Source organism: Mustelus asterias, chromosome 7, assembly GCF_964213995.1.
Source record: "Mustelus asterias chromosome 7, sMusAst1.hap1.1, whole genome shotgun sequence".
In the NCBI taxonomy this organism is placed as follows: Eukaryota; Metazoa; Chordata; class Chondrichthyes; order Carcharhiniformes; family Triakidae; genus Mustelus; species Mustelus asterias.
This window is the reverse complement of record NC_135807.1, coordinates 92705808-92849986: the sequence shown is the minus strand read 5'-3', so window position 1 is coordinate 92849986 and position 144179 is coordinate 92705808.

Below are 144179 nucleotides of genomic sequence, written 5' to 3'. Positions count from 1 at the left end.
CAACCGTCCCTCTTCCTCCAACTGTCTCCCTCCCTCCATCCGTCCCTCCCTCTTACCCTGCTACAGATCTCCAAAAATGAAACAGTGCAAACTGCAGCATAGAGTCAGTCTTTCATTCTGTACAGAACCGGAAGTCAAAACATTACAAATATTGGATTTTTTTCCCCAGATATGAATTTTCTGTCACCATGTACATATGGTGCAATGTGCAGAACATATTAATGAGGCAGTCAACAAAATCACCGTTACCATCTACACAGTATTATAAATACAAATTGTATATTTTCCTGTCAAATTAGCAATATTGCATGATGCAATATAAAATTTGCACTCTCTAGTTGACTTAATAATCATGGTGGGATCATCTATAGGGCACACACAAACTCACACTGCATTATATTGTTTCTGCTCTTAATATTACTGACCCATATATTGGACGATATTTGTAACCAGATGCTAACTATGGATGTTATCTTTTTTATTCGGAATTTTCCGTGATTGATCAGTGAATTGATTGGTGAATCTTGAAAGGGGGAAATAGAATGCAAGATAGGTGAAGGAAGCGTATCAAAGGGCTGGAGAGGGTGTGTGTGTTTGGAGCTGATAAGCGATAAGGGACCCGATATTATATATTTAAGTGGTTGTGTGATTGCTTCAAGAGCCGGTCACATGATTTAACTGTGATGTCATTAGAGTGTTTCACAGGCTCCTGCCTTTACTCTGTCCAGTCAACATCTCCTCCAATAAACTTGTTATTTTGTACAAACCACTGGGGCGATTCTCCCAGCAGTGCAGTGGACTGGGAAGACTCAAGTGGAGGCTGCTTCGCGGGCTCCCCGTTGGGCGGCACAGCCCCTGCGAGTCTCTGGCCGCCGGATTTCAGGCACTGTCAGCTCCGTGCCAGAAATTGGCATGGAACTGCATAACTTACTCAAATTAAAATTTAGATCTAATTAGCGGGCCCGGGACTGAAGCCTCCGGGCCCCCTAGCCTCACTCCCACCCAGCCAGGTGTGTTTCACTCCAGCGGGTTTTACAATAGCTCCCCATGTGTGGGGAGTTGGCGGCCCAACCCCGCTGGAGTGAAGCGGGGGTCTTGGAGGCCCCCCAGGAGGTCAGGAGTAAGGGGTGCCCCCTGGGCATTGCCAGCTTGGCAGTGCCTGCCTGGCCCCTGGCACAGCCCAAGGGGCAAAGTGGCAATGCCCAAGGGGCATTTTGGCACTGCCTACCAGGCATTGGGCAGTTCCAAGGGGGCAGGGCCTAATGGGGACAGGGCTTATTGGGGAGGGACCTCTGGGGGAGAGTGGGGGTGGGTGGTCCCAATTCCACTATGCAGTCGGCGGTGACAGAGGGAGGGAGGCCAGCAATCGGGGCTGGCCATATGGGTGGGGTGGGGTCAGCCTGCGGGGGTGGGGTGTGGAGGAGATTGGGACTGGGGGAGATCGGTGTGGCCAAGAGGGGTGGGGGGTCAGGGCTGACCTGGACATGTCTGGGGGGGCTGGCGATTAGGGGATGGGGGTGTTGATAGGACAGTGATGGTGGGTCATGGGGCTGGCCAGCGATCGAGCATCCGCAGTGGCCCGCTCAGCGTTATGCTGCCAGCCTCTCCAGTGCGAATAAGCCCTGGCCACTGATTTTTAGCCTGATTCACACTTGGGCTCTCTCCAGTGCACAGAGTGTGGGAGATTCATTTTGAAAATTCCACTGAATAAAACAAAAGGATTTACTCCAGTCTTTATGCGAATTCGGCCCTTAGAATTTTTTTGGGAGAATCCCACCCCATGTCTTTTTCCTCCTTGTTTAAAACCCCAACCCTTAACATAATTAGGACATTACACTCAGAAATAGAAGAAGCACCAGGGCCCATGATTTCTCTCCCTGGTTGGCACAGTGGTCACCAGAATGGAAAATAAGCTTTCTCACACCTTCTGCTGCTCTGCTGCATCAGTGCCAACGATGGAAACTGCCTTCTTCCCAGAATTATATCACCAAACTCAGATTTCTCCTGCAGCTGCCACCCACCTGCCACCAGCACGCCATTAAATGGGTGGCTATGACTGACTTCTGGCTCACGGCCTAATCCCTATCCCACCAGATGTCCTGCCCGAGACACCGGATTGAGGGGGAAGCCCACAACACCCCCCACCACTTCAGAACTCTAACAGGCTGACCTTCCCACTGGGTAGCCAATAGTTGGCTGTCTGACGCTTGAGTCACCAGGGTGGGAGCGTGCAAATCGCGCACTTCCCGTTCTGCCTTCCTTAACCTGCCGGAAACTGTAAAATCCAGCCCCATATTTCTTTAATTTTAAACAGAGAATAAAATGAATCCCATTTGCTTGCTTTCTCCTCCGGGTTCCGCAGCTATTGATATTCCTAAGAAGAAAGTGGTTTGCCTTGCTCTATTTGAAGCCCCGAATTTATTATTGCCACAAAACTGTTGCAATTATGAACTTTTCCTCAGAACACTTGTGCAATATAATGCAAAGTAAGTCCATTCATTGCCCATATTAGACTCAGCAACACTTCTACAAAAAAATCATTAGCATTGCTTCAGAACACATCAGTAACTTATCTTATATTGTAAACTCTTATCAAATACATATTAATTCTAAACCTGCAAAGGGTAATAATGCCTACTCAACTGCTACTGATGGTATAAGGACTTTGAAGTATTGGAATATGCTGTACCCAATTCTCTTAATTGGGTAAGTTGATGTTGTTCCTTCTCATAGAATCATAGAAACCCTACAGTGCAGAAGGAGGCCATTCGGCCCATCAAGTCTGCACCAACCACAATCCCACCCAGGCCCTATCCCTGTAGTCCTACTTACTTACACTCCTAATCCCTCTGACACTAAGGTTCAATTTAGCATGGCCAATCAACCTAACCTGCACATCTTTGGACATCTTCTCTTCTGATAAATATTTATTGCTGTGTTAAATCCATATCAGATTAAGCAAAGCAGCTGTAATACCACTAAAACTGTGCTTATAATCTAAACTGGAATCTTTCACGTGATTGTGAATTGACAGGGTGAAAGTACTGACAGATTGAATGTGTCCACTCTATTTTTGATCGATATTTTGATAGCTATAGAAAGTTCTCAAAACAAACTAGACAGATTGGAACAGAACTACCCTGGGAACAAAAAATCGTAGGGGAATCTTGTGCCCTCCCCCGGGACAGGTTTGGTGATGGGAGGGGTTTTAATCGGAGAGGACAGTGGCAGGTGGGGACCATGCCACCGACATCACTTCACCGTGATTCGATCCATGGCAGGAAAGACTGTAGATGAATGTTTCCCCGCTGCCAATTGAGGGTTTTAAGTAGCCAATTAATGCCCACTTAAGGACTTCATCCTACTGCCGCTGGTATCAACACAGTTGTGGACAGGGAGCATATGCTGCAGTGCAAACAGACCTTTGTGGGTGTGTTGAGGGGGGAGTGCATGTCCTTCATTTAAAGACTCAACATCTGATTGATTGAGGGACCCGGCATTGAGCAGGGGATTACCCACCAAAAGCCACCCCTGCTGCCGACTTCTTCACCACCTCCCCTGCAGCTCTTCCACCTCTCGATCCCCTAACCACTCATTCGCCATAATTTCCATGTGTCTTGATCCCTCCTCGATCGGAGGCCTCCATTGGATACCAGATTGGCAGCTTCACTGCCTCCTTGTGGTACAACTGAGTACAGTTGGCCTCTGGTCAGCAGCTGTCGGTGGGCGGGACTTCTGCCTCCCTGGTCCTTTATCCTGAGGATGGACAGCCACTGGCCTGTTCAGTGCCTGAATGGCACAAGATGTGGCGTTCTCACCAGCTCTCCAGCTAATGTTCCCTCCACATGATTCCACCCTAAATCTCAAATTCTGATGCTTTCTTTTGTAAATGTAAATCCAAAGAAACTAGCTCATTTTTAGAGTTATAAAGTCATATAGAGGTTTACAAGCCCTTTGGCCCAACTATTGACTACCTACCTTATCTAAGCTCCTCATTATTTTATATACCTCTATAAGATCACCCTAAGTCTCCTAAGTTCCAGGGAAAAATGTTCCAGTCTGTCAAGCCTCTCCTTATAACTGAAACCATCAAGTCCTGGTAGCATCCTAGTAAATCCTTTCTGCACTCTTTCTAGTTTAATAACATCGTTTCTACAATAGGGTGACCAGAACTGTACACAGTATTCCAAGTGTGGCCTTACCAATGTCTTGTACAACTTCAACAAAACGTCCCAACTTCTGTATTCAATGTTCTGACCAATGAAACCAAGCATGCCGAATGCCTTCTTCATCACCTTTGATTCCACTTTCAAGGAGCTATGAACCTGTACCCCTAGATATCTTTGTTCTATAACTTTCCCCAACACCCTACCATTAACCGAATAAGTCCTGCCCTGGTTCGATCTACCAAAATGCATCACTTCGCATTTATCTAAATTAAACTTCATCTGTCATTCATCAGCCCACTGGCCCAATTGATCAAGATCCTGTTACAATCCTTCACAAACTGTTTGAATGCCTGGGATAGCTGCATTTACAATGTTACAAACAGTGGGCAGGAATTTTTCCTCCGTTATCTAAGTTCAGTAGCGGGCAGGAAAAGCGACCTTTTCCCTGCCGACCACAATGACATATTTTCACACCCAATTTTCTGCCTCACACCTCATTAAACATACATCATCGTTGGCAGAGGTCCAACCAAGTCATCAAGCCGGTTTGGGAAGGAGGTGTCAGTGATTTACACCTCAGCCTGCCGGAGGCCAGCGATCCTGTGCCACAAATGGGTGAATGATCTCACCCGCATAGCCAGGGTAAGTCAACGTTCTCATTCTTCTCAGCTCACATTCTCTCCATTGGTCTTCATGCAGGCCAAGCTAATAAGAGGAAGAGGTCTCAGAATGCCAGAGATCAGGGCCTCCACACACTATGAGGAATATGCAGTACCCTTGTCCAGAGTGGCCCGGGACCCTGCCTACAGCCACAGTGAGGACAGTGGTGCACACCCAAGGGAGGACCCTGCACCAGCTGATCCTTCAGACAGCGAGACTATGAGTGCAACGTCATGTCTTGGAGTCTGTTGCTATGCACTGATTACCTCTGCTCTCTTTCATTGGCCAAGTGCCCCTGGGTCAGTGGGAGTCAACCCAAAATATTCAGCCCTGAGGACACTTCAGAGAGGGCCTTGAGGATCCACTTGTGGAAGACCCATCACAGCAGTCACCCACACCTTCCCCCAGTGCAGAAACAAAAACCATGCTGGGACCTCGATCTCTCGAGCAGCCTCGGGGCCACAATCTGGTGAGCACAGCATGGATTCTGGGCCAAAACAGGCAGAGGAAGAGAAATCCAACACTCTGAGGACTGCTGGAGGCCAGGATTCTGCTGAGTCTCAGTCTGATGGTGAGACTGTGAACTTGGTCTTAACTCAAATGTTGGAGCTGCAGCAACAGACACAAGGATATCAGGCAGGGTTTCAGTGGCATTCCACAAATCACAACATGCAATGGAGGAATCTGTTCTTGTTCAGTCTGAGGTAATAGCACTGGCAGGTCAGCACAATTAGGGCAAAAGTGGTGGGATGTTGGTTGCCATGCAGACCTTGGTTTAGGACATTGCGTCTGTGCTGCTATGCGAGTTGCATCCATCTTTGTAGGCATTGGTAGCTTCCACGGGGCCAGCGGGCCAGATCTCACTCTAGGTAGCCTTTCTCCTCAATGAGTCAGCAGGGGCCTTAGGCACTCATAAAGACCAACAGATAGAAATCCTGGACCATCCACCCAGGTGACCCCATCACCTCCAGCTCCACAGGTTAAGGAGAGTGCACCTCCCTACAGCAGGAGATCTAAAGCAGGCTCATGCCCTCCGAGTCTTGCCCCCCAACCCTCTGTCCTCACCCCCAGAGGACACCCGCCAAAGTCATCACAAACAGGGTGTAGCAGTCAACAGGCTACCTCCATCTCTAGTGTGGATGTCGGGATGCACCAACATGTAGTTGTAGGGTTAAGTAGATCAAGAAAGATTAGGAACACAACGTTGGTATGGGTGTTCACTACATGTATATACTTTCCACCAAGGTAAATAGAATTACACGCATTCCACATCTCCTCTTGTGTAGGCTTCAACTGTATCCGGAGGTATACTGTGCTTGATCAGATGTCACACCATGGTCCCTCTATTGCAGATCTTGTATCCTGTGTGTCTGGTCAATATTGTGTGCACACAGTGTGCGTCCCTTCTCAGTTCATTAACAACATGCATTGAAGGTTAAAGTGATGTTCATTTTGGACTGTTTAAGATGGAGGCTCCTGAAGTCCCCCAACTCATTTGCATTGTGGAAAAGTGAAGGTGTAGTTTAGAAGGAGAGATGTAAGTGGTCATAGAGAAGGTTATCTTCCCTTGAACTCAATGCCTTCTGTCATCCGTGAGGGTTTAAAATCCATAAGCCCACGCTCCTTCTGGACTTGCGGGTTGTTGACGCTACAAGTGTACACTTACTAAACTGTGAGTAAGTGTGCGCACCATCCCACCTCAATGTGCCAGTGCTCTGTCCTTCACCAGAACAATTTTCACCCCCTGGTTTTGCACCATGGAAATGTTAGCATTGTGCCCTCAAGGTTATTATCAAAAAGAAGGGATGCAGCGCAGACCATTATGGGAAACTGATGGTGTTGAAAAGGAGGCTTTTTCATGTCTGTCAGATGGTCATTATAAGGAATGCTCATCTGTGCATTCCTCCTCATTTGGTGACAGAGTTTTCAGATTGGGATCCTTTAATGGGAGCTCCTGGTATGGTGATCCACTCCTTCCAGAGGCCCGAAAAACCATCCCCAGCAATGATTTTTCTTAGTTTTGCTTTCTGCTGAGCTATTGCATGACCATCCAACATGGTGGTCCTCAGGTTTTATGACCAGACCTGCTTTGACCCTCATAGAATCATACAGTGCAGAAGAGGCCCTTCGGCCCATTGAGTCCCTGTGTGACTGTGGAAATCTCTCCTATTGACTTGAAGGAGCATAATGTTCACATCTGTAATCCCTTATCCCATTGTAATTGTTGTTGATATCGCCATGAGCGGTTTGAGTTTGATTTGATTATACCTCATGTGGACCTTATCATTCGTCATTTGAAGTTGACTAAACTGTCACATATAGTGTGCCCCCATGGGACAACTCAGTATCCACCACAATACTACCTGTTCCTGATCTCCAGTTGGCAGATGCCTCCCCTGAAGCACCGTGCACGGGGTGATGTTTATACTATCTGAAGCAGAGTCGTATGCCAGAAACCCCCTGGACCACCGTGCACGGGGTGATGTTTAAGCCCTAGAATCGTAGAATCATACAGCGCATAAGAGGTCCTTCGGCTCATTGAGTCCACACCAACACATTAGAAACACTTGAACTCCCACCTAATCCCATCTGCCAGCACTTGGCCCTTAGGCCTGAACGTTACGATGTGCCAAGTGCTCATCCAGATACTTTTTAAAGGATGTCAGGCAACCTGCCTCTACCATCCTCCCAGGCAGTGCATTCCAGACCCTCACCACTTCTGGGTAAAAAAGTTTTTCCTCACATTCCCCCTAAACCTCCTGCTCCTCACCTTGAACCTATGTCTACTTGTGACTGACCCTTCAACTAAGGGAAACAGCTTCTCCTTATCCACTCTGCCCATGTCTCCTCATAATCTTGTACACCTCGATCAGGTCGCCCCTCAGTCTTCTCTGCTCCAATGAAAGCAACCCAAGCCTACAAAACCACTCTTCATAATTTAACTGTTCCATTCCAGGGAGCATCTTGGTGAATCTCCTCTGCACCCCCTCCAGTGCAATCACATCCTTCCGATAATGTGGAACCAGAGCTGCACACTGTACTCCAGCTGTGAACTCACTAAAGTTCCATACAACTCCAACATGACTTCCTGGCTTTTGTAAGCTATGCCTCTGACCATACATTGAGCACTTTCTTGTCACATTACTCCTTCCTAAAGGGGCAGCACGGTGGCACAGTGATTAGCACTGTTGCCTCACAGCGCCAGTGACCCGGGTTTGCTTCCTGGTGTGAAATCTGCACATTCTCCCCGTGTCTGTATGGGTTGCCTCCGGGTGCTCCGGTTTCCGACCACAGTCCGAAAGACATGCTGGTTAGGTGTATTGGCCATGCTAAATTCTCCCTCAGTGCACCCAAACAGGTGCCAGGAGTGTGGCAACTAGGGAATTTTCACAGTAACTTTATTGCAGTGTTAATGTAAGCCAACCTGTGACACTAATAAATAAATTTTAAACTTAAAAAAAAGTGTATGACCTCACACTTTTCAGGGTTAAATTCCATCTGCCACTTATCTGCCCATTTGACCATTCCATCTATTTCTGCTTATAGCCCAAGACACTCTGCCTTACTGTTAACCACCCGTCTAATCTTTGTTTCATCTGCATACTTACAAATCCTACTCCCTACATAGTCATCAATTTCATTTATATAAATGATGAATAATAGGGGGCCCAACACCAATCCCCGTGGTACGCCAGTTACTGGTTCCAGTCGCTAAAGCAGCCTTCTGCCATCACCCTCTGCCTCATACAACTGATCCAATTTTGGGTCCACCCTGCCCTGCATACACTATGCCAGGCATAACTGATGGTGAACTGACATGCCCTCCCTGTTCCTAGACTGGGACAAAGCCTGTATTTGGAAGCTCATTAATGTAAGAGGAAGCACCTCATTGTTCCTCAATCCTCCCACTCTGGCCCCGACTCACATATGACCTTCCTGAAGAGACTCTCTCCCAATTCTGGCCCAGAGGATGCTTCCACCCCCCCCCCCCCCCACCACCATCATGTGTTTGGCTGCAATCTTCTCCAGTCTTCCCCCTCCCCCAAGTCAAGCCCTTTCCCACCAGCCTCTTCTTGCCCCTTTCTGGCCTCTTCCCCCCAACTGAGTCAATCCCTTGCCCACCAGCCCTTTCCCTTGGCTCTATCTTGTCTCCCTGCTGCCCCAGTTAAGTTCTTGCCCAGCAGCTCATTGCAATCTATCCTGCCTTACTGCTGCTCTGGTATGTAGAACCTTGCCTCTGTAACCATTGCTTGAAAGTAAAATGGTGCTTCCCGCGAAGCCACCATGGAGTCTGAGGTGCTGTGAACACTGTTCAATGCAAGATAGGCGAACAAATGGGTGAAGAGCAGGTCGCCAGGTGTACGTTACGTAAGCGAATGTGAATCTCCCCAGTCTAGTTGGATGTTACCCTGGCCTTTATATCCAGTGTGGGGGTGTGTTTCCTGAGAGCTGCCTTCATTATGAGCATTCATCGTATTTTAATGTATCCAAATGGCGTTCTCAACATGGGAAAAGCATGCTGCCATTCAGGGCGGTAGCGGATGATCGCAACCTGTTGTGACATTGACGGGAAACTGACCTTTTCACTCCTGCCTGCATGCCTTACATGGACAGGACAGGAAAATCTCAGCCAATGTATTTTCATCCCATTCAATAAGGCGACATCTGAGTGTGTTCAGCTACCGGTCTTTACATAGAGAAAACCATTTGCCATTTATCCAGAATTTCTACAAGGGTAAGAAGACAGACAATCCATAGTCATGATACTGAACCATTAGAGTGTGCACAAAATCATGTGCATCTCTTATATTTTGTCTTAAGGAGCCTTGATGAACACTTTTCATATTGTTGCAAATGGGCAGGTGGCTTAGAAATCCAGGAAAATGCATCTCCAATGGCAGCAATGTCTGTAGGAGAAGCAGCTTCTGGTGTAGGCAGACACTAGTTAATGTATCTGGCAGAAGTAACAAAGAGAGATGAACTCTTAGGTATGAAGAGAAAACCTGATAATAAGGTGACGAGGATATTATGGAGGGACATTATGGAGGGGTGGCATGGTAGCACAGTGGTTAGCACTGCTACCTCACAGCGCCAGGGATACGGGTTCAATTCTGGCCTCGGGTGACTATGTAGAGTTTGCGCATTCTCCCAGTGACTGCGTGGCTTTCCTGCAGATTCTCCGGTTTCCTCCTACAGTCCAAAGATGTGCAAGTTAGGTTGATTGGCCATGTTAAATTACCCCTTAGTGTCAGGGGATTAGCAAGGTAAATACGTGAGGTTACAGGGATAGGGCCTGGGTGGGATTGCTGTCAGTGCAGGCTTGATGGGCAGAATGGCCTCCTTCTGCACTGTTGGGATTTATGACACTGTTCTTCATTATCTGAAGAGAGAAAGATTAATCCTTTAAGAATAGCAGCAGACCATGTGTGCCAATATAATTCTCGGAACTTCTGAAGGGTTGCACTGCAATGATTGTCCAAATAACTGAAGCAAGACTTTGGTTTTCCAATAGGCTGCTTAATTACCTATTCTCCTCTGCTGTCCTTAGCCAGATGGAATTGGGCCATCAACCATGGCTGTGGAGGGTACCCGAGGTCACTGATTAGCCTTCCGGGCATATACTGCTGGCTGAATAGGCATTGGAGAGTAGACTCCCAGAAGACAAAAGTATTAAGCAGCTTCCCGGATAACATGCATTCACATGAAAAGTAATGTGGCTGGCATTACACACACACACACACACACACACACACCAGTTAGCCGTTGAGTGAGTGAAAATCCTTTCTGCTCTTATTACTCAGCGGATGCTCATGTGGAGTCTTTATTGCCACATGGGTTGTATTGATGACACTGTGAACCTAGGGACCGCTAGCTACTTAGTAAAGCGAGCTGCATGTTATTTCTGCTTTCTTGGCCGGATAGGAAATGAACCGCAATGGTTGTGTGACCAGGGCCCCTGACACTGCTTTGATACAGTGATTGATTCCAGGTCAGTGTGTGTGGCTTATACCCACGAAACAGTCCTGAATGATTTGGCCATATACAAGTACACTGCAATTGTATTTCTCATAGCACTGGGCAGAGATATAAAGTTGGTTGAAATGTAATTCAGGGATCAGATGATCATATAAATCAAATTTAATTTAGTTGGAAAGCACCGATGCTTCTCAGATGCTACTTGTAGATAAATCCATGATAGAATAACTTTGTCTATACAGCATCTGAGATGAGTATCTGATTAGTTGGTCTCAATCCACTCACCCTCCTGATCCTCATTATGCTCTTCCTCAAGACAGAAGAACAAAGGGAGTTCTAAGTGGAGGTGAGTTTCTGAATGTCTTTAAGGTTTTAAAAATTGACATTGATCTTTTCCTTGCATAAATTTCAGTAATTATTCCTCCTCCAGGAAAATGCCTAGAAAATACACAGTATGCTTGCAGCTCTTCAAAATCTTACAGTCTGGCTTCCACAATCTTCTCCCACCTCAGGGACAATGTACTCATATTGACAATGCCACTTTTATAGTAATATTATTTCCTGGCGGTTGAGATAGGGCAGTCTTGAATGGAAAGTTTTAAAGTTTATTTATTAGTCACAGGTAGACTTACATTAACACTGCAATGAAGTTACTATGAAAATCCCCTAGTCGCCACACTCTGGCGCCTGTTCGGGTACACTGAGGGGGGAATTTAGCATGGGCAATGCACCAAACCAGCACATCTTTCGGACTGCGGGAGCAAACCAGAGGAAATGCAGACACGGGAAGAACATGCAGACTCCGCACAGACAGTGACCCAAGCCGGGAATCAAACCCAGGTCCCTGGCACTGTGAGGCAGCAGTGCTAACCAGTGTGCCACCGTGCAGGCCCAGAGAATGGTGAAGGAAGCACCACCAGCTCATCATCACTAACATGCAATGTGTGGGAAAGAGGTAACAAGCATAATCTGACCGGAAGGTGGGGGGGGCAGAGGGTGGGCCTTTAGTGGGGGACCTCGCAACCACATTTTTCTTGATTTTCTGCTGCATTACAGCCTGATATTGGGTGATAACGTGGAGGAAAATTATCTCCAATCCTTCTGAGTATTGTTTCCATGCAAAGTCCCGGTGAGATGAAGTATTAAAGATTTTTTATTTATACTGGGGCTAATCCTGACCGCTGCAACACTATGAATATGCATTTCTTCCTTTTCCCTATCTATAACAGCACAAGAACCCACCCCCGATAATGCTGCAATATTTGGTGTACACAATAGATTTAATCTGATCCAACTTGAATTTTGCTGTCAGAGCATATTTTGCGCAGATCAGGATTGAGTGAATCTTGATGCCAGTTTTATTATCATTGTTCTTTTTGTCTTAGGAACATAGGAACCGGAATAGGCCATTCAGTCCCTTGAGCCTGTTCTGCCACACACTGAGATAATTGAGATCTATGGCCTGACTTCATATACCTGCCTTTGGCCCATTATCTTTAATACTTTACCTTAGCAAAACATTATCTATTTCAGATTTCAAATTAGCAACTGATATAACCCAACTGGTGTTTGTGGAAGAGAATTCTAAACCTCTACCACCCTTTGTGTGTAGAGGTGCTTCCTAACATCTTTCCTGAATGGTCTGGCCCTAATTTTTAGACTCTGTCCCCTAGTTCTAGAATCTACAACCAGTGGAAATAGTTTATATTTACCTACCCTGTCTTTTCCTGTTAGTATCTTAAAGACCTTCTAAATTCTTGAGAAAACAGGTCTAATTTGTATAATCTCTCTGAATAACTTGACCCCTGAGTCCAGGTATAATTCTTGTAAACCTGTTGTACTCCCTCCAAGGCCAATATATCCTTCCTAAATGTGGAGCCCAAGTCTGCTCACAGTACTCCAAGTGGGGTTTAATGAGGGTTTTGTATAGCTGCAGCATAATTTCTGTGTTCTTATACTCCAGTCTCTAGATATAAAAGCCAGCATTCCATTAGCCTTCTTGATTATTTTCTGCACCAGTTCATGACATTTTAAAGATCTATGCATCCAAACCCCCACATCTCTTTGGATATGTACTCTATTTCACTTCATACCATCTAAAAAGTACCCTGATCTATCCTTTTCCGATCCAAAATGGATAACCTCGCACTTGCTTACACATTGAAATCCATCTGCCACAGTTTTTTCCATTCACTTAGTCTATCAATATCCCTTTGTAGTTTTATGCTGTCATCTACACTGTCTACGATGCCACCTAACTTTGTATCATCAGTAAATTTGGACGCATGACTTTCTATACCATAATTCATAATACCATAATAGTCCAAAGATGTGCGGGTTAGGTTGATTGGCTATGCTAAAATTGCCCCTTAGTGTCCTGAGATGTGTAAGTTCGAGGGATTAGCGGGTAAAATATGTAGGGATATGGGGTAGGGCCTGGGTGGGATTGTGGTCGGTGCAGACTCGATGGGCCGAATGGCCTCTTCCTGCACTGTAGGGTTTCTATGATTTCTATGATAATAAATAAAGTGAATAACTGAGGCCATGACACAGATTCTTGTGGGACACCACTAGTCACATCAATTTGAGTACCTACCCATTATTCCTACTTTGTCACCTACAACCTATCCAATTTCCCAAGCAGGCCAGTAATTAGCCCTCAATTCCATGGGCTTCTACCTCAGTTAACAGTCTCTTACCTGAGACTTTATCAAATGCCTTCCGGAAGTCTATATAAACAACATCCATTGACATTCTCTTGTCCACTACCTTAGTCACTTCTTCAAAAATTACATTGAGGTTTGTTAGGCATTACCTACCCTTTATGAATCTATGCTGACTCTCTGATTAACTGAAAAATTTCAAGCTGTTCAGTTATCCTATCCTTGATTATAATCTCCAACAATTTCCCTACCACAGATTTTAGGTTAACTGGTCTGTAATTTCTTGCTTTTCCTCTTTCACCCTTCTTAAAAAGTGGAGTGACATGAACAATTTTCCAATCCAGAGGGACGACTCCTCGGGAACTCTGAACGATTATAGTTAGGGCATTTACAATGTGCTCCCTCACTTCTGCTAACACACTGTTAACATGGAAACCATCAGGCCCTGGAGATTTATCACTCTTTAGTTTCATTAATTTCCTCATTATCACTGTTTAACTTATGTTAATTTTATTTAGACTCAGTCCCTGATACATTATTAATTTCCTTGGGACATCTGGCAAGCTATCCTCCTTTTCTACTGTAAATACTGAGGCAAAGTAATTATTCAACATGTCTATCATTTCCCCATAGTCATTGGCAATATCCCCACTTTCAGTCTTTCGTGGACTTACATTGCTCCTGACCACCCACTTTCCCTTTATGTAACTATAAAATGTCTTCTGATTGATTTTGATGCCCCTTGTCAGTTTCTTTTCATAATCCCTTTTGTAGCTCTTACAAGCTGCTTTGTGACCCTTTGCTAGTCTTTGTAACTTTCCCATTTGGCAGGATTTGTGCTGTTTTTTGCATTTTTGTAAGCCCGTTCTTTTAGTTTTATGCTATCTCTTATCTCTTTAGTTGTCCATGGCTGTTTTTTCTATGAAGTTGTGCTTTTTCTTCTCAGTGATATAAACTGATTCTGTATTGCATCAAATGATTCTTCAAATATCCTCCACTGTTCTTCAGTTGTTTTACCCATTAGTAGATTTTCCCAGTTTACTGTGGACAGTCTCTGAGTTGTCTCCTTGAAGTCAACCTTATCTAAATCTAAAATTCTAGTAGCTGATTTGTGCTTTTCGCTTTCAAATGCTACATTGAACATGATCATGTTATGATCACTATTTGATAAATGTTCCTGCATTTACTAATGAAATCCGGTTCATTACCCATTACTAAATCCAATATAGCTTGTCCCCTTGTTGCATCCAGGACATATTGCTGTGGGAAACTGTTCCTGGACACACTCCAGAAATTCATACCTTTCTGACAGGTGCTTGCCTGCCCGTCCCAATCTATGTTAAAGTTAAAATCCCCCATTAATACCACTCTGCCTTTGCTACACATATGCCTAATTTCTGCATTTATACAATCTAGCACTTCAGAGCTGCTACCAGGGTGTCTGTCACAACACCTATTGTAGTTTTAGATCCTTTACTGTTCCTCAGTTCCACCCGTAAAGTCTCCACTGAATGCTTTCCCCTCACTATATCCTCCCTCACCATTGAAGTGATTTTGTTTCTAATCAGTAAGCCTCCTCCACCCCATCTGCCATTTTCCCTGTCCGTCCTGTAAACCTTATAACCTGGTATATTTAGTTCCCAGTCCCCACCATCCTGCAGCCATGTCTCAGCAATGGCTACGATATCATCATCTCCAATTTGAGTTTGTACTTGTAGCTTGTTTAATTTATTCTTCACACTCCGTGCATTTGTATATAGAAATCTTATTTGGGCCATACATTCTAGCCTGTCCCTCAGCACTGATACTATATTCACTTGTTTATTATTTCTCTCTTCTGGTTTAATCAATATACCTCAAATAGTTTTGATACTACCTGTCGTTCCTGAAGTAGGATTCCTGCCTGTTTCGTTACTCTCTGTCCTGTTACTTGATTTTGAAACTGTATTGACTTCCCCCGATGCCTCCCCCCACCCCCCCCCCCCCCCCCCCCCACCCAATTTGCTAGTTCAAAGTCCTTATAACCAGCCTATGTAGCCTTTCTGCTATGGCACTGGTCCCAGATAGGTTCAGGTGGAGCCCGTCCGAATGGTACAGTTTCTTCCTGTCCCAATACTGATAAATCTTAGAATCTTAGAAACCCTACAGTACAGAAAGAGGCCATTCGGCCCATCGAGTCTGCACCGACCACAATCCCACCCAGGCCCCACCCCCCATCCCTACACATATTTTACCCACTAATCCCTCTAACCTACACATCCCAGGACACTAAGGGCAATTTTAGGATGGCCAATCAACCTAACCCGCACATCTTTGGACTGTGGGAGGAAACTGGAGCACCCGGAGAAAACCCACGCAGACACAAGGAGAATGTGCAAACTCCACACAGACAGTGACGCAAGCCGGGAATTGACACTGGGCTCCTGGTGCTGTGAGGCAGCAGTGCTAACCACTGTGCCACTGTGCCACCGTGATGCTAGTGCCCCATGAATTGGAACCCCTCTTCCCTGCACCACTCCTTTAACCATGTGTTTACTTCCCTAATTTTAACAACCCAATGTCAATCCACACGTGGTTCAGGTAATAACCCGGAGATTATAACCCCTGATGTTCTGTTCTTTAATTTTGTTTCTAATATTCCCCAAACAGGACTTCTTGCTTATTCTTGCCTTTGTTGTTGATCTCAACACAAAGCACAACTGGATTCTCCCCCTCCCTCTCCAATATCCTTTCAAGCCAGTTTGAGATGACACTTGCCCTGGCACCAGGTAGGCAACATGCCATGCAGGACTCTCGATCCTGCTTACAAAGGATGCCATCTGTACCCCTGATTATGGAATCCCCTACCTCTGCCACTTGTCTTTTACCTCTCCCCGCTTGAATGACCTCCTGTACCATGTTTGCAGGGGTCAGTTTGCCCATCCTCCCTACATTATTTTTCCTCATCCACAGAGGGAGTGAGTATCTTGCATCTGTTGGACAAGGTCAAGAGCTAAGGCTCCTCTAGTGCTAAATTCAGGATCCATCTACCTCTTGCTTATAGCTCCACCCCCGCAGTCCCTGACCACTGGCCAAATTCGAAGTGCTCAACCTACGGGATGTGACCGCCTGAAGCATAACGTCAAGATAACTCTCCCCTACCTCTTATGCCACAGTGTCTGAAACTGAGATTCCAGCTCATCAACTCTGAGCCAAATTTCCTCGAGCTGCAAACACTTTCTGTGGATGTGGTCATTGCGGCTTACAATGGGATGCACTAGTTCCCACATACCACAGCTACAACACTGCACTGCCATCTCTAATTTAGTTAATTAGGGTTTTTTTTTAGTTCTAAAATATTATTCTCAGATAGTCCCTTAATTATAACATATTATTTCTAACGTTCACCACGTTCTTTACTGAAGTCTTACCTCCCTCTCTCTCTCTTCACTCTTTGTTTCAATCCTGCCCTTCTCTCTTTCTGTGCCCTTTATTGAAAACTCACCTCTCTCTCTTGGTCTTCATCCACCTTCAATACTACCATCACATATGTGTATAGAGCTTTAGCACGGCCTTCTGATACATTGAATGCACACTTCGGCAGCTTTATTCACTTGAGTTCTGGCTACTTTGCATCAATGGCATACATTTAAATGACAGTCACCATTTTATCTTCTTTATTAGCTTTATGCATGTGAATTAGAATTGACTATGTACTTTGATGTGCAGCACATTTTGGCAACTTAGTTAAGTGGCAGACAACACTAACATGCATCTTATATCTTGGTTCTCTCCCTCTAAGAACATTCAGTGGTAACAGAATTTAGTTTGTATCCAAATTGACTGCCAATCATCATTGTTGCTATTATAGGTACATTAGCTTACCCAGAAATATACCATGCATCATGCTACAGCACAACCAATTTCACTGAAAGCCATAACTCCCCATTAACCCAACTATATAAGTACAAATAATGACATCCAACTTTCCTTTTCTTTGACACTATTTTATACCATTATTAAAAGTTAGAAGTTATTCGTAGTCCATCAATACAGGAACTAAAGTTTGGATTTAGCCCCAGATGGGTTGGAGCACTAAAATCAGCCAAATAGGAAAACACAGCCTATTTCTTCAAAACTTTGCATCAAAACCCCAGTCCTTGATGCGCATTCATCTCCAGCACTACCTGGCCTGTTGCGTGAAGAAGGACTGGCTCGCTGTGGACTAAGAATTTGCAAAAATTCCTTCAATTACTGTCTGACTTATAAGAACAAAAATACTGTCGCCATTGCTTCCTTGGACATTGATTCAAGCTGGAGCAGTTTTTTTTGTAATCTCGGCATACTAAAGGATCCCAACTTAATATAGTCTCTGTTACGAAGAGAGGATACTTCTACTTTCATACTTGCAGCTTGGCCTACCTTCACTCTTGCTTCAGTCCTTCTACTGGTAAAATTGTGATCCATTCTTTTGCCATCTCCAGATTCAATTGGCTCACCTTCCATCGACTACGCTCTGTACACTCTCCTGTTCATATCTTATCCAACACCCCTCTCCTTACAATGATGCCTGGTCCCTCAACATTTCCAATTGTAAATGTTGATTCTGTATTTGAGGCCCATGGTATCCCTATCTCAATAGCCTCCTCCTCCTCCAGCCTCACAAACACTCCACCCTTGTCTGAATTCACTCTTCCCCCTGAATTTGACCTTTAAAGAATCCTGCCATGCTGTGTCTGACCATAAGAGTATAATAAATAGGGCCTGCTGAACCAGTCAATAAGATTATTTTTGAATTTCTACTCCATTTTACAGCCTTATCTCCATTTATTCCCCGAAGATCTATTGTCCTCAGCCTTGAATATTCTCAATAATTGAGCATCCACAGCACTGTGAGGTTGAGAATTATAACATACATAACCCTCGGAGTGGAAATATTTCTATTCATCTCTGCTGTAATTGGCTGATCCCTTATCTTGGGATTATGACCAGTAGTTGTAGACTTTCTAGTCTGGGAAGCAGCCTTTCAGCATTTACAATATCAATCCCTCGAAGATATTTTTACATTTCAATGATATTGCCTCTTGTTTTCCGAAACGCCAGAGAATATAAACTCATTCTAATCAATTTTTCCTGACAGCCCTCTCACTCCAGGAATCAATCAGGTGAATTGTTTGCACATCCCTGAAGGCAAGTATATCCTTCCTTATTAAGCAGAGCAAAATTGTACACGGGACTCCAGGTGTTGCCTTGCCAACCATTGGTGCCTGTGCCTTCATCTATTTAGGCATCACACTCTGGAATTCCTGTCTTAAAATCACACCCCTTTCTACCATGCATCTCCTTTAAGGATCTCCTTCTCATCCACCGCCTTGATGAAACCTGTGCTCACCTTCAATAATCTTTCTGGGGGCGATTCTCCCCCCAAAAATCTAAGTGTTGAATACACGTGAAAACTGGAGTAAATCCTGTTGGTTTTTTCAGTGGGAGCCCCGAAAAGAATCTCCCACATTCTGTGTATTGCTGAGTGTCCGAGCATGAATCATGTTGAAAATCAGGGGCGGGGCCTATTCCCGTTGGAGAGGCTGGCAGCATAGTGCTGAGTGAGTCATTGTGCATGCGCCAATCTGTCAGCATGAGATCAGCACATGCGAAGTGGCCCCACACTGCCGGCAACCAATTGCTGGCCAGCTTGATTGTTGACCAGCTCGATCACTGGCCAGCCCTGTGACCCTATTGCATCACCGGCAGTCCACCCCCTCCCCCACCTACGGCCTGATCGCTGCCCCCCCCAAACATGCCTGGGCCCAGCCCTGAATCCCCCAGCCTGCCCTGATCCAGCAACCCCCCGATCCCCCCACCCCCCATCGCAGTCCTGATCATCTTGCCCCCCTGCAGTGCTGCCCCCCTTCCTCTCTCCACCCCCACCGATCCAGAGTGGAAGTGGGACCCCCCCACACCCTCCAATCACCCTCCCAGAAGCCCCCAATCAGGTTCCACCCTCATTAGGCCCCACCCCCTTGACACTGCTCCATGCCCAGGGAGCAGTGCCATTTTGCTCTTCGGGCAGTGCCAGGGGGCGAGACTGACCCTGCCAAGGTGCCAATGCCAAGGGGGTATGCACCCCAACACCCAACCTTCTGGGGGACCTTGATTGCTCCCCTTTACTCCAGCAGGGTCAGGCCGCCAGCCCCTCACAAGTGAGAAGCTATTGTAAACCCCGCTGGAATGAACCATTCCTGTTCGGGTGGCGGGGGGGAGGGTTAAAGATGCCAGAGGCTAGAGGGCATGGAGATTTCAGTCCTGGGCCCGCTAATTACATTTAAATTGGATTATAGTTGACCCCCGCATATCTAGTGCAGCTCCGCACCTATTTCCGATGCTGGGAGACCCACTCGGGCCCAGGAGCCTGGCGCAGATTGTGCTAATCCGGCGCCGCTTAAATCTCCCAGCCCATTACGCTAAAAAATCAGTGCAGCAGGATGTTTTGATTCTTTAAAGTGCCTTGGCTATGTTAAAGAGACCATGTGACTGAATATTGTTGTTATGAACTTCACACTGGTATCTCTGGGATGAACACTACATGTAACAGGTCATATCAAAATGGAAAATGCTGCAAGTACTCAGCAGTACTTCTCTGGCACCATCTGTGGAGAGAGAGTTATTGAATGGCATTTTCTGTCCCTCCCTTGCCCACGGCATATTTTCCTGCAGTGCAGGTAGCCCACCATCAGCTGGCGGTAGGATCTTCCGGTCCTGTCGAAGTCTACAGGGGTTTGTGCACCCTTCACACTGCGCCACAAGGCAATGAACCGCTGGGGTGTGGGGGGAGGTTACCATCAGTGAGACCGGAGGATCCGCCAGCAGGAATGGGCAGAACATTTCAGCCAACCTTTCAAGTCCAATGTGAATGAACATACTAAAAACTTGTGCTCTAGAACTAAGTGGTTTAATTTACGCTTTTTCCAATCACTTATTCCTTTTAAAGGAATGACAGTTATCAATCAGGCTTAGAGTCAATATAAATATTGCAGTTAGGAACATTGGAGGTACTTGCGATGCATTCAAGCATGAAGGGAAATGCAAATAAACACAACTGACTGGAGCCTGAGTAGAAATCCATTAAACTATCACTTGAAGCCTCTTTCAAAGCACTGAACTTTGAAATTGGCATAGGCCAAAGGCTTCGAATGGAATAGAGAGGGTTTCAAAGGTTTCAGCCAACTAGGAAGGCTCAGAGACTTTAGAGTCAAAGAGGTTTACAGCATGGAAACAGGTCTTTTGGCCCAACTTGTCCATGCCTCCCTTTTTTTTAAACCCCGAAGCTAATCCCAATTGCCCACATTTGGCCCATATCCCTCTATACCCATCGTACCCATGTAATTGTCTAAATGTTTTTTAAAAGACAAAATTGTACCCGCCTCTACTACTACCTCTGGCAGCTTGTTCCAGACACACACCACCCTCTGTGTGAAAAAATTGCCCCTCTGAACACTTTTGTATCTCTCTCCCTCACCTTAAACCTATGCCCTCTAGTTTTAGACTCTCCTACCTTTGGGAAAAGATGTTGACTATCAAGCTGATCTGTGCCCCTCATTATTTTATAGATCTCTATAAAATCACCCCTCAGCCTCCTACGCTCCAGAGAAGAAAGTCCCAGTCTATCCAGCCTCTCCTTATAACTCAATCCATCAAGTCCTGGTAGCATCCTAGTAAATCTTTTCTGCATTCTTTCTAGTTTAATAATATCCTTTCTATAATAGGGTGACCAGAATTGCACACAGTATTCCAAGTGTGGCCTTACCAATGTCTTGTACAACTTCAACAAGACATCCCAACTCCTGTATTCAATGTTCTGACCGATGAAACCAAGCATGCCGAATGCCTTCTTCACCACTCTGTCTGGTGGAGTTTGAGGATTTGGAAGACTCCACCAGTGCTCCCGCAGATCCACAAGAAATCAAGGCTTTGTGAATACATTGGGGCTGAGTGCACAGCTGTGGAGAATGGAACTAACCCCCAAGTGAAATTAAAATCTCCTATCTGTCAGAGACTTCAAAGGGGTCTGCTCACATCTGCAGCATCTGACAGGGAGAAAGGAAAATCTCTGTTGCAGAATGGAGTGCTGCTGTGATATTAAAGTCTACCAAATGACCAAGAGGCATGTAGATTAAAGTGACTCGACCACTTCAAAACGTTCACAGCTGACAGTCAGGAATGAAGATGTTGATCACAGGGCAGACCTGAAATGGCCATGGCAGGGGTGATCTTCAGGTCTACCAGAGCTAGAAGGGGGAGTCCAGCCACGATACCACCATCCTGGGGGAGAGTGGTAAGGTCAGCTCCTTGCCCCAGCTTAAGCCCACCCAACCCCCAAGACCCTTGGGGAAGTCTTCCTCTGCAGCCTGGCTGAGAATGAGGGGCAAATAGCCACTGGACCTACCTCCTTGATTCCCCCCTTGGATCCGAAAGTGCCAGTCCAGGGTGTCAGTGCCAGAATGCCTGGCGGTAGGTTTAGAAAAAGTTGACAAAATTATTTTGCTTGCTGTGTTTAATTGATGCTGCCATGATAAAGAATTCTTACATGCTGGAGGTGAAGATGATGCTGATGAAGATGAATATAAGTTCCCTCTATTCTGATATCAGGCAACAGAGAATGACAGGAGGTGGAGCAAGAGAGCCATCGCCCTGCAGCCAGAGAAAAGAGGCTGCTGCTTTCCCAAATTCAATTCCCAAATTGAGAGCATGAAAAAGAGTCTCCTCCGTCTGTCCTCCCAACCTTCTCTCAACAACTGCCACAATCAGGATTGCATTTTCAGACTCTTCTACGACTGCAATAAAAAGGCCACACTATCACATGTAATGATGCAGATGCACAGAATATATTCAAAAATCTACTTTCTAAAACAATGTTCAGCAAAACAGCTTCCAAAAACGTTCTACACATTAGCTATAAATATTTCTGACCGGTATCGCCAAGTATTTATGACTTTATTTATTACTCTTGGGCAGTTTTCCCTGAGTGATCTGAGGTTAAGGTGTGAGTACTGGGAAGATTTCTTTGGTGCCTTGGGGGACATGCATCCCACTCCATGGCTGTGATTTGACGGCTGCGCTAGCCACGTGAGGGGGGCCAAAAACGGAATTTGCACTGGCGAGATTTCCGAACACGATCTTCCCGGCCCCCTCCGATGACACAATCAGGCTTACACCTGATTAGCATAGATTAGAACGAACGGCAGAGTGGTTAGCACTGCTGTCTCACAGCATCAGGGACCCGGGTTCAATTCCAGCCTTAGGTGACTGTCTGTGTGGAGTTTAGAAATGTTCTCCCCGTGTCTGCATGGGTTTCCTCCGGGTGCTCCGGTTTCCTCCCACGCTCCAAAGATGTGCAGGTTAGGTGGATTGACCGTGCTAAATTGCCCTTTAGGGAGATTAGCAGGATAAATTCATTGGGTTACGGGATAGGGCCTGGGTGGGATTGCTGTTGGTGCAGATTCAATGGGCCGAATGGCCTCCTTCTGCATTGTAGGGATTCTATGATTCTAGAATATATTTTAACATCATTAATGGGTCTGACACAGCTACTTCCACCCTCATCATACCTTCCCACCCTGCTGGCGTGATATTACCCTGGTGCCATTCACTACTGGTTTTCAAAAACAAAAACCAGTCGCGATGACCATGCCAGGTGCAGAAAGGTAAGTATAGCCCCGGGTTGTGAGGAACAAGCCCTGGCAGTGCCTCCATAAAAGTGCAAACATGGTACTGGTACGGGTAGTCCCTCTCGGCAGCCCCATTTAGGGGGGTTGCCCTTAAATGTGATGGAGGGGGGCATACCCCCAATGCCTGTTAGGTGGCAACGATGTCTGTGTGAGGGGGTGTAGTGATGCTTTTTGTGGGGGGTTTAGTGCCTTGATACCTGGGGGGTGGGGAGGGGGCAGTGCCCCGATTCTCGCATCGTGGTGGGTCGCCCCGATGTTTGGGGGGAGGTGGGGGTGGGAGCTGTTCCTCCATGTTGGTGGGGGTGTGGGAGGGAAATTTATTTTAAATGCAGATTGTGGCACCCTTTAGAGGTGGTGCCCTGGTCTCCGTGGAGCTGGCCTTGCCAGCTCTACCACGCCCCACCCTGCCAGAGTGAATCATGCCCCCAGATTCTCAGTGAATTAAGTGCCAGAAAATATGGAGTGGAAACTCGGCTATGTATCTGGAGAGAAAGATGTCAGTTTTCAGTCTGAACCTGACATTCTCTGCCGGATTTTCAGAAAATTCCACCCCCTATAACTGATGAAGAGCCAAACTAAGATGTTTGAGCAGGATTGTGATGGGTTTATGAGTTTATGAGTAAGTTTCATCCCACTAAAGACCAGTCAATAGTTAAAGGCAGCCCTAAATCTACAGAAGGAAAATAAATGAAATTTTGTTTCTTTTCGTGGCGCTGACTGCCTTACCTTGATCTATATTTTTTAATCAAGCTTTGACTTTTAATGAACAAGCACTTATATTTTGACTGTATAGAGTGTATTGAACAAAAAAGTTAAAGAAAAATCCATTTCTAACATCTAAAACAAACTAAACTCATGAAATTTTTCAAAACCGAATTTGTTTCTTTTCCCTAGGATGTTTTTCTTACACTGGCTAGTAACTAGTGAATGAATCTGGCAGAAGTATATTGCAGAAAAAAGTTAAGTATCAGATGTGGTACAAAGGCCTTTCCTCTCAGGCTAAGGGGTCAAGTACTTGCAATTTGCAACCCACAATAATTCTGCAAATCAACCCCTTTTAATATAACATGATCTGTCTGCCTTTGATTGAAGATGACTAATAGTTGGGTGGGATTTTCCAGCCCTTCCCACAGCCGGGATCTTCCCATAAGTTTTTGCAAACCTTACCGCTCTCCAGGCAATTGGATGTTAACATTTTGGGAGTTCTTGCAAAGATTTTTTCACTCCCGTTTAATATTAAACAGATTAGGTCTGTGCAAAGTTCTGAAAAGCAGTGAGAAACTATTTATAGTTCATTACTTTTGTTTAATTTGCAAGCTACACTCTTTAGAGCAATACTGACTGAAATTTCTCAATTCCTTAACCGAGGCTAGAATTCTCCGGCTGCGCCTGAAGCTGGGATTTTCCTGTCCTGCTGCACTGAACAGAGATTTGGCTGAGTGGCAAATTCTCCATTTCCGCTGACTGCAGCAGCGGGTGTGCGGGACCAGAGGATTCCAGCCCAAGTGTCATTTTGGGTGCGAAAGCGGTAAGTAGCCCGTTGGCTCCACTGACCGCCTTTCCCACCATATTTTTCAAAACTAAGTTGAAAAAGTGCGGGAGGCATTAGGGGCACTACGCATTGGTAATGCCCCCTAGTGCCATAGGATGGTGCCCAGGGGCAGTTCCAGGGGCAGTGCCAGAGGCAGTGCTCGGGCACTGCTAGGGTATTGCCCCGGGCATGTCCCTCTTCCCCCGGAGGCTTTACTTACCTGTGGACTCTCAGTGGGTTCTCTCCGCCTGGTCTCCATTGGTCCAGACCTGTGGTAAACCCCGCTGGCATGAAAGTGGTTTAGGAACTCCCCCTCAATTCTCTGCCCCTGGCGCCATTCCTGCCAGCCGTACACAGGGGTCAAAAATCCCCACCATCCTGTCATTTGCCGTGCACTCTTTGGGACTCCGAACCTCAAAATTCTTCCTTCCAGGTTTGTTATCATAGGTTGGGTGTTCTGATGCGCGATTAAATCACTCGGGAGGCTGGATCGTACCCGGGAAATAAAGGCTTTTATTAGTAACAAGAATGGAGCATACTGCATAACGATACAATCCCAGACTAAAGGGTCACCAGGCAGTGCAGTGACCTTTATACTCCTACAGGTAGGCGGAGTCAACCGGAGTGTACCACAGAACAATACCAACAGGTAGAACACCCCAACCCTAACCCCAACAGTGACAACAGTAACATATGTACAAGTACCCATAGTGCTAACCACCTATGGTTCACCACATGTTCCATGATTCTAATATCATAAGCAGCCTCTACTGGGAAGCTGGGTTAATAGATCACTCCAGGATGCAATGTACCAGTGACTGCTGATGGATGCTATCGAAAGTCTTCTTGAGACCAATGAAGTTGATAACAAATGGTTTCTGATGCTCTAGGCTCTGTTCTATGATGTTCCTGAGCGTAAAGATCTGCTTGCTGCATGATCTGCCACCTCAGAAACCAGCCTGTTTTCACAAAGGGCACCGTCTCCTTCTGCTTTCAATCTGTTGAGGAGCACTGTGCTGAAGACCTTGATGTGGAGATGCCGGCGTTGGACTGGGGTGCTTTAACCTGGTGTTGTTAAACTTCTTACTGAAGACCTTGCCACAGGTGTTATACCCTCCAGTTGTTTCAGTCACTGAGGTTCCCTTTTTTTGCCAGTTTGACAATTACTTCTCACCTCCAGTCATCCAGGACATCTGCTGGTTGAGTAGTGTAGCAGGGCGGGAAATGTCAGCAGGAGGCCAAACACTGGAATCGCGATCAGCCAGCAATCCCTGATGTGTCTTTCTCATTTTTGACCAATTCAGGACCGTATCATGTGATATAAGCCACACAAATAGATCTGGAATCATTCACTGTTTCAATGCAATGTTATAGGTGCCCTGGTCACACAGACATTGCAGTTCATTTTCTATCCGATCCACAAAGGCAAACTAGCAGGCAGTTAGCTTTACTAAGTGGCTAACTGTCCTTCGGTTCACAGTGCCATCGACACATCCCATGGGGCAATAAAGACTCCACATGAGCATGTGCTGAACAATGAGAACAGAATGGATTTTCACTCTCTCAACATCTAGCTGGTGGTTGAAAATTATCAGCTGCAGTTAGAACCATGCTGTCCCTTTGTGCTTATCCTTTACTTCAGACGTACAACACCTACCCTACTATTCTGTCTGAAATGATTTATTTAAAATGGAAAATACAAATAATGTTCCATGAGCTGTTTGCTAGGATTCTGCTCGGTGTAACTTCCTGTATGTGGGTCAGTCATGTTTGGTACTGTGATGCTTGACAAATTTTTCTTGATTTTTGACGTTTCTTCCTCTGCACCAAGAACTTTGGAAAATGGTGAGAGGTAGCAATATCATAAAAAGTGTCCCTTCCTTTCGGAGTTCCTTGAATTTTTGGGAAGTAAACTTGCGATTCCTTACTCTGTTCTATTATTCCGCCATTGTGTTGAATTGACAGCTGCCTGGGCCTGACCGATGCATTTTCAAGCCTTCAACAGCCTCCTGATTGTGAGGATGAAGATTATTGATTCTTCTGTTTATTCAAGAGGCTTGATATGCATCCCACTTGTTTTTACTGAAATCAGAACAATAATGATTTAAACAGCTTTCCTTGTAATCCTCATAAGCTGAGAGTAACCTTCACTTAACTCTTCAATTGTGTAGTAACAGCTGGTTCCAGAATTGCATCCATTTTCTGACATGATTTTATATATTGGGGGTGATTCTTCCAGCGCAGTAGGTTGGGAGACTCAAGCGGAGGCCATTTAGCGGGCTTCCCACTGGGCGCCATGGCTTCCATGAGTCCCCGCCGCCGGATTTCTGACGCTGTCAGCCCTGCAGCAGAAATCAGTGCAGAACAGCATAAATGATTACAATGAAGGTCTACATATAATTAGCGGGCCCGGTACTGTAATCTCTGGGCCGGCTAGAGTCTCCCCCCACCCCCCTCCCCCCCCCACCGCCAGGAGCCCGACCCTGCTGGATTGAAGGGGGGCAGTGCGGCCCCCCAGAGGGTAAGGGGGCTGAGAGGCCAGCGATCGGGGCGCCATTGTTGGGGCGGGGGGGGGGGGGGGGGGGGTGTCGGCCTACCAAAGGGGGTTGGGACTGGAGGGGTGCGGTCTGGGCAGCCGATGGGGAGAGTGCAGGGGGAGATCGGGACTGCTGTGGGGGTGTTGTGGTAGGGTTGAATCTGGCCCAGACATGTCTGGGGGGGCCAGCGATTGGATGGGGTGGGGGGTCATAACATGGATACTGGCCAATATCTGCTTGGGTACTTGTCAGTCACTCAAAGGTAAGTAAAAGCCCAGCGTTAATTTTGAATCTTGATTGTCCTGTAAAAGTTACTACTGCAACTAATATTAATTGTGTGAATGAATAAAGGTTATTATATTAATAAGAAGTCAACTCTCAGTTCTTTACCCACCGTATGAGGGTTAAAAACACACTGTGTGACAAGACACAATGGCCCTGTCTTCTTTAAAAAGTCCCAGCAATGGTTTATGATCAGTTACTATGATGAAGCGTCTACCGTGGACCTATTGGTGGAAGTACATTTTACACCAAAGCCAACTACCAACTCCTTTTTCTCAATCTGGGAATATCTCTGCTCAGCATCCGAGAGAGTCCTAGATACGTACACAATAGGCTCCTCTGTTCCATCTTTCCAGCAATGTGCCAGTACTGCCCCAATCCCCTAAGGGGAGGCATCGCATGTCAAGCTAACGTCCTTTTTTAAGGTCAAAATGGGCCAGTAAATTAGAGAACAGAAGTTGCTGTTTAACACTGTTTAAAGCCCTCACTGCTTCTTCCCTATTGGGAGAGCCTTCTCACGCCTAATAGGGGAGCGCATATTCTACAAGGTCCCCAAGGAGATGTATTAACGATCCCCCATGGCCATCATAACGTTTATATATTAAAGTTGCCCATCACATTGCTGACTAATGCAACATCCTTCTGGTCTGAAAAAGATGATGGCCTGTAATTTCTGAACTCTGGGGTATCCCAACTTGAGGGGGGAGGGGGTGGTTACCCAAAGATGAGTTGGGGAACACTGCCCCCGACCCTGCAAGTGGATTTGTAAGGATTGCACAAGAAGTTCAAACTTCCTTTAGGTAATTGCCCGACACAGGGAACCCATCTGAAAATAGAATTTAAATTACAAACTTCAGGTGGTTAGGATTGTCTTACAGGAATAGTTACCAAGAAAAAGTTAGAAAAATGTAAACCGCTTCTAACTTCTGGGTCATTATAGTACTAAGCACACCTTGACCCTTAACGGGACCTACTCTGACACCCCCCCACCCCACCCACCAACACTTCAACCCAACCCCTCCAACTACTCCCCGCAAAACCCCACCTCCTGACCACTCCATCCCCCCCTCCCCTAACAGGACTGCAGCCACTACCCCTGGCCCCACACAGGACCTCCCCAGATACCTTCCCTGGACATCCACAGGACTCCCTACACTTCATTTCACTGCCCCCTCACCCATGACTACACTTCTCATCAACTACCCTCCCCATCATCCCCCCACACCTGACAACTCAATTTAAACCCCCCAACAGGACTCCAGCCCATTCCCCCCGACCCAAGAAAGCACCTTCCCAACTACCTTCCCCAAACCTCCACAGGAATCCCCAAACTTCCTTTCACCATGAAACACCCCCAAAGCACAACCCTCACCAACTACCCTTCCCGACACCCACACAAACCCCGACCGTGCCCCGAGGCCCTAGGGGACCCCTCCCCAACTGCCATCACCTCCTCTTAACTATGTTTCCAACCCACCCCACTAACCATCCCGCCAACCACCTTACCCCGCTCACTAAACAACCCCCCAACTGACCACCCAACCTCTTCACTGATGAAATTACCCCATGCCCATTGACCAACTCCCAACCGACAATCCCTCCCCACTGACCAACCCCCAACTAACCACACAAACTCCTCCACGACTGACTCCCAAACCTCCAAAGACCACCCGCCACCTGCCACTGACCACCCACTAGATCCCACACTACCAATCCTGTGCACTGACCATCTGACTGCCCTCAACTTCTCCCTCCCCCCCCTCCCCCCCCCACCCCACACCAACCCCACACCAACCCCACCCCCTAATCCTACCCACTTACCTTCAAGTTATCTTCTCCCAGATTTCACATTGTGGCTGGACTTTTAAACATACATTTACGCCAGCTAAGCGGGGCGGGGGGGGGGGGGGGGGGCGTTGACTTCCTTACCTTCGACTCTCTGCTCTCATCAGAAAGCCTCAGGAATCCGCTGTCCTGCACTGTTCTCATCCAGTCCGAGACGGATGGACAAGCGAGCAAGGAGCAGCTTCATTTCCAGGTGTGGAAGTCGGAATGCCGTTAGAAGCTCTGGGCAGATGTCTGTTGGCACTTCCTACTGGGTTAGGGTTATGAGAACTTCCTTCTGGGCTACATCACGGTGGACAATCTGCCAGATTTTCAGAGATAACCAGGGCAGATGTACAAAGGAAAATGCTCTATCCAGATTTATTCTAGGGGGTGGCATGGTGGCACAGTGGTTAGCACTGCTGCCTCACAGCGTCAGGACTCGGATTTGATTCCTGGCTTGGGTCACTGTCTGTGTGGAGTTTGCACATTCTCCCCCTGTCTGGGTGTGTTTCTTTGGTACTCCGGTTTCCAAAGAAATGCGGGTTAGGTGGATTGGCCATGCTAAAAAATTGCACCTTAGTGTCAGGGGGGTTAGCAGGGTAAATACGTGGGGTTACAAAGATAGAGCCTGAGTGGGATTGTTGTCAGTGCAGGCTCAATGGGCTGAATGGCCTCCTTCTGCACTGTAGGGATTCTATGATTCTATTATTCTATGGAATATTCTCATAATTACAGTGCTCTGAGGCTGGGTGGTGAAGGATCTGTTAACACCATTATTATAGCTAATGCAATGTCAAATGATATCAGCCACTATTAAGTTAAGCTCTATATAGTCTTTTTGGAATGGTCAAATTTGTTTCAGATCTAAAATACATTCTACTTTTGACATTCTAGTGCTTTCAATAATTTAGTGTGAACACAGTTCACTAATTCGGAACATCCTTTGCAAAATGGTATTATTTAATGCTGTATATACACTCAACCCTGGAACACCTATGTCAGACTCCTATTCATGGGCTACATCTCAGCCTTCAACACCATTATTCCTACAAGACTCATCTCCTAACTTCGTGGCTGAGGGCTTGGCTCCTCCCCCCGCAACTGGATCAACTAGACTTCCTAACCCACAGACCACAGTCAGTAAGGATAGGCAACAGCACGATCATCCTCAACACTGGTGCTCTGCAAGGCTGTGTCCTCAGCCCCTTACTATTCTCCTTATAGACTCACCTGGGAAAGGAGCAGAGCTTTGAAAGCTTTTGATTCCAAATAAATCTGTTGGACTTTAACCAGGTGTTGTGTGACTTCTTACTGTACTCATTATATACCTCTGACTGTATGGCTAAATTCCACTCCAACTCGATTTTCAAGTTTGCGGATGACACCACCGTTGTGGGTCAGATCTCAAAAAATGATAAGACACAGTATAAGGAAGAGATAGAGAATCTGACGAACTGGTGCAATGACAATAATCTCTCCCTCAATGTCAACAAAATGAAGAAGATAGTCATCCACTTCTGGAAGCGTAGTGGAGGACATGCCCCTGTATACATCAATGGGTACAAAGTAGAAGTGGTCGAGAGCTTCAGGTTTTTAGGTATCCAGATCACCAGCAACCTTTCCTGGTCCTCCCATAAGGATGCTATAGTTAAGAAAACCCATCAATGCCTCTACTTTCTCAGAAGGCTTAGAAAATTTGGCATGTCCACGACAACTCTCACCACCTTTTACAGATGCACCATAAAAAGCATTATTTCTGGTTGTATCACAGCTTGGTATGGTTCCTGCTTTGTCCAAGACCGCAAGAAACTAGAAAGGGTCGTGAATGAAGCCCAGTTCATCACTCAAACCAGCCACCCATCCATTGACTCTGTCTACACATCCCGCTGCCTCAGAACAGCAATCAGCATAATCAAAGACCCCACTCACCCCCGACATACTCTCTTCCACCTTCTTCTGGCGGGAAAAAGATACAAAAGTCTGAGAACACATGCCAACCGACTTCCCTGCTGCCATCAGACTTCTGAATGGATCTATCTCATATTAAGTTGGTCTTTCTCAACACCTTGGCTATGACTGTAACACTTCATTCTGCACTCTCTCCTTTCCTTCCCTATGAACGATATACTTTGTATAGCGCGCAAGAAACAATACTTTTCACTGTATACTTGTCACATGTATTTACTAATACATGTGACAATAATATATCAAATCAAATATATGGTTAATAAAGATAAATATTTTTAATTATACAAGGTATACAGTATAATTACCAATAATTCGGTCAGGCAACCCATTAAAAACTGATATAAGATAACGACATACCCAAGTAAATAAAATAAACCCTGGGAGCTTTTAGCTTGATTTTCAATGTTCGCCTGTGTAGTCTGCAGTACTCCTGTTAAGCAAAGGACAAAGAAAGTCTTATGGACTTGTGTGAGCTGTTGCATTGCTATCCCAATGTTCACTATATTTTACCGAGTAATTGTTTGAATCGTGTTATTGATTAATAGAGAGGGTATAGCAATCCATATGTTGGAATTAATGTCAAATATAATGTCCCATTCATTATTCTGCACCATTAAAGTTATTGAGAGGAGACATTTTATCCTCCAGATTAGGCTATTGAAAGTTAGTGTTATGTTTTGAAATGTTTTACATAGCAAAAAGTTGCTTTGTTTCATTTGATATGGTGTTTTGCATTATCCATGATCTTGCTGCGAAGAATGTGAATGTGGTTAGAAGCTAATAATGTGTTGAAGGATAGAGCTTCAAGGTTTTAGGTGTCCAGATCACCAACAACCTGTCCTGGTCCCCCCATGCCAACACTATAGTTAAGAAAGCCCACCAATGCCTCTACTTTCTCAGAAGACTAAGGAAATTTGGCATGTCAGCTACGAGTCTCACCAACTTTTACAGATGCACCATAGAAAGCATTCTTTCTGGTTGTATCATAGCTTGGTATGGTTCCTGCTCTGCCCAAGACCGCAAGGAACTACAAAAGATTGTGAATTGTAGCCCAATCCATCATGAAAACCAGCCCCCCATCCATTGACTCTGCCTACACTTCCCACTGCCTCGGCAAAGCAGCCAACATAATTAAGGACCCCACACACCCCGGACATTCTCTCTTCCACCTTCTTCCATCGGGAAAAAGATACAAAAGTCTGAAGTCACGTACCAACCGACTCAAGAACAGCTTCTTCCCTGCTGCTGTCAGACCTGTGAATGGGCTTTCGTCGCATTAAGTTGATTTTTCTCTACACCCTAGCTATGACTGTAACACTACATTCTGCACTCTCTCCTTTCATAGAACATAGAACATAGAACATTACAGCGCAGAACAGGCCCTTCGGCCCACGATGTTGCACCGACCAGTTAAAAAAAAAACTGTGACCCTCCAACCTAAACCAATTTCTTTTCGTCCATGAACCTATCTACGGATCTCTTAAACGCCCCCAAACTAGGCGCATTTACAACTGATGCTGGCAGGGCATTCCAATCCCTCACCACCCTCTGGGTAAAGAACCTACCCCTGACATCGGTTCTATAACTACCCCCCCTCAATTTAAAGCCATGCCCCCTCGTGCTGGATTTCTCCATCAGAGGAAAAAGGCTATCACTATCCACCCTATCTAAACCTCTAATCATCTTATATGTTTCAATAAGATCCCCTCTTAGCCGCCGCCTTTCCAGCGAAAACAATCCCAAATCCCTCAGCCTCACCTCATAGGATCTCCCCTCCATACCAGGCAACATCCTGGTAAACCTCCTCTGCACCCTCTCCAAAGCCTCCACATCCTTCCTGTAATGTGGGGATCAGAACTGCACACAGTACTCCAAGTGCGGCCGCACCAGAGTTGTGTACAGTTGCAACATAACGCTACGACTCCTAAATTCAATCCCCCTACCAATAAACGCCAAGACACCATATGCCTTCTTAACAACCTTATCTACTTGATTCCCAACTTTCAGGGATCTATGCACACATACACCTAGATCCCTCTGCTCCTCCACACTATTCAAAGTCCTCCCGTTAGCCCTATACTCAACACATCTGTTATTCCTACCAAAGTGAATTACCTCACACTTCTCCGCATTAAACTCCATCCGCCACCTCTCGGCCCAACTTTGCAACCTGTCTAAGTCTTCCTGCAAACTACGACACCCTTCCTCACTGTCTACCACACCACCGACTTTGGTGTCATCAGCAAATTTGCTAATCCACCCAACTATACCCTCATCCAGATCATTAATAAATATTACAAACAGCAGTGGCCCCAAAACAGATCCCTGAGGTACACCACTTGTAACCGCACTCCATGATGAATATTTACTATCAACCACCACCCTCTGTTTCCTATCCGCTAGCCAATTCCTGATCCAATTTCCTAGATCACCCCCAATCCCATACATCTGCATTTTCTGCAGAAGCCTACCATGGTTCTCCATGAACAGTATGTTTTGTCTGTATAGCGCGCAAGAAAAAATACTTTTCACTATATGTTATTACATGTGACAATAATAAATCAAATCAAATCAAATCAAAGAAATAAGTTATTTTCTGATATGCAAATTGCATTTAATGTTTTATTCATATTTAAATACCTCAGGATTAAGGGTGGAATTTTCCACTTCCGCCAACGTGATGGAGAAAGTCAGTTTTCTGCTGGCAGGAACTTCATTTGGAATTTTATTTCCCTGATTTTGATGGAGGGTTAAAGGTTAAGGTTTCCTACTGATCTATGTCGGGAATCACTTTTGCATTCAGTTGCATCTCGAGAGTGTCATATTCAAAGGTCAACTCTCTGGAATTACATTCCCTTCCAAGTTAAGTATCCCATCAGCGGATATCCGAACGGCCTGAGATCACACAACTCATACATTTTGGGTCACTTAAATTTTCCAGGGAGATCTGAGGGACTTTGGTGCAGACGCAGCTAATGACTGTCTGTGAGGGGTTTGCACATTCTTCCTGTGTCTCCGTGTGTTTCCTCCAGGTTTTCTCCCACAGTCCAAAGATGTGTGGGTTAGGTTGATTGGCCATGCTAAATTGACCCTAGTGTCAGGGGGATTTTCGGGTAAATATATAGGGTCACGGGAATAGGGCCTGCATGGGATTGTGGTTGCTGCAGACTCGATGGGCTGAATGGCCTCCTTTTGCACTGTAGTGATTCTATGGTGCTATGACACTCGTTCATTGGCCACAGAGTGCATCTCAGGAGAGATGCAATTCGTCTGTGGCACATTCTGCCATAACGTCTTTAATTGAGCTGACTATTGACCTCTTAAAGATGCATTTCCAATACGTGGACCAGTCAGGCAAGGGTCTCCAATACTCACTGCAGACGGTGTCGTGCATTATCATTGTTTGCTGCATCACTAGGCAGCCATTCAGGAGCAAAGTAAGATCCTCACAGCTAAGTAGACGGCTGCTTCCTGAGGAGTACACACCTCAGACATCACACACTCATTCCTCTCTAGCAGACGTTTCAAATATCACTGAGTGGAACCAACTTCCATCGTTCAATGTCACACATAGTGAGAGTGGAAATGTGTTGCAGATGCTTTTATCCATTCTATTATTGATAATAGTGTCACCGCACAGTCCTTGAGGGGACAAAGTCCCATCTTCCCATTGAGCCCACCATCCAAGTTACAATATGGCGCTACCACTGTGCTAAATAGAAGAGATACAGAACAGGTCCAGCAGCTCAGGACTGGACATTCATGAAGCATTTTGCACCACCAGTAGTAACAGATTGTACTTTACTACTATAGGTAGTCTTATGACACAACATTCCTCAATCTGCCATTCTATCCTCTTGTCAGTTGTTTAACTGAACATCATCATCCTCATCGATGGTGGAGCCCAGCACAAGTGCAAAAAATGAGGCCAGAAGTGCAGAATGGGTGATTTATCTTGGCCTCCAGTTTAGCTCCCCACCATCACAGAAACCAGTTTTGAGCGATTGTAAGTGAAGTAACCCCAAGAAACAGCTGACGGTGGTGAATGCAGCAAAGTCTATGGGTTCTAACAACACCCCAGCTGTACCTCTAGCCAAGCTTTTCAGATACAGTTGCAAGACTTGAATCAACCTGCGAAAGGTTGCTGACGCAGAGCTGATAGAGCCGGAAATCCGGCGGACTGAGACTCCGGAGGCTGTGGCACCCAACGGGTGCCCGCGAAATGACCTCCGCTTGTGTCTCCCGGCCTGCTGCGCTGCTAAAGCGCTGCTAACACAACGCAGCGGGCTGAGAGAATCGCCCCCATCTTGTCCACGAAAAGCAGGACAAATACAGACCAATCAATGACTGTTCCATCAGTCTCCTCTCAATCATCAGCAAAATAATGGAAGGTGTTGCCTACAGTATTATCAAGTGGCATTTACTTCTCAACAACATGTTCACCAGGGAATTCTGTGGTGAGTAATTCACACCCTGACCAGGGTCCCCCTCTTCACTTTAACACTTCCCTTCAATCATGTATGATATTGTTTTCCCTTTCAAGATTCACCAATCAATTCACCAAACAATCACAGAAAATTCAGAGTAAAATAATAACACCCATTGGCATTTGGTTACAAACATCGTCCAATATATGTCATAGAAATCATAGAAACTCTACAGTGCAGAAGGAGGCCATTCGGCCCATTGGGTCTGCACTGACAACAATCCCACCCCAGGCCCTATCCCTGCAACCCCACACGTTTACCCCGCTAATCCCTCTAACCTACACATCCCTGGATACTAAGGGGCAATTTAGCATGGCCAATCAACCTAACCTGCACATCTTTGGACACATATGTGACATTGGTCATTAATATCAAGAGCAGCAACAATATAATGCATTGTTAGTTTGTGTGTGCCTTAGAGATGATTCCACCATGACTATTAAACAAATCAGAGAGTACAGGTTTTACTTGAACAGCATCTTGGTAATCTGACAGGAAAATATCCCGTTAGTTATTTATAACACTGTGCAGATGATAACACTGATATTGGTGACTGCCTCAGCCCTCATTAACATGTCCTGCACATTGCACTATATGGACACGCTGACAGTAAATTCATACTAGAGTGAAAGAATCAATACTTGCAACCCTGATGAACTGCACAAGATTTTATTTTCCACTCTGTAGGACTAAAAGAAGACTTCCTTCTGCTGGATGCATGATATTACTCAATCTAATTATTTCATACAAGGGATATAATTGGATTCTATTTTATCTATATCTGAATGCATGGAGCATTCACAATAAGGTAGGTGAATTAACAGTGCAAGTAGTTGTAAACAGGTATGATGTGATTGCGATTATGGAGACATAGCTGCCTGGTGACCAAGGCAGGGAACTGAATATCCAAGGGTATTCGTACTTCAGAAGGACAGGCAAAAAGGAAACGGAGATGAGGTGACGTTGTTAGTAAAGGGTGAAATCAGTGCAATTGGGAAAAACAAATTGGTTCAGAACATCTTGAGATAGCAACAGCCCCTTGGAGCTAAGAAGTAACAGGGGTGGAAAACATTAGTGGGAGTTGTCTATTGGCTTCCAAACAGTAGTGGTAATGTGGGGACAGCATTAAATAGGACGTTAGAGGTGCATGTAGCAAGGTGGTACAATAACAGGTGATTTTAATTACTCGGCATTATACTGGTAAATTAACAATAATTCTATGATGGATTCCTGGAGTGTGCACAGGATGTTTTTTTGGACCAGTACATTGAGGAACCAACTAGGGAACAAGCTATCCTAGGTTTGGTATTGTGAAATGAGAAGGGGTTAATTAATAAGCTTGCTGCACAATCTTCCCTTTAGGGAACAGTGCCAGAATATGATGGAATTCTTCACTGGGATAGAAAGTGAAGGAGTCCAATCTAAAATTAGGGTCCTAAATCTAAACAAAGGAATCAAGAAGGTATGATAGGTGAGTTGGCTAAGATAGATGTGTAACTCATTGAAAGGCATGATGGTGGTTCGGCAGTGGTCAATATTTAAGGAACTAATGCATGCATTGCAATAATTATACATGCCTTTCTGGTGCAAAAACACGATGGGAAAAGTGGTCCAACAATGGCTAACAAAAGAAATTAAGGCCAGTATTAAATCCAAAGAAGTGTCAGATAAAGTTGCTAAAAAATGTAGCAAGCCTGAGGAATGGGGGCAGTTTAAAATTCAGCAAAGGAGGACCAAGAGGCTGATCAAGAGGAATAAATAGAACATGAAAGTAAGCTTGCTAGGGATATAAATGTGGACTATAAAAGCTTCTATGAGCATGTGAAAAGATTAGTAAAGTCAAATGTAGGTCCCTTACAGTCCAAAATGGGAGAATTGATCATGGAGAACAAGGAAAAAGCAGCATAATTGAACAAATACTTTAGTACTGTCTTCATAGAAGACACAAATAACTCCCCAGAAATGTTAGGGAAACAAGGATCTAGTAAGAAGGAGGAATTGAAGGAAATTAGTATTACCAAAAAAAGTGCAGGAAAAATTGATGTGACTGAAAGCTGATAGATCCCTAGGGCCTGATAATCTACATCGCAGGATGCTAAAGGAAACAGCCATGGAAATAGTGGATGTGTTGGTTGTCACCTTCCAAAATTCTTAAGATTCTAGAATAGTCCCAGCAGATCGAAGAGTGGTAAATGTAAACCCAGAATATTTAATAAAGAAGGAAGGAGGGAGAAAACAGGGAATTACAGATTGGTTAGCCTAATATCAGTGGTGAGGAAAATGCTAGAATCTATTATAAAGGATGTGATAACAAGACACTTAGAAAATATCAACAGGATGAGATAAAGTCAACATGGATTTATTAAAGGCAAATCATGTTTGACAAATCTACTGGAGTTCTTTAAGGATCTAACGAGTAGAATAGGTAAGGGTGAACCAGTGGATGTGATATATTTGGATTTTCAGAAAGATTTTGATAAAGCTCCACATAAGAGGTTAGTATGCAAACTTAACATGCACGGGATTGGGAGCATGAGCTTGGAATGTATTGGGAATTGCTTAGCACAGGGGTTCCCAAACTGAATTTTGCAAAACACCAGCAGGGGTTGGTCCAGTGGGGAGAGGGAAGGGGTGGGGGCAGAGTGGAGCAGGGGGCCGAGGGGCCTGAGAAGAACCACGGCCGTAGGTGGGAGCAGGGTTGGGGCCGAGGAGAGCCGGTTCAGTGGGTGAGAGTGTGGGCATGGGTGAGAATGTGGGTGAGGGTGGGTGACGGTGGGTGTTGGTGAGAGTTTGGGTAAGGTGTGGATGAGAGTGCATGAGGGTGTGAATGGGTGAGGGTGAGAATGAACGGGTGAGAGCGGGTGAGGATGAGAGTGGGTGAGGGTGAGAATGGGTGGGTGTGGGAGAGCATTGATGAGAGTGAGAGTGGGTGGGGGTGGGTGAGGGTGAGAGACTAAGCATTGGGCTTCCAATTTCACCATTGCTACAGTCCTATGGCCTTTTATTTGGTTTCTCTGGGATTTTAATAGATTTTTTTGCCAAAGTTACAATGGATGATTGACAATCCTCAAATCCAGAGAAATTGCAGTCCCCCAATGTGACCATCCTCTGCTAGATTTAAAACAGGATGGTTCAGGGCGGGCTGAATTTAGGATAGAGTAGAGAATTGTGAAGACTTCCTTTATGCAATCTCTTAGTGACAATGAAATAGGGATTTTATTCCCAGAATTTCCCACAGTAATAAAATAGGTGATAGTGAACAAACACCCCCTGTTTTACATCACAGCACTGTCAAAGACATAGGGGGCGATTCTCCAAGCCTGCTACACTGCTCTAGCCAGAGCCTCCGCGTGTCTCCCAGCCGAAAATTTTCACTGTCATCAGCCATGTGCCGGAAGTCAGCATGGAACAGATTACAATATGGAAATCTTCATTTCCATGAAGTCTCCAGGCCCGCTGGCATCACCTCTCACCCACTAGGAGTGGTTCACTCCAGCAGGGTTTACAACTGCTCCCTATGAATGAGAAACAAGCGGCCAACCCTGCTGGAGGGAACAGAAGCCATTGAGGCCCCCCCAGGAGGTTGGTGGTAAGGGGGGGGGGGAGTGCCTCTCGACAGCCTGATATCCTGACACTGCCCAAGGGGCAAACTGGTAATGTCCAAGGGGTACCTTGGCACTGCCACTGGGCATTGCGCAGTGCTAAAGGGGCAGGGGCACATGGGGGCAGGGCGTATTGGGATGAAATCGGTGGGTTGGGGGCGCCGTTGCCACTCTGCATTTGGGATCACTGGCAGAGGGAGGGAGGACGGGGATTGGGGCTGGCTATCTGGGTAGGGGGAGGGATCAGTGCTGCTGGGGTTTGGGGGTGGGGTGCAGAATCTGGAGATCAGGGCTGGCCAGTGGGAGGATGGGGAACATAGGAGCTGGCCAGGGGCAGTCTGGGAGGCCAGCGATCAGGGGGTGGGGTCTCTGCAAGGTCAGTGATGGGGAAGTTGCCAGGGTGGCCAGCAATCGGGCTGGCCAGCGATCAGGGCTCGCTCAGTGCTATGCTGCTGGCCTCTCGGGTGGGAATACGCCCCACCCCTGATTTTCGGAGTGAATTATGCTCTGATGCACGGAGTGTCGGAGATTCGCGCTAAAAATCACGCTAAATAAATTGGCGGAAGTTACCCCCGTTTTCACCCGAATTGGGGCCTTGGAATTTTGTTGGGAGAATCCTAGCCATAATATAATGCCCACTTCCATGAATGAATGAAAAGAATGACAATATACTGCTGACTGTAATCTGTTTGTTTTAGCTGCACAATTACTACACGGATGTGAATCTTAGGACTTGCTTTTGCTTTGCCACACAAACAAGAACAATTGGAGATCATTTATTCACCTTGTCTATTGCCGAAAATCTCCGTCCTGTTCCCGGCTGGGATTCTTGGATGTCACTGAAAGTGAAAGGAGTTTTGGCTGGAATGCCAAACTCTCCATTCTCACTTGCAGCGGGGCGGAGAATCCCACCCAATATAAATTCTATGGAAGTCTTTGAGCTGCACTAATCTCTGAGAACTGTAACATCTTGGACAAATAAATGAAGAAGTTTCACTTATATTTATAGCTGCAAGCTGAATAATAAGTATTTGCTCTTGGCGTTTTAATACACTGTGATCCCATCACTCTTTCTTTATACACAAGTGTATTGGATTGTGAAACAGTGTCTTACAGGCAATGTGTGTTCAATATATTTGATGGATGTAGTATACAAAATTAACTGAAGCTACAGATTTTTTTTAAAGAAATGAAGACATTGTGCACTTTGAATACTGTCAAATGATTTATTATTTTTATGGATTGGTTTGCACCATCCCACTTCCCTGAGTTAATCCTTTGACAGATGTGTTTTTTTTTTACTGCTCTTCAACATTACTGGGATAAGTGAGCATCATCAAATTTTGGATAGCTACACAGAGTCAGTTGTTCAGAGTTCTTTTCTTCATCATTATGTGTTTCAAAGATCATAAAAGATTAATACATAACAACTCTTCATTGTCAGTAATAATCTGTAATGATATATTAAGTTTAAAGTTTGTTTATTAGTGTCACAAGTAGCCTTACATTAATACTGCAATGAAGTTACTGTGAAAATCCCCTAGTTGCCACACTCTGGCGCCTGTTTGGATACACTGAGAGAGAATTTAGCATGGCCAATGCACCTAACCAGCACGTCTTTCGGACTGTGGGAGGAAACTGGAGCACCCGGAGGAAACCCATGCAGACACGGAGAGAACGTGCAGACTCCACACAGGCAGTGACCCAAGCCGGGAATTGAATCCTGGTCCCTGGCACTGTGAGGCAGCAGTGCCAACCACTGAGCCACTGTGGCAGTATCCTAGGTCCTAGGCCCTATCTATAATTGCATCATTTACACACTTCCTTCCATTAGAAAGTTAGAGGTCAGGCTCCTTGCTGAGGCTTTCATAGTGTTCAGCTTGATTTGTAATTTGACCTGTAGTAGCACCTGGGCAATATCCAGGCTTGGATTGATAAGTAACATTTGTGGTATGCAAATCATAGAATTAGAATCATAGAGTCATATAATTCTTTATAGTGCAGAAGGAGGACACTGGTCCATCAAACCCACCTCAACAATGTTCTCACCCATGCCCTGTCCTCATAACCTCACGTATTTACTCCACTAATCCCCCTGACGCCAAGGGGTAATTTAGCATGGCCAATCAACCTAACCCGCGCATCTTTGGACTGTGGGAGGAAACCGGAGCATCCAGAGGAAACCCACGCAGACACGGGGAGAACATGCAAAGTCCACACAGCCAGTCACTCGAGGCCAAAATTAAACCCGGGTCCCTGGCGCTGTGTGGCAGCAGTGCTAACCACTGTGCCACCCACTGCCAGGCAGTGATCATCTGCACTCAGAAAAATCATCACTTGACATTCAATGGCATCACCGTTATTGAGTGGAGCTGAGATGACTGACCTCCAACAACCCCAGCCACCTTCCTTTGTGTCAGGTATGTCTCCAACTAGTGGAGTGTTTTCCCCTGATTCCCATTGACTCCAGTTTTGCTCAGGTTCTTTGATGTCACACTCAGTCAAATGGGGTCTTGATATCAAGGGGGAGTCACTCTCACCTTATCTCTGGAGTTCAACTCTTTTCTTTTCATGTTTGAACCAATTCTTTAATGAGGTCAGGAGCTGAAGAACTTATGAGGAACTTGCACACTTTGGCATGAGAAATGGAGAGGCATTGGAGGCTCTGACAGACTTAAAAATGGACAAATCCCCTGGCTTGGATGAATTGCATCCTAGGCTGTTGTGCCAGGTGAGGCAGGAAATTCCAAGGTCTCTGACACAAATTTTTAATTCCTCTCTGTCCACGGGGGAAGTCATGATGTGGAGATGCTGGCGTTGGACTGGGGTAAACACAGTAAGAAGTCTCACAACACCAGGTTAAAGTCCTTTTAAAGTGACTTTTGCTATCAAATTAACCTGTTGGACTTTAACCTGGTGTTGTGAGACTTCTTACACGGGGGAAGTGCCAGAGGACTGGAGGATGGCTAATGTGACTTCACTTTTCAAAAATGGTGGTAGAGATGAACCAGGAAATTACAGACCGGTGAGTCTCACGTCAGTGGTAGGGAAACTATTGGAGAAAATTCTGAAGGAGAGGATTAATATCCACATGCAAAGGCATGGGTTAATTAGGGATAGTCAGCATGGCTTTGGCAGAGGGAGGTCATGCCTAACAAATTTGTTAGAATTTTTTGAAACTGTGACTAAGTGTATGAATGTGTGAAGTTCAGTTGATATAGTTTATATGGATTTTAGCAAAGATTTCGACAAGGTCCTACATGGGAGACTGATTGAGAAAGTTAAAGCATACAGAATTCAAGGAAACTTGGCGAGATGGATCAGAAGCAATAGGACTCAAAGGATAGTGGTAGAAGACTGTTCGAGTGACTGGATGCTGGTGTCCAGCGGTGTACCACAAGGTTCAGTACTGGGACCCTTATTGTTTGTTATTTACAGAAATGATATAAATGAAAATGTGGAGGGAAATGATAAGCAAGTTTGCAGACGACACCAAGATTAGTCAGGTGGCTAATAGTGAAGAAGATAGTTATAGGTTGCAGGAAGATATAGATGGGTTAGTCAGATGGGCAGAGCAGTGGCAAATGATATGTAACCCTGATAAGTGTGAGGTGATGGATGCACTTTGGAATAAGAAACAAGACGAGGGAGTATTTAACGAATTGCAGAACCAGTGGGAAGCTCAGAGGAATAGAGGGATCTTGGGGTAATTACTCACAGATCCCTGAAATCAGCAAAACACGTGAATAAGATAGTTAAGAAGGCATATGGGATACTTGCTTTCATGAGTCATGGTATAGAGTATAAGAACAGGGAGGTAATGTTGGAGTTGTACAGAGCATTGGTTAGCCACAGCTGGAGTACTGTGTGCAGTTCTGGTCAACTCACTATAGGAAGGATGTGATAGCACTAGAGAGGCTACAGGGGAGGTTCACCAGGATGTTGCCTGGGATGAAGCATTTGATCTATAAGGAGAGACTATATAGCCTTGGATTGTTTTCTTCAGAGCAGAGAAAGCTAAAAGGGGACATGATTGAGGTGTATAAGATTATGAGGGGGATGGACAGGGTAAGTAGGGAGCAGCTGTTTCCCTTGGTTGAGGGGTCAATCATAAGGGGGCATAGTTTTAGGGTAAGGGGCAAGAAATTCAGAGGGGATTTGAGAAAATTATTTTTCACTCAGAGGGTTGTGGAAATCTGGAATGCACTGCCCGTGAAGGTAATTGAGGCCGGAAACCTTATAACCTTTAAAAAATATTTGGATGAGCACTTGAAATATCATAATATTCAAAGATATGGGCCAAGTGCAGGAAAAAGGGATTTTAGTGGTAGATATTGTTGGTGCAGACTTGATGGGCTGAAGGTTCTTTTCTTTACTGTATGACTCTCTGAATGGTCTTAGTGGAAACCAAACAGAGCATCAGTGAGCATGCTATTGCTAAGCAAGAGCCACTTGACAGCACTGTTCATGACTACCATCGCTTCCTGATGATTGAGAGTAGACTGATGGGGCGGTAATTGTTTAGGTTGGACTGTCCTGCTATTTGAGTAGAGGATATACCTGGACAATTTCCCACATTACTGGGTAGATGGCAGTTCTGTGGCTGTACTGGCTAAGGCTGTGACATGTTCTGGAGCACATGTCTTCAGTATTATTGGCGGAATATTATTAGGGCCCATAGTTTTTGCAGTATCTAGTACCTTCAGCCAATTGTTGATACATGTGGAGTGAATCGATTTAGCTGAAGACTGACATCTCTAATGCTGGGAGCCTCTGGAGGAGGCCAAGATGAGTCATCCACTCGATTCTTCTGGCTGAAGGTTGTAGCAAATACTTCAGCCTTATCTTTTACACTCACATACTGGGCTTTTCCATCATTGAGGATGAATAAATCTAGAGCAGCCTGGATGACAAGAGAGATAGAGGTGAAGGAATGGAAGAAGTATGCATCTGAAAGATGTCAGGTAGAAAATACAATGGAAAATCTGACTGAATAAAAAGATAGAGGGGAAATGAAAAAAACAAATCAGAAAACGAATGAAGGGGCATGAAAAGAGACCAGCAGCTGATATAAAAGGAAAACCCAATGTCTTCTATTAGCATGTAAATAATGAAAGGGTGGTCGAAAAAAGATGGGGGGTGATTAGGAAGCATGTGAAGGCAGGATAAGTAGTGGAGGTATTAAATGAGTACTTTGCATCTGTCTTTACAAAGGAAGAGGATGCTACCCAGGCTGAGGTGAGAGAGGAGACATAACTGGAATTTATAATTGAGATGGAGGAGGTGATAGAAAGGCTATTTTTACTTAAAATAGGGCTGGATGAGCTGCATCCAAGGATAATGAGGGAGGTGGGAATGGAAATTGCAAAGGCACTAGTGATAATCTTCCAGTCTTTGCTAGACAGAGAGGTGGTGCTGGAGGACTGGAGAATTTCAAATGTTAAACCCTTGTTCAAAAAAGGGTGAAAGGATAATGCTGTCAAATACAGGGAGGTGTGGCAAAGTGGTATTGCCACTGGACTGGTAATCCAGGGACCCAGGGTAATGCTGTCAATCCTGGGTTTGAATCCCACCATAGTTAATGGGGAAATTTAATTTCTACAAGGCTATGGGCCAAGTGCTGGTAAATGGAATTAAGTGAGAGGTCAGGTGTTTCTCGCAAGTCAGTTCAGACTCGATGGGCCGAAGGGCCTCATCTACACTGTATGATTCCATGATTCTATGACTCTACAGACAAGTCAGTTTGACTTCAGTAGCTGGGAAACTTCTGGAAACTATTGTTCAGAACAAAATCAATAGTCACTTAGATAGGTGCAGGATAATTATGGAAATTCATCATGGATTCATTCAGAGGAAAGTTGTGTTTCACTAACTTGCATGAATTTTTTGAAGAGCCAACTGAGAAGGTTGATAAGGGCAATGGTGTTGATGTGGTGTATGTGGATTTTGAATAGGAATTTGATACAATGCCACACAACTGACTTGGGAGCAAAATTCTAGGCTCATGGAAGTAAAGGCGCTTGGATAAGAAATTAGCTGAGTGGCAGGAAGTACAGAGTGGTGATAAATGGTTGTTTTTCAGATTGGAGGAAGGCTTGAAATGGAGTTTCCCAGGGTCAATGTTGGGACCCTTATTCTTCCTGATATATGTTAATGACCTAGACTGTGGTGTCAGGGCATCATTTCACAATTGGCAGATGATACAAAGAATAGAAGAATGGTTGACTGTGATGAGGATAGTCTTGACCTTCAAACAAGGACATATTGATGAATTGGACAGACAAGTGAGGGATGAAGTGTGAGATCATTGATTTTAGCAGGAAGAAGTTGGAGAGAGAGTATGAAATAAAGGGAGAAACTTGTAAGGAGCTGCAGGAACAAAGGGACTTTGGTTTATATGTACATAAATCACTGAAGATGGCAAGGCATGTTAAGGGAGCTGTTAATGAAGTATATGGCATCCTAAGTTTTGTTAATAGTGACATTGAGCATAAGAATCCGAAGGACATGTTGAACTTGTATAAGATAGTAATTAGGCTCATCTGGAGTACTGTGTCCGGTTCTGGACATCATGCTTGAGGAAGGATGCGAAGGCATTGGAGAGAGTTCAGAGAAGATTCTGTACTGTGGCTAATGAGGGTAGACTGGAGAGGTTGGATCCGTTTTCTTTGGAGAAAAGAAGGCTGAATAGAGACTTAATAGAGGTAGTAAGGTCCTGACGGGTATGGACATGGTAAATAGTGAGAAATTGTTCCCTCTCAGGTGTACATCAAGAACTGGAGGGCAAATTCAAAATAATAATGGGTGAAAGGAGTAGAAATAACATTAGGAAACTTTATTCCACCCAGGGGGTGGTTGGAATCTGGAATGAACTTTCTGAAAGGGTGGTGAAAGCAGTTTCAATCGAGGTATTCCAAAGGGAATTGGATTTATATCTGAAAATAAATAATGTGCAAGGTTACGGAGATAAGACGGGGAAATGGGATTAGGTAGAATGGTGTTTCAGTGAGTCAGCGCAGACATGCTGGGCTGAGTGGTCTACAAAGATTCTATGATTCTGGGACTTGTGGAGCTTCCTCCTCCAGTGGGTTGTTTAATTGTCCACCACCATTCACAGCTGGATGTGGCAGGGCTGCAGAGGATTGTGGGATGACATAGTTCTGTCTATCACTTGCTGCTTAAGCTGTTTGGCACGCAAGTTGTCCTGCTTTGTAATTTCACCAGAATGACACGTCATTCTTATGCATGCCTGGTGCTGCTTCTGGCATGCCCTCTTGCATTGTCATTGAACCAGGGTTGGTTCCCTGGTTTGGTGATAATGATAGAGTGAGACATATGCTGGGTCATAAAGCTATAGGTTTTATTGAGTACAATTCTGCTGCTGCTGATGTCTCATGGTATCTCATGGTTGCCCAGCCTTAAGCTGCTAGATTTGTTTGAAGTTTATCCCATTCAGCATAGTGGTAGTGCCACACGACTTGATGGAGGTATCTTCAATGTGAAGATGGGACATTGTCTCCACAAGACTGTGCAGTGGTCACTATTACTGATATTGTCATGTACAGATGCATCTGCGACAGGCAGGTTTGTGAGGATGAGATCAAGCATACTTTTTCCTCTTGTTGGTTTCCTCACTACTTGCCATAGATCCAGTGTAGCAGCTTATGACCTTTAGGATTCAACCAGCTTGGTCAGTAGTGGTGCTAATTCTATTTTTCTTAATTGAACTCAAATTCAACCACCTGTCATGTTGGGATTCGAACCTGGGTCTCTGAATCACTAGCTCAATGACAATACGACTGCGCCACCACCTCTCTCAAAAGTGCAACAGATAACCGCAATCCATAAGACCCTGGCTGGAGAATATTGAAGTGCCCCACCCAATTGCTGCAGTCACCACAGCCCATTTTGAGAAGACTAATGGTCTGCTTGATGGTCACTCTGGTCACAGTGTGGTTAACTCTGTAATGTTCCCCCACCACAGTGCTGGGGTTTCCCACTGGTGTTAACAGGCGTATCTTCTATCCATCCTTGCAGGCTAGCAGCAAGGGTAAAAGGCTGTGGTACCTGGGGGTGCCACAGAATGTATTCATCCTAGCTGTTCCAGGGTAACTTGTAGGCAACAACATGATGTGCTGGTCAGAAACCAGTTGTATGTTGAGGGAATAAAATTATTTTTGGTTAATGAGGGTCACTGTTTGGCCTGTGAGAATGTCGATGGTCAAAAGTGTGCAGTCTATGGGACTTGTACCTCGGAGAATTCAGCAATAGCACTGTGGCCTCTGGCTTCTCAGCCTGAATGTCTAGATTGACTCTGAAATTGATGGACTGAATGGCCCTCTTGAAGAGGGCATCCGTCATTATGCAGTGAAGTGTGGCTGATTGGGAGATGCTACACATGGGCCCCCGGCAACTCCACACCACTGCACTTAGACACTACAGTTCTAACCGGGGAAATCTGCCAATAGCTACTGCAACACTGCCCAGATCGCCTATCTCTTAGGTTCTCTTGAGTGAGCTCCCTCTCAGGAGTAAGACCTCATCCCAAAACATTGGCTTTCCAGTTACTTTCAGGGATTATATATTTAATTTTTTTCATGGGATGTGGGCATTGCTGGCAAGGCCAGCATTGGTTGTGTATCCTTAGTTGCAAATGGTGAACTGCTTTCTTGAACTATTGTTGCCCATCTGGTTTGGGACCATCCATAATCTATTATGTTGGGTCATCTTGGAAGCCATTAGATATCTTACTTGAGTAAGAGATCTGGCTGGAGGCAAAGATCTTTCCCTTAAGAAGACATTTATTTACAATACTAACTACAAACAAGATCCCAGAACATTGTGTTCACTGTTAAATCTGGAGCTGCCTGTAAATCACCTTCAATTGTCTCATTAATAAGCTTAAGTGCCTTTCAATTGATCATTTTGGAAATGAGAGCAGAGTCTGCACTGGGCTTGCCATCCACAGCTCGGAAGGTTTGGGCTTGCTGAAATGACATTAAGGGCACAACTCAACACCATCCCATGTAATTTTATAGCCTCACCCCTGGCTTCCATTGCCACCCATTTCTGCAGCATAAAATCCCAGGCATGTTGTGCATTATTATTCATGGAGCTTCGAATATAACAAAGTATGCAGTCATTGATGCAGAGTTATTCACTTAATGATTAGTAATGGGATGAAATAATACATGATACAATACAGAAGGTGATCATTCACCCTATCATGCCTCTAACAGCGCTTCTCAGAAGCTATCCAATTAGTCTAACTTTCCTGCTCTTACTGTAATATTTCTCCCCCGTCAAATGATTACCCAGTTCTCTTTCGAAAGCAATAATAGATTCTGCTTCCAGCATCCTTTCAGATCATGCATTCCAATTCACTGTGTATTTCTTCAAGTACTTTCTGGTTCTTTTGCCAATCAACTTAAATATGTGTCCTCTGGTTACCGACACTTGTGTGACTGGAAACAGTTTCTCCTCATTTACACTATCAGAGCTGCTCATGATTTTGAACACCTCTTTCAAATCTCTTCTGAAACTTTTCTGCTTGAAGGAAAACATCTTGTGACTCCTCAGATATTGAAGCAAAGTACTAATTTAGTACATCAACCATGCCCTCTGCCACCACAAAAAATCTCCTTTTTTTGGTCCCTGTTGCCGTTGAGGGTCTCCCCGTGTGTGTGGGGTGGGGAGAGTTGTGTGTGAGAGGGGGCATCTCATGTCCATTGAGCGGATCGTTGTTTTTATTTTTAATTCTGTTCTCTGGGAGGTTGACATTGCTGCCCTGCTAGTCTGCCAGTGTGGGACCCACCCCCTGCATTTTCATTTTCAAAGTCTTTAAAAACTGGGCAGGAAAAGGTGGCAGCACAGTCGATGGGCTACACATCGCTCTTCCCACGTGAGACAACACTGTGAAAAATAACTTGAAATTTCCACCCAATATCTCATCTGCTGCCAGTTATTTGCCCTGTTAGAAATTCAGATGAGCAGCCTGCTTTGCATACTCCAACAAAGTTGGATTTCACTTCCAGGCTGATTTAAGCCTAAATATTTAAGTGAAAATATGTTTACTATCAGTAGGTAAGACAATGGCCCGAATTTTACCACCCCGCCCGCCACGGGAATCGGAGAAGGTGAGGGGCAGATTATGGAAAAGTCCATTGACCTCTGGTGGGATTTTACGGTTTCGGGATGAGTGAGGCCAGAAATCCCGCCCAATACGTTGAATAGAAACTTGTATGAACTTCTCCAGACATCACCTCCAGAAAGGCAGTGGTCTCCATATCTTTTAGAACTGTTGTGTACTCGGAGTTTCATTCCTTATTCAGTTACTTGATATGTCCCACAATCTCCATTAAGTGAGCTGTTATCCTGTCCCCCCCATGAGTTGTCATCTTTCGTAACAGAGAAGGGGAAAAGCAAAATTAGTGAAGCGTTCATGACCAATTGTTAACATGTGAGGGAGATTTACAAAAATACGGAAAAGTGCCTCAAAAAGGCAGAGACTATGATCCTCACAATGGCAATACTTCAACATTTCTTTGGGTACAAAACAATTTTTATATTGAAGGAATAAACTTCTCAGACAAATAAGATAAAGGAAACCTGGTATTCAAAGGTAAATCAGCTAACGGATGTGATAAGCACAACAAACACCTTGAACCTGCCAGGAGTGGAATGGATATGACAAGTTCTACTGTGTGAACAGAAACCCTGTGAGATGACTGTTCCCAATTCTCAGCGACAAAGAGAAAATTCCATTCCTTTATGTAGAAAGATGTTGTAAACATAAACAATAGTAACTAAGCACAAATTATCCCAAGGGACAGTGAGTAGTATCCTGCAGAAGAAACCGGTTAGATGCAGAAAGTGGGTTAAAAAAGGAGTTTAAACATCAATGCTGCAAAGCACTCTAATCCACACCATCAACATTGGTCAGTATGTCAGGGTGTTAGTTTTCCCCTGTATATTCCAGGAGCCATCTCACAACTGGTGAGGAACATTGGGACAGTTCTATTCAGGGAATTTTCAGATGTGACTTGGAATACTGTGTTGTTTATAATGATATTGACAGTTGGCAGGAGAGACTGTGGCAGAATAGAACATACATTGCACACTGGCTTTATTCAAGTGCTTAAATTTGGACACCGGTTGTCATGTACATTGGTCTGACAGTTAAGTGGTGAGACGAAATTAAGTTCTAGGCTGCAAACTTTGATAGGCAAGCAAAGGCAAGCATGAGGATCATGATCATGATTAACCCATCACCGAGTTTCTGTTGTAGGCAATCATTACATGATTGAGTGTACAGCAGCACTGAACATGCTGTTGAGTGGCTAAATGACTGAGTGGAGGGTGCAGAATTGTGAAAGGATAACACGAGCTCAAGCCAGCCTTTGTTACTCCAATATCAGAATGTCTCAGCAATCTTGTAGCCAAGAGGTTCCTGACTCATCCATTCACCAACCACAACCTGGATGCGCTGGTGCAGGTAGTCCATGACAAGTGGGATATTCTCTCCCCAGTGGATTGCTAGCTATCTATGATGAGACCAGATAGCAAAGGTGGTCAGTGCCTCAGGGGCACCATCGAAGTGGGTGCAGTTCCACAAGAGGTTTCATTACCTGCTGATTTCTGGAAAGGTGAATGAGACATTCAGCAATTCAGTGTTCCCCTTTGAATCACAGCCTGCAATATGCAGAGCATCTGGGGGACACAGGGCATATGTTGGAGAAGTCTATGCTCTGGTCACTGATGTAATGCACCATGCTCATCGGTATGGCTGCTGAAGAAGAAATGTTGTCTCCCATCTGTATCAGAATCTTTGAGACATGGCATGAGAGTGTGTGAAGTTGAGTCTATAGTCGTCTTCCCATCAGAAATTCTGACAGAGTGAAACCATTCTGAAGTAATGCGGAATGGTAGCTCAGTAGTTATACATTGATATCATCAGCTTTCTTTAACCAACCTTTAACAATTCTTGCTCCTCTTCTGGCCTTTCCATTAGCTGGTGAGTACCTGAGTGAACTGGCCATGTGGACAAGTCCATAGACTTCTGTGAACTCCTTGAAACATTCATCTGCAAATTGTGGGCCATTGTCTGAAATGAGTACATTTGGAATGCGCGGCAAAAATTATTTTAGTCATTTAGAGACTGCTTATGAGGTCAAACCATGAAAATATTTGATTTTAATCCATCCAGAATAATAGTCAACAGCTATGAGGAATGTCTTCTCCTGAGCTTTGAACATCCATTCCAAGATGTTCCCACAGTCTGGAGGGAAATAAGGATACCATCAGTGGCTCTCTACACTCCCAGTGACAGATTGTACAGGTGATGCAGCTCAAAATAATTTTCTCTAATGTTTTTAAGATTCCAGACCACCAAACTAAATTTCACACTCTAGCACTACACTTTGTCATGTCCAAGTGTCAGAGGAAGGTAAGAACAGGAGCAGGCCATTCAGCCCATCAAGCCTGTTCCACCATTTAATGAGATCATGGCTGATCTGTGGCCTAACTGCATCTACCTGCCTTTAGCCCATATCCCTTAATACCTTTGCTTAACAAAAAAAATCTATTTCAGATTTAAAATTAGCAACTCATCTGACCCAACTGCCATTGTGGAGAAGAGTTCCAAATCTCTACCACCCTTTGTGTGTAGAAGTTCTTCCTAACATCTCTCCTAAATTGTCTGGCTCTAATTTTTAGACTATACCCCCTAGTTCTAGAATCTCAAACCAGTAAAAATTGTTTATCTTTATCTACCCTGTTACTATCTTGATTACTTCAATCAGATCACGCTTTACCCTTCTAAATTCTAGACAAGTCTAATTTGTATAATCTCTTATCATAATTAAACCCCTGAAATCCAGCTATCATTCTTGTAAACCAATGCTGCACTCCCTCCAATGCCAATATATCCTTCCTAAGGTATGATGCCCAGATCTGCTCACAGTACTCCAAGTGGGGTCTAACCAGGGTTTTGTATAGCTGCAGCACAACTTCTGCATCCTCATACTCCAGTCCTCCAGCTATAAAGACCAGCATGCCATCCTGAATATTTTCTGTATCTGTTTGTGGCATTTTAAAGATCTATGCACCTGAACCCTCAAATCTCTTTGGACATTCACTGTATCTAACTTCATATCATCCAGAAAGTACCCTGATCTATCCTTTCTTGGTCCAAAATGAATAACTTCCCACTTACTTAGGTTGAAATCCATCTGCCACAATTTTGCCCATTCACCTAGTCTATCAAAACCCTTCTGTGATTTTTTGCTATCATCTACATTGTCTACAATGCCATCTAACTTTGAGTTACGAGGAAATTTAGATATATGACTTTCTCTGTCATTATCCAAATCTTAAATAAATAATGTGAACAATTGTGTTCCCAATATATCCTCTAAAGGATCTCTCGTCTGAGGACTCTAGGTATGACCAACATCATAAATCAGCAAGACATCCATGACACTGAGATGATGTTTGTAATATATATAAATGATTTGGAGGAAAATGTAACTGGTTTGATTTGTAAGTTTGTGGACGACACAAAGGTTGGTGGATTTGCGGATAGCGACGAGGACCATCAGAGGATACAGCAGGATATAGATCAGTTGGAGACTTGGGCGGAAAGATGGCAGATGGAGTTTAATCCGGTCAAATGTGAGGTAATGCATTTTGGAAGGTCTAATACAGATAGGAAATATACAGTAAATGGCAGAACCCTTAAGTGTATTGATAGGCAAAGGGATCTGGGTGTACAGGTACACAGGTCACTGAAAGTGGCAATGCAGGTGGAGAAGGTAGTCAAGAAGGCAGTCAAGAAGGCATATGGCATGCTTGCCTTCATCGGCTGGGGCATTGAGTATAAAAATTGGCAAGTCATGTTGCAGCTTTATAGAACCTTAGTTAGGCTGCATTTGGAATATGGATATGCCTGGTATGGAGGGCATTAGCTATAAGAAGAGGTTGGAGAAACTTGGTTTGTTCTCACTAGAATGACGGAGGTTGAGGGGTGACCTGATAAAAGTCTACAAGATTATGAGAGGCATGGACAGAGTGGATAGTCAGAAGCTTTTTCCCAGGGTGGAAGAGTCAATTACTAGGGGGCACAGGTTTAAGGTGCAAGGGGCAAAGTTTAAAGGAGATGTACGAGGCAGATTTTTTACACAGAGAGTGGTGGGTGCCTGGAACTCGTTGCCGGGGGAGGTACTGGAAGCGGACACAGTAGTGACTTTTCAGGGCCGTCTTGACAAGTACATGAGTAGGATGGGAACAGAGGGATATGGTCCCCGGAAGGGTAGGGGGTTTTAGTTAAGTCGGGCAGCATGGTCGGTGCAGGCTTGGAGGGCTGAAGAGCCTGTTCCTGTAATTTTCTTTGTTCTTTTGTTCTTTGACTTTGTTTCCCAAAGTAGTGTTTTAGGATGAGATTATTTGGAACACATTTTGGCCATGCATTTTGTGCAGTATCACTAATTTTAACACATTCTTCATCTGCTTTTAGTAAATTCTGAAATTAATTCCACATCTGTGCTGTTGCTGGGAGGAGTTTGGTGGTCAATGGATAATATGACATGACATTTTCACTGAAATTTATATTTTCCTGTTTAGGATGTTTCACGAGGAATGCATTTGTTGTTGCTTGTTAAAGTGATAGATTTAATTTGACCCTATTGAAGGCTAAGCAATTAATATGGCAGACAGAAGTGAGGAAACAAAATTAGATGTTGATTTTAGGTGAGAAAGAGATCTCAAGGAGAAAAATGGCTGACAGAGTACAGTTTGCTGGACACAGAAGTAGCAGCACACCTAATCCAAAACAGGGAAAGAGTTTCTTGCTCAAGTCCATTTCTTGCTTGATGCAAGCTGCTCTTCCATGTAATGGACTTATGGTTCCTTCCCCTGCTATGCATGGGAAATCTTCTCCTTGTTTTCATGTGGTTCTATTAGGTTCTGATGCTCCTGCTTAGCAAGACTTGTTTTGGACTTTTCAGGACCTCGAAACAATTTTGGAAATTCTGTCCTGGATTCTTGCTGTTTTTCTTGACTTCCCAATTCATCTACTTCATGGATGAGTTCTAGCTCTGGGCAAGATTTTCCACTTAACATGCTTGGTTGTGGATCATATCCAAAATTCCTAGGATTTCTCTTTCATTTTACTGGAGTTTAGCAGCCAACTGTCCTTTGACCTTTAGTTGAATGTCTCCTGGACCTTGGAATCATATGGTTGATAGCTGGAGGAAGTCTTGCATTAGCCATTGTTCTGCATCAGAAAGAACTGAAATACCTGCTCCAGTGTCTAATTTGGAATTTGTTTTATGGCCCTTCACCCTAATGTCTGCACTCCAATAGTTTCCATTTGATCCTGTAATTTCTCTCAAGAATGGCACTTAATTACCCTTTTCATCTTCAACTCCTTGAATGCGACATGATTTTAGTTGATTCTTCCTTAATTTTTGTGTTCGGAGATCCTGCCTATGGCTAACTGATTTAAAATATCCTCTTTTCTTACATGAATTGTACTCTGAATCTTTGCTGATGCAGCATTTTCCTGCCACAACATGAGTAATGGTGGCTACTGTGACCTCGTCACTCTTTCCCTGTTTTGGATTAGGTGTGCTGCTACTTCTGTGTCCTGCAAACTGTACTCTGTCAGCCATTTTTCTCCTTGAGATCTCTTTCTCGCCTAAAATCAACATCTAATTTTGTTTCCTCACTTCTGTCAGCCATATTAATTGCTTAGCCTTCAATAGGGTCAAATTAAACCTATCACTTTAAATTTAATTAGACAGACCCTGACTAGAACAGAAACTGAACTGAAAATGGGGAACAGAACAGCTAAACATAGAAACAAACTGATGCGCCCAACTTCTAAGGAAAGAAAAACAAACTGAGGTTTGGAAACCAAAACGTCCGGCAAACTGAAACTGTTTAAAAGATATAAAAGGATGCAGAGCAGTCCAAGCTGATGAATCTAGTGGTGCAGTACAAAACAGGTGAAGAAGACAGAGGCTAACTACAGAAGCTGAGAATAAGCAAAGATATATTTACTGAGCTGTTTCTGTGCCTGGAAGATAATATTGGTGGGTCTACCCCATCCAGTGAGGAAATCTTGTGGTGTAGTGGTAAGTCTCTTCCTCTGAGCCAGGAGCTCCAAGGTTGAGTCCAACCCTAGGGCTTGATGACCAAGGAAGGTCAAATAGGTGAGTGTGTCAAACTGCAAATCTTTCCAACACACCAATGCCTGGCAGTATAACCAGGAGAGATTCCTAATCAGCCACCCTTGATGTGGAGTGGTGACCCTCAGGCTGTAAATCTCTGGTGACAGACTGGAAAACTGTTCCAGGAATTACTAGATATGGAAACAGGCAAAGTCTGCCTTAGTGCAGCACTAGATACAGGAAGAGAATTGGAATCCAATTGAGTTCTGTAGACGCGTGACATTTGGGATGAAGATCGCGGCCATGGAGTTTGGACTAGTTGTGTGCTGGTGTCAGCTGAGGATCAGACTAACTACCAGAAGGAGAGAAGCTGAAATTTCTCATGAGGAAGACAGAGTTTGAAGGACTCTGTGACTGAGTATGATCACTAAAATTTGAGTGGACTGCTGAACCAATTCGTAAGATCGCTCTGTTTTATGTGCAATTTATGGTTTATTTGCCTGGTAATTCATGTTTAATTCATGTTAATTTTGGATATTGAACTATGGGATAGTATTTCCATTTGATTTGTTGTTTCCTCTGTAGTAAAAAGAGTTCTATCTTAAACCTTGGAATCTTGCGACTTTATCCTTTTAGTAAATAATTGAGATTTCTAATTTTGTCTACTTCAAAAAATTGTTACTGGTCTCTGCCAAGATCATAACAAATGTATGTTCTTGTACTGAAAATAAGAGCATAAGAACCTAAGGAATAGAAGCACAAGTAAGTCATTTAGTCCAATTCAGTAATTGTCACTGGACTAGTTATCCAAAGATCTAAGGTAATGCTCTGGGACCTGGGTTTGAATCCCATCATGGAAGATAATGATAACTATGGAACTAACCTAAAGAGATGCTCAGCACTCAGGATATCCCAGATAGACCATGGGTGAAGCCTGGAGTGGACCTCTTCACAGACTTTGGAATTGACTATCATGTCACCATTGAATATAGATGACTGCAGTTGGACTAGCTGATGACAATGAGTACCAATGCCATTGTAGAATGCCTGGAAGCACATCTCAGTTATCATGGCTTCCTGACATTGTGATGAGTGATACTGATCCTCAGTTCATGAATGAAGAATTGAGAGACTTCATAAATGATTCATAAATTCAGCACTATGTATCATCTCCTTACTACCCCCTCCTCCCTCCCACTGAAAAGGGTCATCAAAAAATTGACCAGGTGCAGCATGGGTGAATACAAGAGTGGAGAAACATATCTACTGAAGGCATGGGAAGTAGTCCAGTCCAGTGACTAAAGTCGCACTGCACCCAGACTACTCCTTCAATAGTGAAAATATTACTGAGGCCAGAAATAGCAACAGGAGTGAGTGACAAGATCAGACAGAAAACCAAATCTCATTTTGATAAAGTTGCCAAATTGTTGGCCAGAGCAGAGAGTCAGAGAGACGGATGGAGTGCAAACTTTCAACATACTCAACAAAGGCAGCCCACTTTGCAAAGTAGGACTAACATAGAGAAATTTTTACTTCAATCGTACATAGGAAAGTGGACTGTCATTGCAATCACAGACATCTTCACTTAACTGGAAAAGCTGTGCCTTCATAGCAAATTGCTGCTTTTGCTCAGAGAACAAAGAACTAAATAACAATCAGACCCAGAGGCCAACCATTTCCCAACAAATGGAACAGATTAGCAGCCACAGCTGCCACACCAGCAACAATCGTCACAACAACAACATTGAAATAATGTCAGCCTGACTGGCACTTAATTCAGCCACATTCCCAAAAGATGGAGATAGAGGGCTTGTGTTGGTTCACCAGATGGTAGGCTCTAGCTGGAAGATGGCTTCGGTGGTTAGAGGTTAATCATCTCAGTTCCAGGACATTACTGCAGGTGATCCTCGGAGGAGTGATCTCGGCCCAACCATTTTCAGCTTCTTCATCAGTGACCTTCCTTCCAAAAGAAGATCAAGGGGTGAATTTTCCTGTTTCCCCCGCCACGGGAATTGTAGCGGGCGAGGGGTGGACCATGGAAAGGTCCATTGATCTCGGGTGGGATTTTCCAGTTTCAGGGTGAGCATGGCTAGGAATTCCCATCCCAGAAGTGGGGGTTCCTGTGTAATGTTTAATACCATTCATGACTCCACAGATACTGAAGCAGTCCATGGCCAAATGCAACAAGACCTGAACAATATCCAAAATTGGGCTGACAAGTGGCAAGTAATATTGGCACCACACAAGTGTCAGGCAATGACCATCTTCAACAAGGGCAGCACAGTGGTTAGCACTGCTGCCTCACAGCGCCAAGAACCTGGGTTCGATTACCGGCTTGGGTCACTATCTGTGTGGAGTCTGCATGTTCTCCCCTGTGTCTGCATAGGTTTCCTCCGGGTGCTGTGGTTTCCTCCCACAGTCCAAAGATGTGATGGTTAGGTGCATTGGCCATGCACTGCCAGCCTGGCACCTGTGGTACACTGCATCGGGTGGCAAGCGGTTGGGGGGGATGATCAGTAGTGGCGATCAGTCAGGGGGGAATTGGGGGTGGCGATCTTCTGGGGGGTTCCAATTGGAGGTGGCAAGTGTTGGAGGGGGGGGGGGGGCATAATGGGCGGGTGGGATGGAGATGCAATATCCAGGTTGGTGCGTGGAGTGACAGATTCTCAGTGCATTATGACTCTTGTAGGGCAAAACTGTTAGGAAGCACTTGGACTATCTCAGGGGTAGGGAGCCCATGCCAGTGTATTACCAGCCATGGGGATGACCACTGCCAGCGTTGAGCCATGACAAGAAGTCAACCCTACGCCTGCCCCTCCAGGCGATAAGGATACGGATTCCAAGATGGAAGTAGAAGAGTCCGGTGCCCCCACTGAAGCAAGGTCTCCAGAAGAACCAGTGTTATTGGCTTTACGGCTCTCCCTTCGGAAGCGAAGATCTCCAATCTGCTTCCCACTCCATGATCCGATTGTGCTTACTATTGACCCCAGGCTGATCACTTAGCAGTGGAAAAGCCCTGCCATGGCTGGATGATAGGGAGGAAATGGACTTGAGGGGGGAAGGGTGTTATGATAGCCATGGAGATCTCCCCGACGGCCTGTGTTCTAAGTGCTAAGGAGTGCCTGATGCTGTAGGTGTGAAATGCCATGTGAAGATGCACTCACTGATGTTTACCACCCTTATGAGATCATTAGACTTCCTGTGGCACTGTTGGCTCAGAGGTCTAGTCTCAGGGATATGACTTTCCTGGTCACTTGTCCCCAATCCCTGAAGGTGGTCCTTGAGGGTCTCTTGGCCTCCCGTGGAATCACAGTATCCCTCCTCCTTCCCACCTGCATCACTAATGCCTCCAGCACCACATCCAGCTCTCTGGATCCCTCTGTCCACCCTGTTCAGTTTTCAAGAATTTCCAATGCAGCAATCATTTTGTGTCACTTCCTTTAGTGGCTGCCTGCCTGCAGGGGCCTCCTGCTTTGTGCAGAGCTCGCTGGCAGCGTCAAAGAACAGAGCGCAGTGTGGTGCACCCAGGCAGTGGTACAATCATTCAGATGAGACAGGTGCATGAATTTTGCATGTTACCCACTTTGATAAGAACATCCATGGGCATGCATTGAATTGTAATCTGGCAGCTGAAAATCTAACCCAAAAAATAAAGACTCCAAATGACCATAACAAGGTATAAAATGCATGGAACAATATTGAAGTAATAACACAGTAATCAGGAAAAACGAATAGGAAATACCTAACCCAACCTTTTTGAAATTCATATAAAGTTTTGAATGTCTGTGCTCTGCTTGTAATTAAGTTTATTTATTAGTGTCACAAGTAGGCTTACATTAACACTGCAATGAAATTACTGTGAAAATCCCCTGGTTGCCACACTCCAGTGCCTGTTCGGTGTTGTCCAGGGTATTTCTAATGTCCTGTGGACTCACTCAAGCAGCACTGTGTATCATGGATTTTACTCAAACACCTCTGCATATATCAGGCAGAAGGACAATGCACACGAACCAATCGTAAATAACCAAGTCGCAACTTTATTCCAAACAGTAAAAGACTTAAGTGGGAGGGTGGGGGTGAGGCAGGATTGTTGGGGTGGGCGGGGAGGTGGGGGGTGGGTGTGTAGAGTGACAGATTCCCAGTGCTTTATGTAGTTTTCCATCTTCAACACTTACATTTTGATTTTACACTGGCCCATCTGGACTAAATGGGGTAGGAGTGGCCTTTAAGTGACATTAGGACACTTAGCACCTTGGTTACGCAGTTACCTGTAAACAGGTCCAGGCAGCGGACGACCGAGGGGAGTGTCTGACCCAAATGTCTGCCTCTCTATCATGGCTTTATTCGCAGCCGGGTATCCCTGGAGAGGGAGCGTGCAGTGTCCGCTGGCACCATAGAGGCCGTTCTTGTTTGTTGGGCACCGCAAGGACTGGGGTGTATTATCAACCTCTTTAATCACATTTCAGTTTAATGTTTTAAGTTTCCTTTCAACTTCATTTTCTGTTTTGGGCAGTTCCCCTCCCCTTTTAACGGGTTGCCCCTCTTGCTTTATCCTTTAGTTTGTTTGCATTAGTTCAGTGGTTCCCAAACTTTTTTCTCTGGGCCGCACTTTCGGAACAAAAATTTGCTCGTGCCACACTGAATTTTTTATTGATAAGAAATACATTCAAAAATGAAAAAAAAACACCTCCTAGCAGTGCTTGATTCATAACATAGAACACAACTACTTTATAATATGATCATGGGACATCCAGAAAGTATAAAACAATACTTGTTTAAACCATGTTTAAATGTTTCTTTGATTGTGCTTGAATCTTCCTGCCACACTTGCCATCCTCTCTCGCCGCACCAGTGTGGCGTGCCGCACCCTTTGGGAACCACTGCTTTAGTTTAATTGTCTTTACCAACAAATAGTTGGCTACACAGTTACAATCATTGTTAGCAGGGAAAGGGCCCTCTGATGGGTGGCCAGATGCTAGCCTATTTACAGCAGTAGTTCCTTTGAATTGGAAAATTAAAATCCTATGAATTACACAGAATGCTGATTGCAACAGTCAGGATCAAAGATAAAGTTAAAATTTATTTATTAGTCACAAGTAGGCTTACGTTAATACTGCAATGAAGTTACTGTGAAAATTCCTTTGTCACCACACTCCGGGTACACTGAGGGAGAATTTAGCATGGCCAATGCACCTAACCAGCACGTCTTTCGGACTGTGGGAGGAAACCGGAGCAAACCCATGCAGACACGGGAATAACATGCAAAGTCCATACAGACAGTGACCCAAGCCGGGAATCAAACCCAGGTCGCTAGTGCTGTGAGGCAGTAGTGCTAACCACTGTGCCAGTGTGCTGCCCCAAATGGATGGTGATTTCAAAAGTAAAGGGCCACATCTTTTTATCTTTGATTTTGTAGAGCCACGGGAACAGATTTAAGATTTTGGCAAATGTCTCTGATGCGCGACAATCAAGCACGAGGTACAAGGCTTCAGCAATTGAAGGCTTTTATTGACAAACAATGGAACTATCTAAACACGAGTACACCAATCCAGACTGGAGGGGTCCCGCCTGAGCAGAGGGTCTTATACCTCTCCCAGGAGGCGGGGCCCGACTGGGATGTGCCATAACAGCATCCACCACAGGTATATTAATCCCACAGTGTAAACACCCTAGCCCAACAACAACATTATAACAACCCCACAGTGTCAACACCCTAACCCAACAGCAACATTAGAATAACCCCACAGTGGTAACCAACGATGGTTCACCACATTCACCCCTCCTTTGAAAACAAAGGCCGGCGGGGTGCGAAAACAGACTACATATATACAAAAATCTACAAGTCCAGACGGTCTGGAGGACCGCACTGACGCTGTGACCTCCTCAACACCGGTTGTGACACCGGAGCAGGTGCTTGCGGTGGCGTTCTCTCCAAAACAGCATCCGGCTGTCCCCTCGAGGACTCACGGGCCGGTTGACCCTGGTGAAGCGGTGGTGCAGGGGATCCCGGTACCGTCTGTGGTGGCGCCGATCTCCGAGTCTCAGGCAAGCTGTACATGGGAGTATAACTGTTATGCACTGGTCCCGGTGCTGACCGCGCCACGTCCGGGGAAGAAATAAGTGATAGGGGATTCGTGACAGGGGGTATGGGAGCGACAGGAGTTGCTACGTCCCCTGCGGGCGCCAGGTCTCGAATTGAGACTGTGTCCTCTCGCCCGTCAGGATATGCCACATAGGCATACTGAGGGTTGGCGTGGAGGAGTTGGACCGGTTCGACCAAGGGGTCGGACTTGCGGGCCCTCACATGTCGCCGCAGAAGGACGGGTCCTGGGTACGTCAACCAGGCTGGTAAAGATATCCCCGAGGACGACTTCCGAGGGAATGAGAACATCCTCTCGTGGGGAGTAGCATTGGTTGCCGTACACAGGAGGGAGCGAATGGAGTGAAGCGCATTTGGAAGGACCTCCTGCCAATGGGAGACTGGAAGGCCTTTGGACTTCAGCGCCAATAGGACAGCCTTCCAGACTGTAGCATTCTCTCTCTCCACCTGTCCGTTGCCCCTAGGGTTGTAATTCGTGGTTCTACTAGAGGCAATCCCGTATGAGAGCAGGAATTGCCTCAAGTCGTTACTCATGAACGACGAGCCCCTGTCGCTATGTATATAGCAGGGGTACCCGAACAGGGTAAAAAGATCACGGAATGCCTTGATCAGTACTCATCTATGATGTTGAGAAAGTACACGTTCCGGTCCGCAGAGGGAAGGGGGCCCTTAAAATCCACACTCAGCCTCTCGAAGGGGCGAGTGGCCTTGACCAATTGTGCCCGGTCAGGTCGGTAAAAGTGCGGTTTGCATTCCGCGCAAATCCTACAGCTTCTTGTTACTGACCTGACATCCTCCACCGAGTAGGGCAGGTTGCGGGCTTTGATGAAGTGGTAGAGCCGAGTGACCCCAGGATGGCACAGGTCATTATGGAGGGCGTTCAAGCGGTCCTCCTGCATGGTAGCGCATGTTCCGCGCGAGAGGGCATCCGAGGGCTCATTGAGTTTCCCTGGACGATACATAATATCGTAATTATAGGTGGAGAGCTCAATTCTCCACCGCAAGATCTTGTCATTCTTGATCTTGCCCCTCTGCGTATTACTGAACATAAACGCCACGGATCGCTGATCCGTGATCAGGGTGAACCGCTTCCCCGCCAGGTAATGGCGCCAGTGTCTGATGGCCTCCACAATAGCCTGGGTCTCCTTCTCCACCGCTGAATGCCGAATTTCGGGACCTTGAAGGGTGCGGGAAAAAAACGCGACGGGCCTGCCTGCCTGGTTTAGTGTGGCGGCCAGGGCGAAATCTGATGCATCACTTTCCACCTGAAAAGGGATGGATTCATCCACCACGTGCATCGTGGCTTTCGCAATGTCGCTTTTCAAAGCCTTGAAGGCCAATTGGGCCTCTGGCGTGAGTGGGAAAGTCGTGGACTTGATGAGCGGACGGGCTTTGTCCGCGTAGTTGGGGACCCACTGCGCATAATAAGAGAAGAAGCCGAGGCATCTCCTCAGTGCTTTTGCGCTAGCGGGCAAGGGAAGTTCAGTAAGGGGGCGCATACGGTCTGGATCAGGGCCAATGACCCCGTTTTCCACCACGTATCCCAGGATAGCTAACCTGCGCGTACGGAATACACACTTCTCCCTGTTGTAGGTCAGGTTCAGGCGAGACGCAGTGCGCAAAAAGTTCTGGAGGTTTGTGTCATGGTCCTGCTGGTCATGGCCGCAGATGGTGACATTATCCAGGTACGGGAAGGTAGCCCGCAGCCCATTCTGGTCCACCATTTGGTCCATAGCACGCTGGAAGACCGAGACCCCATTGGTGACACCAAATGGAACCCTAAGGAACTGATACAGACGGCCATCCGCCTCAAAAGCCGTGTATTGTCGGTCCTCTGGGCGGATGGGGAGTTGGTGGTAGGCGGACTTAAGGTCTATGGTGGAGAACACCCGGTACTGTGCAATCTGATTGACCATATCAGATATGCGCGGGAGAGGATACGCATCCAGCTGCGTATAACGATTAATGGTCTGACTGTAGTCGATGACCATCCGGGGTTTGTTCCCGCTTTTAACCACCACGACCTGCGCTCTCCACGGACTAACGCTGGACTGTATGATCCCTTCTTTGAGGAGCCGCTGAACCTCAGATCTGATGAAGATCCGGTCTTCAGCGCTGTAACGCCTACTTTTAGTAGCGATGGGCTTGCAGCCTGGTACCAGATTCTTAAATAAAGAGGGTGTGGTAATCTTTAGTGTGGAAAGATTGCATGCGGGGCGCTTTGGGCGATTTGGAGGCTGCGGCTGAGTCCCTACTGCCAGCGAAGGGAGTGGCCCACCGTACTGTAGGATCACACTCTTCATGTGGACCATAAAGTTTAGTCCGAGGAGAATTGGCGCGCAAAGATGCGGCAACACAAGGAGCCTGTATCGCTTGTAGATTGTGCCCTGCACCTCCAGAGTTACCACACAACGTCCTTGGATCGGTACAGACCGGGACCGTGATGCCATAGAAATTGTCTGTTTGGCAGGTAGAACCCGGAGTCCACACCTCTTTGCAGTGTCAGGGTGAATAAAACTCTCAGTGCTCCCGCTGTCAAACAGACAATACACAGTACGACCATTTACCTTAATGTTCATCATTGAACAGTCAAGCCTGTGATGCTTTGCCTGGTCCAGGGTGATCGACGCCACCGTTGGCCCTTGGACGTCACTGCAGGCAGCCGAGGTTGATACTGGGGACCCCTGCTGGTCGCTCCTGGTCGTCGTCGACCAAGATGGCCGCCCCCATGAATCGCACATGGGTGAGGGCGCCGAGCGTAGTGACTCCTGGTGGTCATCCTCCTCCTCCGCCAGCCACAATGGCGTCGTCCTGGGCTCGCACGTGGTCGGACCTCGTGGGTACTGCGACGCCGATGGAGATGATCTCCGTTCTGGAGGGTCGCAGGCTGCACTGCCGTTCTTGGGCTTCGATTTGCAGACTTTCGCGTAGTGCCCCTTTTTACCGCACTGGTTGCAGATCGCCGTTTTAGCTGGACACTGTTGCCATGGATGCTTGGCTCCTCCGCAAAAATAGCACTGCGGGCCGCCTGGAGCTGCTGCCGTCGTCGGGTCGATATGGGAGCGCGAGCCCATGGGGCGAGGAGGGATTTGTGACTGCTCCTGCCACGTTGTCTCCACGTGGTCCTCTGGGTACAGGGCCAAGCTTTTCGACGCCGCCTCCAGCATCTCAGCCATCTCCATCGCTTGGGTCAGGTTGAGATTCCCTTTCTCCAATAGCCTGAGCCGGATGTACGAAGACCCTACCCCTGCCACAAACGCATCTCGGGCGAGGTCGTACATGTACTGCTTGGCCGACACAGCTTTGCAGTCGCAGCCCCTGGCAAGCTGCAAGAGCTCATTGGCGTAGTCCTCCATGGTTTCGCCCGACTGCCGACGTCGTGTAGCGAGGAGGTAACGAGCGTGGATCTCGTTGGGTGGTCTCGTGTATCGCTTTTTCAAGAGCTCGAGGGCCCTCGGGTAAGTGGTGGCCGCACGAATCGCGAGGTAGACAGTGTCGCTTACCCTCGCATGGAGGGCCTGGAGTCTGTCGTTATCCGTAGTAACTGCTGCAGAGGCTGCCAGGTAGTCCTCGAAACACTTCAGCCAGTGGTCGAAGGTGTTAGAGGCGCCGACCGCACGTGGGTCCAGCGTCAGACGCTCTGGTTTCAGCATTTGCTCCATACTCTCAGTTCTGTCGAGAGTTTCGTGTTTGTCAATAAAATTGATGCGCGACAATCAAGCACGAGGTACAAGGCTTCAGCAATTGAAGGCTTTTATTGACAAACAATGGAACTATCTAAACACGAGTACACCATTCCAGACTGGAGGGGTCCCGCCTGAGCAGAGGGTCTTATACCTCTCCCCAGGAGGCGGGGCCCGACCGGGATGTGCCATAACAGCATCCACCACAGGTATATTAATCCCACAGTGTAAACACCCTAGCCCAACAACAACATTATAACAACCCCACAGTGTCAACCCCCTAACCCAACAGCAACATTAGAATAACCCCACAGTGGTAACCAACGATGGTTCACCACAGTCTCACGAGTGGTAATGAGGAGAACCTTTTTTTACGCTAGATTGTTGTGATCAGGAATGCGCTGCCTGAAAGGATACAGTTTCAATAGTAACTTTCAAAAGAAAATTGGATTAATACTTGAAAGGGAGAAAATTGTAGGTCAGGGGAATGAAACTAATTGGTTAGCTCTTTCAAAGAGTAAGAACAGACATGATTCTATGCTGATCCAACTATGCTGTGAAAATCTATCACCAGAATTCTACCATCCTGCCCACCACAGAATCTGAGCGGTCAAGGGACGGACAACAGAAGTGTCTGTTGAACTCGGGCGTGATTTTCTGGTCTCCCTCGAGCAAGGCCGTAAAATCCTGCCCTTTGACTGAATGAATCAATGTATGTCGCAGCCACAAGCAGAATAAAACTCCCTCTACCCTTTCACAGCAATGCTCATGAATCCAAATCGCAGAAGAGCACTCTCCACTGTGAATTTTGTTATATTTCACAGCAGCCATACATGTCGACAATTTCAGCGGAGTTAGTGAGAATTCAAGAGGAGTGTCTGGCTGTTGGCGCAGTTTAAATAAGGTGAGACTGCTTTGACTCATTTTGCATTGTATCCCTCAACCCTCAGGAGAGAGGTTTACATTCTGATAATCTGAGCTGGATTTGAATCGAATCGGGAGGTGAAAGCGCACCACCTGATCCCAGGACTCTGTTTATTGATTTGGAAAAAAACAGTGTTTGGAAATTATATTAGACTCTGACTCAGAGGCAGATGAATTGATTTAAAATAACAAAGAGGGCAAAGGAACATGCTGAAACATATTTACATTCTTCAAACAAATCTGCAAATATCCGGCTGGCAGATTACAATTTCATAATTTAAAAAAATATATAGAGTATCGCTTTGAAGGAAAACACCTCAATTCAAACTTCACTGCAGGTTAGACAGTGACTCTGGCTATTGCATTAATGGTTTGTCCTACGTGAGAACAACATCACACACCAGAGAGCTAAGTGATGTTTCCCTGTGCTTCAAGGATCTTTTTGATTAGCAGTGAATAACAGGGTAGGGGGTGACTCAGGGTAAAACTAGCTCAGCGCAAGGGCTGAGGTCAATTTAAACACTGTTCTTAAATGGTTGATCTCCTCTGCTCCATAACACAATCTGAAATCTGAAGATACATTGGTTGCCGCCCTATGAGATCAATCAAGTCATGTCTTGTTTAATGCTATCACCATTAAGGAATGAGTCTGAAAGTGCTGTAACCTCTGTTGTTATGTTATCAGCAGTGGCAAGCAGTAATAATTTAGAAGATACATTTGTTGTGATTAATGGAGGCAAAAACCCATTTGGAAAGAAGGTAATTCTATGTACCTAACCTAACCTTGAAGTGCATTAATCATAGATAATGCTAACCTTCAAATTCAGGATTGTTATTATGCAACACTTCAGACCATCTTATTCCAATGATGCAAAGAAATGGCATCAACCTTCTGATGAGCTTTGACATGCAGTCCATTATCATTCCCTAATCGAATTTAAGGAAATTATCAGTGGCATCGCACAATATATCACAGTCCCATTTAACTGCACATTTATTCAAGAACATTATAAATCACACAACTCTTTCTGCATCTGTCTGCCAATAACATTTAAAGAAATCCTCTGGTGCATTACCTTTGGTTGCTTATGTAAATAAATCAAGACACGTTTTCATTTCTCTGTTAAGTCATGAACGCATAATGCGGAGAAGCAGATCTGTTTGATTTTCTTGAGGGACTTTAATGATTATGCCCTAAGTGATACATTGCTCCGTTTTCAAGTTCCCACACAATGTAGATGAATTATTGCTGTTCGTGCAACTTTCTCCTCAAATTCCCCGCACATTATTCCTTAAGGATTATCGATTTTACCTCACCCACCTACACAAGCACCTATTTGTCTTCTATCAGTTAGATGAGTCAAAAAGTCATCTCTCCTTGGCTTTTATTAAATCATGAATCATAACACGAAGGAAAACATTTTGTGGACTGACTTAATGTTAAGGTATAAAGATGCACAAAATCAGATAAGTTACCACCCAGTTATTATGTGTTTTTGCTCCAATTGTGTGCTTCATTTCATCCTAATTATTACTGGGATACATTTCTATTAGTAACAACTTCCTTCCAATATCTCAAACAAATAGTAAGTGGCTGCATAATGCAGGGTCACATACTGGCACTTAAAATGGGGTATAGGTTTTTAAAAGTTTATTTATTAGTCACAAATAAGCTTACATTCACACTGGAATGAAATTACTGTGAAAATCCCCTAGTCGCCACGCTCCAGCACCTGTTTGGGTACACTGAAGGAGAATTTAGCATAGCCAATTCACCTAACCTCTTACATATATATGCTTCTCACCTTACAATATCTAAAGACTACTTACCCCTTTGAACTACAAGATGGCATGTTATATAAGGAAGAGACCCAAAAGGGTGCAGAAATCAGACACCTTAAGCCCTTCACTGTCTAAACATTTGTTTATAAGGGCACCAAATCAGTGTGGAAGGTGAAAGAGCAGTTTTTCATCAAGTGTAGTGCTAGTCCCATATAGCTTTTATGTCCTGTGTTGAATCGCTCATTCCTGCTCAGTGATTGAACATACAAGGTAAATGGTAGGACACTGAAGAGTGCAATAGAACAGAGGGATCTGGGAATACAGATACATAATTCCCTAAAAGTGGCGTCACAGGTAGATAGGTCGTAAAGAGCGCTTTTGGTATATTGGCCTTTATAAATCAAAGTATTGAGTATAAGAGTTGGAATGTTATGGTGAGGTTGTATAAGACATTGGTGAGGCCGAATTTAGAGTACTGTGTGCAGTTTTGGTCACAGGAAGGATATTAATAAGGTTGAAAGAGTGCAGAGAAGGTTTACAAGGATGTTGCCGGGACTTGAGAAACTGAGTTACAGAGAAAGGTTGAATAGGTTAGGACTTTATTCCCTGGAGCGTAGGAGAGTGAGGGGAGATTTGATAGAGGTGTATAAGATTATGATGGGTATAGATAGAGTGAATGCAAGCAGGCTTTTTCCACTGAGGCTAGGGGAGAAAAAAACTAGAGGACATGGGTTGAGGGTGAAGGGGGAAAAGTTTAAAGGGAATATTAGGAGGGGCTTCTTCACACAGAGAGTGGTGGGAGTGTGGAATGAGCTGCCAGATGAAGTGGTGAATGTGGGCTCACTTTTAACATTTAATAAAAACTTGGACAGGTACATGGATGCAAGGGGTGTGGAGGGATATGGTGCAGGTGCAGGTCAGTGGGACGAGGCAGAAAAATGGATTGGCACAGCCAAGAAGGGCCAAAAGGCCTGTTTCTGTGCTGTAATGTTCTAGGGTTCTATGAGAAGGTGGAGGAACCTTTTGACTGCCATGAATTACACCCTTGCTTTGAAAATTAAAGCAATTTGATTGCACCATGTTTCTATTGGGGCAGCACAGTGGCACAGTGGTTAGTACTGCTGCCTCACAGCATCAGGGACCCGGGTTCAATTCCGGCCCCGGGTGACTGTGTGGAGTTTGTATGTTCTCCCCGTGTCTGCGTGGGTTTCCTCTGGGTGCTCCAGTTTCCTCCCACAGTCCAAAGTTGTGCAGGGTAGGTGGATTGTCCATGCTAAATTACCCCTTCGTGTCCCAAGATGTGTAGGTTAGGGGGATTAGTGGCCCATGGGGTTACGAGGGTAGGGTCGGGGTAAGATGCTCTGTTAGAGAGGGACTCGATGCGCTGAATGGTCTGTTTCTGCATTGTACGGATTTTATGATTCAATTCGATGATATTACACCCCAGTGGAAATGGTTCTGAAAGCATTCAATGTATTAACTGATGAATTAGTGTTGTGAAAAAGGATGAATAGGCTCCCCTCAACTCAACCGCATTGGTTGGCCACAACAAAGATGTGCCCTTTTCCAAATCAAAATGGGAAAGATGCCAGAGTCCATTATAAAAGACTTGATAACAGAAAATTTGGAAAGCATGAATGGGATTGGACAAAGCCAGCATGGTGCTAAGAAAGGCAAATCATGCTTAACAAATCTACTAGAGTTTTTGAGGATGTTACTAGTAGGATAGATAGGGTAGAACCAGTGGATGTGGTGTATTTAGATTTTCAGAAGCCTTTTAAGAAAATTCCTCATAAGAGGTTAGTGGGCAAAATTAATGCACGTGGGATAGGGCGTAATGGACTAGGTTAAGAATTGGTTGACAGACAAGAAACAGACAGTGAATAAATGTGTCTTTTTCCAAGTGGCAGGCAGTGACTAGTAGGGTACTGCAGGGATCAGTTCTTGAGCCCCAGCTGTTCACAGTATATATAAATGACTTGGATGAGGGAACCAAATGTAACATTTCCAAGTTTGCTGACAACACAAAACTGGGCAGAATTGGAAATTGTGAGGAAGATGTTAGGAGGCTTCAGAGTGATTTAGACAAGTTGCATGAGTGGGCAAAAATATGGCAGATGTAGTACAACATGGTTAAATGTGAAGTTTTACACTTGGGTGTGAAAAATAGAAAGAAAGAATATTATTTAAATGGTGATAAGTTGGGAAGTGTGGTTGTACAAAGGGATCTGGGTGTCCTTATATACCAGTCAATGAAAGTGAAGAGGCTGGTGGAGCAAGCAATTAGGAAAGCAAATAGTATTTTGGCCTTCATTGCAAGAAGATTTGAGTTCAGAAGTAGGGATGTCTTACTGCAGTTATGCAGGGCCTTAGTGATACTATACCTGGAGTATTGCATATAGTTTTGGTCTCCCTACCGAAGGAAGGATAGATTTGCCATAGAGGGAGAGCAGCAGAGGTTCACTAGGCTGATACCAGGTTTGGCAGGATTGTCCTATGAGGAGAGATTGGCTCAACGGGGCCTGTATTCACGACAGTTTGGAAGGATGAGAGGAGATCTGATTGAAATGTATAAAATTCTAACAGGGCTGGACAAACTAGATGCAGGGAGGATGTTTTCCCTGATCGGGAAATCTAAAATCATGGGACACATCATTTAGGACTGAGATGAAGAAAAATTTCTTCACTCAAAGGGTAGTGAACCTGTGGAATTCTCTACCACAGAAGGCTGTGGAGGCCAATGCACTGAATGTATTCAAGAAACAGATATTTGTTTTAGACTTTAATGGCATCAAGGGGTATAGAGAGGAAATGGGAATATGGCATTGAGATAGAGGATCAGCCATGATCATGTTGAATGGCGGAATGGTCTACTCCTGTTCCTAGTTCCTATGTTTCTGTGTTCCCTCTGCTGAAGATTTTTTGACACCGCCTGTTGTGGTAAACCACTGTTAGCTTATTGCTTGTGTGTGTGTGACATGCCTGGACATGCCCCTGCCGGCCCTGCCTGGGACTCCTCCCCCCCTGGTCCAGGTATAAAGGTGACTGCTCCCCACCCCCCTGCCTCAGTCTCTGGACCAGTTCATCGGCACGGGCGTGCTCCAAGTCTTTTGCTAATAAAAGCCTATTTGTTCTTGCATACTAACTAGTCTTTGCTTGATTGATAGTGCATCGCCTGTGTCACTTGCAATCTTTCTCTCGTGGCTGACAGACGTGCCTTGCAATACATCACCAATTGTGTATTTCCAGGAGGTTTGGGGTGGGTCTGTCTGTGGCAGCCACATATTGTATTTTTATTTCTCTTCCTTAGACAGTGTGAGTTTCACTGGGTGCTTGGATTACAGGAAATTTCTCTCACTTCACACTCTGCTGAGGTTGATTTGTCTGTTTCTCACCCTCACTATGGAATGCAGCCTTGCCTATTTTAAGCAGTTTGCTCTGTCTGAGCTCAAATTACTAAATTGCCAGTCAGTTGAAAGTTAAAAAATTGTTTGGCCAAAAATAAAGGGGCATAGTTTCACAACATTAGTCACATGCTTGATACTTATATAAGTAGCATATTGGTTGATACAGTAGATTATCCTTATATTAGTGCAGAGATGGTAAAGCTGAGGACATTGATGACTTAGGCTACCTTTTGGAGTCTTTTCTATGATAAAGAGTGAGGATAGATCACACGAATGTCGAAGAAACACTTCCTTCATCTGACTTTCTGCTGACCCAGAATGTGCAGAGGATCTTTTCAGTTATTATCAGTTAGGTATCCAGCGTCTGTGATATGACTGTGCAATGATGAAGCAGGGATTGGTTAGCTCAGTTGGTTAATGGCTTGCATGTGATGAGTAACATTTGTTCTAGGCAATGACCATCTCCGAAAAGAGAGAATCTAGCCATCACTCCCTGATATTCATCAGCATTACCATTGCTGAATCTTCCACTATCAACATCCTAAGGGTTACCATTGACCAGAAACTCAACTCGACCAACCATATAAAAACTATAGCTATGGTAACAGGCCAGAGGCTAGGAATCCTGCGGCGAGTAACTCACCTCCTCACTCCCCATAGCCTGTCCACCATCCTCAAGGTACAAGTCAGGAATGTAATGGAATACTCTTCATTTCCCTGGACGAGTGCAGCTCCTACAACACTCAAGAAGCTTGACAGCACCCAAGACAAAGCAATCCACTTGATTGGCACCCCTTCCTCAAATATTCACTCCCTCCACCAGTGATGTACAGTGACAGCAGTGTGTACCATCTACTAGATGCACTGCAGGAACTCACCAAGGCTCCTTAGGCAGCACCTTCCTAATCCATGACCTCTACCATCTAGAAGCACAAGGGCAGCAGAAGTTACTCACCATCCTGACTTGGAAATATATTGTTGTTCCTTCAGTGTTGCTATGTTAAAATCCAGGAACTCCCTCCCTAACAGCACTGTGGGTGTACCTACACCACTGGGACTGCAACAGTTCAAGAAGGCAGCTCACCACCACCTTCTCAAGGGCAGGTAGGCATTGGCAATAAATGCTGGCTGAGCCAGCAATGTCCACAGCCCATAAATGAATTCTTTTTTAAATGTGGTTTGGAATAACACTGCCAGCATGAGTTCGATTTCAATTCCAGCTGGGATAAACTTGAAACTTATCTCCTCAACTTTCCCCTTGTAGTGGAAGGCAATGGCAAACCATTTCTAACATAAGTGGCCAATAAAGCAGCTCATGTGGTGCACAAGCAGACGGTACACCAAGGAGCTGCCTGCGGGCAGAGCACACACAACAATGACAGGTGGGTGTAGTCTGGTTCTCATGCTGACTTATCTTCCTGGCACACCCTCTTTCACTGGACATGATTGGAATCACATGAGATTTTGTATCGGAGAGCTTTCAAATCAATTCCTGTGCTGAAAAAGAGATTTTCTTTGGTCAAAGCTTTGTACCATACATTCTCTTCCTGTTGGGGAGCACTTCAGCTGTCATGGACATTCGGCCTCCGATCTTCGGGTAAGCGTTCTCCAAGGCGGCCTTTGCGACACACGACAGCGCAGAGTCGCTGAGCAGAGACTGATAGCCAAGTTCCGCACACATGAGGATAGCCTCAACCGGGATCTTGGGTTCATGTCACACTATCTGTAACCCCCATGACTTGCCTGGACTTGCAAAATCTCACGAACTGTCCTGTCTGGAGACAATACACATCTCTTTAACCTGAGCTTAACGCTCTCTCCACTCACATTGTCTGTACCTATGAGACTTGACTACCTGTAAAGACTCACATTCCAACCATTATTTTGTAAATTGAGGTTGTGTCTTTATATGCCCTGTTTGTGAACAGAACTCCCACTCACCTGACGAAGGAGCAGCGCTCCGAAAGCTAGTGGCTTTTGCTACCAAATAAACCTGTTGGACTTTAACCTGGCATTGTGAGACTTCTTACTGTGTTTACCCCAGTCAAACGCCGGCATCTCCATGTGCAGAAGGAGGCCATTCGGCCCATTGAGCCTTCACCGACCACAATCCCACCCAGATCCTATCCCTGTAATGCCATATGTTTACTTTGCTAATCCCCCTGGCACTAAAGGGCAATTTAGCATGCCCAATCAACCTAACCCACACATCTTTGGAGTGTGGGAGGGAACTGGAGCACCCAGAGGAAACCCACACAGACACGGGGAGAACATACAAACTCCACACAGTCACCTGAGGCTGGAATCGAACCCAGGTCCCTGGTGTTCTGAGGCAGCAGTACTAACCACTGTGCCACCGCCCACAGGACTGACTGATAGTGACTGCCAGTTAACTGCCAAGCATTGTTTGTAATTTTAACAAGGCAAATTGAATCTGATTGACTTGTCTTAACCATGAGAAGGTCATGAGTGGGAATCAGGAGAGGGCAATGGTGCTGATTGGACCAGGAACATCAGTAAAGATTAAGATAGAGGAGCAATTACCATCACTGGGGATTGGGAAAGAAGTGACTGGCTTTGGTGGGGGTTGAAAGCTGGAAGAAACCGGCATCAGTGGGGGTTGTGAGAGGAGAGTGACTGGTATTAGTGTGGATTAGAAAAAGGAAGTGACTGGCATTGGTGGGATTTGGAGAGGGAGTGACTGGTATCACTGTGGTTTGGGACGGGAGAGACTGTATCAGTGGGGTTTGGTAGAGAGGAGTGACTGTATCAGTGGGGATTGAGAGAGGGGAGTGACTGTATCAGTGGGGATTGGGAGAGGGGAGTGACTGTATCAGTGGGGATTGGGAGAGGGGAGTGACTGTATCAGTGGGGATTGGGAGAGGGGAGTGACTGTATCAGTGGGGATTGGGAGAGGGGAGTCTCTGTATCAGTGGGGATTGGGAGAGGGGAGTCTCTGCATCAGTGGGGATTGAGAAAGCGGAGTGACTGTGTCAGTGGGGATTGAGAAAGGGGAGTGACTGCATCAGTGGAGATTGGGAGAGGGAAGTGACTTTGGGTGGCACGATAGCACAGTGGTTAGCACTGCTGCTTCACAGCTCCAGGGACGTGGGTTCGATTCCCAGCTTGGATCACTGTCTGTGTGGAGTTTGCACATTCTCCTCGCATCTGCGGGGGTTTCCTCCGGGTGCTCCGGTTTCCTCCCACAGTCCAAAGATGTGCGGGTTAGGTCAATTGGCCATGCTAAAATTGCCCCTTAGTGTCCTGAGATGCGTAGGTTAGAGGGATTAGCGGGTAAATATGTAGGGATGCGGGAATGGGGCCTCGGTGGGGTTGTGGTCGGTGCAGACCCGATGGGCCCAATGGCCTCTTTCTGCACTGTAGGGTTTCTATGATTCTATGTATCAGTGGGGTTTGGTAGAGAGGAGTGACTGAATCAGTGGGGATTGGGAGAGGGGAGTGACTGTATCAGTGGGGATTGGGAGAGGGGAGTGACTGCATCAGTGGGGATTGGGAGAGGGGAGTGACTGTATCAGTGGGGATTGGGAGAGGGGAGTGACTGTATCAGTGGGGATTGGGAGAGGGGAGTGACTGTATCAGTGGGGATTGGGAAAGAGGAATGACTGTATCAGTGGGGATTGGGAGAGGGGAGTGACTGCATCAGTGGGGATTGGGAGAGGGGAGTGACTGTATCAATGGGGATTGAGAAAGTGGAGTGACTGTATCAGTGGGGATTGGGAGAGGGGAGTGACTGTATCAATGGGGATTGGGAGAGGGGAGTGACTATCAGTGGGGATTGGGAGAGGGGAGTGACTGTATCAATGGGGATTGAGAAAGTGGAGTGACTGTATCAGTGGGGATTGGGAGAGGGGAGTGACTGTATCAATGGGGATTGGGAGAGGGGAGTGACTGTATCAGTGGGGATTGGGAGAGGGGAGTGACTATATCAGTGGGGATTGAGAGAGGGGAGTGACTGTATCAGTGGGGATTGGGAGAGGGGAGTGTCTGTATCAGTGGGGATTGGGAGAGGGGAGTGACTGTATCAATGGGGATTGAGAAAGGGGAGTGACTGTATCAGTGGGGATTGGGAGAGGGGAGTGATTGTATCAGTGGGGATTGGGAGAGGGGAGTCTCTGTATCAGTGAGGATTGGGAGAGGGGAGTGACTGTATCAGTGGGGATTGGGAGAGGGGAGTGACTGTATCAGTGGGGAACAGCTTCTTCCTTGCTGCCGTCAGACATTTGAATGGACCTACCTTATATTAAGTTGATCTTTCTCTACACCTTAGCTCTGACTGTAACACTACATTCTGCATCCTCTCCTTTCCTTCTCTATGGACGGGATGCTTTGTCTGTTTAGCACGCAAGAATCAACACTTTTCACTGTATACTAATATATGTGACAATAATAAATCAAATCAAAGTCAGAAATTTCTGGCCATGGACTTCGCAGAAAGTATCATTAAACTGGAATGAGAAAGAGCCACACTGCATAATGGACAGCCTTGCTTGACTGAGACAGGAAAATCCCACCTGAGATCAATGGATCTTCCCATCGTCTGCCCGTCGCCCGCTCCAATTGCCGTGGCAGGTGGGGCGGTAAAATTCCAGCACATATCTTTTCCCCCAGTCCGTGTCCAGAAACTGTTTACCCACTCATTAGACTTCCACATGTGTTTCAAACAATGGAAGATATGCTAAAGAAGATAAACGGTTTTACAAAGGATATATTTGAAAATCAATGTATTTTAATTACCAACATAAAGACAAACATGAGAATGCACAAAATGAAAATGTATCTTCAAGCTTTCTATTCTACGCTGAAGAATTTAAAAATGTATCTAATGTGGCTTCTGTAGAAGGAGCCTTTAGACTGACCACATGGTGATTCTTCAAACTCCTGTCTCAGTGCCTGCCTTTAATATGTGTTGCTGGAATCAAATGGTAATTTTCATTAAAACGTCAAATATAAATGGTGATCCTCAGCACAAATAGGATCCAATGCTAAGGGAATTAGATTACGTTTATGGTCTATTATGGTAAAGTGACCATGAGCTGTCAGCGGACATGAATCAAACGGGGAAATAGTTTGACTTCCCCTGACTCAACAACAATTTCATAACCCAAAAATCCATGCTTCCGCTTGACAGTCTCTTGTTGAACAATTCACCTACCGTAGTCACCTAACACTGAGCAAAAAGAGAGGGTATTGTGTTCTGGTAAATTAAACGTTGAAAGAAATTCATTCGACTCATGATCCAGAGAATGACTGTGGTTAAATATCCCGCAATGCCTTGCGCAGCATCTGTTTTAGATCTGTTGACAGAACTCTAAATATAAAACCCCAATTCCTCTTGGTGGGACTGATATCAAACACAATCATTTTGAAGATGTTTGGAATTCATATTTACATTAAAATCTGCAAATCAATGAAGCACTGTTTCTGAGTGGCTCAATTTTTATTTCACCGTCAACATATTTGAATGTTATTGTAATAATCTTGCTGGCGTTGCTAGTTACAAATCCAAATATGGAGAGGTCAGTGGCCAGTTGGCACACTTAGGGCTGATACTGCAGCACATCAGACTATTTAAGTCAAATAATGTTAATAGTAATCAGTTGACATTGTTTTCTTTACTCATTTATTATAAAGTACTTCTTGGAAGGGCTTTTTTCATTCAGTGCTGTCCTTGGGTGGGATGGTGGCACAGTGCTTAGCACTGCTGCCTCACAGCAGTAGGGACCCTAGCTCGATTCCAGCCCTGGGTCACTGTCTGTGCGAAGTCTGCGTGTTTTCCCATTGTCTCCGTGGATTTCCTCCAGGTAGTCTGATTACCTCCAAATGTGTGCAGGTTAGGTGGGTTGGCCATGTGTGGGGTTACGGGGATAGGGGGGAGGGGGTGGGGTGGGGTGGGCGGGGATGGGGTGGCCGAGGGTGGCTGGGGGGCAGTGATGGTGGACCTGGGTAAGATACTCTTTCGGAGAAGAGTCAGTGCAGATTTGATGGGCCGAATGGCTTCCTTCTGCACTGTGGGGTTGTCTGGTTTTCCCAGCTGCCTCTTGATGGTGAATGCTTTGGCTGGGAGATCATAAAAGATTACAATATTCAAAAATACGACATAGAAATGGGCCATTTTTTCGAATCGGTCCATGTTATTCTTGATGTTCCTTCTTCCACTGGTCTTCATTTAACCCCATATTCTTCTGTTTCTTTCTCCCTTGTGTATTTATCTAGCTCCCCCTTGAATGCATCTATGCTTTCCATGTCACTGCTCCTTATGGGAGTGAGTTTCACAGTCTAACCACTTACTGGATAACAAAATTCTCCTGAATTTTCTATTGGATGTATTAATGACCACCTTACATTTATGGCCCCTACTTCTCGTCTCAAGCACAAGTGAAAGCATCTTGTCTACCTTGGCCCTTTCAAACCCTTTCATAATCTTAAAGACAACGAACGGATTACCCTCAGCCACTCCCCTACTCCCTCAGTTTTCACTTTTCTCAAAAAAAGAGCCCCAGTCTATTGGATATTCCCTATTAGGTATAAACTTATCATAGAATCATCGAGTCCCTACAGTGCAGAAGGAGGCCATTCAGCCCATCGGGTCTGCACCCTCTTTGACAGAACATTTTACCCAGGCCCTATTTCCATAACTCCACATATTTACCACACAAATTCCCCTAACCGATACATTTCAGGACACTAAGGGACAATTTAGCATGGCCAATCCATCTCATCTGCACATCTCTGGACTGAGAGAGGAAACTGGAGCTCCTGGAGGAACCCCCCCCAACCCCCAACACACACACACACACACACACAGGGAGAACGTGTAAACTCCACAGACAGTCATCCAAGGCCGGAATCCAACCTGGGTTCCTGCCGCTGTGAGGCAGCAGTGTGCCAAATTGTTCTGATTTTTAAAATTTCCTTCAGTGCTCCCTATTCATATTTTCGTATGGAGGGCAAAGCTGTTGACAGACTTGCAAGTGTAGTTTGACCATTAGATTGTGAGCCACAGTCCTTCATACGTGAGATTAGATGGTGATAGTTAGTGGGTTTTTAGAAAGGTCCATCCCAGAATAATCTGTCATCATATATTATATTATAAAATGACAGAACAAAAAAGGATGTAATTCTGTCTATGTGAAAGATGTCCACAAATGTGCAGTTATAGCAGCAGCCACTGGATGGCGATGAGGATCAAGGACTCTGGCTGAATTTACTCTTCTTCAGTTCAGGATCACTGAAGGTGGCAGTATTGATGTCACCACCAACCGGGCTGAACGCAGAAAGCACTCATTTCAAGAGTAACAGCGATGCATTTAAGTAACACCTTTAGCATTAGAAGATATCGCAAGTGCTTGACTGGAGTGTAAAGATTGACAGTGGCCGTGATTTCGCGCCAGCGTTCACTGTGAGTGCAAATGGTAGTCATGTTGTGGAGATGCCGGCGTTGGACTGGGCTAAACACAGTAAGAAGTCTCACAACACCAGGTTAAAGTCCAACAGGTTTATTTGGTAGCAAAAGCCACCAGCTTTCGGAGCGCTGCTCCTTCGTCAGGTGAGTGGGAGTTCTGTTCACAAACAGGGCATATAAAGACACAAACTCAATTTACAAAATAATGGTTGGAATGCGAGTCTTTACAGGTAATCAAGTCTTAAAGGTACAGACAATGTGAGTGGAGAGAGCGTTAAGCACAGGTTAAAGAGATGTGTATTGTCTCCAGCCGGGACAGTTAGTGAGATTTTGCAAGCCCAGGCAAGTCGTGGGGGTTACAGAAAGTGTGACATGAACCCAAGATCGCAGTCGACTGGGACAATACACATCTCTTAACCTGTGTTTAACCCTCTCTCCACTCACATTATCTGTACCTTTAAGACTTGATTACCTGTAAAGACTCGCATTCCAATCATTATTTTGTAAATTGAGTTTGTGTCTTTATATGCCCTGTTTGTGAACAGAACTCCCACTCACCTGACAAAGGGGCAGCGCTCCGAAAGCTAGTGGCTTTTGCTACCAAATAAACCTGTTGGACTTTAACCTGGTGTTGTGAGTCTTCTTACTGTGCAAATGGTGACATAGACGCAAAATATCCTGAGACTCAAAAAATGAGAATCTGACTGGCGAGCTCTCATGGCCCTATTATCCCTGTCTCTCCACCAGCAACCTAACGAGATTCACGCCCAGCAGGTTGTGAAACTCATGTCAATGCATTATCCTTTCATTAGCCGGAAACCCTGCTGTAACTTGCCATCCGTCCAGATTGTGTATTCTGACCTCACTAGATTGACATCACGCCGGTGAGGTTTACAACAGGTTTATAAATCCGTGAACTTGGTGACCTCAGCTCCAAGGGGGTGTTCGAAGGAGAGAGCGCAGGTGGCCACTATCCATCAGGGAGTACACGGAGCACCAGAGTCTGACAAGGAGAGGGCGGGGGTGTGGCAGCCAGCGAAGGGGATTAGAGAGTGGTTAGCACTGTAGTCTCACAGCGCCAGGGACCCGGGTTCAATTCCAGCCTCGGGTCACCGTCTGTGCGGAGTTTACACGTTTTCCCCGTGTCTGCATGGGTTTCCTCTGGGTGCTCTGGTTTCCTCCCACAGTCCAAAGATGTGCGGGTTAGGTTGATTGGTTATACTAAGTTGACCCTAGTGTCAGGGGGATTAGCAAGGTAAATGAGGGTTACAGGAATAGGCCATGGGTGGGATTGTGGTTGGTACAGACTCAATAGGCTAACTGGTCTCCTTCTGTACTGTAGGGATTCTGTGATTCTATGATTCTGGGGTTATTTCAGAGGGTGTTTATAGGTTCTGGGGGGTGCTCACGGGTTTGAGGGCTGTTGTGCAGAACAGAAAGACCAGCTCTAGAGCGGTTACTGGGGGGACGGACTGGCGGGCAGAAAGGGGATGCCAATCTGGGGGGATTTGCAGGAACTGGAGGAGTGAGGGATGGACAACACTAGGGCAGCACAGGGGTTGCAGGCTCTGTTCCTAGGTGGGGTTGGGTGGGAGGCTGGGGGTGGGGTGGAGGGGGGGTGGGGTGGAGGAGGGGTGGGGGCTGCACCATTGTAATGACTCTGAAAGGGGGTTATGGTTTAGCCCCATAAGGGGAGAAGGACATTTTCACTGTGAGGGCAACAAGGCCAGTGACAAACCTCACCCATCCTGAGGCTGGATTCCACAGCCAAAGGGTATGTGCCATCTCGAGGGCACTGGTCCAGGAAGCCTGGGCTGGGTGGTTGGGTGTCCACAATATGAGCCACATCTTTCAGGGGTGGGGAGGCAGCCAATGACGTTATCTGATCTGGTTAAGTTTAATATGGAAGCTTGACAAAAGTGGGCTCATCCTTACCTGCCACACGAGATGTATTTTAAAAGAAATAATTAACTAATTAAAAAAATCAAATCAACTGAGGGACAAATTAAAGGGGCAGCCGCTTAAAGGAAAACTGCCTGAAGCAAAAAACAAATCACAAATGAAACTTAAACCATCAAATCAAAGCATGATTAAAGGGGTTGATAAGGCTCCCCAGTCCCTGCAGTGCTTGATGATCACGGAAAGTCTCGATGGTGCCCGGGAACACTGTATCCTCCCTCTTCAGGGACACCCGGCCCCAAATATAGCCACGGTCGAGGGGCAGACAGTTGGGTTGGACGACGCCCTCGATCACCCACTCCCTGGACTTGTTCCTGTTACATGAGGAGCCTTTTAACATTCCTTCGCTTTGATGGATGAGTCAATTATACCAGGTTACTTACTTGTGATGTATGCCAGTGCCACTGATTGGTGCTCCCAAGTTAATCTTTCCCATGATGAGCTCCCCATTCCGTGAATTTCAAGGATTGCTCTCAGCATTCCAAAGGTGCTAAAGGTGTCAGAGTTCACCAAGCCACCCAGCAGCGATGTGCTCACAGGCCATTCTCCCCCCATCCCCCACGAGGTTTGCGCTCAGGGCTGTACAGTTGACCCATAGGCTTCATGCTTTCACCTTACGTAAGACCTGAGGGCTGAAGAAGGTCTCTGAGGTAGACATCCATCTGTCAGGCTGAATAGGAGAGACTGGTGTGGGGTCTTGGCCAGTGTGGGAGATTGTAAGCGAGTGGAGCTCAGTGAGAAGACACTGACCATCAACTGGATGCTCCAGGACAGTTACATCCTAGGCCGCTCTCAGATATCGGAGGTATTTGAGGGAGCTCATTGGCCACAGGGTTGGCTCCTCGGAGACAAGTGGTACCCCCTCAGGACATGGCTGATGATGCCTGTGTGGAGGCCACTGAGTGCGACAGAGACCCGATACAATGAGGTTCATCTTGCTCCAATCATATTGGTAAAGCAGGCGATCGGCATCTTGAAGATGTGGTTCCAGTGCCTGGACCGGTCGGGGAGCCTTCCGGTACAGCCCCCAGCGGGTTTTGTACATCATTGTGGTGTGCTTCCCCCTCTATAACCTGGCACTGCAATGGGGCGAGGAGCTGGCAGAGGAGGATATGGATGACTGGCACACCTCCTCTGATGAGGAGGTGTTGGAGGGAATGAACAAACTGAGCCTTCAGAGACTGTGTAGAACTTCAACAAAAATTGCCTTGTTCAATATGCATGAGGGAGAATAGAACTCAGAGCTGTAATTCCAGCTTGCTTTTGAGCTACTCTGCTAATCATCGGTTCTTAGACATTCTTATACCCTTTTTTAATGTTACAAGGCGTTACATTTACATTAGGTCATCATATTGTGAGTTTGAATTGGTTACAGCTCTGTTTGGATTACATTATGGATCCATTGTCCTGTGTACTTTAACTTTAATCATTTCCTGTCTACTTGTTTACAATATCAAAGCGTTGAGTTTGTCAAACCGATTTTGATGGTGTGTTAATTGTCCCCATCTCCCTGATACTTGATTAGTTTTCTAGAGGCACAGTGGCTCCTCTAGACATTGTGGGGTCTTGATAAGATATTGATTTTCTTATTGCTGCTCAGAAAGATCTCACCTGGGGTGCGACTGTTTAGTGCGACTGAGATGTAGTTATTTGTAATTTGTCATGTGTCTGCCTGCAGTGAGTGTGGATACTACAGTGCTCTCTGTATAACCCCTTCCATTCATTCCTCTCCTGCTACAGCCCACACTCCCTGGGTTTGCCCTACTACAGGAGAACATCAAGGAGGTTGAACCCCAGGAGGAGGCAGAGGAAGGCTGTCAGGTGAGGGCTCGAATAGGGAGGCGAGCTCGGGCACCCTGATAACCTCTTGTTTAATGGATGACCAGGATTAGGGTGGGCACTGAGGTCCCTACATGGGGGATGGTCCTTCCGCACTGAGTGGTGGCAGTGTGACCCCAACCCGGATATTGTTCCTGTCATGGGAAGGGTCCAGTTGGTCCACACGATGCAGGAAGATGATGATGACTTGCAGTGAGGACAGAGCATTGCTCCTCAGAGAGATATTGTGAATGTCTGGCTCCTGTCTGGCTGAAGGCAGCTTGCAGACTCCCTGTGACCAGAGTAATATCAGGGTGATGATACTCGGACAGACTCATCTCTGATGATGCAGGTTCCTCCTCAGTTAGAGCTGCCAAGGAGGATCTGTGTCACTGGTACCTGAGAAACACTTCTCACAAGGGTCTAACTACTGGGTTCCTTGTTCTGGGATCAGATTTCCCCTAGAGGGCCCCGGCCTACTTGTGGAGTGCATTGTTGTGGTGCCACCCTAAGAAACCCATGTCAGACTCCTAGTTATTGACTACAGCTTAGCCTTCAACATCATTATCTCCATGAAACTCATCTCCAAACTCCGTGGCCTGGGCCCCGGCTCCTCCCTCTGCGACTGGATCCAGAACTTCCTAACTCACAGACCACAATCAGTAAGGATAGGCAACAACACCTCCTCCACGATCATCCTCAACACTGGAGCCTCACAAGGTTGTGTTCTCAGCCCCTCCTATACTCCTTATACAACTATGACTGTGCGGCCAAATTCCCCTCCAATTTGATTTTCAGATTTGCTGACGACACCACTGTAGTGGGTCGGATCTCAAACAATGACGAGACAGAGTACAGGAATGAGATAGAGAATCTGGTGAACTGGTGCAGCAACAATAATCTCTCCCTCAATGTCAACAAAACAAAGGAGAGTGTCATCGACTTCAGGAAGCGTAAAGAAGGAATTCTCCTGTCTACATCAACGGGGACGAAGTAGAAAGGGTCAAGAGCTTCAGGTTTTTAGGTGTCCAGATCACCAACAACCTGTCCTGATACCCCCCATGCCAACGCTATAGTTAAAAAAGCCCACCTCTACTTTCTCAGAAGACTAAGGAAATTTGGCATGTCAGCTACGACTCTCACCAACTTTTACAAATGCATCATAGAAAGCATTCTTTCTGGTTGTATCACAGTTTGGTATGGCTCCTGCTCTGTCCAAGACCGCAAGAAACTACAAAAGGTCGTGAATGTAGCCCAATCCATCACGCAAACCAGCCTCTCATCCATTGACTCTGTCTACACTTCCTGCTGCCTGAGAAAAGTAGCCAGCATAATCAAGAACCCCACGCACCCCGGACATTCTCTCTTCCACCTTCTTCTATCGGGAAAAAGATACAAAGTCTGAGATCATGTTCCACCCGACTCAAGAACAGCTTCTTCCCTGCTGCTGTCAGACTTTTGAATGGACTTACTTTGCATTAAGTTGATCTTTCTCTACACCCTAGCTATGACTGTAACACTACATTCTGCACTGTCTCATTTCCTTCTCTATGAACGGTATGTTTTGTCTGTATAGCGCGCAAGAAACAATACTTTTCACTGTATGTTAATACATGTGACAATAATAAATCAAATCAAATCATACCAAACCCCCTCGGTGTGTGGGGCTGGAGCTGCGTTGGTCACAGGAAAGGGGGAGTCAGATAGCTTGGCCACCATCAGGGCCTCCTGGGTGAAAGGCCTCGGGTTATGCAGCAGCTTCTCCTCCCTATGGGAGCTCGAGGACTCTTGGTTTCCTCCTTGAGATAGAGGGTCATCAGGAGTGAGCTTGAGAAGCCCTGCCATCTTCTGGTGCTGGCACTTGTGGATGACCACAAATGACTGCACCATGGGGTTGATGCCCTGTGCTACGGAGATCGTGTCCGAACCAAGCAATGAATACCCCCCACCGAGGAATGAGCATCCTCACCAAGATCTCCCTCACAGTATTGACTTGATTACCTTCCAGTGTTGGCACCATCTCCTCAGACAGAAACATTGGGACCCCTCCAGTCAGCCTTGCAATCTGAGGAGTGATGAGGACATCCCCTCCTGATGTTCCTGACTCTGCCTTTGCAACTCCAGCAGCTGAGGGACGGTCAAATCCAGAGGCACGGCAGCTGACTGGGGCTCAACAGAGTCCTGGCCTCCAGCAGCTCTCCAAGCTCCGGATCCCTGTGATGTCCCTGCCTCTACCTGCTGTGGACCAGGTGCTCACCAGTGAATGATTCTGAAACCTCCACTACTTATTCCCATCGAGGTATGAGTCTTTACTCTAGTGGAGGGTACGGGTAACAGCTGTGGCACCTCTTCTCTGTGAACATCGGAAAGTAATTGGAGTTGCTCTCCTCAGTGCTCTCCAGTGCCCGACTGGAGCATGGGCCGGGCTGCTCAGCTGACTTACCTGCAAGGGAAGGGAGATGGCATTAGTGCATAGCTGGAGTATCAGGATAGGAGCAACAGAACTCATGTGAGGCTGGCTAGGTGGATGAATCTGTTTAGTGTCCTCACTTTTGTCTCTTGCATCCACCTTGTTCTCAGCTCAGGAGCTCTCTGTTCCCCCCGAGAAAGCTCCAGAACTCTGTCCTCAAATGGAGTGAGGATTTTCAATTTGGGCATGCCTCGACCCATCTGTACTCTCTTGTTTTTATTCTGAGGCATCTTTCCCTGCAAGGAGACAGATGGGAAGAGTGTATACAGGAAGGGTGCTGGGTCAGATGATAAGGATGTGTGGTTGGTGAGTGGGAGCTGGGACTCGATGAGGAGAGGAGCCACAGGGAGATGAGGATGTGTGTGGGAGGGCGAGTGATGGGACCCCGTGAGGTGGCAGTGAGTGAGATTTCAGTGGATGCGTGATGGGTGACTGAGTGGTGACAGATGAGAGGAGTTACTTACCCTGGCTGCCATGAGGAGGTCATTCATCTTCTTTCTGTACTTCATTTCCATCTTCCTGTGCAGGGAGCCAGCACTGATCAGCACTGCCACTGGCTCCCATGTGGATTGGTGATCTTGCTGGAGGATCTTTGCCCTGATTGAGGGTACAACACATGACCCCTCTCGTCCGCCGCACCCAGCAATCTGGTCAATGCTCCCTCCATGAAGTGCGGGGCACTCTTCCTTGCAGCCATCCACTTGGCTAAAATTTGAACAAGCGCAGGGGGGACAATTAAATGGTGCGCCCCCTGATTGAAGTACTCAGCTAAGACTGAGGTGGGCCAATCAGAGTCAGCCCACTACAGGCGCAGAATGAAACTAGCGTAAAATCTTTTGTTTAAGGTGACGCAAAAACGCACAGGCGGCAAGCTGCTCACCGATTTTCTCACCCAAAACAACACTGAGCCAAAAGATAGGAAAATTCTGCCCAGTGAATCAAGGAAGGAGAAAATAGATGTCTTAAAGGACAAATTTAAGGCAGAGAGATAGCTGAAGGCCTGTCTGCCAATGGTAGAGCAAACAAGGAACCAATTCTGAGACCTAGCTGCCCTGTGTGCCCACATGTATATCAAGTAGTGAATTTACCATTGAAACCATGAGGTAACAAACAGCCACAGATCCATTCATTTCACAAGACAGCAGAAATTGCCAGAGCAGTGCATCTTGCAACGAGCTCTGTGAATCAGATTTCTTCCTTCATCTGTCAGATCACATAACCTTAGTACACAAATTGTTTGAAATGAAAAGTGATAGCAGCGCAGTGATGTTAATGACACATCTTGGACCTTGTGAGCATCTTGCCCAATGATTTATTTGCTTAACCAATTAAATATAACGATAGAGAACAAAACAGTGTGACTGACAGAGAGGGAAATAGAGTGAATCAGACTTAAATTAAACACAGAGGGGGAAGTAATGAGAAAGAAAAATTGAGAATGGATTGAGAGAGAGAAACAAGAGACAGAACCATTAACACAAGAACAAGAAGCAGCAGAAAACATTGTAAGCCAGTTGCGTGTTTCTGAATTGTGGTGTTGATCTTTGAGAAGATAATTAGTTTTTTTTATTTGTTTGTGAGATGCTGGTATCTCCGGCTGGGTCAACATTTATTGCCCATCCCCGAGGGCATTTATGAGTCAATCACACTGGTGTGGATCTGGAGTCATGCGTAGGCCTGACCAGGTAGGAATGGCAAATTTCCTTCCCTCAAGGGCATCAGTGAACCAGAAGGATTTTTATGGCAGTCAACCATGGTTTCATAGTCATCGTTAGACTTTTAATTATAGATTTTTATTCATTTTAAATTTCATCACCTGCCATGGTGGGATTTGACATTGGGTCCACAGACCATTACCCTGGGTTTCTGGAATGTCAGGGTAGATGTACAAAATGCAGAAACAGTCATGACCCATGGACTTTGTAACTTTTCATAGGATGGTAAAAAATGCTAGATTCTCATTCTTCTAAACTTCAACGGATACAGACCCCACCTTTCCTCAAATCCTTCAACACAGGATTCAATCAAGTGAACGTTCTCTGAACTTCTTCTAATGCAATTATATATTTTCTCAAGTAAGGAGACCAAAACAGTAAAAGGATACTCCAGATGTGGTCACACCAATGCTCTGTACTATTCTATCAAAACTTCACTACTTATATAAACCATTCCTCTTGTAATAAACAACAGCATTCCATTTGCCTTCCTAATCACTTCTTGTACCTGTGTACTAACTTTTTCTGTTTCATGTGTTTTTTGCCTTGATGACACGGCACGGCTACCGGCACGGTAGCACAGTGGTTAGCACTGCTGCTTCACAGCTCCAGGGACCTGGGTTCGATTCCCGGCTCGGGTCACTGTCTGTGTGGAGTTTGCACATTCTCCTTGTGTCTGTGTGGGTTTCCTCCGGGTGCTCCGGTTTCCTCCCACAGTCCAAAGATGTGCGGCTTAGGTTGATTGGCCATGCTAAAAAATTGCCCTTAGTGTCCTGGGATGCGTAGGTTAGAGGGATTAGTGGGTAAATATGTAGGGATATGGGGGTAGGGCCTGGGTGGGATTGTGGTCGGTGCAGACTCGATGGGCTGAATGGCCTCTTTCTGTGCTGTAGGATTTCTAAGATTCAGAGGGTGGTTAGAGAGGGTTGTTTTTTAAACTGGAGACCTGTGACCAGCGGTGTGCCTCAGGAATCAGTGCTGGGTCCACTGTTATTTGTCGTTTATATTAATGATTTGGATGAGAATATAAGAGGCATGGTTAGTAAGTTTGCAAATTACACCAAGATTGGTGGCATTGTGGACAGTGAAGGAGGTTATCTCAGATTGCAACGGGATCTTGATCAATTGGGCCAGTGGACTGACGAATGGCAGATGGAGTTTAATTTAGATCAATGCGAGGTGATACATTTTGGTAGATTGAACCAGGGCAGGACTTACTCAATTAATAGTAGGGTGTTGGGGAGAGTTACAGAACAAAGAGATCTAGGGGTACATATTCATAGCTCCTTGAAAGTGGAGTCACAGGTGGACAGAGTGGTGAAGAAGGCATTCAGCATGCTTTGTTTCATTGGTCAGAACATTGAATACAGGAGTTGGGACATCTTGTTGAAGTTGTACAAGACATTGGTAAGGCCACACTTGGAATACGGTGTACAGTTCTGGTCACTATTATAGAAAGGATATTATTAAACTAGAAAGAGTGCAGAAGAGATTTACTAGGATGCTACTGGGACTTGATGATTTGAGTTAGAAGGAGAGGCTGGATAGACTGGAACTTCTTTCTCTGGAGTGTAGGAGGCTTAGGGGTGAACTTATAAAGTTCGAGAAAATAATGAAGGGCATAGATCAGCTAGTCAATATCTTTTCCCAAAGGTAGGGGAGTCTAAAACTAGAGGGCATAGGTTTAAGGTGAGAGGGGAGAGATATAAAAGGGTCCCGAGGGGCATTTATTTCACACAGAGGGTGGTGAGTGTCTGGAACGGAGGTAGTAGTAGAGGTGGGTACAATTTTGTCTTTTAAAAAGTGTTGAGACAGTTACATGGGTAAGATGGGTATAGAGGGATATGGGCCAAATGTGGGCAATTGGGACTAGCTTAGTGGTTAAAAACAAAGGGTGGGATGGACAAGTTGGGCCGAAAGGCCTGTTTCCATGCTGTAAACCTCTACGACTCTATGTGCCTGGACACTCATATCGCTCTGTACCACAGAGTTCTGCAATCTCTCTCCATTGAAATTCTGCTTTTCTTCCCTTTCTGCCAAAGGAGATGAGTTCACATTATCCCACATTATACTCCATCTGCCAATTTTTTCAACCTACCTAAATCCCTTTGTCGACTTTTTTGGGGCGATTCTCCAAAAAAAGTACTAAGTGCTGAATTTGTGGGAAAACTGATGTAAATGACGATTGTTTTTTCAGTGGGAGTTCAGACTCGAATGTCTCTACTCTGTGCACTGCAGAGGCCACAATTGTGAATCTTATTAAAAACCCGGGGGGGGGCGGGGCCTATTTGAGCCAGAGTCTGACAGTTCCGGAACTCTGCGCATGCGCAGTGGCCCCGATCTGTCATCCTCCTGATCGCTGGCCAGCCCGGGACCCTCGCAGTGCTGCCCCTCCACCCCCACCATTGCCCAATTGCAGCCTCCACAAGCACTCCCGGGCCAGCCCTGACTCCCCCCCCCCCCCCCCCCTCCCCATCCCGAAGCGCTCTGATCTCCAGCCTTTCCCCAGCAATGACGATCCCCCCCACCCCCCTCACCCCGGCAGACCCTCCCACAGGAGGCAAAACCCCCCCAGGAGGCAGGCCCCCCCCCCCCCCAGGCAGATCCCCTCTGCATGGCAGACCCCTCCCATGGGAGGCAGACCAGCCCGGCAGACCATCTCCCCCCACCCTGCCCTGATCGCTGGCCTCCCTCCAGTCCCAACCGGATCCCCATGCAGAGTGGCAGTGGGACCCCCCCCTCTCCCACTGATTGCCCCTAAGCCCCACGCCCCCAGGTCTTGCCCTTAGGCCCCGCTCCCTTGTCACTGCTGCATGCCTGGTAGGCAGTGCCAAGGTGCCCCCTGGGCATGGGCACTTTGCCATTTGGGTAGTGTCAGGGGGCACAGGCTGGCACTGCCAGGGTGTCCATGCCCAGGGGGTATCAACCTCCCACCACCCGACCCCCTGGGGGACCCGATTGCTCCCCCTTCACTTCAGCAAGGTCTCCCACTACTTCACCAAAAGGGGGAAGCTAGTCTGAACCCTGCCGGAGTGAAATTGTACTGACGGGTTGGGAGATGCTCGCGGACCCAGGGATGTCAATCCCGGGCCCACTAATCACATTAAAATAAGATTGAAAATAGATTTAAATCATTAACCTGCTGTTCTTGCCAGTTTCCAGCGTGTTCTCGACTGCACCTGATATCCGGCACTTGGAGATGCGTGTGTGACGGGAACGCATGCACGAATCCCGCGAATTGGCCCACAAGAATGGCGGGATGGGAGAATTGCCACCTTTATGTCCTCCTTACATTTTACTTTCCTACCTATCTTTGTGCCAACAGCAAATTAAGCAATCATACCTAAAACAATGGGTGGTTGACCAAACATAAATCCACAATTATATGTTAGCCCTACACGGTCTTAGCTTGTGTAGTAAATATGATGTGGCACTTAGAGTCATAGAGGTGTACAGCATGGAAACAGGCCTTTCGGCCCAAATCGTCCATGCCGCCCTTTTTTATAACCACGAAGCTAGTCCCAATTGCCCACGTTTGGCCCATATCCCTCTATATCCATCTTACCCATGTAATTGTCTCAACGCTTTTTAAAAGACAAAATTGTACCCGCCTCTACTACTACCTCTGGCAGCTTGTTCCAGGCACTCACCACCCTCTGTGTGAAGAAATTGCCCCTCTGGACCCTTTTGTATCTCTCCCCTCTCACCTTAAACCTATGCCCTCTAGTTTTAGGCTCCCCTACCTTTGGGAAAAGATATTGACTATCAAGCTGATCTATGCCACTCATTATTTTATAGACCTCGATAAGATCACCCCTAAACACTCCAGAGAAAAAAGTTCCAGTCTATCCAGCCTCTCCTTATAACTCAAACCATCAAGTCCCGGTAGCATCCTAGTAAATCTTTTCTGCACTCTTTCTAGTTTAATAATATCCTTTCTATAATAGGGTGACCAGAACTGTACACAGTATTCCAAGTGTGGCCTTACCAATGTCTTGTACAACTTCAACAAGATGTCCCAACTCCTGTATTCAATGTTCTGACCAATGAAACAAAGCATGTTGAATGCCTTCTTCACCACTCTATCCACCTGTGACTCCACTTTTAAGGAGCTGTGAACCTGTACTCCTAGATCTCTCCCCAACGCCCTACCATTAACTGAATAGTTCTGCCCAGGTTCAAACTACCAAAATGTATCACCTCGCATTGATCTGAATTAAACTCCATCTGCCATTCGTCAGCCCACTGGCCCAATTGATCAAGATCCCATTGCAATCCGAGATAACCTTCTTCACTGTCCACTATGCCACCAATCTTGGTGTCATCTGCAAACTTACTAACCATGCCTCCTAAATTCTCATCCAAATCATTAATATAAATGACAAATAACAGTGGACCCAGCACCGATCCCTGAGGCACATCGCTGGTCTCAGGCCTCCAGTTTGAAAATCAACCCTCTATAACCACCCTCTGTAGCCGCTTCTTTTATTCTTTGCGTACTTATATATTCTTTCCTTTCATCAAGCCAATTTTGTATCCATTTGGCTACCTCACCTTTGATCCCATGAGATTTAACTTTATGCAACAACCTACCATGTGGTACCTTGTCAAACGCCTTGCTAAAGTCCATGTAGACAACATCAACTGCACTGCCCTCATCTACCTTCTTGGTTACCCCTTCAAAAAACTCAATCAAATTTGTGAGACATGATTTTCCACTCACAAAGCTATGCTGACTGTCCCTAATCAGTCCTTGTGTCTCAAAATGCCTGTCGTTTCTGTCTCTCAAAATACCTTCTTGCAACTTACCCACTACAGGTGCGAGGCTCACCGGTCTGTAGTTCCCAGGCTTTTCCTTGTAGCCCTTCTTAAACAAAGATGATCCTAAACACTTTGTTGAATGCCCTTTGGCAGTGCAAGTATACCACATTGGCAGGTTCCCTTTACCCACTTGTTACTTTATCAAAGAACTCGAATAAATTAATCAAATACAATTTCCCTGTCACGAAACCAAACTAATTGGATTAGGATTTTCTAACTGTCCTTCTATAATCTTCTTAATAATAGATTCTAGCTTTTTCCCAATGATGTTAAATCAACTGGTCTGGAATTGCTTTCTGTTTTCCAATCTGATGGGACTTTCCCAGGATCAAGGGAATTTTGGAAAATTGCAGACAATGCATCTACTATATCTGCAGCCGCTTCTTTTATTCTTTTCGTACTTATATATTCTTTCCTTTAGTTTTATGTTATTTCTTCATCTTTGCCTGACCATAGCTATTTTATTCGACAACTAGAACTCTTTGCCCATTAAGGATATATACCAGCTAAATTTGTTTTTGAATATCTCTGGATTTTCATCTGTACTTTTACCCGATAGCTATTTCTACCACTTTGTTTTTGCCAACCTCTGTTTCCTTATCAAAAGGTCTCCTTACCAAAATCTAGAATTACAGCTATTTCATTAAGTTTCTCCCTTTCAAGCCTAACAATGAATCAGATTGTATGGTTTTCACTGTGAGATAAATAATGTTTCCTTACTGTTAGATCATTATATAAGGCTGGCTCATCACTCATTAATAAATCTAGTATGGCGTCCATTCAAACCCACCCTTTTTCAAGTTAAAACGGGCATACATAGGCATAAGAAAGGTGGCAGTGGATGGGGTATAATATGGGGAAATGTGAGGTTTTTCACTTCGGTAGGAACAATAGAGGACAGCATATTTTTAAATGGCAAGGAATCTTTCAAGTATTGTTTCTTGCCCGCTAGACAGACAATAGAGCACATAGGGGAAAAAGAAAGGAAAGAGTGAAGAATATAGTGTTACGGTCATAGCTAGGGTGTAGAGAAAGATCAACTTAATATAAGGCAGGTCCATTCAAAAGTCTGATGGCAACCGGGAAGAAGCTGTTCTCAAGTCAGTTGGTACGTGACCTCAGACTTCTGTATCTTTTTCCAGATAGAAGAAGGTGGAAACGAACGGCCAGAGTTTTACCATCCCGCCCACCATGGAAATCAGAGTAGGTGAGGGGCGAACCATGGAAAGGTCCATTGACCTCGGGCGGGATTTTACTATTTTGGGACGAGTGAGGCCATAAAATCCCACTCAGTATGTCCAGGGTGCATGGGGTCCTTGATTAAGCTGGCTACATTCAATGCTGGTGTCGGGAGGGATTTGGTGTTCAAGGGTGCAAGGAACACCAGAAGGTTAACACACGGTACAGCTGGCAATTATAAATACAAATGACATATTGGTAAGTATTGCGAGAGAATCGGTGTACAATAGTAAGGAAGCCTTGTTACAGTGAACCACACCTGGAGTATTGGGTCTAACTTTCCTTTCTGTACCCAGGAATGGTGATAGTTGCCTTTAAGGGGGTGCAATGGAGTATCACTTGTTTGATTCCTGGATTTAAAGGGATGTGCTATGAGGCAGGATTGAACAGAACAGACCGATCGGGTGGGATTCTCCCCCCAAAATTCTTAAATGTCGAATTTGCGTTTGAACTGGAGTAAATCCTGCTAGTTTTTTCAGCGGGATTTTCAAAATGAATTTCCCACACTCTGCATCACAGAGTGCCCTAGCATGAATCACGTAAAAGATCTGTGGGCAGGGCCCATTCCCGCTGGAGAGGCTGTCATCATAGCGCTGAGTGGGCTAATCGATCTTGGTGCTATCAGCGCTGAGATCGACACATGTGCAGCAACACCTTATTGCCGGTTCCCCAAGCACTGGCCAGCCCCGCGACCCCATATCGCTGCCACACAGACCCCCCCCACTCATGGCCCGATCGTTGGCCCCCCGGGCATGTCTGGGCCAGCCTCGACCCTCCCGGTCCGCCTCAATCTCCCTCCCCCCCACCCCCCGATAGTCCTGATCTCCTCCACTCTCACCCTGGCAGTCCTGATCTGCCCCCCATAGCCCCAAACTCCCTGGCAGGCTGACCCTCCCCCCGCCACTCCCCGATGGCCAACCCAATCGCTGGCATCCCTCCCTCTGTCACCACCGAGTGCAGAGTTGCAGTGGGACCTCCCCCCATCCCCATTGATCTCCCCCCCAGAGACCCCATCCTCTCTAGGACGCATCCCCTCTGGTCCTGCCCCATTGGCACTTCCTGATGCCCAGTGGACAGTGCCAAGATGCTCTCCTAAGCATTGGCACTTTGTCACTTGGGCAGTGCTAGAGGGCCAGGCTGGCATTGCCAAGTTGACAATGCTCAGGGGGCACCCCATCCCCCTGCTTATCCCCGACCTCCTGGGGGGCCACGACGGGTTCGGGCCGCTATGTTAAACTCCGCTGAAGTGAAACACTCCTTTCGGGGTTGGGGGGGGGGGGGGGATGGGGGGGGGGGGGGGGGGGGGGGGGGGGGGGGGGGGGGTGGAGGAGTTGGGGGGATGGGGGGGGGGGAGGTGGGGTGGGGGGGACTCTTGCGGGTCTGGAGACTTCAATCCCGGGCCTGCTAATGAAATGTAAATAAGCATTTGAATAAATTAAACATCTCCGTGCCGATTTCTGGTGCGGAGCTGACAGTGCTGGAAATCTGGCCCCAGAGACGCGCAGAGGCCATTGTACCCAGTGGGGAGCCCGTGAAACAGCTTCTGCTTGTGTCTCCCGGCCCGCTGCACTGATGGAGCCCCCATAGTCTTTGGAGTTTTGAAAAATGACAAGTGATCTGATTGATATAAACATACGATTCTGAGGGACTGCTTTGCCAGTTGGAGCGTCTTGAACTAGAAGGCCCAATTTCAAGGAAAGGCGTTGAACATTTTGGAGGGAGATTGACGGAATTTTTTTTCGGTTTTTTTCAGAGGGTTGTGAATCTTTGGAATTCGCTATTCCAGTGGGTTGTGAATGCCTGTATGTTCAAGGCTATGATCAATAGGTTTTGGGATGCAATCTGAATCAAGGGATTTAGGAATCGGTTGAGAAAGTGGAGTTGAGGTTGAATCAGCAATGATCTATTAAATGGTGCAACAGGCTCCACATAACCTATTCCACTCTTATTTCTTATCTTCTTAAACCGGTGCGCACCAGGGGTACAATGTATTTTAAATGATGCTGGGATGTGAAATCTGTAAAGATCTTTGAAAACAAAAGCAAGTAAACACAACGATTTTTGCCTGAAGCAGATGAAGCACTTTAAGATGCTAAAATTTTGAAATCGACATAAATGAAAATAGCTAACGGTCACCATAAGTGATGAATGTTTAAAACTATGAGATCTGTACTGCATTTCCAAACTATTTTCTGAAAGGAAACTATCTGAGTTGCGTTCCTGGATATTGAAAAAGATTTGCATCCTGAGTATTAGTCGGCTTTTGCGAACAGAGGTGAGGGATGGATAAAAAAAAGGTACTCCCAAGACAGATAAAAAGTTCAAAAACCCTCAGGGGACAATTTGGGACATGCCAGAGAGAGACTCCATTGTTTTATTTCTCCTTCTTTGGGCCTCCAATGTTGGGTATTAGGTCAGAATTATACATCACATAATTAACAGGGTATTTATGACAAGAACTATTAGCACTAAATGGCTGTGGCAGTAAGATCAATTGCAATAATGGTGTAAATCTAGCAATTTCATGACATACAATTAATTTCAGTGGTGAAGCTCAAGGCAAGAGTTTTTTCATTTTTTTTAAGGTTAATGGTGAGAATTGTTCTGAAATTCGTAGATGAATTTAACAAGTAATGTGTCTCTTTTTCACTGCAGATTATTGTATGCATTTCAAAATAATAAAGGCAAGTGCTGTTAATTTGCCATTATTTTTCCTGCAATTTCTGCCTCATTGGTCAGCATAGTGAGAAAACCAAGTTTCTTCACCTCTTTGACGAGATGACATTCTACTCATTGCAGCAGAGGATGCCTTAAAGATTTCGAGGAATATTCAGCAGGGAGAAATGTTGCTTTAAGAGCTGCTTCGGGATTTGAAAATGGTCCCTGGAGATGTTCCAGAAATTTAAAATGGGACCGGTTGCCCGATTGGCAAAGCAATCAGGACTGCATCCTGTCAGTCAAATGCCTGGACACTAATTGACTTCACATTTCAGGGGGCTTCCCTTCCACATTGGCCCCCACCATTCAATTCACAACCTATGTTAAAATGTCAGAAAATCTTGACATCATTTGCATTCAACAGCGTTCATTCGCACACATTATCTATTGTAATTAAAAGCAATTATTTAGCTATTATTTGATATCATTTGTGCTCAAAAGCAATCATTTGGTTATCATTTGACATTGCAAATAACAGCTGACATTGGGCCCGATTTTACCAAAACCTCGCGCCCAAATGGCGGTAAAGTTGGGCATCGGGCCTATGCCGTGATGCGCACCCGATTCCTAGCGGATCGTGCCTTTACCAACGGCCGATTCGGGCGCCGTTCTGGTGCGCGCCCAAATCGGCCGGCGCGACGATTTAAATGCATTTGCATGCATTTAAATCGACTTAATGAAGCGCGTGCCCAACTTTACCATCAATTCCCCCCTTTACCAGCGTTCGGCCCAATTCGCGTCCACGCCTTTACCGAGATGATAAATAAAAGTCCGACTTGTACTTTTATTCGGCAGGGGAATCGCCGAGGCCCACCCTTTGTGGGCACCCCCTCTAACCACACCGGCAGACCACCGCCCCCCTGCGATTGGACCCCTCTGGGAGGCGGACCCCCCCACCCCTCGGATCGGACCCCTCTGGGAGGTAGCCCCCCATGCCCCCCGGGATCGAACCCCTCTGGGAGGTAGCACCTCCCCTCCCCCCCGGGATCGAACCCCTCTGGGAGGCAGACCCCCCTGGCAGAGCACACCCCCAACGTACCTCGATCGTGGTCTCCCTCCACCATCCTTCCCGCTCACCTTCAGTCCTTCGACAGCCTGCAGCACGTTCCTGGACACTGACTTCGAGCCACGGCTGAGGTGACCGGGCTTCACACAGGTCCGCTGGCGTCTGCCAGAGGAGGGGGGCGGGCCCAGTTGGAACTCTGGTGGGGGGGGGATGAGGAGAGAGGGCGGGCCCACATTGCCCTCTTGGGGTGGGCGGTGGGAGGGGAGGGGGTGTGACTTATCATCCCCTTGGGGGGGGAGGGGGTGTGACATATCATCCCCTGGGGGGAGGAGGGGGTGTGACGGATCATCCCCTGGGGGCGAGGAGAGGGGGGTGTGACAGTTCATCCCCGGGGGGGAGGAGAGGGGGTGTGACGGATCATCCCCGGGGGGGGGGAGAGGAGGGTGTGACGGATCATCCCCTGGAGAGGGGAGGGGGGGGGAGGAGAGGGTGTGTGACGGATCATTCCCTGGGGTGGGGGGGGGGGGGGGTGGAGAGGGGGGGGTGACGGATCATTCACTGGTACACTACCAGCCACAGCCATCTCTCCCGCTCTCTCACACCTGCTGGGAAGAGTAATCTGTGGCTGGTAGTGTACCAGTGATGGTGCCAGGAGGGATCGGCCACAGACACGCAGCGGAACCCCCCCGACCAGAGGATGAGACGTCACATCCCCTCTCCACGCCTCACCCCAGGGAATGAGACGTCACCCCCCCCCTCTCCTCCCCACCCCCCCCCAGGGAATGAGACGTCACCCCCCTTCTCCTCCCCACCCCCCCCAGGGAATGAGACGTCACCCCCCTCTCCTCCCCACCCCCCCCCCAGGGAATGAAACGTCACAGCCCCACTCCCCCCCCCCGCCAGGGACTGATAAGTCACCTCCCCCCCCTCCCCCTTCCCCACCACCCCACCGACCAGAGGATGAACGGCAGAGAGGCTCTCTCCGCTCTCCGCTTTTTGTTTTGCGCCCGGGTGCGTTCTGTCAGATTCTTCCCGAACTGCGCATGCGCAGTTCAGCGCTCCGACAGATGCAAATGAGCTAGGCTCCGCCCACTAGACCCGCGCCGAAGAAAGGCGTATGGGGGCGTTGGAGTGTGGCTGCCGTGCACGGGTCTGATTTATGGCCGCACCCGGCACTTAGTCCCAATTTGGTAAAATCGACCCCATTGTTTCAATCAATCTCCCTCGAACTACAGCTCTTAAACATTTGCGATGAACAGTTACTTACCTTAAGCATTATGGCACCAAAAAGTGACAATAGAGGTTGATCCTGAGGAAATTCCTAGGTTACAGTGATCATGACAAAATTTGACAAAGTTTCACATTTTCTTCACACATGTACATAGTAATTATAACTTCAAAGGGTGACTGTGTTATCTCCAGAGTCAGGGCTCCCAAGTGATACTTAAACCATGGAAAATCAAGTTGCAGCTGTATAAGACCTTGGTTAGGCCGCATTTGGAGTAGTGTGTACAATTCTGATCGCCACACTACCGGAAGAATGTTGATGCATTGGAAAAGGTGCAGAAGAGACTTACCAGGATGTTGCCTGTTTGGAGGATATGGACAATGAAGAAAGGTTGAACAAACTTGGATTCTTTTCATTGGAGCGCCGGAGGGTGAGGGAGGACCTGATAGAGGTTTACAAGATTATGACAGACTTGGATAGAGTGGATATTCAGAGTCTTTTTCCCAGGATCGAAGGGTCAATTACCCAGGGGCATAGGTTGGGAGTGAGAGGGGGAAAGTTTAAAAGAGATGCAAGGGACAAATTTTTCACACAGAGGATGGTGAGTGCCTGGAATGTGCTGCCAGAGGAGGTGGTGGAAGCAGATTCTATAACAACGTTCAAGAAGCATCTGGATCGATACATGAATAGGCAGGGAATAGAGGGATATGGACCACATAGAGGCAAGGAAATATTAGATTAGAGAGGTATCTGTGTCGGCACAGACTTGATGGGCCGAGGGGCCTGTTCCTGGGCTGCATTGTTCTTTGTGAACCAGATTTACAGTGCTGAACATAAGAACATAAGAACATAAGAAATAGGAGCAGGAGTAGGCCATCTAGCCCCTCGAGCCTGCCCCGCCATTCAATAAGATCATGGCTGATCTGACGGGGATCAGTACCACTTACCCGCCTGATCCCCATAACCCTTAATTCCCTTACCGATCAGGAATCCATCCATCCGTGCTTTAAACATATTCAGCGAGGTAGCCTCCACCACCTCAGTGGGCAGAGAATTCCAGAGATTCACCACCCTCTGGGAAAAGAAGTTCCTCCTCAACTCTGTCTTAAACCGACCCCCCTTTATTTTGAGGCTGTGTCCTCTAGTTTTAACTTCCTTACTAAGTGGAAAGAATCTCTCCGCCTCCACCCTATCCAGCCCCCGCATTATCTTATAAGTCTCCATAAGATCCCCCCTCATCCTTCTAAACTCCAACGAGTACAAACCCAATCTCCTCAGCCTCTCCTCATAATCCAAACCCCTCATCTCCGGTATCAACCTGGTGAACCTTCTCTGCACTCCCTCCAATGCCAATATATCCTTCCTCATATAAGGGGACCAATACTGCACACAGTATTCCAGCTGCGGCCTCACCAATGCCCTGTACAGGTGCATCAAGACATCCCTGCTTTTATATTCTATCCCCCTCGCAATATAGGCCAAATTCCATTTGCCGCCTTGATCACCTGTTGTACCTGCAGACTGGGCTTTTGCGTCTCATGCACAAGGACCCCCAGGTCCCTTTGCACGGTAGCATGTTTTAATTTGTTTCCATTGAGATAGTAATCCCATTTGTTATTATTTCCTCCAAAGTGTATAACCTCGCATTTATCAACGTTATACTCCATTTGCCATATCCTCGCCCACTCACTCAGCCTGTCCAAATCTCTCTGCAGATCTTCTCCGTCCTCCACACGATTCACTTTTCCACTTATCTTTGTGTCGTCTGCAAACTTCGTTACCCTACACTCCGTCCCCTCCTCCAGATCATCTATATAAATGGTAAACAGTTGCGGCCCGAGTACCGATCCCTGCGGCACGCCACTAGTTACCTTCCTCCAACCGGAAAAACACCCATTTATTCCGACTCTTTGCTTCCTGTCGGATAGCCAGTCCCCAATCCACTTTGACACACTACCCCCAACTCCGTGTGCCCTAATCTTCTTCAGTAGCCTTTTATGGGGCACCTTATCAAACGCCTTTTGGAAATCCAAAAACACCGCATCCACCGGTTCTCCTCCATCAACCGCCCTAGTCACATCTTCATAAAAATCCAACATGTTCGCCAAGCACGACTTTCCCCTCATGAATCCATGCTGCGTCTGATTGATCAAACCATTTCTATCCAGATGCCCTGCTATCTCCTCTTTAATAATGGATTCCAGCATTTTCCCTACTACAGACGTTAAGCTGACCGGCCTATAGTTACCCGCCTTTTGTCTCCTTCCTTTTTTAAACAGCGGCGTAACATTAGCCGTTTTCCAATCAACATACAATCGTTCATTTTTCTGAAATTCTATCGCTTCAAACACTATAGAACTGAGCTAACATCAGAAAAAGCAGTCTCTGTTTTAACATCAATGTTTTAAAAAGCTAGTTTTATATTTTTCTTATGGACTATAGCTAGTGTGGCACATCCCTCCTTCCGTATGCCCTCCCTACACCTGCACCCAGTTTGCAGCACCTTCATGCCCCGCATCACCTTGGATTGCAGCAGCATTCTCCCCCATTCCCCTCCAGAGCAATTGTCTCCCAACCCCCAGCATCACAAACCCTTCATTAACCCCTTCCAGATTGCAACAGCTTTCTCCACCCATCTCTTTCCGAACTCTTCCCCCACTTCACCCCTCTTCTCCCTCCGTCTCTCGCCTTCACCCCCTCTTCACCCACTGTCCTCCCCTGCTTTCTCTTTCCTCCCAGCCTGCTTTCCCACCTCCCTCTCCCAGACCGCTCAGATCATGAGGCTGACCAAAACCAGAAGTGAACATGAAGACCTAGTCTGCTGTAGCTTTGCAGCCAGCTTGGACCAGCAATGGTGGCAGAAAGAGGTCAGTGTTTGAGCTCGGGAAATTGGGGGAAGGCGGGGAGAGGATAGAGTCATTGGGGGGAGGGGGATGGGCAAAAGTAGAGATTCATCAGTGGAGTGGGGATGGGGTTAAAGGAGAGAGTCACTGCGGAAGAGGACAGGGAGAGGAGAGGTTCATCCACAGAATAAGAGGGGAGAGGAGAGAATTATTGGCGGGCAGGGGAGAACAAAGAGATGTGGGAGGCAGGGGATAATGGACCACAGGGAGAAGATCGCAGGGAAGGGGAAGGGAATCACCAGGATACACCAAAAAGAAACCAGGTGGGGGGAGTACTAAGGAATGGCAAAAAGAGACAAGCAGAGGGTGGGTGTGGCGGGGAGAAGAACCAGGAGGTAATCGGGTCGGGGGAATCAACAGGAAATGCTGAGAGGAGATTGGAGGGTGGGTGGGAAAGCACTAGGGATTCATTATGGATCGCTAAAAGGAGATTGAGGTGAGAGACACCAGAACCCAGGTTGATCATCCCATGTCCCACATGTTTTCTCATCGAAAAAACTTAATTAGTTCAGATATTATTTAAGTAATTAATTTCCTTCTATTTTTCAATGCATTGGGTTGTACAGGTTGTGTGCAGGTCATGGATGTGCAGGGTAGGTGGATTAGCCATGCTAAATTGTTCTTTGCTGTCCGGGGGACTAGCTAGGGTAAATACATGGGGTTATGGGGATAGGGCCTGGGTGGGATTGTGGTCGGTGCAGAGTCGATGGGCCGAATGGTCTCCTTCTGCACTGTATGATTCTATGATCATATTGGATGTCAATGAGCGTATGTGATCCTGTCAAGCACATTTGATGCTTTTAAACGTATTTGATGTCTTTGAATGTTGGACTTAGATGCCTGGAAGCACCTTTGATACCTTGGAACACTTACGTTTGATGCCCTTGATCCCGTTTGATATCAAGGATCTCAAAACGCTGCTGATTGCCTGAAAACCTGTTCCAAATTAGAATGTTTGATGTCAAATGAGTACATTAAGTGCATCTGGCTGGAAACATTCTGTCAAATATTTCTGGTAGGGTTAAATCTCTGCAAATTCTTAGAATAATTTTATATCCTCAGATATCTGGTTTATAATAATTTTGTTGAGGCTGCTCATCAATATTACAAACCTTAAAGATTTCATAGTTCATGATTATTGGACTCCTCGCGTATAGGTGATCAGCTTCAGCTATTCCGTGTCCCTTTAGGCCATTCTTTTTATCACAAAGCCAATCTCTCTAGTTTCTGTGCTTTTCATGTAATTTGATTAGTCTATTGTAAAATATCTCCTGTTAAAAATATCACCTAAATTTGCTTCATTCACTTACTTGTCCATATCTTCAAATTATCCAGAGAAACTTGTTTGTATGTATACCAGAGATGGAAGAAGGAGAGCTGGGATGGGGGATAGATGGGGATTGCAGGGACGGAGGAGGGAGCCCAGATAATTGGTGATGGGGGGGGGGCAGTGAAAGACCAAGCAAGAACTTCAACAAGAAGATAAGAATTTTAACTTGGAGGCATTGAGGAAATTGGAGTTAATGCAGATCAGCAAGAATCAGCAGTGATTCATGAGTAGGACATGGAGAGAGACATGACACACATACCAGAGGCTTGGACAACCTGAAGGGTGTGGAGAATGTGCGGCCTTTGAGAAGAGCATTGTAATATTTTTTTTATTCATTCATGGGGCATGGGCATCGCTGGCTGGCCAGCATTTATTGCCCATCCCTAATTGCCCTTGGAGGGCAGTTGAGAGTCAACGACATTGCTGTGGCTCTGGAGTCACATGTAGGCCAGACTAGGTAAGGATGACAGATTTCCTTCCCTAAAGGACATTAGTGAACCAGATGGGTTTTTCTGACAATCAGCAATGGTTTCATGGTCACCAGTAGATTCGTAATTCCAGATTGTTTTTTTTTATTGAATTCAAATTCCACCATCTGCCGTGGCAGGATTCAAACCCGAGCCCCCAGAACATTAGCTGAGTTTCTGGATTAATAGTCTAGCGATAATACCACTAGGCCACTAGGCCACAGCCTCCCCACGTCAAGTCTTAAAGTGACAAATGCAGAGGGATGAGAGTTCCTGCTGAAGAATTGAGGTGGTCTGATTGCCCATGCTGATTCACATTATTAGCTTCCACTCCACAGATCATCATAGAATACATTTTTATAATACAAACTGATCCAGCTTTGAAGTCAAGTTAACTCACTTATGAATCTACTATTGTAACTTTGTCTTTTCTTAAAGCACATCTTATTAATTAGTTTATCCTCTTCTGGTATTACCACACTTCCAAAGACTAATGAAAAATCTCAGCCAGGGTATTAACCAATATCTGTTTCAGTCACTGAATTATTCTTGTATTTATTCCATGAGTTGTTCCACAAAATGTGAGGCTACCCATTGCTACCGCTCAAATTATTATCTTGATGCTATTCCAACAACCCCTCGTGAAACTTTCTCAGTTCTTTAACTACTCTGATCTGATCGTACACTGTGGTGGACCTCAGTTGTGCCTTTGTCCTATATGGACCACCGTTGTGTGTGCTTGTCATACCTGGACACATCCCCTTCCAGTTTGGGTCCTCCCCTCAGCACCTAGTATAAAGGTGGCTGTCTCCTCCCCCTTGTTCAGTCCAGGTCGGTTATTTGTTGGGATCTGCTCCTGATTCTGTTGTGAATAAAAGCCTACACTTATATTGGCATATCGGTAGTCTTTCGCCTTATTGATAGCGCATCATACACTTTCTTACCTTTTTCTTCATTATTCCTTTCTGAAGGAAACCTTCATGTACATTGGTCTTGTCAACAATTCTTGTGCTCATTGTACTTTGAACCTTTATTTTTGTCATGAACCCAATAGTTCTTATCTTACTCTTTAATAATCTTCATTTTCTGTTTCACACCCCATTACACAACCTCTCCCAAAAAAATATATTTGTACCTTCAGACGTACAACCAATAATTCACCCACTAACACCCCCCTCCCAGTCCCCTGTACTCTGTGATCCTGTACTCTGTGATCCCTCAAGTTTTGGTTCCTCTTACTTTGACTTTTATTGTACTCAGTTTACCTTCACACTACCATTACAAACCATGTCTTTAGACCCTGAGGTGTAACTTTCTGCAATTTCCATTCTAAACCACCTCTCCACATTTTATTTTCCTTAACGCCTATCTCTCTGATCAAGCTTTTGATCAACCTACCTAAAACTCTCTTCTTTGGTGCTGTGCCCATTTTCTTTATGCGTTTAAGTTTTTTAATATTAAAAACATGGAAATGCAAGTTGTCAGTAATGTGAAAGGAATATCATAGGATGAAACCCATGTAATTATGCCTGTGAACACTTTGCTTTAAAAGGAAAGCAATTTGGAGAATGGACAATCTGTGTTACGGCAAGATGGAGTTAAGGCAGGCCGGAAAGAAAATAAAACAGTTCAGACCAGTATTCTCACTTCCCTGTTTTACTGGTCTTCAATTTTAAAGTATACAAAACCAGTTCAGACCAGACCAATATTCTTACTTCCCTGTTTTTTCCTTCAGGGAGTGAGTGGGTGGTTAGTAATCATGACTTTACCCTTACATGAACTGCCCAAGGCTAGAAGTAGTCTGCTTGTCTGGGCAGGGCATTTCAAAATGTAAATGCTCTTTTTAGGATATTCCATTGAGAAGGCAAAATGTAACAGATTTCTCCCGTTAACAGCTACGGTTGTCTAAATGTCTACAGAAACCGATGTGTAATAGTGATAAAGTTACTGTCTGCAGAATGAAATTCCACAAAATGGAGATAGAAAAGGAATATTCTGGCGCGAATTCTACAGTCCCGCCCCGCTACAGGAATTGGAGCGGGCAAGGGGTGGAGCATGGAAAGGTCCATTGACCTCAGACAGGATTTTCCGGTTTCGGGGCGAGTGAGACCGGAAAATCCCGCCCTCTATCACAAAAGAGATGCAAATGACGGAGATTCAAATTGTTGTGTGTCAATGGCCATGCCACCAGGGACCATTTTGTATTGATACTATAGCAACCTGAGAGAAACCAATTGTGATAAGAAACACTTATTAACATATGTGAGCAGCCAAAAAATAAAATCTGGGAGAAAAAGAAGCAGTAAGAAGTTTAACAACACCAGGTTAAAGTCCAACAGGTTTATTTGGTAGCAAAAGCCACACAAGCTTTCGAGGCTCTGAGCCCCTTCTTCAGGGGACCTGAAGAAGGGGCTCAGAGCCTCGAAAGCTTGTGTGGCTTTTGCTACCAAATAAACCTGTTGGACTTTAACCTGGTGTTGTTAAACTTCTTACTGTGTTTACCCCAGTCCAACGCCGGCATCTCCACATCATGAAAAAGAAGCCACAGAGGGAAGGAACCCATTCAAAAAGAAAACGCCTTTAACAGAATTTTCTAACAGGCAGAAAAGCAGGGCCATTCTTTTATGTACTGATTTATACAACCAAGCCAGATATTCGCTCCAGGGGCAGTACGTTGGCACAGTGGTTATCACTGCTGCATCACAGTGCCAGGGACCCGGATTCAATTCGGCCTTGGGTGACTATCTGTCTGTGTGGAGTTTGCACATTCTCCCCTTGTCTGCATCAGTTTCCTCTGTGTACTCTGGTTTCCACCCACAGTCCAAAGATGTGCGGGTTAGGTTGATTCGCCGTGCTAAATTGCCCATATGTCAGGGGGTTAGCACGGTAAATATGTGGGGTTATAGAAATAGGGCCTGGATGGGATTGTTGTTGGTGCAGGCTCGATGGGCCGAATGACCTCTTTCTGCACTCTAGGGATTCTATGATTCTATATACATCAACTGGAGTAAGCCATTGTGAACTTTCAATCTCCATTTTCATCAAGGAACTAAAAGAAATTCATCTTGAAAGACAAGCGAAATAGTAACTTGCTGGCTCTTTTTTCTAGAAATCTCAGTGCGTGCTACCTCTTTTTGTGATCACATTTCCTTATGTGCAAGTGTGCATCTTGTGTGTGTGTGTGCATGGGTGCTGTTGAGGATTACCTTCAGGTGGTCAGAAATAAATAGTTGTCCTTTCTTTTTTTAAACCTACAAGAAAATCTCACTTGTGTCTGTTTTCGAGTCTCTGCACTCAAAGGGTTAAACCACTTCTTCTTTAAAACACATCTTATTGCAGTTAATTTATAGGTGTAAAAAAGGGGGCACTATCCCATCATCTTTTCCCTGTATATAACATATGTCAACATTAATTAGCTGTAAAAAATCTTGTCTTAGCGCCTCCCTCTTTATGTACAATAGTATCACTAATGTGTACTTCATTATGCATGTACGTTCGGTGTCAATTCAGGAGGGACTATTGGAGTAGGGAAATTATTGGAGAGGAAATTATTGGGGAGGGAAATTATTGGAGAGGATTCTTCGAGACAGGATTTACTCCCACTTGGAAATAAATGGACGTATTAGTCAGAGGCAATATGGTTTTGTGAAGGGGAGGTCTTGTCTCACTAACTTGATCGAATTTTTCAAGGAAGTGACGAAGATGATTGATGAGGGTAGGGCAGTGGATGTTGTCTACATGGACCTCAGGAAATCCTTTGACAAGGTCCCTCATGGCGACTGGTGCAGAAGATGAAGTTGCATGGGACCAGAGGTGAGCTGGTAAGATGGACACAGAACTGGCTCGGTCATAGAAGTCATGATGTGGAGATGCCGACGTTGGACTGGGGTAAACACAGTAAGGAGTCTAACAACACCAGGTTGAAGTCCAACAGGTTTATTTGGTAGCAAACGCCACTACCTTTCGGAGCGCTGCTCCTTCGTCAGGTGAGTGGCGTTTGCTACCAAATGAACCTGATGGACTTTAACCTGGTGTTGTTAGACTCCTTACTCGGTCATAGAAGACAGAGGGTAGCAGTGGAAGGTGCGTTTCTGAATGGAGGGCTGTGACAAGTGGTGTTCCTCAGGGATCAGTGCTGGGACTTTGCTGTTTGTAATATATATAAATGATTTGGAGGAAAATGTAACTGCTTCGATTAGTAAGTTTGCGAACGACACAAAGGTTGGTGGATTTGCGGATAACAATGAGGACCATCAGAGGATACAGCAGGATATAGATCAGTTGGAGATTTGGGCGGAGAGATGGCAGATGGAGTTTAATCTGGACAAATGTGAGATAATGCATTTTGGAAGGTAGGAAATATAAAGTAAATGGCAGAACCCTTCTGAGTATTGATAGGCAGAGGGATCTGGGTGTACAGGTACACAGGTCACTGAAAATGGCAACGTAGGTGGAGAAGGTAGTCAAGAAGGCATATGACATGCTTGCCTTCATCGGTCGGGGCATTGAGTTTAAAAATTAGCAAGCCATGTTGCAGCTTTATAGATCCTTAGCTAGGCCGCACTTGAAATATAGTGTTCAATTCTGGTCACCACACTACCAGATGGATGTGGAGGCTTTGGAGAAGGTACAGAAAAGATTTACCAGGATGTTGCCTGGCATGGAGGGCATTAGCTATGAGGAGAGGTTGGAGAAACTTTGTTTGTTCTCACTGGAACAACGGAAGTTGAGGGGTGACCTGATAGAAGTCTACAAGATTATGAGGGGCATGGACAGAGTGGATAGTCAGAAGCATTTTCCCAGGGTGGAAGAGTCAATTACTAGGGGGCATAAGTTTAAGGTGCGAGGGAGAAGTACGAGGCAAGTTTTTTACACAAAGGGTTGTGGGTGCCTGGAACTTGCTGCCGGGGAAGGTAGTGGAAGCAGATGCGATAGTGACTTTTAAGGGACATCTTGGCAAATACATAAATAGGATGGGAATCGAGGGATATGGCCCCGGAAGGGTAGGGGGCTTCAGTTTTTCGGGCAGCATGGTCGGTGCAGGCTTGGAGGGCCAAAGCGCCTGTTCCTGTGCTGTAATTTTCTTTGTTCTTTATTCTTATTAGTTTACCTGTAAAGAAAATTGGATTCAATGGGGGGAATTTTCCTGTTCTGCACGCCATGGGAATCGTAGCGGGCAGGGAACGGACCATGCAAAGATCTGTTGTTCTCGGGTGGGATTTTCTGGTTTTGGGGCTGGAAAATCCGGCCCAATGTCTGACATCTCCATGGGCTTTGCAATGGAAATCTAGACTAGATGTTTCTATCGATGCATTTCAAAGTGGATCTGTGCCGCAGTCACCAACGCTTTTACAATTATTAACTGCACAGTAAAAGTAAAAGAGTACCTATTCTTCCTGCAGTACACTCGATAACACTTCTGTAGAAGAGATATGTTAAAGTTTTCAAAGGCATAAATGAAGACATAACAATGTCCTGAGGAAGGAAAAGCCTTGTTGAAGGAAATTCTGGCAAAAACTCTGTAATATGTCTTCCTGATGCTCAAAGGCAATTCAGGAAAGATCTAGGAAATTAATCCTGCCAATCAACACATCAAAATAGGTGAATTAACTTGACCATCATTCTGTAGATTTTGGCCAACAGGCTTTCTCACCATCTGTGACAAATAGGATCTCTCACGGTCAACAGTCAGTAATAAATGAAGATGCTGAATGAAAGGATCTAAGTTTGTCACCCTTTTATTTTAAAAAATAAACTATGTTCTGACTACAATGATATTATTTTCAAGGGAAAAATGTTACACTGTTCATAAATACAGTAGTGTGTTGTTTACCACATTATTACATTATGACAGTTTTGATTTCCTGCGCATTTTCCATGAAAAAGAATTGAATGATCCTTCTTGTTGATGAGGGGTTTCTGAGCATAATGGCAAATATCACTCCATCAAATGGTTGCAGTGCTGAATTCCAAGTGTGCGTTGAATTTTCTGATGTCAGTTCAGGCAGCAATAGAGATACTGCATATGCAACCATGCTCATCCAGCATTAACTGCTTTTAGGGAGAATCTATTCCGCGTATCCATGACTTGGTGGAGAAATATATCTCTGAATTTCTAGTCTTTCTTGAGGCTTGCTAATTTGGGGCTTTTTTACAGTCAGATTTAAAAAATTATATCACAGAATCACAAAATCTTTACAGTGCAGGAGGAGGCCATTTGGTCCATTGAGTTGGTACTGGTTTTCGGAAAGAGCATGCGACCTAGTCTCACTCCCCTATCTTAACCTCCGAAACTTACACATTCTTTCTTCCTTCTCTTGTACTCAATGCCCCGATTGATAAATCTTAGGATACTATATGCTTTATTAACTATAATCCATGTAATCATGAATATAGTACAGATGGAGGACATTCAGCTCACCATGTCTGTACTGGTTCTTTGACTGAGTGATACAATTATTCTATCCTGCTCTTTTCTAAAACGTTGTGCAACATTTACCTTTTCAAATATATATGAATTCCCTTTCCAAGTTACTTTTGAATCTGTTTCTAATGCCTCAGCAAGCAGTACTTTCATTTCATAATAAGGCACTGTGCAATAAAATAAAATCCCCTCATGGGTCTTCTGCTTCTTTTGTCGACTAGCTTAAATTTGTACCCTGTGTTACACTGCTGGTGGAAACAGCTAGCATCTTTTTATTTACTTTATCAAAACCCTTTATAATTAAATCTCTCTTTAACCTTCTCTGCTCCAAGAAGAAAAACAGCAGCTTGTCTAGTTACTCCAAAGAATTGGAGCTCCTCATGAGTCTATTGACATGAGTCTATCGAACCCTTTGCGTCATCTCCAAGGCCTTGGCTTGCTTCCTAAAGTGTGGTGCTCAGAAATGGACACAATACTCCACAGCTGAAGACTCATCAATAATTCAGAAAGGTTTACCTCCTGCCATCATCAAAGATTTGTGCCTGTTTGCAGCAGGTCTCTTTGTTCCTGCACCCTCTTTAAAATTGTATGATTTGGTTTTTATAACCTTTCATCATTCTTCCTTCCGAACTTCGTCACTTCACACTTCTCTGCAATAAATTCCATTCGAGATATGTCTGCCATTTCTTCACAGAAACATTGGGCTGAATTGTATGTTGCTCAGCAGTGGGGGGTGGGGGAGGGATGTGTGGGGGGGGGGGGGGGGGCTGGGGGGGGGCTGGTGAGAAGGTGGGGGGGGGGCGGGGTGAGAGTCCAAGCTGGAACTTGGATTGCCAAGTCCTATTTCTGCCAATATGTCTTGTGGTTCATTATTGGTCACCCGGTAGAAAGCCAGCCAGCTGCTGAGAAGAATGGTGGGCAGCGTGCCCGATCATAGCTACGAGATCAGGAGAAAAGGGGGCAGACCATGAACCAAGGGTTGGTCAGAGCCACCTACTTAAAGGCACCCCTGATATGGGACTGTGGCAACTGCACCAGGACTCATTGTTTAGAGGCTGAAGACTTTTTTGCGAGAATACTTTTAAATCCAGTGAACTATTGCAACAGCTAAAAGCTTGGTTTTAAATGTGGATGACTATTATGCTGGTAGTGAACCTTACCAGGAAGGAAAGGACATTTGAAGACAACTGACCTTTCCCCTTATGAATCATAAATGTTTGGAAAAGACTCATATTCAACAATTTAACTCCCTTTGTCCCAGCACAGATGGAGGATAGAATGGAGCCACCAGCTCTTGAGGGGCCAAGGATGGCCAACCGTTTGATGATGGCTCCCTGTGAGTCCTTGTCCAGGCTGCGTTTGATCAGATGGAGGTCCTCATGCTGGGCGATGGGAAGAGGAGACTTTCCAGCCAGATCAAAGCAACCTGGATGGAGGTTGCAGCAGAGATCAGCAGCATGGACTCATGCACTGAACTTGGCTGCAAAGCCTGGCACAAAATGCTCTAGGTCTTCTTGAGATCAGCCAGGGTGAGTGTGTAACCATTTCAGAGATGCACTAGTATAGAAGGGTATGAGGGTATGAAGTGACTTGAGTTTCCTATTGTATTTCCCAAGACCAGAAGATGGCATGATGCAGACATGCCTCTCTACATGGCAAAGGGGTTTTGGGAGGGGTGTTGTTGCTTGACCTGCAACACTTATTAGTTGGCAAGGAGCATTGTTAAATGTTGGCCGCCAACACAGTACGTGTTGGTCACATTTGAAGCTGTGATAGTAGCACAGCTTAATCATTACAATGTTCCTTTTTATTTGCAGAAGACAAAAGCACATAATGCACAAGAGAAGGTCAGGACCATTTGTTTACCTGAAAACCTGACCATTCTCATCCCCTTTGAGCAAGAAGTCTTGGAGCTGGTCAGTTGAGGTGAGGTTGGAGGAAGACCCTGGGTGGTGAGATTCCAAGGTTGCACAAATATAATTCCTGAAAGGGGGTGGGAAGAGTCATTGGAAACTGGAGAAGTTCTTGGGAAGATGTACCTTTGTGGCTTTTGACTTTGGAGGCTTGTAAAATTCTGGGAGGAAAGGGTTATGTTGAAGGGGCGAAGGTTCAAACATTGGCTGCCACCTCCCAATGGAGTCCAGATGCATGTACTTCAGTGGGTTTGCGCAATTCGGCTATACCCACACATGGGGAGAGCACATCACAATGCAAGGATAACTGTCAGAGCCTGAGATGGAGCAGACCTATCGCACTTGGTGTCATGTTGTTATTATGACATAGGCACCAATTGCTCATAAGGGATTGTGTAAACATGTTGTAGATTCATTTACTGAGACTAGCCACATGATAACATTTATATGAATGTAGAAAGCTTGAAGACATTAGCAGCAGAGCTGTTTATATGCTCTGATGAAGGGTCATACAGACATGAAACATTAGCTCTGTTCTCTCTCCACAGATATTGTCAGACCTGTTGAGATTTTCCAGCATTTTCTGTTTCTGTGTGTAAATATGCACTCCACTCCAAAGCAAAAGTGACCCTAAGACTGTGGCACGTAACATGTTTGCCTTCTAGTGATATCGTACTGCCACCCCTTAAAGGCATATTATTGCATCCTCCTTTTTTTCAAAGATACATTCTCCCTTCCAAAGAAGTATAACCATTTTTTATACATGTTCTTGTTTAGTTACCATTACTTAAGTGGAGGGAGTGGGTAAATCTGTGAGTCTCTAAAGCACAGAGGTATAGTGCTGTTAAATCTAGATCTTGTAAAGGTAACCCTGTCTGGAGGTTTCTTTAATATGTGGGATCGTCATTCTTGGATGTTGTTCCTGATTGCATTTGGGATCTTGAGGAGTTGGAATGGATCTGATTTGTCCTCGGTTATGCCTCCCTGTTGCACCTTTGTGTGTAATGATTTTGGAGGTCTTCGGTTACTAACAAATCCTTGTCACATCTACTGGTTACCATGTACATTCTGTGGGATTCTGGATGCACACTTTTCCCAACATAACAGTAACAGTGACAATTCTGAACCTGCATTTTTAGCATACATGTTGATCATCAGCTCCTGAAGTTTGAAAAGCTTCTCTCAAGGTGCTGAGAGAGTAGAATGGCTAAGAGTAAACAGATTGGTACGCACTGGTCTGCTAAACATGAGCTCTGTCGGTGATGGAATAGTGTTCCTAAAGATGTCACTCTTAAATGTCATGATGTGGAGATGCTGGCGTTGGACTGGGGTAAATACAGTAAGAGTTTTAACAACACCAGGTTAAAGTCCAACAGGTTTATTTGGTAGCAAATGCCATTAAAGCTAATGGCATTTGCTCCCAAATAAACCTGTTGGACTTTAACCTGGTGTTGTTAAAACTCTTACTCTTAAATGTAACATTGCAAAGCGTAGATCTTGCTTTGTCTGTCTACATTTGAGAATTAGTGATTTCACCGTGCAAATCATTTGCTTAGTTGTGAGATCTAAGGTACTGAGGAGCAGAAGTAGCGTAATGGACATTCCACTTCTCACATTTATCCAGAAATGGTTTACCAATAAATTGTGCAACTGTTATCCATAATGATCTCTTTAGGTGCACCAAATAAACTGAAAATGCACTTAGAGGGCAGGATTTTCAGGCCTTGCTCGCCCCAAGACCAGAAAATCCAGCCCTGGGTCAATGGACCTTTGCATGATCTGTGTCCCACCCGCTATGATTCACATGGTGGATGGGACAGGAAAATTCCACCCAGAGTGTGTGTGTGACAGTACTGCTTGATGCATTAAAATAACGGCATGCTTGGTAGTCAGTGATGACAATGAAGTCAATACCATGGACGTGAAAGAGGCCGAATGTGATGTTGGCCAATGATGGGTAGGAACTTCATGTGGAATCAATGATTCTTTGCGCTGACTTAGCATATGCTCTTGACATGACTTGCAATCCTTGACAACGTCATTGGTCATAACTGACCACTAGACTGTCTCTCTTGTGAGTCTTTTTGTTCAATTTATGTCCATGTATGAGTGATGAAGTTGCTGAAGAATATCAGGTCATAAAGATGACAGGCCCAATTCTCCCATTCCGACCCACACATTTTTTGCCGCTCGGGTTGGGAGATGCGCATATCGGCCATTTTGCGGCAGTCGCGCATGCGTTCCCGACGCCTTCGTGTCTCCCACCGCCGGAGAGCGGTGCAGTCAAGACCATGCTGGAAACCAGCAGGATGACCAGGTAAGTGATTTTAATCTATTTTTCATGTAATTTAAATGTCAGTATCAGGCCCGGGAATGATTTCTCCGGGCCCGTTAGCATCTCTCACCCCGCCAGGAGTATTTCACTCCGACGGGGTTTAGAGTAGCTCCCCACGTTCGGGGAACTAGCAGGAGACCCCACTGGAATAAACAGGGGGCAGCCAGGGTCCCCCAGTGGGTTGGGTGGTGGGGGGGTGGTGCCCTCTGGGTATGGACAACCTGACAGTGCCAGTCCGTGCCCCTGGGCACTGCCCAAGGGGCAAAATGCCCATGCCCAGGGGGCACCTTGGCACTGCCCATCAGCCATCAAACAGTGCCAAGGGGGCGGGGCCTATTGTGGGCAGGGCTTAGGGGCGATCGGTGGGGGCGGGGGGTCCCGTTGCCACTCTGCATGGGGATCAGTCGGGGTTGGAAGAGGCCAGCAATTGGGGCGGGCTGGGGGAAAGGGGTCTGCCTGCTGGGCGGGGGTCTGCCTGCTTGGGGGGTGGGGGGGTGGGCGCTGCCGGGGGGGATCATCACTCCTGGGGAGGGGGGCGGGGGCTGGAGATTGGGGCCTTCCGGGATGTGGAGGGTCAGGATGGTAGGCTGTAGCACTGCTGGGGTCTGGGCAAATGGGAGTCTGACAAATCGGGGCCACTGAGCATGAGCAGAGTTCCGGAACTGTCAGACTCCGGTGTGAATAGGCCCCGCCCCCCAAGCTTTTAATGATATTCACAATTGTGACCTCTGCAATGCACAGAGTGTGGGAGATTCGAGTCTGAACTCCCACTGAAAAAACAATCGTGAATTACACCATTTGTCCCGCCAATTCAGCACTTAGAATTTTTTTGGGAGAATCGGGCCTGACCTGCCTGTCTTTAAAAATGACTCCCCAGGAGATGCCTTGCTTGTCTCAATAAAATTCGAATGGTTTCACATGTTTGTGGACATATTGAATCAGGCTATCCTTCAACAGTGGTTTTCCACATTTTACACAGCATGGAATCTTTGTCATTTCATTTTGTAGCTGCTGGCATTTGCAATGTGCAAAATGTATCAGATCCATTTATAGAACGTCATCAAGCTCATCATGAATGAAGTCAATTTGTGGATCCAAGGATGTATCTTCTGCTTACACTGAGTACTTGGTTTGCCCCTGCTCTCACAGTCATAGTCTTGAATCTTTATCAAGAGGCATTGCAATATTAGCAGTGAACTTTTCTTTTGCCACAAATCTTTTACCAAATATGAAATGAATGATTCCAAACACTGAAGCCAATGTCTGATGTTGGAGTAGTTGGATTGTGCTACAGAAATTTTGAAGCAGATACGATTAGTTGTCCTTTGTAATATGCTTGCTCCCAAACCTTTATGTGAGGCATCGATATGCAGGGTAGTTGAGTTGTAAAATTACAATGACCATGCTTCTGATAGTGATCTGCTGCACATGGATGGCATATTTCAGGCTATTGAGCACCAATCATTCATTACACATTGCATGCATCAATAAGTATAGATTATGGTTATATTTTTACTTTGCTCTTCCTATTCCAGCAATGTCCTCAGTGATAAAGCCTGGCACAGTGCATGTACTGTACCCTGTTTGATTTTGAAAGAGACTGGCTGAAAGATAGCCAAGAAGGAAATCATAAAAAACAAATATTATCCAAATGGGGTGCAAAATATGGTAAGCTCTTTTAAGTTTCAAGTTTATTTATTAGTGCCACAAGTAGGCTTACATTAACACTGCAATGAAGTTACTGTGAAAATCCCCTAGTAGCCAAACTCTGGTGCCTGTCCAGGTACACTGAAGGGGAATTTAGCATGGCCAATGCATCTAGCCAGCACGTTTTCTGAACTATAGGAGGAAACTGGAGCACCCAGAGGAAACCCATGGGGAGAACGTGCAGACTCCACACAGACAGTGACCCAAGCCGAGAATCAAACCCTGGTTCCTGGTAACTGTGCCACCCTTGGGACTACTCAGTAGCTAGTAGCCTGCTTGAGTAGAATTCTGTACCTGAAAATCTTGACTTGGCTCTTCTACTGTGGGTATTTCATAAGGGCAATGATTCAAAGCTGCATTTAAATATCATGGATCGAGGTATACCCTCAATAATGCATTCTTGTTAATGACATGTGTAATTGATCTGTACTAATCGGTATGCTTTTGTACACTTCTAATTATAATGCTTTTCTCTATTTTGTCTTGATTGTCCTATAATTTGTCTTGTAAGTAAATGCTACACTTATGTGGCGGATCAATTGATGGACCTGTATTCTCCGCAAGTGTAATGTTGCAGCTTCCTTGAAGCTGTCAATTTTGTTGAAACTTTCTGGATATTTTAATGTTAGGTCATGAACTGAAGTGATCAAAATAATTTCTGAAGTTTATCTGCTGTGAGATGTCTGACTGATTCCATGGATTGTCACTAATGCAAGGTCACAGCACGCTGGTAGATCAACAATTGCCTTTAGTCACCATAATGTGATTGTATCTGCACTCCAGGATTATGGATTCTGTACATGGAATAAGTGAACTGCTGTATGCAGCTCCGAAAGCTTGTGTGGCTTTTGCTACCAAATAAACCTGTTGGACTTTAACCTGGTGTTGTTAAACTTCTTACTGTGTTTACCCCAGTCCAACGCCGGCATCTCCACATCATGGCCACGAGTTTCACAGAAGTAGATTTTTCCATGGTCTTCCATGTCTATAGATATGTATCCTTTAGTATGTTAGCACTTGCACCTGTGTCAATCTTGGCCAATAAATAATAGTTACTAATTTTCTTTAGGCAAAAATTTGAATATTGACAAACACTTCATATGGTGCGGTGGCATACACGTTCTCCATGAGATTGTTGGTGCGAAACAGATGTTCACTACCCTTCTTCTCATGATACACATCATCCTCATTTTCTGTAGTTTTCTTTAGCTGCATCAGGTCTTTGCTCTTGTGCACTGCAACTCCCATATGGGCCCACATACATTGCAGAATCGCTAGAAAGCTGGGCATTTCCTTGGTGCATGCAAAAGGTCATATCTTCCACATGTTTGCTAAATTTGGGTTTTGTAGTAAGTGCGCCAATGGTTGGGGTTGTACTTAAGACGTGTAAGCTTTGTCCACCTGTGAGAATCATTTTGTATTTACATCCATCCTTGAGTAGTTACTTAATGTGATACATGTTGGGCAGATCTTTCTGGAACTTTTCCATGTGACATACTAGAGGGGTTTGTGTTGGCCCCTGATTATTCGTCATTTATATAAATGACATTGATGACTATGTGGGAGGTAAGATTAGTAAGTTTGTGGATGACACAAAGATTGGATGGATGGTTAACAGTGAGTCTTGGGCTACAGGAAGATATAGATGGAATGGTCAAATGTGCAGATAGGTGGCAGATAGAATTTAACCCTGAAAAGTGTGAGGTGATACACTTTGGAAGGAGTAACTTGACAAGGAAGTACTCAATGAATGGCAGGGCTGGGAAGTTCTGTGAAAGAAAGGGACCTTGGCGTGTTTGTCCACAGGAAGGGCATATTAGTAGGGTGGTGAAAAAGACATATGGGACACTTTTATCAAGTGACGCATAGAATACAAAAACAGGGAAGTCATGTTGGAGTTGTATAGAACTTTATACAGCTAGAGTACTGTGTGGTTCTGGTTGCCACATTATAGGAAGGATGTGATTGCATTGAAGGAGGTGCAGAGGAGATTCAGTCAGATGCTGCCTGGGATGGAACATTTAAGTTATGAAGAGAGGTTGCGTAGGCTTGGGTTGGTTTCGTTGGAACAGAGAAGACTGAGGGACGACCTGATTGTGGTGTAAAAGATTATGAGAGACATGGATAGAGTGGATAAGGAGCAGTTGTTCCCCTTAGTTGAAGGTGTGGTGAACCATCGTTGGTTCCCACTGTGGGATTGTTCTAATGTTGTTGGGCTAGGGTGGGATTGATACACCTGTGGTTGTTACTGTTGTGGCACATCCCAGTCGGGCTCCGCCTCCTGGGAGAGGTATAAGACCCCCTGCTCGGACGGGACCTCTTCAGTCTGGGATAGTGTGTTAAAGTTCTGTTAGTTCCATTGTTAGTTAATAAAAGCCTTCTTTTACCGAAGCTTCATGCCTCGTGTCCAATTGATGCGCATCAGAAGGTCAGTCACGAGGGGACATAGGTTCAAAGTGAGGGGCAGAAAGTTTAGGGGGGATGTGAGGAAAAACATTTTTACCCAGAGGGTGGTGACGGTCTGGAATGCATTGCCTGGGAGGGTGGTGGAAGTGGGTTGTCTCACATCCTTTAATAAATATCTGGATGAGCACTTGGCACATCATAACATTCAGGACTATGGGCCAAGTGCTGGCAGATCGGATCAGGTGGGAGTTCAGGAGTTTCTAATGTGTCGGTGTGGACTCAAAGGGCGTAAGGGTCTCTTCTGTGCTATATGATTCTATGATTCTATGAGAGTGGGCGCAATCACCCATTCAACAATTCTGTCTGGCTAGCTCTGGATCTGAAAAATCACAATACTGTTATTTATTCATGTTTCTTCCGAGTTGGAACAAGATCACTTTAAGATCCAATCACGTGACATATTAATGACATCATTGGCACAGGCAAATGGGCAGTCTAGCGTAAGAACGTAAGAACATAAGAAATAGGAGCAGGAGTAGGCCATCTAGCCCCTCGAGCCTGCCCCTGCGTAACAGCCAATAAAGCTGTTTCCAATAAAGCTCTCATTTGTTCGTAACTTCGTGCTCTCCAAGCCTATCGTTTAAAAATGCCAAAGAGAAAACTGGCGACGAGGAGGTTGAAACCACATTGGCAGACCCCTTGAGGCATTAAAAAATATCGAAAAATCATCGATCTGTGCTGCAGAGATCTGAAAAGGATTAAGAAGATAAAAAACACTGCAACATCTAACTGGCGATAGGGGGTGCCACATATTGGTATGAGTCATCGAAGGAACCAAAATTTAAACAAAGATTTTGGAGAAAACAACATTGAAAAGAAGCCCGCCACACGCTCTGCCCGGAAAGATCTGGAACAGTACAGGGAGGCATTATGAGTAAAAAAAAGACCCGACAACAATAATGTAGAGCTGGGGGTGTTGTAAAACCCGGAAAGAAACAAGCTGAGTTCAGGGTTACCTTGTTTAAAAGAAAAAGAAACGAGGTAGTGCTAAAAACTTTGTGGCATATTGTGTTTACACAAGCCCTTCTGACAGTGAAAATGGAGGGTGTTTTAGGCACCGTGGGACCACATGATGAGAACACTGAGCGGTGAAACTCATACACTGAATCATTCAAGTGCTTTGTCCAAGCAAACAAAGTTACGGCAGACATAGTAGCCCCAACTTCCTTGGGCAACATGGGGGCAAACATTCAACCTCCTGAAGAAACAGGCTTAAAAAACTATGCTCAGATTGTGGAGATATTGCAGGGCCACTTCTCACCTAAGCCTTTGGTCATTGCTGAGAGGGTCATGTTCCATAAATGTAACCAACAAGGAGGTGAATCAATTGCACAGTTCATAGTTACTTTCAAGAAAAATTACCTGTATACCGTGAATTTGGAGATGTCTTGATTGGCACCATTTGAGACAGACTAGTGAGTGTGTTAAGCTATCCAGAAAAGTCTGTTCACAGAAAGCATCTTAAACCTAAAGAAGGCTTTAGAAGTCGTGATACTTATGAAATTAGCAACTAAAACAACCCCTCCTGCACCAACTCTTAAGCCATGCACTCATCTGCACTATTCCCCTACTTCTGTGCTCACTAGCATGTAGCACTGGAAGTAATCCAATGATTGCAACCCGAGAGGTTCTGCTTTTTCGTCTACTGCCTCGCTTCCTGAATTCTTGATGCAAGACCTTATCCCTATTTTTACCTACGTCATTGGTACAAACATGTACCATGACCTCTGCTTTATCACCCTCCTCCTTCTACAGCTCTTCAGTGACACACATCCCAGACCTTGGCACAAGGGAGGCAACACACCATCCTGGAGTCACGCTGATGGCCACAATAGTGCCTATCTGTCCCCTGACTACAGAATCCACCATTACTATTGCTCTTCCTCTCTTCGTCCCCTCCTGTACAGACAGATTGGTTGTTGTGCCAGAAGCTTGGCTCTGTCTGCACTCCTTGTAGCGACTGGAACCCTCTTCAGTCTACAAAATGGAATGCCAATTTGCGAGCGGGACCCCAGGGGGCTCCTGAACTATCTGCCTGCTTCTCTTGGACTGCCTGATAGTCACCCATTCCATTCCTTCCTCGAATCTCTTCAGCTGCCATGATAAACCTATTAAATTTAAAATTTTAGAAGAGGCACTTTAAAAATATCAAGTAAGTCCCTGCCTCTGCTCAAACAATGACTAATAATTTAATATAGTTTGAAATACCTGCCAGGAGTTACTCACCATCCAGCTGCTCCCATTGGTCCCCCATCACTTTCTGAATGGGACGTCACCTCGGAACGCTGCCGTCTGGCCCCATACTACGCCGAGTTTTCCCTGCCGCCAAAAGGGTAAGTGGATTAGGTAACTGCTGTTTTGTACTCCTTTGAGCCTTGGGTACTCCTCCGCTGCAGCCGCCTCTCTCTCTCTGTGCTCTTTACTGAAGTCTCACCTCTCTCGCTTTGCGCTCTTTATTGAAGTCTCTTTCTCTCCCTCCACGCTCTTTACTGAAGTCTCTCTCTCTCTCTCTCTCCATGTTCTTTATTGAAGTCTCGCCTCTCTCTCCCTGCACTGTTTATTGAAGTTTCAAGTCCGGAAGAGTGGTGAAAACTTTCCAGGGACTCAGTCTGGGGGACTCTGAGGTGTGTCAGGGAAGAAGGAGAGGCAGTAATTTAGACAGTTTAAAAATAATGGCCATGTTAGTAGTCAAACAGATACAGTAAATCTCTGTTTTCAGTTCTCCCGATTTCAGTTAATTCACTATAAAGTTATGTTTGTTTAAGGTTCCAGTTCTCTATTATAAATCCTGATTTCTGGTATAATGTTTTTTCTTGCGTCATCATATTTCATTTGTCATCATGCAGCCCCCATCATGACCACCTGTGGCGCAATGACATTTTGAACATCATTGCACAGCACATGTCCTTTCCCTCTATGCAACATCAGGTCCTGTCAGGTCAGCGTCATTGTTAATCACGTGGTACTTGAGGCAACAACAATTTCTTTTGACAAAAAGCAGGAGACATCCAAAAGCAGAGTTAATTACATTTCAGAGTTTTGCTGTGGGTGGGAGTTTTAATCACTTTTGATGCTTTTTTTTTGCAAAGAGAAAGTTGGATGGCCTAAATTTGATTTAAATTTGGAGTTTGCTGTGAGTAAGACTTTTAAATCACCTTTTGACATGAAACATGGTGGTAGTCTGCCTGCTGCTGCAAAGAAAGTAAGAAAAACCATCAGCTTGGCAGGAAACCACCAAACACAACTTCCCCTCACTCCCCCTGTCAGCATTCCACAGGGGCCGTTCCCTCAACGATATTCTGGTCCACTCCTCCATCACCCCAACACCTCACCCCCTGCCTATGACACCTTCCCATGCAATTGCAGAAGGTGCAACACCTGCCCCTTTACCTCCTCCCTGCTCACCATCCAACACTCTTTCAGGTGAAGCAGTGCTTCATGTGCATCTCCTTTAACCTGGTTTATTGCTGTTTTACTAAAGTCAGCCATAGTTCCATGTACAGCCTTTATAAGTATCTTTGCAACACTTGCTGATTAAAATAAACATAACTCCCACCCACCAAATTTAACATCCACCCAACTTGTGTATAATGGGAGACCGGCCTGATGGATTGATGGATTTGACGATTGTGCGGAAGAGCAGCCGTCCCAATTTTTAAATGTAAAACCCAGCCAATTGGAACATAAGAACATTTACAGCACAGAAGGAGACCATTCAGCCCAACTTGTCCATGTTAGCTGCAAAAGATCTATCCAGACTAATCCCATCTTTAGGCTACTAAATTCTGTAGCTTATGGCACCTCAAGTTCATATCTAAATGGTTTTTAAATGGGTTGAGGGGTTCTGCCTCGACCACCCTCTCAGGATAACCCTGAGCAATAACATGCTGAGTTTTACTGTCTCTCAGAATTGTTTCCAATAATTTGCCCAGTGCTGAACTTAGACTGAACTGTAATTACTCGGGCGATCCCTCTCTTCCTTTTCAAGTAACAGATATAACATTAACAGTTCTTTGGCACCATGACCTTATCCAGAGAGGATTGGAAAATGATGGTCAGAGCCTCAGCTATTCCTTCAGTTGCTGCCCTTAATAGTCTGGGATACATTTTGTACAGTTCTGGTGAGTTATCCACTTTCAAGGGTGATAAATATCTTAACATTTCCTCTCTTACTATGTTTATCCCATCCAATATTTCACATTCCTCCTCCTTAACTACATTGTCTGCTTCATCCGGCTTTTTGTGATAGCAGATGCAATTTAGTCATCAAGAACCATGCTCCACACATAATACCTAATAGGGTCTGTAATCAGCTCTAATCTTAACCCTTTGTTGTTTTGGTGCTTATAAAATATCTTTGGGTTTTCTTTCATTTTACTTGCCAAAGTTTTCTCTAATACACTGCAGTGATGGAGGGACATGATGTCTAAGTTAATTGGCTGAATTGCAGTGTTCCAGATGGTGTAAAATTTCTCGAGTGTTGTTATACTTCTCTGAGGAAAGTGAGGAGTACTCTGTCATACTCCTGACAAGTACTTTACAAGTTGCACAGAAGCTTTGGGGAGTCAGAAGGTATCAGCCATAACTGGTACAGAAATGGAAGAAAATGATTAAGTGTAACATGAGAGGTTTTGTTATCGACAATATTATGCAAAAGACAATGTTGTTTTTACATTATGTGTGGGCATATTTGCAACGTATTATTCTACCAAATGATAGAAATGATATAGACTATGAAATAATTGAGGAAAGTCTAGTATCATTTTATGAAGTAGTCATTGAACAAGAACATGAAAAAAGAGGAAGATTTATAATCATAGGATGCTATTATATCCTTGGGATATTCCCAAATACTTAATGGCCAATGAATTACTTTTGAAGTGTGGAAGTATTGTTGCTCAGTAGGCAAATTCAGTCACCAATTTGCACACCACTCGGTTCCACACCTTCGGATGATTAATGACCTGTTAACCTGTCCTTGGTGGTGTTGTTTGAGGAATAAATATTGTCCGGCACTCTGAGAGAACTATCAGCTCTTCTTCAGCTCATGTCAGGAGATATTTCACTTTCATCTGAACAAGGCTTTTGTTTGAAAAATGGAGGTCCGAGAGTGGGAGCACTCCCTCAGTACAGAATTGCAGTGTTAACCTAGATCATGTGATTAAATTCTGAATGGGATTGTGAACCCACTATCTGAGGGGCAATGACATGAGAAATGATTTGCATTTATGTAGTGCCTTTCGCATTGTCAGAATGACCCAAATTCTCCAACACGGCACTCAAATGCCAGTCTTGCTTTATATGCTTGTTGTGGGGAAATTTCAACGTGGCCAATTGTGTCTTAAACTTAGATATTTCAAAATTCGCAAGGCAAATATCTCTGTGCAAAGACGTAACAGAATTTATTTAACATAAAACATAGAACAAAACAAAACAAACGTACAGCTGACTGGAGACTTCCAAAGGGTTAAACAGCTCTAGGAACAGAGCAACAGAACCTCTCTGAAAGATCTGAATTACCAAGTCAAATACAGATCAATTATACTTTTTCATAATCAATAATTCCGCCTTTCATTAGCTTAAAATCAATTTCATTTAACAGTCATACATCAATACAAATTTCTGTCAAGTACCTCAGCCAACCATATGATACTTAATAGCACAGTGATATCTCATTCGTCCAGCTAATATGGATGTGGCCACCTCTCTTGGCTCTAACTACATCCCTGTTGCTTGGTAACGGCAGACGCTACCATAAGGTCAAAATGGACGTTCCCACCGGCTCACTGCCAGGTTGAATAGACACATGTTCCTGCGTCCAGGGGCATATTTATCTTTGTGTCTGGATATTAATTCATCTGTTCATAAATGTTGCAGAATATGTACCCACATAAGAATTCCCGATAAGACTACTGATGACTAACCAGTTCCCAGACCTTTGGCTTTAAACTACTGACTTTTACCACCATGCCTTTCAGTAAATTTGCTTGACCAAAGTGAACAGTACATTAATATAAATTTTTAAAAGCAGCATATATGTTTCAAAGTCATGATTGGCTTACTGCATTCACATATGTGTAATATGTTTGTTTTAGCTTGCCTAAGAATCATTTATCCCCTTACTAATTTCTTGTCATCTGGAAGATGGCATTCTGCCTATAAACTTTATTAGCTGATTAGGAATCCCCTTCCACAGTGCTGGAGTAGGGTTTGAACATAAAACCTTCACAACTCAGAGGTAAGAGTGTTACTACAAAGCCAGGCTGATGAAATAATGGGTTAGATCATCCCAGGAATCACTGCTGGATTGCCACTCCAATCCTATTTTGTAATGGAGCACCATAGCTCTGCATTTCTGGCCTGGCATGATGTGGAGATGCCGGCGTTGGACTGGGGTGAGCACAGTAAGAGTTTTAACAACACCAGGTTAAAGTCCAACAGGTTTATTTGGTAGCAAATACCATAAGCTTTTGGAGCGCTGCTCCTTCGTCAGATGGACGAGGAGCAGCGCTCCGAACGCTTATGGTATTTGCTACCAAATAAACCTGTTGGACTTTAACCTGGTGTTGTTAAAACTCTTACTGTGTTCTGGCCTGGACCAGATCACTTCAGAAATGTGGAATGTGCCTGTCCTCAAAGTCCTTCTTCACAGGGCAGAATCATCAGGAGAAATCAAGCCCCAACACTGGCTGTTTTATTTTGGTAAGTCTTCAATCACTAACACAATGAAAAGCTTTGGCACACTTAAATAGTATGAGTGAAGTAAAGGTGGCATGGTGACACAGTGGTTAGCACTGCTGCCTCACAGTGCCAGGGACCCAGGTTTAATTCCAGCCTCGGGTCACTGTCTGTGTGGAGTTTACATGTTCTCCCTGTGTCTGTGTGGGTTTTCTCTGGGTGCTCGGGTTTCCTCCCATGGTCCAAAGATGTGCAGGTTAGGTAAATTGGCCATGCTTAATTCTCCCTTAGTGTACCCGAACAGCGCTGGAGTGTGGCGACTTGGGAATTTTCACAGTGCTTTCATTGCAGTGTGAATGTCAGCCTACTTGTGACTAATAAATAAACTTTTTCACTTTAGGTTGGCAAGTTGGCAGCTTGCCTGCTGGATTATGTGTTAAGGTGGGTTGGGTGGCATGATGTTGGTGGCAGAGTGGCAGATGGTAGGGTGGATAAGATAGTGAGGTTAAGGCAGGTTGAGACAGAGGGTTGGGGTGAGTCAGGACATTAGAGGGAGTTGGAAAGTCAAGGAAGACAGAGGGTCATGGGGAGACAGAGACCAGGGGTAGTTGAAGAGTTGGGGAAATTGGAGGATTGGGGGAGTTGGAGGGTCAGGGAAAATCAGACGGTTGGGGGAAATCAGAGGATCGCAGAAGCATTAGAAGATTGGGGGGTCAGACGGTCAGATTGGAGTTGAAGGCTTGGGAGATTCGGAGGAGTGGGGGAAATCAGAGGGTCACAGAGACATTAGATAATCAGGGGAGACAGAGGGATGGGGGGATGAATTGGAGGGACGGAGAGTAGTTGAAGGGTCGGGGGAGTTAGATGGTCCGGTTGGTATCAGAGCGTCAGGGGAGACAGAAAGTCTGATGAGTTAGGGGCTTGGAAGATCATGTAGATTCAAAGGGTTGGGGGGAGTTGAAGGGGCAGGGGGGATTTGCAAGGTGTGGTTGGAGTCAGAGGTTTGGGTGAGTCAGAGGATAGTGAGGAGTCGGAGGGTTGGGTGAGTCGGTGGGTCAAGGGAGTCACAGAGTTGAGGAAGTTGGAGGATCAGGGGTCTTGGAGGGTTGGGAGAGGTAGAGGGTCCAGGGGCATTAGAGGGTCCAGGGGAGTAGCAGGGTCGAGGGCGATTTGAGTGTCAGGGTGTTGGAGGGCTATCAGAGTGTTAAGGGGGAGTTGATGGAAAGTCATTGGGAGTTTGGGGAAGGGGGGAGATAGAGGGCTGGGGGCTGTTTTAGTGTTGGGTGAGTCAGAGGGGAATCAGAGGATTAAGAGGGTGTTGGGGAAAGGTCAATGGGAAGTGGGGCAGGGGGGTCAGGGAGTACCAGGGTCAGGGGCAGCTTGAGTGGGATTTGGAGGGGGTTTAGATAGTTAAGTGGCCATTGCACGTCGGTAAATGAGGCGTCAAGCTGAAGGGGTAGGATCATATTTATATTTACTCAGGAGTCGATGTTTTTTTCCCGTCTAACATTGCCAGCTGACTATCCAGGTAATTGAATGGAAACCCACTAAAGTCTAACACTATTCACAGTTGGAAACTATTTTGGAGGGTTACCGTGTAGAGGAATTTACCCATTGTAAGTTGAAATATCCTGGGCAATTCCCATGTAGGTTCTTGTGTTGGGGCATCTGAGGGGTCCTGTAGTGCATCTTTTGGGTGCCTCTAGGGTGTGACCACCCAGAGACCGGAAGGTCAGGACCAATTTTTAGTTGCCTTTCATAAACACTGATGTTGAGAAGTTGTAAAATTCAATTTTACTGATGAAAATCAGTAAGGTAAGACCTAGATGAAAACATGCTTGTGTAAAATGTTCAAGTGCCGAGAGAACAAACACACTATGGATAAACATTTGGAACTGACTGGAGTACTTATCACACAGAATGTTGCACACTTTAAAAAGAATCTCACAGGTTGTGAAGAATCTGAGATGTTCAGATGGAGCAGCCAACCACAGGATCTTCGTCTGCATAGTGCCTTCACTGGAAGATAATGGGCCCTAACTTTCTGGGAATGGCAATCAGTGGTGGATAGTCACTCTGTATCGACTCAGCTGTGTTTAAATTCTTCAGTGCCTGTCTTGCCTGACCTTCCTGATTCAGGCTGAGTGATAATCAGGCAGCTACTCCGCAAAGTGTAACAGAAGTGCATCAAAGGAGAACGCACCCTCTTTTTTACGGCACTAACTGCCATAAAGCAGGTGTGTTTAAATATATCATTGAAAATAACAGGCCAGGGAGAAAGTAAATGTCTCAGGTAAGTGATGTGGGTTTGGACATCAGGGACAGGGGGAGTTGGATATAAGAGATGTACGGAGTCAGACATGGGAGTGAGTCAGGCATCTGTGTGTGGGGGGGAGGTCACGCACTGCCTGCCATTCCTGGCGGGGCTGCAGATGCCCGATGTTGAGGGCCCTCTGACTGCACCTCGCAGTCTGCTGTTCTCCCCATCATCCTCAACTTGTCAGCTAATGAGGAGTCAGCCCCTTCATTGGCTGCCTACCCTGAGATTGCTCAGGGTGTGGGTGTCAGACACCAGTGAGGGTTCCCAACGCTGTGGGCAGTTGTGATGGGTGAGCTGGTTTTAAACAATGAAGCACTCTGTGACTGATTGCCGATGACACGCTACACTTGCGGGAATCCTGCAGTTGGCTAAAAAGTAAACAGCCTTTTCCTACTGACACCCAAAACTCACAGGAATGAAATATATCCATAACCAGGGGGGGAAGTAGAGAAATCAGGGGCCTTGTGCTTCTCCTCTTTCTGATCCCCTAGTTTCCACAACCCCCTTTGGCCCCCCTCCCCCGCGAGCCCCCCTCACCCCCAACCACACATCCTTCAGATGTCCAAGACTAATAACCATTGCCACAGTGGAGCAAAACTCTTTTATACAGGTTGATCACAAGAACTGTCTGCCTCTATTTATAAAGCCTACCAAGGGCTCAGGTTTCAGCACAATACACTTTGTAACCATGGCTTTGACCAGAAAATTACACACAACTTGCTTATTCGTATTATGCAACCAGTTTTGCTTCTTTGAACCTGACTATGCAACATCCGGACAGCAACTTCCAAAACACTTGGGCCGGAATTCTCTCATCCCGCCTGCCACTGGAATTCTAGCGGGCTGGGGGCGGACCATGTAACGGTCCATTGGAGTCGGGCGTGAATCTCCGATTTTCAGTCGAGCACGGCCGGAGTATCCCACTCTTGAACTTCACAAGTACTGAAAACAACAATCCCATGTACAAATGAGAATATCTTGGACTAACAGTGACATATTGGTGCGCGGCTCCTGGTTTAATTTCCAAGTATAAAAATGGCAAAACCTTCCAGGACATTAGCACCAACCAATTCACCTGCAGTAATGTGCTATTTCGATCCACACAAGTACACTTTGTTTACAGGACTTTGCACTGAGTGATAAATATTTTCTCATTTTAAATTGGAGCTAACAACATTCACAGATGCCCAGCATGGAGCATTTATCAGGCGATGAACGTACTGCGGGTGCTGGAAATCCGAAATATAAACAGAAAATGCTGGAAACTCTCAGCAGACCAGGCAACATCTGCGCAGAGAGAAACAGTCAACGCTTCAGGTCCACGATCTGCACTCATTCTGACAAAGGGTCGCTGACCTCTGCTGCTCTCTGCACAGATGCCACCAGATGTTCTGAGCATTTCCAACACTTCGATTCCTACTGGAGCAAAAATAACTTCTTTTGCCAAAAGGCTATCAGACATCTTGTAGGCCTTTCATTCTCCTTCGTCAAGAAACCCAGCAACAGCTGCCCGGAACCCGGTTTGGCACATTAAACATAAATTCAGGTGTGAAGAAAACAACAACAACTTGTTGAAAGTCAGGGCAATAAATTGATAATTAAAAAAAGTAATTATTAAAGATTTGCATTAAAATGTGCCAAACAGCAGAGCTAACTAATAAAATTTACTTCAGAATCAGAACTAGAGAGAGACAAGAACATGTCATGGAATCATTGAATCCCTACAGTGCAGAAAGAGGCCATTCAGCCCATCGAGTCTGCACCAACCACAATCCCACCCAGGGCTTCTCTCCGTAACCCCACATATTTACCCTGCTAATCCCCTGACACTAGGGTCAATTTAGCATGGCCAATCTAGCTAACCCGCACATCTTAGGCTGTGGGAGGAAACCGGAGCACTCAGAGGAAGCCCATGCAGAAATGGGGAGAATGTGCAAACTCCACACAGACAGTGACCCGAGGCCGAATTGAACCCATATCCCTGGCAATGTGAGGCGGCAGTGCTAACCATTGTGCCACCAAGCCTCCAAAGCTTTAGTCACCAGGGAAGAGGAAGGGCATTAGGGCTGAGCTATGGAGTTGTGATTAACTGACTTGCATTTGCTTCTGATGGCACACCCAGAACTGGCCTTGACAGAAATCATACAAAATCGGAGCAGGTTGCCCTTCAGCTTGGGTTTGTGGATAAGATTTTGTGCATGGGACTGGCCCAATCTGTCTCATCTTTCTGTCTTTCTCTCTCTCTCACTCCCACACTCGAGCATATGAACAAGGAGCAGTCGTAGTCCATTCAGCCCCTTGAGCCTGCTCTAGCGTTAAAAAGGTCATGACTGATCTGGCAAACTTCAAATCTGCATCCCGCTTCCCCCTGATAACCTTTCACCCCCTTGCTTATCAAGAATATATCCACCTCTGCCTTAAAAATATTCAAAGACATTGCTTCCACAACCCTTTCATTCAGAGAGTTCCACAGACTCACAACCTGCTGAGAGAAAAGTAAATCACCTCATTGAATTTTAAATGTTATTCTTAACTGGAACTCCTAATTCTAGATTCTCCCACAAGAGAAAACATCCTCTCCACATCCACCCTGTCAAGACCCTTCAGGATCCTATTAGTTCAATCATGTCAGTCTTCTAAACTCTAGTGAGTACAAGCCTTCCTTGTAAGACAGCTAACCCCTTCCAGTTATTAGTTTGGTAAACCTTCTCTGAATTGCCTCCAATGCATTTACATCCTTCCTTAAATAAGGAGATAGATACTGTGCACAGTGCTCCAGATATCATCTCACTAGTGCCCCGTACAGCTGATGCATAACCTCCTTATCTTTGTATTCAATTTCCTTCACTACAAATGTAAATCACTCTCACACACAACTCACTTGCTTAATTACTCACTGCCTCTGGGCCTAGGAGGTTTGAAGATTAACATCGGTGGATGAGTTCAGGATGGCTGTGAAGGTGGCAAGCCATGCATCCTCTCCATCCTGTCTCACAGCCCTGCTGCCTCGTGCCTCACTGCTGCTGTAGCCTTCCTGGCCTTCTCCATCAGCATGATGTGAAGGTCTTCTCATCCTTTAATAGACTGACACCTGTGCAGAAGGACAAAAGGGCAGGCAAGGATGGATTACAACAACCAGCATGCACCCCGGCTGTCAAAACAATGGCCACACTGACTTGAGCTCTAGCTGCAGGACAATTGAATCTCAAGTGCTGGAAGTTTGTCTTGGAGTCGAGGGCCCACTATAAGCTTGTGTACGGGTACACTGCCGCTTGGGTTAGTCACTTGAGAGAGGGGCGGTGTTACCAGTAATGGCAAAAGTGAAAGCAATGATATGGAGTCTTCCTCCTTACCCACTGAAGGCACAGGCCTTAGTGTTTTTCCACCTTGTGCATGCCCTTTTCCTGGGACCCCATTGTCTTTGACAAATGTCATGTCTGTTGGCTCCTTAATGCATTAAGGCACACAGGTTTACCTATATTACAAATGTTGCCCTTTGTAGCCTGCAGCGACCCTGCTGTATTGGTTTGTGTTCACCTTAATTGCTACAGGGATTGCAGTACCAGCTATGGTAATATAGTGTGGTCTCGTGCGATATGTGCAATCTCCTCCTGCACATCTTCTGAGGTATAGGTTGCTTATTTTGCTTCTGTGGACTATGAGCAATGTTCAGTCCCCTGTGAGTAGCTCTCCTTCTGACTGGATTCCATCAAGGGCCAAATGTTGTTCCATGAAACTTTTCCACCCACAGTAACTGCAGCTGGTATCACCTCTTCCTGCAGCCAGTAAGTGAGGGCTAATGTCTTCAGCAAAGTAAGTTCTTAACGGTGCTAAGCGTGATTGATTTCCAAGTAATGCAAAAAACTGGCACAATGTCAGCAAAATAATATTCTCAGACAAGCTCCTCTAACTCTCCAGATAACAATAGTCTGAGTCTTTGCAGGAAACTGCCACTTTAAATGTGGGAACTTGCTGTGTGCAAATTATCTGCCATGTCTCCAACAGGGACTACACTTCAAATGCACTTAATTGACTGTAAAACACTTGAAGATGTCCTGAGGTCATGAAAAGCACTTTATAAAATGTAAGACTTTCTTCTTCTCTGTAGAGCTGAATCTTGAGTGTAACCAGTTTGCTCAGCCCAGTATTACTGGTGGATTTTCACTGAGGCAATCCCAGTTTAACACCTAATGAAAATAGCATTGAGATTGTATCGAGGTCAGACAAACACTTATTTGCATACCCTAACGAGGCTCTGGCTGTTTATGTAGGGTCATGGAATCATTAGATGCAAACAGTACTGTAGACGGAGAAAGAATGACTACAACAATGATTCTAACAATAATAATGGCAATATTAGTTTTAAAAGCAACGGTGACTGAGAGTTAAGCATCATGGGATTTTCGGTCAACTTATAATTAAAAATAGATGCAGGTTGTAAGGTCGCTGTGAGCCATGACCTGGTCTGGGAACTGTGACCTGAAGCTTCCTGTGTTGACCAAATATGGGAAGTTGTTTACTTTGGGTTAGACCTGATAACACTGAATTTTTATGGGTTTTATATGAGCTACATGCTATCTGAACCAAGCATAAGGGTGTCGTTTACAAGAAATTTCATTGGCTGTTCGAGCCACATGATTGGTTTTCAGTTACATCATTGGCTGGGTGCCAGAGAATCTTCTGGAAGCATGTGAAACAATTTGGAGATAAATGAGATGTTTCAGTCCTTTGTCTCGAGGGATAACTCTAAGAGATCAACCATCACAGAAGTGTGCCCTGAGAACATCTTCAGAGAAGACCACAAGGATAGATTCTACATTGGGAATGGGCTTGGCCAGTTCTCTCCAAAACCGGGTATGATCTATTTTCAGTTTAAGAATTAATGTTCAGTTAAGAGTTAAAGTTCAGTAAAAGAGTTAAAGTGTTGCAACTGTTTTAAGTTTGAATTGGTACCTAAATTGTTAAATAAAGGGAGATTGTTAAGAGAATTAAGAGTCAACATCTGCTCTTGTTTGTCACAATAAACTGGAATGCTTGAAAGAGTTTGAGTTAGTGGCCAAATGGTAGCACAGAACGAGACCATTAACATGTTGCGTTCATGCTGGGACTCTGTGACTCGATCACCCTGGTCCCGTGGGAGTGGGTTTGAAAGTGGGATGTGGAGGAAAGTCAGAAGCGTTAACATCAGGTGATCAGGCAAATATTTTCATATCTGTAAGTGATCTTCCTGGAAGTGTTTTATCACTGATAGGAATACCTGGTTGGCAGAGGTGGGTAATCAATGTGAATAAATAATAATGAACTGCCCATTTGTGGGTTGATTGTGTGGCGAATGGGTCCCCCCCCCCGCTGAGGGCAAAGCTGAAGGGGGCCCAAGTGGCCTTCTGTTCTAACACCTGAGCCTCCACAACCCACTCCAGACACTGAGGCATTATTGACCTGCAGTCCTATGGCTGGAGGCCATCGCTTTCCCCTCCACAGCTAGGTGTGACCTGGCCTCCTCCCCTGGTGTGACCTGGCAGCAGTGGCCAGAGTTTGTTTTTTCCAAAAATTCCAACCTCTTTAGAGTGCAACTTAAGGTGGCACCTCTGCCATCCTTTGGGCTGCCATCCTTTCAAGAATGCAGGTCCTCTGATTGAGCCTATAGCCTCCAGGACCCTCCCGCTGTCTTTAATTGAATGGTGGACCCAGAGGTAGCCAGCCAGCCTCTTAATTGTCGGCCTCTGGGATATCTTCCAGACTCATCAATGTGGGACGCAGAAATTGTCCAAGCTCTCTATTTTTAAAGGACACCACATTCCACCTTGTCTCTAAGTGATCTTAAAATTACTGATTTTCAGAAAAAAATTCAACTGCACCATGGCTGGTATAATTTCTCTAATCTGTCTCTGTCTGTTAAAATGGTGCATAAGCAGATAAATACTTTTACCCAGTTGATGGAAAAATTAATTGGAAAAACAGGCAAAATCGATAACATAAAGTAGAAATCCAACCTACACTTGTTTAAAGTTTACAAATCTTTCCCAACAAGAGTTGGGAAATCATGTTGCAGCAATATAAAACTTTGCTTAGGCCACATTTGGAGTACTCTGGTCCCCACACTACCTGAAGGAGGTGGAAGCTTTGGAGAGAGTGCAAAGAATGTTCACCAGGATGTTGCCTGGTCTCGAGGGTGTTGGCTATGAGGAGAGGTTGAATAAACTATAATTGTTTTCCCTGGAAAGACAGAAGTTGAGGGGAGACTGATAGAGGTCTACAAAATTATGAAAGGAATAGAAAGGGTGGATAATCAAAGGCTTTTTCCGTGGGTGGAAGGGTCAGTAACAAGGGGGCACAGGTTCAAGGCGAGAGGGGGAAAGTTTAAGGGAGATGTGTGGGGGACGTTTTTCACACAGAGAGTGGTAGGTGTCTGCAACGCGCTGCCAGATGAGGCGGTGGAAGCATTAGCAACATTTAAGAGGCATCTGGATGTGTACTTGATTAGAGACGGAATAGAGGGATATGAAGCGAGTAAGGGCAGAAGGTTTTGTTTTAATTTAGTTTGGGCATCATGATCTGCACAGGCTTGGAGGGCCGAAGGGCCTGTTCCTGTGCTGTACTTTCCTTTGTTCTTTTGTTCTTTGATCTAACTTTGTCCCACATTCATGACCTTCCAAAAATCTTTCATCATCCTTTTCCATTTGGTTTAGCACTCACTTCACTTGTATTTCACCGCTCCAACATTTCCTCATCAGATCTTATGCTCCATCAAACTGTTAATTATTATCACTGAATCTTGCAACATAGAAGAAGGCCTGAAGATTCAGGGTAGACCATTTAGGTCTGAGGTGAGGAGACATTTCTTCACCCAAAGAGTGGTGAGCCTCTGGAATTCATTACCACAGGAAGTAGTTGATGCCAAAACATTGAATACATTCAAGAGGTGGCTGGATATAGCAATTGGGGCGAATGGGATCAAAGACTGTGGGGAAAAAGCAGGAATCATTGAGTTGGACAATCAGCCATGATCATAATGAATGGCAGACCAGGGTCGAAGGGCCAAATGGCTTCCTCCTGCTCCTATCTTCTGTGTTTCTATGTTTTTATGAGGCCATTTGGCTGATTGAGTGGAGGCAGTACTGTCACTGGGCTAGTAACCTAGAGACCCAGGGTAATGCTCTGAGGATCCGAGGTTTGAATCTCACCATGGTGGATAGTGAAATTTGAATTCAGTAAAAATTGTGAATTAAAAGTCAAATGATAACCATTAAAAAATTGTCATTAAAAACCATCTAGTTTACTAATGTCTCTTTAGGGAAGGGAATTGGCCGTACTTAACTGATCTGAACTACATGTGACTCCAGACCCAGAGCGATGTGGTTGACTTGTTATTGCCCCTGAAATGGCTGAACAAACCACTCAGCCAGAGTCATAGGCCGGAATCGTACCACCATCCACGCTATCCCAAACCGTCACAGTGAACGGAGATTAGACTAGCCACCAAATTCTCCGACTTCACTGCAGCAGGGGCGTGGCGTGAATGGAAGGTAAGATCACGCCGATAGAGTTTTACAGCACAGAAAGAGGCCCTTTGGACAATCTTGCCTGTGCCGGCCATCAAGTACCTATCTATTCTAATCCCATTTTCCATCACTTGGTAGCCTTGTATGCTACGCCATTTCAGTTGTCGGAAATTGGGTAATGAGGGATGGGCAATAAATGCAGGCCCACCCAGCGATGCCCACATCCCATGAACGAATAGAAAAAAAAAATCCACCTGTACTTGAACGAGATGTGCAATTCATCCCACTCCCTCCCCTTTTCCTGCTTTGCTGAAAATGTTTCCTCTTTTTTAGGTATAAGTTCCACTCTCTTTTGATGGTTACTGTTGAATCTGCCTTCACCAGCCTTTCCGGCAATATATTCCAGATCATAATTTTATTTCTCCTTCCAATATGGTGTGAATTCTATTTTTATCTGACCCTGAATTAATTATGTTCGATGGCTTATATTGAATTTCTGAATTTTGTGCATTTAATGGCCTATGGCTTTCTTATTATGAAGTGCCACCATTATGCAAATGCAAATTAAGTTCACTGAATGTCATTACTATGATGATGGGAAGAAAAATATCGCCTCATTTGCAATTTAACATCTCTCTTGCAGAAAAATTACGTTTGTTTTGTTGACATTGCTTCTAATGTCAATGGTAAGCGTAATTTTGCATTCAGGGGAGCTATAAATCTACTTTATTTCTGTGGTTATGAAGTGGATATTGGAGATGCTGAATAAGAATTTAATAAATCATGTTTGTTCAACTTAACGTACTTTCTTGGCATCAAGGAATTATATCGGAATGTCGGTGCACAGCGGCCTCACATTTGAGGGACAGTCCTTTCCTGAGGTTCAGGGATTGGGAAGAAAACAAGGTCTCAAATTGCATAAATGTTCCATCGTTCTGCAATATGGCGGCACAGTGGTTAGCACTACTGCCTCACAGTGCCAGGGACCCAGGTTCGATTCCGGCCACGGGTGACTGTGTGGAGTTTACACATTCTCCTCGTGTCTGTGTGGGTTTCCTCTGGGTGCTCCGGTTTTCTCCCACAGTCCAAAGATGTATAGCTTAGGTGAATTGGCCATGCTAAATTGCCCCTTAGTGTCAGAGGGATTCGCAGGGTAAATGTGTGGGGTTATGGGGAGAGGGCTTGGGTAGGATTGTTGTTGGTGTAGTCTCGATGGACCGAATGGCCTCCTTCTACACTGTAGGAATTCTATTATTCTAATTCTGTCACATTGCAATAGAATACTACTGCTCTGCATCTCATTTTTAAAATAAACTTCACTTTTGACTTTGGGCAGGATTTTCCAGCTGCGCTTGCCCCACACTGGAAAATCCCGCCTGAGGTCAACGGACATTTGCATGGTCCGCCCCCGCGTCCGCTATGATTCCCGTGGCGGGCGGGACGGGAAAATTCCCCCCTTTATTGTTATGCTCAGGCCCCCTTTTCGCAAACAGAATTTTTGGATCAGTTTTAATTTGGTGACTTTCACTTTAAACCCAGCTACAACACTCGAGGGGTCCAAAACTCTGAGGAGATCTCAATTTCGGAAACGGTCATTTCCCTCAGGATTCTGCCAATCTGCTGCTGAAGTTACTCGGGGAGATTGAACAGATTCTATGGAGAGAAGAGATTAAATTCCAGCTAAATTCCATTTCCTCAATCCAGATTGATGAAAACGTTAGAAGATTGGTCGCGTTATCCCCAGTGTTGCAGGTTTAAGTGAGGACTGCTACAATATCATTCAAACCTGAACTTGGCTGGGTTATGTGTGTGACCTCCAGTTCTTTCTTGAATTGATGTGCCATTTTTTTAATACAAGGAGCCCCACTACAGTAAGTTGAACTGTTTAAATCAAATGGAGTTAATTTGGTACCTGTAAGTGTTCAAACACGTCAATGTAGCTCCTACAAAATGAAAAATAAAAGGCAAAAATGATTATAATGTATTAAACATGTTGATTTAATAGAACAGTGACTTAGTAGAGGAACTGTATTTAGTGTTGTATTTCTTTTTGTTTTCCTTGAGAGGAGGTAAGCAGTATAATTTATATTTTCAATCTCCACCTGTGTTGTATTCCTATTATTTATTCATTTGCTCATCTATTGTTCAGTCAATTCAGTTGGTAGTTAAGAACCTAAAAGAAAGCTCTACTGCTGTTTGAATGTGGTGTATTTTCTGTGGAACTACAGAATGGACCTGAGATATCTCAAAGGATTGGCGGCCACCAAGTTTGGTAACTAAACAAGCTATTTATTGTAATGAATAAACAATATACAGAGTACAAGAAATGTGCTCCCGACTACTTCGACTCCAGTCTTCAGCTGACTGGGAAAGCCTGCGCTGAGCCCAAGGATTCGCATGTTTCAACCAGAGTGACCAATTGAGCCATGTGATTCCCCCCGAAATCTCACTCCTAAAAGGGGCTCACTACTACAAGACCCTTTAACGATAGGAAGGCTTTCTACATGTTTTCTTGGAGCAGTATCACAGATTAATCACAGATCAAGTCTGGTTTAGATATCTCAAGATCAAAGTGAGTTGGGACAAGAACAGAAACGGTCCCAAACACATTGTATTTTCGGTGGTGGAGATTTCCGTGATCCAAAATATAGTATGAAAGTTCTATGCCTCTTCCAACAATATAATGAAAGGGCTATTTGGCTAAAATTGTACAATGGCTATTGAGTAAAGGCTCAATAAGAATAGAATTATCATAGAATCCCTACAGTGCAGAAGGAGGCCATTCGGCCCATCAAGTCTGCACTGACCACAATCCCACCAAGGCCTTACACCCGTAATCCCACATATTTACCCTGCTAATCCTCTGACACTAGGGTCAATTTAGCATGGCCAATCAACCTAACTCGCACAAGTTTGGAGTGTGGGAGGAAACTGGAGCACCTGGAGGAAACACATGCAGACACGGGGAGAATGTGCAAACTCCACACAGACAATGACCCAATTATGTTGACTATTTACTGATATAACATTTGGATAAAGGTATTCAGAGTGGAGCACCCCATTGCAGTGGGGATGGCGGTAGAAAAATGTGGTGAACTGTTCAAAACTCCATTGGCTTCAGCGGGACTAGAAGATCCTGCTGGAACGACGGGCTAAAACATTCCACCCTGTGAATTGCTCATTACAACTCAGTCTGCTTTTGGACCATTTATAGATACTCTTTGTAAATATAGGCATTCAATTCTGCAAGTCACAAAACTAGTCAGGGCCCTAATCTTCCCGCATTCTAGATTGTGGAAATCAGGACGAAAGTTGGGAGGTGCTTGTCAGGATTCCCTGGAGATCCTGATGTGCACACACACACCCTGAAATTGCCCAGCACATTCAAACTTCCAAAGGGATGGTTTCCCGTTCCTGGGGCTCTGTAAATGTTTCTGACACTGAGCTCAGATATGTGGGACTTACCTGGATACTTCCCCTGGGAATGTCACACTGGTCAATACCTGGTCTAACTCATTGATTAACCAGTCTAACTGAACTGATCACCACAACTAACACGCCCCAATTCCCTAACCTGACTCCGACTGCCCGTCCATCCAATTAACCCCCCAACCCAACTATCCCTCCCACCTGACACGATCCGACCAACCTCCCACCTTATTCCTCACCCACAACCCAACCTGTACACTGACAGCACCATGCAGGAATCATAGAATTCTTACAGTGCAGAAAGGGGCCACTTGGCCCATCGAGCCTGCACCGACAACAATCCCACCCAGACCCTAGTCCAATAACCTCACAAATATTTATCCTGCCAGTCCCTCTGACACAAAGGGGCAATTTACCATGTCAAATCAACCTAATTCACACATCTTTGGGGTGTGGGTGGAAACCGGAGCACCCAGAGGAAACTCACGCAGACACAGGGAGAATGTGCAGACTCCAACAGACAGTGACCCTAGGCCGGAATTGAACCCGGGTCCCTGGTGCTGTGAGACAGCAGTGCTGCCCTGATGACTACTGCCAATACTGCAAGGATAGGTTAAGGAGGTGGAGCTCAGCGATGGACCCCGATGTTATGGTAAGACTGATAGTTTTGCCCGTGACAGTGTTCTTCCTAGAGTACAATTCAATCTAGTGTTCCACCCATATAGAACCATAGAAAATTACAGCTCAGAAACAGGCCTTTTGGCCCTTCTTGTCTGTGCCGAACCATTTTATGCCTAGTCCCACTGACCTGCACTTGGACCATATCCCTCCACACCCCTCTCATCCATGAACCCGTCCAAGTTTTTCTTAATAGAACCATATCTCCAACAGTTTATTGGAATTGGTGATGACTTCCCTTGCCTTTGTCAATGATGGGTTCCATCACAGTGATGAGAGCCTTGAGCCAGCACTTTTCCACTCTTGCTTCCCATACATTGAGAGTGTGTTTTTGTAAATGGTGTCTCGTTTCTGAACTCTGTGTCGGGAATGATGGAGAGCTCCTGGACAGTTATCTTGGTGGGCAGTATGACTGACATTGATACAAGGATGAATCTTTGGAATTCTCTACCCCACAGGGCTGTGGAAGTTCAATCATTGAGTATGTTTAAGGTAGAGATTGATAGATTTCTGATGAAGAGTAATTTAAAGGGGTATGATGATACCGTAGGTAAAAGGGATTGAAGTGCTCCATCAGCCATGATTGTATTGAATGGTGGAGCAGGCTTGACGGGCTGAATGGTCTACTCCTATACCTATCTTCTTGTGTCTCTGACAAACTGCTTACTCGCACTTTAGCAAAGGTGTCTTAATGAAACCTCTAAGTGAGCATATTGAAACTGGGTTGAGGTTGTCCTTCAATTTTCTTGACTTTTACCTGCCACTGACCATAATCCGCTCAGGTGTTCACCCGTGCCCTCAACATCACCATCCACTGCCCTCCCCACCACAACACCATTCCCCTTCCCCACCAACTGGGTTTTAGTTTAGTTTATTTATTAGTCACAAGTAAGCTTACATTAACACTGCAATGAAGTTACTGTGAAAATCCCCTAGTCGCCACACTCTGGTGCCTGTTCGGGTACGCTGAGGGAGAATTTAGCATGGCCAATTCACCTAACCTGCACATCTTTCGGACTTTGGGAGGAAACCGGGACACTCAGAGGAAACCCACACAGACACGGGGAGAACGTGCAGACTCCACACAGACAGTGACCCAAGTCAGGAATCAGTACCCAGGTCCCTAGTGCTGTGAGGCAGCAGTGCTAACCACTGCTGACTCACCAGTGTTTACTTCAGTCCAATCCCAGCAGATTTAAGAGGCTGATACTTATATCTTCCCAAAATACTAAGTGTACATGGATGACGTCTGTTCGTTTTCTCTTCCACTATGCTCACACCATTTACAACTGGGAGGGGTGGTGGGGGATTGAGCACAAATGAGTTTCTGCATGGAGCCCAACGTGTGTAAGTTGTTTGCTTGTGTAACACCTTAAATTAGCAGCTTACATATTAGGGGAACTGTATGAAACCATTTACAGGAATATTGCATAGTTTTCTCACCTAAGAATAACACTGATAGTCAGGAACTTTGCTGACTGATTTTGTAACAGGTAGTGAGTGGTAGGACATTTGACTTACAACCGCTTTTCTACCAGTGGAGTCGAAATATTACTGGGGAAATTGCATTGAAGAGGGATGGGCATCGTCAGGTGGGTGCCCATCGCAAGTGTAGAGCACCCTAACCAGCATGGCACGCAACACACATCTGCCACAGAATGAGTGTCAGTTGCCACGCAAAATACTGGATCTTTTGGATGGGATTTTCCTGCCGCGCTCACCGCAAGACCAGAAAATCCCACCCAAAGTCACCAGACCTTTCCATGGTCCGAATCCCGCCCACTACGATTCCTGTGGTGGATGGGAAAATTCCACCCTTTGTCTCCCATTTCCTCCCCCTGGAAAACTGCACTGTGTGATTTAATTTCCAGGCCATTTTCTCAGCGTTGTACATCGTGTGAAGGAGGGAAATGATAGATATCTGATTTGGTTTCTTTAACATGACTTTCAATGTACATTTCTGGATATGTTAAACATTAGCGCAGGTTCAAGGTGAGAGAGGGAAAGTTTAAGGGAGATGTGTGGGGGAAGTTTTTCATGCAAAGTGTGGTTGGTGCCTGCAAAGGACTGCCGGAGCAGATGGTGGAGGTAGGCACAATAGCAACATTTAAGAAGCATCTGGATGGGCACATGAATATAGAGGGAATAGAGAGATATGGACCGGGGAAGGGCAGAAGGCTTTTTTTTAGTTTAGTTAGGGCATCAGGATCGGCACAGGCAAGAAGAGGCCAAAGGGCCTGGTCCTGTGCTATACTTTTCTTTAAAAGCAAAATACTGCAAAATATGTTTCTATGTTTCTATAAAATATTTCTATGTTTCTATTTATAGGTAGGCCTAAAAGGTAGGGATATGTTCGGCACAACTTGTGGGGCCGAAGGGCCTGTTTTGTGCTGTAGTTTTCTATGTTTCTATGTTAAAATAAAACTAGTCCACTGGTATCCATTACAATCCACAAACTCCCACAACTACCTTGATTGCAGCTCTTCACATCCCACATCCTGTAAGGACTCCATCCCATTCTCTCAGTTCCTTCGCCTCTGCCGCATCTGTTCTGATGAAGCCACTTTCCAAAATAGCATTGCCAATATGTCCTCCTCCTTCCTCAATCGTGGTTTTCCACCCACTCTGGTTGACAGGACTCTCAACCACGTCCAACCCATCCCCTGGGCCATTGCTCTGAACCCCCTCCTTGCCCTACCAGAACCAGGATACGGCCCCCCTTGTCCTCACTTTTCACCCCACTAGTCGCTGCATTCAAAGGATCATCCTCCGCCATTTCCGCCAATTCCAACATGACGCTACTACTCAATACATCTTCCCCTCACCTCCCCCATCAGCATTCCGCAGGGACCATTCTCTCCAGGGCACCCTGGTCCACTCCTCCATCACACCCAACACCTCACCCCCTGCCCACGGCACCTTCCCATGAAATCGTAGAAGGTGCAACACCTGGCCCTTTACCTGCTCTTCGTCCCAGGTTCGAAACACCCCTTTCAGGTGAAGCAGCACTTCACATGCACCTCCTTCAATCTGGTCTATTGCATTTGCTGCTCCCAATGCCGTCCACTACATCAGAGAGACCAAACGCAGACTGGGTGATCGCTTTGCTGAACACCTTCGGTCCATCTGCTGGACCCTGGCCTTCCTGTCGCTTGCCAAGTCAACACACCACCCTGCTCCCCTGTCCACATGTCTGTCCTTGGCCTTTTGGCGAACCCCAACACAAACTGGAGGAACGGCACTCCATCTTCCGATTGGGCACTTTACAGTCTTCTGGACTGAACATGGAGTTCAACAGCTTCAGAGCATGAACTCTCTCCTCCACCTTCACCCCATTTCCATTTGTTTTATTTCATTTTGTTTTATCCTATTCATCCATTTTCTCAACCTTCTTTCCCACCTCCATTTTTCTACTTTCCATTCCAGCTCTCCATCTTGCCCCCCGCCTCCGCCCCCGACCCCCCCCCCCCCCCGCCTTTCAGCGCAACTACCACATTCCTCAGCCAGTCCCTTAAGCATCTGAATATCTGTTCTGCCATTCACACATTAATGGACACTTCTTAGACCTTCTCAGCCTTCTGTACCCTCATTTACATTCCCTTTACCCCATTCCACCCCCCACGACCCTCATAGTATAAATCTCCACTGATTCTCTTTGCTCTCAGCTCTGACGATGGGTCACCCAGATTCGAAACATTGCCTCGATTCTCTCCGACGCTGTCAGACCTGCTGAGATTTTCCAGCATTTTCTGTTTTTGTTTCTGTACTTTGTTCTTTTTTTTCTTCTTTATTATGAAGGGCCTGTGAACTAGACAATGTGAGGAAGTTGACTTGTGTTAAGATAAACATATCCCACAGGAAAAAAATACCTTTAAAGTCTATGGACTTATTTTTAATGATCAACCTGAAATTAACTACTTAAAACTTATGTTTTTGCCAGATTTGTGGGTATCTACATTTAATGCATGACTGAATTCCAATTGCTGTATATATTTGGTTTGATGAGAATATTTAATGATGTATACTAAATATGAAGTACTGTTCAGCCCCAAAATGAAATATTCTAGTTTCTGGTTACAGCTAACTTAACTTAATTGACCTAATTTGAAAATGAGAAGAATAGAATTCCTATGTCAATTCTGATGTTTAGCCAGAGGATGGCTGACCGAGAAAGGAGCATTGTACCATGTTAACTTATTGTGTAATATTCTGCTTCTCAAATGGGCCTCGGGTCCCTTTAAGGTGAGAAGTTCTGATTCATTTCAGTAGACCTGTTTTGAGGTCAGTTAGAGAGTAATTGTTTCATTTTGGGCTGGCAGAGGCTTTTCATTCCTGGGCAGAATTTTCCCCCGAAATTCTAAATGTCGAATGGATGGGAGAACGGTAGGTTTTCTCTTTTTTTTTTAGTGAGGTAAGGAACGCAAACTTTTGGCACTCTGTGCAAAACAGGAGCTGCCATGCGATTCTCGGAGCCTAAGTTCACTGGTGAAGCCGACTGCTGAGCTCTTGGGGCGCCATTGCGCAGGTGCCCCAATCTCCCAATGAACTGGGAAATCTTCTGTCACCTTCCCGCCCCCCCATGGAGCTCGTTCCCCCCGCACCACCAGTGATTGCTGCTCGTGCAGAGTTCCCCTACCCCCTTTGATCACTACCCCTGCAACTTTCCCCTCAGCCCCAATCACCGCCCCTGTAGAGTGCCCCACTCCCTCGATCATTGCCCCTGGAGTGTTCCCCCTGCCCCCTCAATCGCCGTCCCTGCAGAGATCCCCCACCTCCAATCGCCACCCCTTCAGAGTTCCCCCCAGCCCCTGATTACCACATCCCCCTCCCAATCAAGCCCGCGCTCTGCAGAGTTCCCCCTTTCCTCCCCCATCTGCGGAGCTCCCCCCAGCCTCTCCCCTGTCATGACTCCAACCTTTTCATGCCCCACCTCATCAGGCCTCACACCTCAGACCCCGTCTCCTTGGCACTGCCCGTGACGGTGCTGGTAAGATCGGGAGAGGCGAGAAACTGGGTGCGAATCCAATTTTTCACCTCGAGCTCTATCTTACCGGCTCGCCACATCAATCGACCGGCATGGTGAGCTGGTATGATCGCTCCATAGATCTTTTGCCCACAGGTGGGACGGAATGACTGGATTCCTTCTCTTTGTTTAGAAAAAGATTGCTTTGTGCAATTACCAAAGCGTAACATGCAAAGTATGAACAACCCTGTATGAACATATGAACATGTGAACATGTGCTATTACCAAAGCGTAACATGCAAAGTATGAACAACAGAGTATGAGAGTACAGAGGAGGTTTACCAGGATGTTGCCTGGTATGGAGGGGCTTAGTTATGAGGAGAGATTGGGTAAACTGGGGTTGTTCTCCCTGGAAAGACGGAGGATGAGGGGAGACTTAATAGAGGTGTATAAAATTATGAAAGGCATAGATAGGGTGAACGGTGGGAAGCTTTTCCCCAGGTCGGTGGTGACATTCACGAGGGGTCATAGGTTCAAGGTGAAGGGGGGGAGGTTTAACACAGATATCAGAAGGACATATTTTACACAGAGGGTGGTGGGGGCCTGGAATGCGCTGCCAGGCAAGGTGGTGGAGGCGGACACACTGGGAACGTTTAAGACTTATCTAGATAGCCATATGAACTGAATGGGAATGGAGGGATACAAAAGAATGGTCTAGTTTGGACCAGGGAGTGGCACGGGCTTGGAGGGCCGAAGGGCCTGTTCCTGTGCTGTATTGTTCTTTGTTCTAACCCAAGTTGAGACTTCGATTTAAAGGATGCAGATAGGGATCCATGACAACTCAGCAACTCAGCAGATTTCTACTGAGCCACCTTTATCATTGAAAAGTATTTTAGTTTAGCAACGGTCTGTCCAACATGGTTAGAAGCCTCTGCTCGAGTGATCAGTGTTTCTTCCTCACAACTCCCTGGGGGTGAGCCGAGTGAGAAAGCTCAGGTGGTTAGGGGCTGTAAAAGACTGGGCCTTGTGATTGGGGACTCCACAATTAAGGGGACAGATAGGAGGGTCGGAACTAAAGGTAGGGACTCAGGGTTGGTGTGTTGCCTACCAGGGGCTGGGGTCCGGGATGTGTCTGACAGGGTATTCAGGACTCTTAGGGGGGAGGGAGATAAACCACAAGTTATTGTACATGTGGG